This window comes from Rhamphochromis sp. 'chilingali' (genome assembly GCF_963969265.1).
Source record: "Rhamphochromis sp. 'chilingali' genome assembly, chromosome: 7".
In the NCBI taxonomy this organism is placed as follows: Eukaryota; Metazoa; Chordata; class Actinopteri; order Cichliformes; family Cichlidae; genus Rhamphochromis; species Rhamphochromis sp. 'chilingali'.
Genome location: NC_137934.1, coordinates 6,110,663 through 6,224,091, shown reverse-complemented (window position 1 = coordinate 6,224,091; position 113,429 = coordinate 6,110,663). Strand labels below are relative to the sequence as shown.

The 113,429-nt window shown below is 39.8% G+C and overlaps 3 protein-coding genes and 2 long non-coding RNA genes across 9 annotated transcripts; 3 read left to right on the top strand and 2 right to left on the bottom strand.

The window, feature by feature from the left end:
* The first annotated feature begins 1,506 nt into the window (after window positions 1–1,506).
* On the top strand, window positions 1,507–28,364 carry usp15 (ubiquitin specific peptidase 15). Of its 4 annotated transcripts, XM_080886108.1 has the most exons (22): window positions 1,507–1,619; window positions 2,328–2,455; window positions 2,739–2,869; window positions 4,934–5,060; window positions 5,991–6,136; window positions 7,876–7,937; window positions 13,495–13,584; window positions 17,729–17,876; window positions 18,023–18,196; window positions 19,822–19,980; window positions 20,118–20,342; window positions 20,454–20,537; window positions 21,391–21,485; window positions 21,693–21,881; window positions 21,999–22,117; window positions 22,239–22,520; window positions 22,693–22,763; window positions 24,023–24,138; window positions 24,225–24,374; window positions 25,196–25,299; window positions 25,880–25,968; window positions 27,690–28,364. In XM_080886108.1, the coding sequence occupies exons 1-22, from the start codon at window positions 1,531–1,533 to the stop codon at window positions 28,017–28,019; spliced, it is 3,108 nt and encodes a 1,035-aa protein (XP_080742234.1). In that variant the 5' UTR covers window positions 1,507–1,530; the 3' UTR covers window positions 28,020–28,364. The 4 variants fall into 4 exon arrangements, with proteins under 4 accessions (XP_080742234.1, XP_080742235.1, XP_080742237.1 ...); XM_080886109.1 differs by lacking the exon at window positions 13,495–13,584; XM_080886110.1 differs by lacking the exons at window positions 1,507–1,619; window positions 2,328–2,455; window positions 2,739–2,869 and adding an exon at window positions 2,949–3,696.
* Window positions 11,586–12,928, bottom strand: LOC308399113. The gene is made up of 3 exons (XR_013972074.1): window positions 12,699–12,928; window positions 11,917–12,005; window positions 11,586–11,717 (listed from the first exon to the last, which is right to left on the bottom strand). It is a non-coding gene; the product is annotated as an uncharacterized lncRNA (long non-coding RNA).
* Window positions 28,365–31,232: 2,868 nt separating the features above from the next.
* On the top strand, window positions 31,233–44,648 carry LOC308400186. Of its 2 annotated transcripts, XR_013972331.1 has the most exons (4): window positions 31,233–31,749; window positions 41,439–41,679; window positions 42,334–43,068; window positions 43,359–44,648. It is a non-coding gene; the product is annotated as an uncharacterized lncRNA (long non-coding RNA). The 2 variants fall into 2 exon arrangements; XR_013972332.1 differs by having other exon boundaries at window positions 42,334–44,648.
* LOC308400185 (protein phosphatase 1H-like) lies at window positions 35,334–68,032 on the bottom strand. The gene is made up of 10 exons (XM_080887712.1): window positions 67,375–68,032; window positions 59,002–59,191; window positions 56,599–56,964; window positions 51,802–51,914; window positions 51,610–51,694; window positions 49,594–49,712; window positions 45,653–45,716; window positions 43,380–43,487; window positions 39,624–39,775; window positions 35,334–39,378 (listed from the first exon to the last, which is right to left on the bottom strand). The coding sequence occupies exons 1-10, from the start codon at window positions 67,608–67,610 to the stop codon at window positions 39,231–39,233; spliced, it is 1,581 nt and encodes a 526-aa protein (XP_080743838.1). The 5' UTR covers window positions 67,611–68,032; the 3' UTR covers window positions 35,334–39,230.
* Window positions 68,033–75,854: 7,822 nt separating this feature from the next.
* On the top strand, window positions 75,855–88,024 carry il17rel (interleukin 17 receptor E-like). The gene is made up of 18 exons (XM_080886434.1): window positions 75,855–76,107; window positions 77,485–77,512; window positions 79,045–79,194; window positions 80,941–81,047; window positions 81,814–81,928; window positions 82,258–82,302; window positions 82,710–82,849; window positions 83,256–83,327; window positions 83,422–83,476; window positions 83,592–83,755; window positions 84,420–84,464; window positions 85,367–85,424; window positions 85,609–85,754; window positions 86,323–86,382; window positions 86,472–86,529; window positions 86,987–87,094; window positions 87,499–87,555; window positions 87,652–88,024. The coding sequence occupies exons 1-18, from the start codon at window positions 76,006–76,008 to the stop codon at window positions 87,771–87,773; spliced, it is 1,632 nt and encodes a 543-aa protein (XP_080742560.1). The 5' UTR covers window positions 75,855–76,005; the 3' UTR covers window positions 87,774–88,024.
* The last annotated feature ends 25,405 nt before the right edge of the window (window positions 88,025–113,429 follow it).

The following is a 113,429-nucleotide window of genomic DNA, read 5'->3' as shown; positions in this document are numbered from 1 at the left end:
AACTGGATTTAAAACAGGTTGGTGCTTGTAGGTGAACACTTGTGACAATTGCACTAAAGGAGAGCAAACTCCTACTTCAAAGCTCACTTAAATGCTTGCTTGGTTCATTTCTCTAAAACATGTTGTTCAAGTTGGAACCTGCAGCAAAACACCACTTTGTCAGGTTTGAACAACAGACTGTATGTAAACGTAGGATGTAGTTAAAGCTGAAAAAGTGAAGCCACTGTGAAAGTGCCTTACAGCTACACTGGTTTTCATAGCTAGCAAGAGGAAGCAATAGTCACTGCTGAATACAACACGTAGTTCATTTTGAAAATTACGCTATTTTCAATTATGCTGTATAATAAGTTTTCAGTGTCTGTTGTCTGGTTTAACAAAACTTGATGGTTATGAGTTGAGTAACACCAAAGGTACATTCCAATCCAAACACTTGTGTACAATCTTTATATTAGAAAATGAATAAATACAAATGAATACATTTGGCTGATACAAAGGGACATGTCACATGTGCATATTGGGTTTTGAGAGTCTTCAACTTTAACTTTTTACAAATCCACAAATGCATGCAGCTTTCAAGTGCTAGTGGAAAACTGGAGCATCTGGGCTTCCTGTGTCTTTTGAACATGCCCCTGCTGCTACAAATGTAATTTTAAAAAAGAAAAATCAGTCCATAACTATCAAAAGTCTCCAATTTTATGAAAATGGAGAACAAATCACGAACAAATCACATCAGGATTTTACTGATATGTTTTGGGTTTTTTCATATAGTCATGTTCTATAAAGTGATAAAGTATAACATCTGTGGACTTTGCAAGAGCTTAGCTTGTATAAAGTATTTTATTAAAGGTACCGGTTTAGTTTCAGTTACTTTCCAGAGTTGGATTACTGTTTACAGTTAGTTAAAAAAAAAAAAAAAAAAAAAAATATATATATATATATATATATATATATATATTTTTTTTTTTTCAGATTCAGATTTTTCTTTTGTCATTTGTCAGCTTTCCTAATGTACATTTGAAAGATATTCAACTACTTTCCAGCTTTGAAAACTCAAATCACTGAGCTTTCAGCATTCAGACCACATTTTCTTCAGGAACTTCATTCACTTGTTAATTGTTTTCCTTTTCCGGGTGTATGATATGTTATAGTGTGAGGTAACTGGCAGTTTATAAAACTCTGCTTTCACAGTACTTTTCCCAAAATTGCAATATTATAAATGGTTCAACTTTCAGATTCTTTATATTGGCCTCTTTGGTGATTTTCTCTTCTACAGTGTTCACGGAGGGTTAAAAAGTGTCACTTGTATTGTTTCCCCTCATCTTTATTTTTAAAGGCACAGTTTCTTTCTCAGCTGTAAGCCCGTGCATCCACAATGATGGAGCACTTTTGAAACATTTTCTAGAATAATTTTGCCACTGGGTGTCACGCTGCCACGGTGATGATTGGCTGCAGCAGCGGCGTCGCTCTCTACGTGCCTCTATGACGCGCCGCTTTTTTTCCCACCATGCACCGGGGAATGTCTAAGGAAAGATGGCGGAAGGAGGAGCGGCTGATCTGGATACCCAAAGAGGAGAGGTCGCGACACTGTTGAAAACACAACTAAGAAAGGGAGACACTTGGTAAGAATTGACTGTGATCTTTTCAAGGGCACTGCGTGGCTCTGGGCTGGGTCTGCTGAGCCTGTCAACCCCACGGAGGATGTGAAAGCAAAACGGCCGGGCCGTGTTGACAGTGAGCTCCGAGCTAGCTAACGGCTGCCTGTCAGCTTCATGTGTCAGCTTGGCAGGCTAGCGCTGGTTGAGCTCTCGCTAAGACTTAAAACAGTTAAACTAAACTTATATGCTGTATTTTGGTGTTTATATCCTTCACTTCCAAAAAACTGTGTCACATATTTTCTGTGGATGTGTAAGGAAGGCTACATGCCGTTTGAGTGATACAGATAGTTATCAGGCTATCAGCTAATTGGCTAGCTTGCCGATGATCCAAGCGGTTTGCCTGTCAGTGGGTTCATCCCCCGACTTCAGCAGGGCGGAGTCGAAAAAAAAAAAAAAACACCTGTCAAAATCACAGAGCCAGCTGGCTAGGCTTGTAGCAATCTGAACTCAACACGGCGGCTAAAAGCTACTGTTACAACTGTCAGTCTGTGTAATGTATGCCTCCCAAAACCAGATTTGTTTCGGGTACTCACCACAAGGTAGCCTCAAGGTAACCTGGTTTATAGCCCAATAGTTTAATGCACCCCACCCCACCATCCCTTTTATATAACTCTTGTCTTTCACATCTTGCTTTTAGTAGAGATGTTGTAATCTTGATTGCTTTCTCTGCAGGTACCTAGTGGACAGTCACTGGTTCAAACAGTGGAAGAAATATGTGGGATTTGACAGCTGGGACAAATACCAGATGGGAGACCAGAATGTCTACCCAGGACCGGTTGATAACTCTGGTCTTCTCAAAGGTAAGTCAAGTAATAGTCCATCTCTTTATATCTCTATTTTATCCCTTCTAAAAGTATATGATAAATGTATGGGAAAGCAGTTTTTGGTAGGTTAGCTTCGTGGGCAAGTGACATACACGCACACAAAAACATTGTCTACTAACCAGAGAGTAGCCTTTCTTTGGAGGGGGGTCATAGAAAACTCTCCAGCTCACCTTGTTCTTTGTGTGTTATCAATAGTGTAAGTGTTGACCCACAGAATGTGCTTGTTTAACTGCACGTGTATGACCCTCCCTCCCTCTAGATGGGGATGTGCTCGCCATCAAGGAACACCTCATTGATGAGCTTGACTACATTCTGGTCCCAACAGAAGGCTGGAATAAACTCGTCAGCTGGTATGGACTCACAGAGGGTCAGGAGCCAATCGCGCGCAAGGTAAGGGTTCAGTTATTAGCATAAGATTATGAATGGATTTTTTAACATTTGTTCTGCTGCCAGCTCAGATTGTTTTCTCATATACAGAATCAGAAGGCTTAATGTGCACAGTGACTTGTGTTGGGGTAAAAGGGAGAACATTGTGCTAATAAGGCTGTTTGGGGAAAATCAGACATGCAGCACTTTTGGAAAAGGAACTTTGAACTTGTGTCACTGTTGCTGAACAGTGAATAGTATATGACTATGATGACAGATATTTAACAAAAAGAACTGCAAAGAATAGTTAACCATTACATTCATTTTTGATGTAATTTGGTTGGTCAGGTAGATTTACACAGATTTACTCTGTGTACTCTACACAGAATCTCAGAAGTAATAGTGAAAGACTGGGTGTTTACTTATCACAAAGAAAAAAAAACAGTTGCCTTTCATTCATTTCTTTTATGAATGAAACGCAGTATGTGTGCTTATTTTTTCCATATTAGCATGAGAGTATGTAAGGTTTGCTGGAGTAAAAAAAATGAAGAATGCTTATATGTTTGTGATTACAGTTGAATACTTGTGTGTGATGGCACTTTTGCTATCAAAGCAACTCTTCAAATCTCGCTAGTCATGGCATCATGGCTGCTGGAAGCACTTCCTCTTCCCTCTCCATATCTATCAGTCTGTCTCTTGTCTCCTCCCCCCCCCCCCCCTACATTGACCCTCCTCTTTTGCCATGTATGTCATGTGGCGTATCGGGTAGCTGCAAGGTTTCTATTTTCAGGCAACGTTCTGGATGACTGAAAAGCTACATGGAGCGATCTGCGAGACACAACATGAAGGAGGTTTTCTTCTTCTTTTTACCCTGTTGTTTCTATATTGTCAACTTGAGGGTGGGGATTATGCTGGGGGGAACTGTAGGATTGTAGTCATTGGTGTGACACTGTGGCTCCTTCCGCTTTCCACTTGTGGTTTGATTGCCAACAATGGTGGAGAGCTCCTGCGTCCTTGTTTTCCAAGCGGAGGAATGCCAGCTGAGGTCACACTAAGAGAAGCAGCGCGTAAGCTTTTCAAAGGAGTGCGAGGAGAGGCAAACCAGTATAGGAGAAGCGGCGTGGGTGGCCTAAATGGTTTTGGCTCGGCTTTGATTTGAGAAAATGTGTCAGAGCTTGGTGGTGAGTTGGACGTTGACTGAGCTCACAGATGGGTTGTGCGCTGAGGTGTACTAGCCCACCGAGAGCCTTGAGTAGGGGAGGGTTGTGGTGCTGAGAGAGTCTAAGCTGTGTGTGAAGGACTTTTGCAGTTTAGTAGCGTGAGTGTCTGTGTGCTGGAGGGGCTCAGGGGTGAAATAAATAGGCTGGGACCCCTCAGCTGTTTCCACGAGGTGCTGCTAATTTAGGCACTTCACCCTGACTGTGAAGTATCAGGACTCCAGATGAGTAGAGACCAGCGCAGCAGAACTTAGTGTGCTTTGTTATCCATTTTGTTAAGCATTTTCTAGCACGTTAAACTTAGGAGTTTTCTTTCAGTCTTGCAGGAATTTGATAAACATGAGATAAGGGTTGCATCATGATTATTTTTGCCAGCTTGGTGTCACGGTTTCTTTTTGGGTGCCTAAACTTCTGTCAAAGGTAAGCTCAGCCATGATAACAATTGGACAAACATCATACAGTCAAAGGCTTCTGCTGGCATGACTGAGCCAAGCTTGCATCTATGTTGGAATCTTAAACATTTAGTTTTTCATGTTTTACTTCTGTCTGTTCAGCCTGACTTGTTACTGTTGTCTGTGGTGTAATGTAGTGCTACATTCCTGTTGGCTGATTAGTGGACGGTTAGATTGTGAGATTTTTACACAGTTAAATTTTATGTTCCGTTGTAAGTGCAAACGTTAGACTTCTCTAAGGCAATCATTTCTGAGTTATCTACACGGTTCTTTTACATTGATCTTTTTGTGTGGGACAGCCCAAAACCATACAGGGTTACTCATGAATTAGGCCCGTGTCCCTCATTCTTTGCGTAGTAATTTAACATTAGATAATCATGGTTTAAAGCAGTAAATTGATAATCATCCTCTTTTTGCAGGTGGTTGAACAGGGTATGTTTGTGAAGCACTGCAAGGTAGAAGTGTACCTGACCGAGCTGAAGCTCTGTGAAGACAGCAATATGGACAATGTGATCACCAAACGCTTCAGTAAAGCTGACACAATAGGTAGGCACTGCCTAAGCAGTAGTAAGCACTGGTTTCCGCAGAGTTCCAGAGTTCCTTGGATCTCAGTTCACATTTCACACTAATTATATATAAATACATTTACTGTTTGTGGTATTTGTGTTTAAATTAATTGTTTTTCCAACTATTGTTGCCACATGATGATTTATTTCCCCTTTTTGCTGCAGGGGAAACAAAGAAATCTTGTACATAAGACTAAGTGTTTTTTTGTTTTGTTGTTGTTTGTTTTTTGTAAGTATTATGCAGTTGTGACACAACAGATACACGCTAGTAAATGCCATATTGTTTGCCAGTGTATGGATACTAGCTATTGTATCCTTGCATTGAAACATGAAGTAAAAACTGTTGTTTTGTTTCTGTTGTTGTTTATAATTCAGCAGGCTGTGCCCCCCAGCCAGAGCTAAAGAAAATAAAATGGAAATGGAATAAATTTTGTGTTTTCAAAATTATTTACTCAAGCGTGATTGACATTTTTGTTTATCGAGTTAGATAACAGTAAAGTGCGAAGATTAGAAATACAGAATTGTGTTTATGTGCATGGTCACCCCACTAATTCTCATTCTGAGCCAGGAAAACATTCTTGGAAGCACAAATGATATACAACATAGATCTAAATATACCCTTGGGATTTCAGATATTAGAATCACCTCCTGCGTGCATTCAAACACATGAACTTAACACTCTGCTCATGTTGTTTTTGAATAACTGTGTCCAAGTAAATATTTACTTTATTCTATTGATGTAGATGATGGAGTTGTTGGTTTTTTTTTTTGTTTTTTTTTTGTATGGTTGTTTTATTTCACATTTTGTTTGTGCACATGAGTGTCATGCCTTTTTTTTTTTTTTTTTTTTTTTTTTTTTTTTTTTAAACAGCACAGTGTTAACTGCATCTTTTTGCTAATGTGTTTGTAGATATGATTGAGAAGGAAATGAGGAAGCTGTTCAGCATCCCTGATGAGAAGGAGACCAGGCTGTGGAACAGGTACATGAGCAACACCTTTGAGCCTCTCAACAAACCTGACAGCACCATCCAAGATGCCGGCCTCTACCAAGGACAGGTTTGAACTTTTCCACTCTTTTCTCAAATTCTCACTATGTGAGAAGAATTTGGATCTGGAGGGTTCCTTTTTTTCAAGAGAGGCAAGATATTTCAGAAAATTGTCAGATGTGTAAGAATATGGCTTGCTCTATAGACCGTCATTCCTGAGCTCAGGAAAAGATGTTTTAGTTCTAGTTTCCGTTGGATATGGTTTCCCTCGTATTGTTTGGCAGATACGAGTACTTTTTCAGGTCATATCAGAAAACTTGTCTTTTCTTGATCTACTTGGAATCTGCATCCAAGAGGTTATTTTTGTTGATCCATCCATTCTTTTTGTCTCTGCTCCTCCTATCTAAAATTAAAATAAACAGCTATTGCAGATAATGGAAAACCACAAGATTGTGTTGTTTAGCCTTTTTCTAGCTGTTGCAAGAAAAAGGCCTGTAAGTTAGAACACTTGAACTCCTGAAATTAAGATTCAACTTTAAAGACCTTATAGTAAAGCTAGTTTGAGGCCGGCTCATGAACTAGAATTTTCGCGCATAGAACCTGACATCAAACTGACTGCGGACTTTACATATTTATTAATTTAAACATGTGGCTGCAGTGACTCAGCAGGCATCACTGGGTTGTCCTACTTACCTGCTGCTGCTACAATCACGTTAACCCAGTAATGGTATTCAGTGTTTCCCACTGATAGGCAGGACTTGGAGAGGCTGGACAGGTAGAATAAGAGTATGCTTGGAGACTCAAGTATTTCACAGTTTTTATATAAGAGTGATGTTATCTGCAGTCATGTCACCGGTTATTTTGAAATTGTCCTGGATTGAATCTGGTAACAGCAGTCACTGTTCTGCTGTTTTTGAAAGCCTCTTTAATTAAAACCTGCACCAAGTGAAGAACTGCTTTATTTGTTGCTACAGTAAACTCATCAACGCTGCAGAACAAAACAAGGACCTCCGTTGACAACTTGGGTCATGACGCCAGAGTTGGAAGTCCGTCTGTGGGACAAACCTGGTGACATTTCTCTACATATTTAGAGGCACCTTGTCTACAATATCTTTTACTTTTTTCTAAAGTGTGGGTGTGCCTTCTTCTGCATAGTCATGACCTTACACACCAGTACTCCACCCTGCTGCCACAAATGGATTCTAAAGCTGTCACATATAAAATATAATAGCTACTTTCAGCCAATGCTTTGTCACAAGGATTCACCACAGGGGTAGCTCCACGTATTCCATTGGGGAGAATTTTATGGTAAATGGTAAATGGCCTGCATTTGTATAGCGCTTTTCTAGTCCCTAAGGACCCCAAAGCGCTTCACACTACATTCAGTCATATACACATTCGCACACTGGTGATGGCAGCTACATTGTAGCCACAGCTGCCCTGGGGCGCACTGACAGAGGCGAGGCTGCCGGACACTGGCGCCACCGGGCCCTCTGACCACCACCAGTAGGCAAACATGGGATATCTTGCCCAAGAATATTTGGCATGCAGCCAGGAGGCAGCCTGGGATCGAACCACTGACCTTCTGGTTAATGGCTGACCTGCTCTGCCACCTGAGCTACAGCCACTCCGAATGACGCTAAAGGGATTTGTGTGAGATCAAATCGGGGATCTTTGACTTGTTGGGAAGATAAATTCAGATAAAGCAAGCCAATAACACTTGGACACAGAGTAGAATTTCAAATGTCTGGTGTGTTTAAAGTAGTGGAAGCAGATGGATCCCTCTTTTCTTTCTGCCTTCTCCCGCAGGTTCTCGTAATAGAGCAGAAGAGCGAGGATGGCACATGGCCCCGAGGCTCCACGGCACCCAAGTGAGTGAATGACACACTGCCTGGCTTACATTTCTTTGGCTCTAATGAGTTGTACCACAGTAATGGAATCAGATTCCTACTTTGTACTCTAACAATACTGTCACTTTACTAAAAGCTACACGTAAGCAAAGTATTATTGAATGGCAGATAACTTGTATGTAGTCAGTTTGAAGAAAAACAGTAATGTGATGTGACACCACATCAGATTTCCTGCTGTGGGGATCTCTCCCATCGATCTTGCCATTATCTTCCTCTCTGGAAAACCTGCAGAATTAAAAGTGTATTGGTTTTAAAGTTTCCCTGCCACATCACTGCAGCGCTGCATCATCGTCAAAGATTTCCGCCCCTTGTGACTTTGCCTGAGTTTCCTTCTTTTTTTGCTCGACCTTTTGTTGCTGACATATAGGGATGGGTATCGTTTAGGTTTTATCCGATACCGGTGCCAAATCGGTACTTTTGAAACGGTGCCGGTGCTCAAACCGGTGCTTAAAGAATGGTGAACACAAAATTGGTCCGAAAACCTCTCATGTTCAGCTGGTTTTTGTAAAAAGATAACAATGTTAGCCTTTTCTGCAGCTATGGGGCATATATGATATCACTCTTGGCTGGAAGCAGTGCTTAAACAATGGAAAAACCACAAACTTTATCCAAAAACCTCTCATGTTTAGCCGTTTCCCTCTTTTTCTTTGGTCATTTTAGCCTTTTTGGCCAGGGTGAAGGGAGTATCTGCCATCAAACAAGAAGACAGCCGCATGTAGCTATGATGATGTTTGCTAGTTCACCTTACCTGCATTAATGTAATAACGTGGTTAGCCTACTCAACGTAAATTACACACGAACAACATTAAGCTACTCACGCAGAGAAGAACGGCTGCTGCTGCATCATCATCCTCATCATTTCTGCTACACTGGCAGGGCTAGGGGCCAGGACTCTCCTCTTCGTGTTTTGGGGATGTTGCTAACTCCGGGTCTGATAACAGGCACCACACCCGCAGTAGATGCGCTCGGTGTGAGGTCTCGCAGCAAGCTATCAAATACAGCGCATTTCTTGGCTTTAAAAAAAAAAAAAAATGCTATGAGTTGCCAGGTGTTTCATCGGATTCGAGGTGTTACCTCCTTTGACAGTATCACAGTATCAGCTTAAAGCACTTGTTGCTGCTGAGTTTGCATAATTTGCTGTGAAGTACAGCCAGACTTTTGACCGCTTCGCCTTGGGCATTTTTAATCTGTAGCTTATGGAATCAGAACGATGCCACCTTGAAACGAAACCGAAAAAAATATTGAAACTGAAAAAATATATTGTAACTGAAATAAATGTACTGAAAAATCTTGTATTGAAACCGAAAAAAAATTGATAGTGAAAAACAATTAATTGAAACTGTAATTTTTTTGTTTTCGCTTATAATTTTTTTTTTCGGTTTCAAACCATTTTTTTTCGGTTTCAAACCATTTTTTTTCGGTTTCAAACCATTTTTTTTCGGTTTCAATCTGTTGGCACTGTTTTGGCGTCCGGGGGCGCGGATTCCGGCCCGCATGTATTTGCTATATAGAGGTCACTAGTGCTGACCAAGCTGCCATCTTTCTCTCTTCCCGTCTTTCAATGGCTGCTTCAATTTCAGCTTGACCCTCCAAACCGCAAGTAAGTAATCATTTTTTGTCATCTTTCCTTGCTGTCCCATTGGACTGGACATTAGTTTAGTTTTTTTTTTAGCTACATCTGGTGTGGTAAAATGCTGGTATTAGCCTATTTGTCGTAGCAAGCTAGCCTGAAGCTAATATTTGCTAAATTTAGGGACACCCGTGTCTCTGTAGGAGTTGGAGGCCGGTGTTTTAGGAACAGCACAAGATCTCATCAACAGGCAGTGTTGGGCAGTAACGTAATACATGCACCGGAGTTACATTTACTCATATTTTGTATTTTAAATACGTATCTGTTACCGTTCAATAGGTGATATTGAGAATACAGTTAGTTTGTTGAAATAAGTGGATTACATGGCGGTATTTTCCTGTTTCATATGTTAGGCAATGGTCTCTCAATTTTTGGTAATTCCACGCCGGTGGAAACCCAAACAAAACGCGCAATAAGAGCCTCTAAAAATTATTATACAAAAATGATTTAATATGAAGGCAATAGCAGTGTTACAGGCATCGCCCTAAACAATGTAGCCTCATGGGCAGTGTAGTCTGTGCTGCAGGGAGAATGGACTGCCATACCCGTTATGTGTCTGTGAGCGAGGGAGGGAGAGAAAGGAAAAGTACGAGCTGCCACGGAGCAGAAACGGGAGCTGGAAGCATGTAAACATAATAACCACTGCAGCCAAAAAGAGTGCCTGACAAGCCCAGCTGTAAGTAAGCTATTAAGACTCGACTGTACACTGTGTTCGTGTTTTCCTCTGAAACAATAAGCTCCATTGGAGCAGCCTTTCAACGCCTCTCTCTGTCTCTCGCAAGCAGAGTTGACCCAGACAACAAAGTAAAGCTAGTTTTCAGCTACGAGGCCGACGTATTAGCCAGAGGTCCCTTTACTACAGTTCGGAGCCGCGGACCTGTTTTATATACGCGTGGGATAGTTTTCTATACGAGATCACAGCAAAAAGTGCAGCCTTACCTAATGTCCACCTACTGTTACTCATTTATATTATGATTTTAACATCTACTTGGTTATTGGTATGGCGAGTAGCCTTCAGTAATAGTAATAAATCACACAGCAATAGCACATCCATGTAGTTGTAAAGTATTCAGAATACATTACTTCTATAATCTTTGGTGGAATACATTTTAAAATTAACCTTCCCAACACTGTCAACAGGTTAGCACCTCATACCACAGTGCAGCAACGCAGTCTCATGAGTGCTGGGAAGGACAAGCCCAGAGCCCAAAACAGACAGTCCAGGAGATGACAAGGTTAGTAATTGTATGGTGAAAATTATACTTTGTTATTTTGATTGGCAAAAGAAAAGTAAATACAAAATCTGCTTCTCACATATAGGGCATTTCCAAGATTTTTTTTTTTTTCTTCAAAACTTCTTCAATTTCTTTCATTACAGCTGTCCTGTGCCAGATGTTCTGTTGACCCACAGTGAGAGGCATCATTTCATAAACACCAGGAAGACTGAAACTCATCGCCGGGATCAAGCAGGGCTCGTGATCTTCACCAGCAGCTCCCTCACAAGAAGGATGAACCCAGCATTTCATGAACACTGATGGAGACCTTTGCTTTGTGTAATGTTAGAAGTACTCAGATAATCCTCAGAGGAATATCTTTAAGTCCTGTAGAAAGTTAAATATATGTTGTGCTCTCTGGTTACTCTGGTATGAATGACTCTGAATTACTTTATGATAAATAACACACTATTGTCAAAAAACAGTGAAAGAATTCCAGATCACAAGTTTTTAGTTCAAATACAAGTAACAACCTTTGACTTTAATCAGGTTTTATTTAATTGTGTCAGAGAAAACATCATGTGCTCTTCATGTAGCTGAGTACATTCAGTGTTTAAAACAGAAGTTGTGCAGGTCTGAGATCAGCAGTTTTCTGAAACGCCAAACTGAGGTACTGTTAATGCTGATGTATAGTGACACAGTTACAGGGGTGATTAATCCTTTTGTCTTTAAATTTATCAATAAAACAGCTGCAGCTTTCACTGACAGCACATGTGGTACTTTAACCTTTGTACTGTTTTCTTCAGTTAATTTTGGAGTTACTACAAAGATTGAAGCTATAGGATGATCTGTCTGCTGTCACTGGGTGGTGCTGAGGTCTGAATCTGAGGACGGCTCCTGTAATCACAAACAGAACAGAATCATCACAAACTGAAATATAAAGTTTATCTCTCAAATCTGAAAGAGCTGATCCTTCTCTGTCCTCACACACTCGGAATCTGAAGTTGTTCAGTCCTACAGTTCTGCCAACAGCTGTTTATTTTTTAGTTGTTTTAAAGGCCTTATATACTAACACATTTTCTAATATCATGTTTACCTTTGAGTTGTTGATGCTTTATAAATGGACATCTGCAAAGATGAGATGATGGAGCAGGTTTCAGTCGAGGTTCAGTCTGCTGCTGCATCCTGGTCACAACATACAGAGGTGTTATCAGCTCAGTATTGAACAAGAAATATTAATGTTTCAAATTATTTGTCCTAAAGGACGCAAGCTGTACAGAGTATTGCACATGTGACTTTGTGAACATAATTCATTAAAAATAATTCGGACAGTTTTTTAACCTGAATATTTGTAACAAACTAAAAAAAAAAAGCTAAAAAAATAATCAGAGGAAAAATGTAACATTTTAACTTAAGCTGACAAGCGGAAGTAGTTGGTTTCAGTACATGAGTATCGGGCTTTGCTATTTAATCCGTAGCTATTGACTAATGAGGGGTTACTGAAGTGCCAGGTTTTTAAAATTGGCGTTAATGTCGTTCCACAAGTGGAAAGCGACAGAAAACATGCTGCTGTTTGCACATATTTAATAATCAGCTCTGCACAGGAGCAGAAGCAGAGTCCAGCCTGTTGCTCTTACAGTATAATACTCATAATAAAAGTACAGTAACCGTGGTTAGTCACCGAGCAGCCCGGTGCGTTTCTCTTGATTTCTTTAGTCAGGGTAAATTCATTCACCTGCACGGGTTAGCTAAACGAACTTTACAAAACAAGTTTCCCCAACAGCCGAGTGCTCATCTTAGCTAGCTAGTTCCTTAGCTGGCTAGGTAGCTAGCTAAGGACCTAAATTACGGATTAGCTTACAAACACATTTAACTTACCAAAAATAATGCTGTGGGGCCTCAGGTCCTCCTGTCCGGTAGTCCAATTTACTGAAGAACACCTCAGGCTGTCACTTTGAAATAGTCTGTAATGTAAACCTGAACCTCTCAGCATCTGCCATTTCCGAACAGACACGTGCGACTTTGTCCGTGACCGCAGCCGCGTCGTCAGTGTTTTCTCCAGTCATTGGTCAGCATTATAATATATGCAAATACATGCGGGTCGGAATCCCCGCCCCTCAGCGCGCCCCCGGACGCCAAACCAGTGCCAGCAGAGTGAAACTGAAATATGGATTGAAACTGAAAAAAAAAATTGTAAGCGAAAACAAAAAAATTGCAGTTTCAATTAATTGTTTTTCACTATCAATTTTTTTTTCGGTTTCAATACAAGATTTTTCAGTACATTTATTTCAGTTACAATATTTTTTTTCGGTTTCAATATTTTTTTCGGTTTCGTTTCACGTTGGCATCGTTCTGATTCCATAGTAGCTCTGCTCTAAAAGAACGTACATACCTGGACCCGCCTACTATCCTCGGAAACGTAAAATGATTGGCTAGAAGTGTATCACAGCTCAGGAAAAAAAAGCACCGAAATAAAGCACCGAAATGTGCGCTGCTTTTCGTTCTGGTTACTACCGTTTATGTCAGAACGGCACCGGACACCGGTACCCATCCCTACTGACATATCACTCCGTTTATTTTGTTTCATCGCTGTTTAATTTGATCGGCACTCAGCTTTCTGGAACAGCTCCTTATTTTCCACTCTAATTCATGATCTATTCTTTATCTTTTGAAGGTCATCTGGTGCTTCCAATCTCTCTGCTTTGCCAAAGATCTCGCCTTCATCTCTCACAAACAATCATAACAGCAGCTTCAACAGCAGGAAGTAAGGCATAGTTGTGGGTTGAATAGCAGAGGGGTGGGTTTGGATGGGAACAGCCAGAGATGGAGCCTGATGTGCAGCCTGGAGTTCAGGACAGAACTTCACGCTGAAGTCGCCAGAATGCTGGAAGGAATTGGCTTAAAAATTTGTTGCTTTTAACTTATGTAAACTTTTTCTTGACTCTTTTATCAGTTCTGTTTAGACTCATTCCATAATTCCATTACTGAAGCTGTTTGTAGCTTCTCACTATGAAATTCATCTAACTCTGTTTTGTACAGGTCTGTCTCTGGTTGTAATTTGGGTGTTCTAAATCTCCTGATGATGCATTTTCAGCTGTAAGAGCTGATAGAAAAGAGGGGGGAAGGGCGCTTGCGTTGGACTGATCTCTTAGAATTTCTTCAGTGACAGTAGACTCTCTTTCTATTAACAACAAAGCCTCTGGGTGCCTTACTCAGCTTCTGATTATATTACTCAAATTTGCAAATCTATTTTCCAATTGATGATGGCACTGGCTAGCTGTGGTTGCATGATTTGGGCTAATGTGGTGGTTATTTCATCTAGCAACATTCCACGAGGTTTTGCTTCTGTATGTTATTTGATTTAACACCAGACTACATCTAAATATGTCTTTCAGGAAAATTAAAAACTTAAACCTTGAACATTTGTTTAAATACAACACGACAGCATGCTGTCAGTCAGTTACTTTCAAGTTCATGTTCCTAGTAGATTAGCTGGTAATGTCAGATGATTTTTCTCCTGTTCCCACATAATGTACAAGACCATAAAGTTTCCAGTAGGAATAACTGACTCTAGGGTTCAGTGATTGATAAGATTTATAAATCTGTAATGCAGACTAGACTTCCTAATTTAAATGTCTTTCTAATACCTGCAGCCTCTTTGTGGCTGATAGTCCTGAGGGGAGTCTGCATGTGGCCTCTTATTAAAACTATGCCCATATCCACAAACTTCACAGAGACTTGGACAGAATCTTTGCATTTGTTTGCTAAAACTGACATGACTGCTCATTTCATCAGTCTTCATTTCCTGAAGCATAGACCGCAGTTGCCAAAAACTGTCTGACTCATCAGGCAATTGAATTTGGGTGGAATCTGCTTTTTCATAACTTTGGATCTTCCTTTCTGCATTTAGTTAAAAAAAAAAATCAAAATAAATAAATAACATAAGTCAGCTTGCAATGCCATTGTAGCTAACCTGGGAAATGGCGCCAGAAATACTACTATGTTAAGCTGATTATGCTACAGCTACAGGGTACTACTGCCTGGTGGCTGTAGAATAATTAGCACTCCACCCTCCACATGCCAGGAGCATTGTCTTGTCATACCCATTCAAGCCAACCTGTAACTGAATGATTAGCTGTGCTAATGTTAGCCAAACAGAGCAGTTTCTTACATTTAGACTAGCCTTGTACCCTAAATTTAAATTCCAGCATATACTGCCCTCTTAAGGCTTTTTTTTTTTTTTTTTTTGTGTAATGCTCTGCAATCTGTGACGGCAGTTTAACAGAAAGCAGTTTCTGTGCTTTTGACACAATGGAAAATTATAGTCTTGTTTTCTTTGTGTCCCAGTGTAAAATGCAACTTGGTTAACAAGTGAATGCATTACTCTCCAAAAAGAAATTCAGTTTATGCCCAGTCATGCAGCTCTACTGCTAGCCTACGTGTTGAGAATATTGAACTCTTGCCTAAATATATTGTTTGTTGTGTATTGTTTGACCCAGAGGCTCTCTCAGCCATGTCCAAAAGATACACATACACTCTGTGGGTGGAGCTTACTGCCTTTGCTGTCCAGTGGACACTGTTCACTGTTCCCTCCCTTCATGTAATGCGTGTGATTTACTGCATGCTGGAGTGTGTGTGTGTGTGTGTGTGTGTGTGTGTGTGTGTGTGTGCCTGCGCGTGGTAGATAATAGACATTGTGCATCACATTTCTCAGTACTGTTGAAATGCAGAAATGGTAGTCACAGGCTTGGCCACCTTAAAAATCAATATTGACAAAGAATGAAGGTGTTAAAATCAACTGAGCCTTTCTTTGAATTCGTAAAAGTATCACAATCATAAAATACTTTCTCAGACATTTTTTCAGCTCGCACGTCTGACTTGTACTTGAAGCATAGTTGCACATTTTTGCCACAGCCGATGCATCTTTTTCTGCACAGTCGATGGATTGTTGAATGCACAGAGTGGGTGACTTGGGGAAATTGGATCTTTACTCTCAGCAGCTCTCCTGTCCCTGATTCACTCTGGTAGCAGCGCTGTCATTTTTTTTCTCTCTGAATTATACATAGGGATTTTTTTTTTTTAAATTAATTTTTCCCCTTTCATATGAAGTGTTCCCATATTACATAACCCTTGTCTTTTTGATTCTGTGGTTTCGGCCTGGTCGGTTTAGCCTCAGCAAGTGATGCTCTGCAACTGCATTAAGTGTCACCGTCCTGCGAGGTAGCGTCCCCTGATTCTGGCAGCCAGTCTCTGCTCCTCTCACACACTCACTCTCTCCCTCTGTGTCTTTTGATCCCTTTACCTCTCCTTTCCTCCGAGCTCATTGCGATGCACATGTTCTGCAGTCTGAGTGACCTTCAGAATACGTTTCATCTGTTCCCACTTCTCACCTTCTCATCGCCTGCCTGTACACACATACTGCCCCTGATGATTAAAAAACCACTTCTTTCTCTGGGTTGGAGTTTATTTATTTAGCTCATCCCCTTTCAAACCTCTCATGGAGACAGCCATGACATATTAAAGAGGATGAAAGAAGGGTGTGTCAAAGTGTGATTTACTTAGTCCAGAGTGTCAGAGGTTGTGTTTTACCAGCAAAAGAAGGAAAAAAAGAGCAGGAATTTGTGCTAGTGTGCAGAGTAAAGTGAGAACAGTGATATATGCATGCTAGTGTGAGAAAATGGGATAAATTACGTGCTGGCATGATTGTGTTAATGTGTCTTTGTATGTATGTCTCGACTCCTCTCTGTAAATGTGAGTTGGTCCTGTGAATACTGCAGCCTCAGCTGGATGCAGTGGATCAGCTGCTTCCTCCATCCCCATCTCATTTCTCTTCTGTCATCCTCTCCCCCCTTGTACTGTCCGCCCCTCCCCCCCATTCTCTTTGCTTCTCCCGCCCTCCCTCTTTCTCTGTGCACCTCTACCTCCAGCAGCAGCAGTCTTGAGCATCCTTGCTGCTGCTGCTGCTGTTGCTGCTGCTATAAATATCTGCTGGTAGCCGTAGAGCAGCAGAGAGCAGCAGGCAGGCCAGAGGGAGGAGCAGAGGACAGGACGGCATAGGACGGGGGGGGAAACGAATTGAAGCAGAGAGGATAACGAGATGACAGGCGATTGAGCCCGAACAAGAAGACTGGGAGAAATGAGGAGAGGGGAGCTGACCAGTTAACTCTAAGACAGACCAGAATGTGTGCTTTCGTGTGCATTGAATTGTACAGTTTTAAAGGTTGGCCTGTGCTGGACTTGGAATCAGATTCAGGCCTAAACTTCACCTGGACTATTCAAACTGCTTCTGGAGCTGGATTGGCTTGAGCTGAGTTAAGACTAAGACTCAACAGTCAAAACTGGAGCCGGACCGTCCTTTCTGATCTCAGATACCCAAACTTTTCATACAAGGGACCCAAGAAAACCCCATCGAAGCTGCTGGCTGTCTAGTTTCGTGCGGACATGCAGGCCATCAAGGGCCGGGGTGGGGCTGAGATGTCATGCTCCTGTGTTGCTGGTGGTGCCTGAGGCCTGAGGCGGTGGAGCTGGATGGCAGGAGGGTGGACCACCGAGTGTTGAACTGCGAGGCAACTGCCTCCACCGCCATCGCAGCAGTTTCCCTTGACCAGTGGGAGCCAGAAACGGCCAACGCTGCTTTATCGAGCTCCCAGAGGTCTGCTGATTGCTGCAGCTGGGCAGGCCTATCTTAAGGCTCTTAATAATTGTCTAGGAAGCTGTAAAGAGAGGGGATGAAATAGTGAAGCTGTGTACCTTCTAGTCTTTGTAAAGTTTTGTTGTTTGTTAAAAACTTTAATTTGATTTAGTGTAGATGTTGTCTGTTAGTATTAGATTTCTCTGTTCATCAGTGTTCATGACTTTCCACAAACGACCCTGTTTAATCTCTCAATGTCTGTATGTTGATTGTACAGTGTGAAGAATTCGAGCTATAGTCTACCATCCTACCACCCTTACAGCAACAGTTATGACTACTCGGACCAGAGCAGGCAGAGCGAGCGCTCAGGCTTGTGTGGACTCTCAAACCTGGGCAACACCTGTTTCATGAACTCTGCTGTGCAGGTAATCTTTTCATGGAGCTCTTTAGAGTCTGGAACTATGCTAATTAGCGCGCCAATGTTTACTCAAAATTCTACAGAGAAAACTTCAAAAAATAAAAAATCCAGTTAATTTGAAAGATATTTTTCTCTCCTGTTTTTGCGTTTTAGTGTTTAAGCAATACCCCTCCGCTGACGGAGTACTTCCTCAAAGACAAGTACACAGATGAGCTGAATGAGGACAATCCACTGGGCATGAAGGGGGAGATTGCCAAAGCCTACGCGGAGCTTATTAAACAGCTGTGGTCAGGCAAATACAGCTACGTCACCCCGAGGCCTTTCAAGGTAATTCCTTGGAAAAAATATATTAAATGTGTGAAGGAACCTTCATCTTTGAATCTTCACATGTGTTAAAAAACTATTTTTGATCGATGTTGGACAGATGAAGGCTTGCATCAATCTGTAGGAGCTAATAATCTCATGATGGCACTCCCCAATGAAATGCATAAACAGACATGGACATTGCATGGCCGCCGGCCACATCCAGTCCATTGGTAGGCCCTGTGAGGTCGATGGGACATTAAAACATAGTTAAAAAATCATTTTTCTCTCTTTTAGCCACCAAATATTCCCCATAAGAGAATAGCTTATTTTGTGTTTGTTGTTGTTGTTTTTTTGTTTTTGTAGTTTGTGGGAAATGAAAATTTGTCACTTGCACTTTAATTTGAGTGTTTTATTAAGGTGAGTGTGTTTATCCTGAAATTTTGATGGTGCAAGTAAGCAAATGTGAATATTGATCAATGTCTATGAAAGATTTGAGTTTGCTAGCCTGGAAGCTGTCAACTAACAATTAAAAATATTGATCCAGAGTGAAGAATTTTAAACAACATTCATTTATTTACTGCAATTTGGATTGAGAAATACAAGAATTTGAGTAATGCAGAGTGGGAACAAACAATTGAGTTGATGTACCCTCTGAGAAAAAGAAGTATTTGAGAATGTGCCCCTTTCCAGGTGAATTGTGACAAGATGGATCAAAGACTTTGTAGGAAACCTTGAACTTCAGTTGAAATCACAGCAGACAATTTTGAGTTTTTCTCCTTGGCTCTGGATGAGAGCTGCAACACAAGCGAGTTATTATGTTTGTAAGTGAGATAACGAAAGACTTTGAGCTGGCAGCAGTGCACTCAGTGAAAGAGACAGACAGGGAGGGATTTGTTCACTGTCGAAATTTGACAAGGACAAATGTCAGATTTAAGTTAAAGTGATTGAAAGTGGTACTTCTGCATTGTGTTAAACACCAGGAGCTGTCGTGTAAGCCAGTGCTGAAAATGAACCATGTTGTTGTTAATTAAAATAGTTTTCTAGTATAAACAGTTTTAATAACTTCATCAGAGTCGCAGACTTTCTACAGATAAGGAGACATGCTCAAAGATGTAAGTTCTCTTTGAATTGAAGTTTATCGAAATTGAAATTTGACAAAGTTTAACATCCAGGTACAGCTCCTCAGTTAGTCACATTTAGACCTCATATACACTAACCCTGACTTTAATGCACTTGTTCAGGCCCAAAACAGACTAGATTTTTCTCACTCAGATGAAGTAATTAATCTACAAGCAAAATAGAAACAGCACTTTGTATGAAGTTAAAGGTATTTGAAATTGCTTCTGGGAATGTTGATTTAATAGTGATAAAATATTGGTGTTTTTAACTATGCCTTTTTCATATTTTTATTAGCTAATTGCAACAGCTAGTCTTAATCTTATTGCTGAGCGTATAAAGGTTAAAACCATTTCAGTTTAAGACCTATGGGCTACAGAATAGAGAACATGGACATCTTATATTATTTTGAAAGAAACCGGTTACTCAGTGTGATGTATTATGATGAGGCCGACTTGATTTTGCTCCTCTACCCATGTGTTTTTTCCAAAAAGTATGTTTGTTTTTTTCTCCCCTCCCCACTCATCCAGACACAGGTGGGCCGCTTTGCTCCCCAGTTCTCGGGCTACCAGCAGCAGGACTCTCATGAGCTTCTGGCTTTCCTTTTGGATGGCCTACATGAGGACTTGAACCGCATCAGAAAGAAGCCCTACATTCAGCTCAAGGATGCAAATGGTCGGCCTGATAAGGTGAGACCAGCGGCTCATGAATGGATTGATAAAAGTAAAAAAAGAAAAAAAGAAAAAAATGATTTATTTTATTTATTTAGTTACATTTTATTAAATTTTTGTGTATACCTGTTTTTTGTTTTTGTTTTTTATGCCAGGTTGTGGCAGAGGAGGCGTGGGAGAACCACATTAAGAGAAATGACTCCATTATTGTGGACATCTTCCACGGTCTTTTCAAGTCGACTCTGGTGTGTCCTGTGTGCTCGAAGGTCTCTGTGACCTTTGATCCTTTCTGCTACTTGACCCTGCCACTGCCCATGAAGAAGGAACGGACACTAGAAGTTTATTTAGTCAGACTGGACCCTCTGGCCAAACCCACACAGGTAACAAGCTGAGCACAGAGAGGAAAAAAAATGACTACTGTAAGCAGTATCATGCCATTTCATGTATGAACAGCAGGCAGTAATCATGTTTTTGTTTTTTTTCCCCCTCAGTACAAACTAACTGTGCCGAAAGTGGGCTACATTTCTGACCTGTGTACCTCCCTGTCCAACCTGTCAGGCGTGCCTGCTGAAAAGGTAGAATATTTAGCATCAGCCTGCGCAGGAATCCTGCCTCTGTTATCATGTTGTAATGCTGACATCTACTTTTTAATAGACGTTGTCCTCTGAGCTACAGAAGCTAGTGAGGGGAAATGTTGCATATTTTTCAGATAAAGGGAGAGGTGAGGAACAGGGACACAAAGGATAACTAGAGACCAAGGGAACTGGAATTCAATATGTATGAACCTGCTATTATGCTGTTACACTACATGTTGCACAGACAGAATAGCAAAGCTGCCACACTAATCAGTGTGGTCGTTTATTTTCTTGTAGGTCTGTTTTAGGTTATTCATTTTTTTCTCTACATGACTTCTCTCTGTGTGGTTCGTCAAGGTCACAAAGTGAGATAACACGCAAGGGAAATGAGTCAAAATGAGTCAAAAATCACATTGTATTTCCTCCATATAGGCTTAATTAAGCCTGGTCTTTCAGATCCGGGTTGCGTTTACAGCAGTGTATCCTACTGTCACTCAAAGCCTGCGCCATCCTGAAGTACTAGTAAAACAAACCCCAGAAACAGGTCTTTGGAAGTATCCCTAGTTCCTGCAGTGCAGATACAAAAGAAAGGTGCTTTTTTTTTTTTTTTTTTTTTGCAGAGGTTGAGAGGACTATGAAAGAATTTAAACTATGAAAAAGATCATTTCAAATACAGGCTGGTTAATTAAGTTCTAAAAAGTTTTTTCTCATGATTTGAAGTTATGTTGCCCGTCATCTTAAGCTCGTCTTACCAATCTACTAAATGGCTTTTTAAGATGTGTTGGCAGATTAATTTAATTGCTGGCCATAATTAGGATTCTCAGCACTGACTCTCCCGTCTCTTATCCTTCAGATGATTGTAACTGACATCTATAACCACCGTTTCCACCGGATCTTCGCCACCAATGAAAACCTCAGCAGCATTATGGAGAGAGATGATATTTATGTGTGAGTGTCAGATATGAGCAGCTGACAGACAACACGTCTGCAGATTATGTAGATATAACAAACTGCAGGCATGTGCCATTTTCAAAAACGTAGGTTTTTTGTTTTGTTTTTTTTACGCTAGGATGCTGAGTTTCACTTTTCATTGGTTTGTCGACATCTTGCTTAACCAGCGTGACTCTAAAGGATTCACCACATGTCTCTCTGCAGCTTTGAGGTGGCGGTGAACAGAGTGGAGGACACAGACCACGTAGTGATCCCAGTGCACTTGAGAGAAAAGTACAAGCAGTCAGGATATAACCACACGAGCACGCCGCTGTTTGGACAACCCTTCCTCATCGCTGTCCCCAGAACCCTCAGTGAAGACAAGCTCTACAACATGCTGCTCCAGCGCCTCTGGTAAGTCAGCAAAAATCGACAGGCTCTTTTTGCAGATAATCAACGCTGTGTCGTTTAGAAATAGAAAATAAAAACAAAAACTTGTGCTTGGAATAAAAAGTGGTTTTGTGTTTGCAGTCGGTTTGTGCGATCTTCTGTAGAGGAAGAAGAGGACGACTGTGAAGAGACACAGCCATCTAAACAACACACTGTTAATGGTAATGCCACTAATGGACTGTTGGAGGAGGGGTCACCGAGTAAGTGCACCAACACAGTTTTCTTGTAAAGTTCTGACCTTTTGAAATGCCTTTTTTTTTTTTTTTTAAAAAAGTGTGCTGCTTAGTGTTTGCTGTTAAAAGCTCTACTGCCGTCTTTCAGGTGAGATGGAGACCGATGAGCAGGACGACGAGTCCAGCCAGGATCAGGAGCTGCCCTCTGAAAACGACAACAGCCAGTCGGAGGACTCTGTCGGTGGGGACAATGAGCTTGAGAACGGTGTGGTCGGCCCACAGAATTCCACCAAAGGACAGCAGACGTCCGGACACAGCAGGAAGAGACTTTTTACATTCCAGTTCAATAACATGGGAAAAACTGACTTCTCACTCATCAAGGAGGACACCAGGCAGATCCGCTTTGACGAGGGACACCTCCGACTTAGTGGTAGGAAGCGGGTTTTACTGTTTTTGTTTTAGCATCATTGCAATGGCAAATAGAAAAGTTGTTTTTTTTTGGTTTTCCTCGATCATGTAATCACAGCATTAATCAATAATTGAAGTCATTTTAACTGCTGTAAATATTACAGCATATTTACGTTCTGCCCATCTTTTTACAGACCGCTCTTATCTCTCCTTGGACTGGGAACCAGAAATCAAGAAGAAGTATTTTGACGAGACTGTTGTTGAGGTAAAACTGATGTCGGGAGCTGCGACATTGTCTGTTTTCACCGTGTAACTGTTGTAGTGCAGCAAGACGCTGAGCAGTGTGGAACATAATCATGTTGTGATAACTGCACAGAGAAGAGCAGCAGGAAACCGAGGTGACTATTCCAAATGTCTTCTAATCAAGAGCCCACAGGTTTGAAACTCTAGATCTACTCACTAGATGATGCCGTGAATAAGTGCATCTAAGTGTTAAAGTAATCTGTAAATATTACCTCTTACTCCACGCATTTTAATCTGAGGGAAAGGAACTGAGTAGGGATGGCTACGATAACTTTGTATTAAACAGTGCCAGGGCTAAATTTATTTAACGGTAATTATGTAATGGTATGGACAAGCTCCAGCGCCATCATTTCTGCTCTTGCTACTGGAGAAATGGAAATGGTCTATTTTCTACTTGTTACTCCAAAATCAATCTGGAAAACCAGTGTTTTGGGGCTCACAGTGTAACTGGTGAACACCTGGTCCAAACCTTTCTCTCCTGTTCACTAGTTAATGTTTTTAAATGCAGATTTTATTTATTTTTTTTATTTGCTTTTCAGGTTGCATTTGGGTACATTCAAGCTCTGATTCTGCATTTACTTACTGTTTACCTACATCCAATCAAGCCCTCCTTATATGCTCCTGTCTAAAGAACTTGGACTACAAACTGAAACCAAACTGTTTTCACTGCCAGAAAGAGTCTTATTGTCTGTATGGAGTTAACCTATACTACTAGTAATGATAGTAGAAAGGACACTTCACCAGTCTGTGATGGCACTTTCATGTAAGGGTTCAAACATAACCAATGTGTCTTAACTTTGCACAGTTTGCACAGCTTTTGACAGCCTAGTCTACAGATTTACAAGTTGTTGTTTTTGTTGTTGTAATTGTGCTATGTAATTGTAATGTGTTTTAGGATTATGATGATTAGGATTATTAGATAATGGTGTGAAACAGTGTTTATAACAGTTTAATTTATATTACATGTACATTAATTCTTTTTGGTTTTTCTCTTAAAACCTATTATAATATTAATTAATATTATAGTTGAAGTACCTTAAGCAGTACTGTTGAGATTAACAGTTGAGGTCTTGACAACACTTATCTCTAACTGTACTTTTAAACGGCTTCTTTCAAAGTTAAATGTTCTCTTTTGCCACAGATTTTAATTCATGTCATTTCAGACAACTAATTCAGAACTGTTTTACTCTAACAACTATATGCTCGTGTCTCTGGGAGCAGGACTGTGACAAGCACGAGAGCATGGAGTACAAACCTCAAAAAAAGGCTTTCTTCAAGCTGAAGGACTGCATCGAACTGTTCACCACAAAGGAAAAACTGGGGGCAGAGGACCCTTGGTGAGAAGCAGTGAAAACAATTCAAAACACTAGTTGTTGACGTCTGGCTGGTTACAGCACCTAAAAGGTGATGTATCTTCTCACAGGTACTGTCCCAACTGTAAGCAGCACCAGCAGGCCACAAAGAAGCTGGACCTGTGGTCTCTGCCACCAGTGCTGGTGGTCCATCTTAAACGCTTCTCATACAGTCGCTACATGAGGGATAAACTGGACTCACTTGTTGACTTCCCGCTCAGGTAGACACACACACACACACACACACACACACACACACGCACACACATTCACAGGGCACTGCCTTTTTAGCAGTTTATCCAGTGTATGTCCTGCTCATTCTTTTCAAAATCTACAGTGTGTGTATGTGCACACTAACAATATACCCTTGATGAGTTAATGACAAGCTGCTTTGTTGTTGTGTGATAGATGATTGGGGTTGCTGCATAATTTTTTTTTTATGTACCGTAATGTTTTGTAGTCAACTCAAAGTTTTTTTTTTTCTGAGGGAGGAAAAAACCCAACAGCAAATGATTGTTTCCCAAAAAGGTAGGACAAACATGGCATGTGCTCAAGGACATCAGTGTTGACACAAGTTGTGTGTATTTCTGCTGTAAGGCAAACAGGTGAATTGTGAGTTTGTCTTTTGACGCTTCAGCTTTCAGTTATTAAAGCACATAATTTAAATGTTTAATTTGTTGTTTTTCTGAATAAATTTTGCTACACTTTGATTTGTGAGTATTATATTGTGATCGCTATAATACACAAGATGTGAAAATTGGTATCTGAAAATTTAAATAAGTCATATTTTATGAACTTTCCAAAAAACCCTTCAAATTATTTTCAATATTTTGTTTTTAGATGCTTTTTTTGCATATTTAAATCAGTCAGATTTTAATGTTGGTCTGAAACATGTCGGTGTGATAAATATGGGAAAAGGGTAAGAAGAAATGCAGGGTCTGATCCTGATTTACAACACTGTACATGCTACATGTTTCTACCTTCATCACAAACACACCACGCTGAACGTGTGCAATGACGGCTTTTTCGTGTTTGTTCCCAGAGATCTGGACATGTCTGAATTCCTGATCAACCCCAATGCCGGGCCCTGTCGCTACGACCTCATTGCTGTGTCCAACCACTATGGTGGGATGGGAGGGGGCCACTGTAAGACTCAAACTCATGCAATCATGTATCTTTTTTTTTTTTTTTTTTAAATTAGGATTTATAATGTTCCCGGATTTAATTTCAACCCCATGAAAGGTCACTGGTAGAAAGAAGAATGTTATTGTGGCCTCTGAGTAACCAGACAGTTTAAATCTGGCTTGTTGTGAATCTGTAAACTGTAGAATGTCTTTTATTAGTTAGTAATGCTGTTAGAAGTCACAAATTGCTTTATAACATAAGAGCCAAGCAGTGGGAGTATATAAAATGACACACAGAAAGGGAAACATGGTGAAACGGGGCTCTAACTAATGGAAATTTTCATGACTACAGGATTTCCAACAGAAAAATAAATGTAATCAGAGCGGTAACTTGTGTATCTGGGCTCTTTTTGTTAAAATCGATACGTCTCCCACACAGTTTTTGGCATTGCCACGTTTCTACTCTTCAAATCAAAGCTTCAATTTGGTGCATAAACTCTTACAAATTTCCTTTTGAATGACTAGATGATTAATCATTGAGTAATTTCTGCTCTAATTGCTGTGTTTTCCTGTCTTTTAATCTTGTGTTTGTTACTTTTCAGATACTGGTTATGCTAAAAACAAAGACGATGGAAAGTGGTACAACTTTGATGACAGCAGCGTGTCTCCTGCCAGCGAAGATCAAATAGTGGTGAGTGTCCTCATTTGTAAAAGCCACAGACAGCAGGTCCTACTGCATTTTTATTAAAGGCAGACTTGCTGGGCAAAAAAAATTAATTATGTCATCAGAGTAATGCACGTATGTGCACTGTAATGAGGATGAGTTATGTAGTTGCCACACAGCCTGAGTTCTCCAAGGCATCCAACTGTTCTGAGACCCCAAAAGGTTGATTCTGTTCATCTGGACGTAACATTTTCAGTGGTTTCTCCCACTGAAATGCTACGTCCAGATGAACAGAATCAACCTTTTGGGATTTACTTACCTGGATGATTGAGCATGCATCATGACAACTGTGCTGAGATTTCCCAAAAAGTAAGTGTGGGTGTGTGGTACAGAGAGCTCTCTGTTCTGTGGTGGGGAGGATGATTGAAGCCAGACAGGTAAACCCTCACGGAGATGTTTTCGTGCATAGAGAGCGTTTATAAAGGCTTTCACATCTTGGAGGCAAACTGAACTTCAGATGTTCTGGAAGAGATTTAGCGAGCCACCCCAGAGGAGACCAGCTCTTTCTGTAAACAATTTTTGAAAATGGGTAATGGCTTCATACATTTTAACAAAGTATATACGTTTCAGCAGAGGATTTCTTTACAGCAGGACTTCATTTTGCTTTTAAATTCATGTTTGATGGCCAACTGTTGGAGATGTTATGTTCCAGGAAATAACATCTCCAGTAGTGATGATGTTGCAAGCATGAATACTGTATGTATCCTAATCTGAGTTGATGGGATTTAAAGAGATGAGACATAATCTATACAAAAACCAAAGCTAACAGTGTATTAGTCTGTCAGCTTCTGCATCCCCAGCCGCTCATTAAAAACATCGAGAATGTACAGTTGTTCTAATTGTTGTTGTGTTTTGTTTTGTGTTTTTTAAAAGGACTGAATGTAATATTAGGGACTACTTTCAGTAACAGATTAATACCATGGGTTTATATGAAAGATTGCTGTTGTCTGCTGATTTGTGGACTACTGTTCTGCAGACACATTTGACCATGGTCAGTGGTGATTGTGTTAACTTATTAGCCAAGGCTGTTTGGCATGTTCATTTGACAAACTGCACGAGTGTTCACACAGCTACATGCGACAGCTACAGAATAAAATTACTTCTCAGGCATCTGCTAGTGCCGCTAAGTGCATGTGCATGCCACGTTGTTGGCCATATTATTAAATTAAAAATATTGAACATGTAAAACACGGCCACACTGATAAAGATGTGGCACAGCAGATGGTTACATGTATTCAAAGCACACACTTAATAATGGAAACTATATGAATTAGTACAACGTAAAATGGCGAATCCCGTTAAAGGAAAGAAATCCAGACCCTGTACAGCTGTGATGATGCAGAGACAAAAGCAGTTTTATACTAGTCTGTAAGGACTGTAACCTGCTGTTCAAGTGAGCCTCAAGTGGTCATTAAAGGGAACTGCATTTATCTGCACTAAGCATTATCTTCATTTTTTTAGACCTGGATGCTTCCATTGAAAAGAGATTTGGTGGTCTAGTGAATATTTATACAGCCCGCTTTTCCAGTTTATAAAAAATCTTTAGTGACTACATTTCTCATTGTTTCTCAAAGGAAAACAAAACGGAAAAGTTGGTAAAAGTCAGTTTTCTAAGGTGAGCCTGACTCCATCATGTCAGTGTAGCTGAGTGACGCTCTTTCCTGTTTTGTTTCCGTCTCTCTCTGTAGTCCAAAGCAGCCTATGTGCTGTTCTACCAGCGCCAGGACACAGTGAAAGGCACCGGCTACTTTGCTCTCGACCGAGAGGAGGAGGAAGAGGAGGAGGAAGATGAAGAAGAGGAAGGGGAGGATGAGGAGGGCGAGGAGAGGAGGGAGAGAAAAACCGCCTTGTCCGCTCAGGGAGGCTTGTCTGCTGCCGCTGCCGCCGCTGTTCAAAGCGACGACGAGGACCCTAATGAGAACCAGTGCAGGAAGAACGACGAAGAGCAGGAAGACGAGGAGGAAGAGGAGGCAGCGGAACAGCCGCCCAATCGAGACGTCGCCATGAAAACCAACTGAGGGAAACGAGGACATGAATATATATAGAGAGAATGGGATCTTTCCATCCAAAGCCATACGGACACACGGCGTGACAGCGGGCGCCACTGGTCCCACCCAGCGGCTCGGACTTAGCTGCTCGACAGGAAGAACCACTGCGGAGACATCAGCTGTTGGGTCAGGGGGCTACAGGGGTACGCAACTCTAAGAAATCAGGGCCCTCCTCTGTGGTTGGATCACTGTGTGTGTTTGTGTGTGTGTGCGTGTGTGGCCACGTTCGTTTGTTTAGAATTTGCTCACTTGCTCTCTGAGAAGAGTCACTAAACAGCCGGGATCTTTGTTTTTTTTTTTTTTTTTTTTTTTTTTACAGCTATGAATCTCAGTTTTATTATTTTTTTAAAGTACATATCTTTAAGAGGAATGCATTTTTGGCATATCATTTTAGCATCATCGTTTAGATTTTGTAAATATTTTAAACACTGAATTGTACCGAGTTTTCATGATGCGCTGAAACATTTTTGAACTTGCACAATCACCAACCATCCGCCCCGCTTTTCTTTCCTTTTTTTTTAAATTTTAAATGTATCGATGCCAGACATACTGCAACTTTGTGTCAGAGTTTTCTCACATACAGAGCTTAGGAAGCTGCCTTTAGAAAGCCAGTGCTGAGACGCCACTACACTAAGAAATAATGTTGAGAACTGACAGTCGTTGCTGTGTGGGTTTTTTTCTTTTTTTAAATAGCCATCCAGCCGAGCTAGCTCTGTCATGCTGCTGCGATCTTAGATTTTTACACATGATTAACATACTGGCATGAGCCTTGGAGAACTTAAGATCCTGCTTTTGCTCTGTCTATAGTCCTCTCTGTTTATAATTCTTCAGTAAAGCAGGACTGAGATATTGCGTGGCTAACTTTACAAAGAAAGCACACTGCATCTCTCCATATTTTAAATATTAGGAAATGCTCTTTTAGAAGTTTATATCCGGAAGTCAAACCTATATGTAGTGAAGTGGTGTTTAAGGAGTTAGCAGAGATTCTTTACTCCTCTTCACCCGCTCCTGAAGTTGTACTTCATTAGATGGTATTTAAAGCTTTATTGTGGCTACGTTCTTAAGATTTTAGGCACTTTGAGATTAGGGACATCGGTGATTTCATTGTCTCCTGTTTGAATCGCCTCGGCCTTAACTCTTAATCTCAGACCAGTCGCCTTTTCTTTGCACACGGCCGTCACACCATCTCTCGATATTATGCGAGCACTCGTCTATGAATGTCCATGTTACTTGCTTGATATCTCCCAGCCACGTCACACCAGTTTCTTTTAACCCACAAGAGGGCCAGAATGTATGCTGAATGAACCAGACCACATGTATGTGACTGATGCCTTTTAAGTCATCCTTTCTTTCTTTCACTTCTCCCCATGGCCCTTTCGAGTTTGAAAGGTGATGGAAATGGGTGTTCTTTGCATTTTATATTACCTGTATGAATTTCATGGGTATTAGCTGAATGCGTCCCTTTTTTGTGGTCCTGAGCTTTGAGGAGGAGAGAGGGAGACAAAACTTAAAAAAACAAAAACAAAAAAACATTTTGGGGTGAGTGTGCCTAAAAGGCCTTTCAGCTTCTCGGGATCATGATACAGTGAAAATATTTTGTGGCACATCGTTGGCAGGATATTCCTCCATCGACGTAACTCGCGGTAAAACTCTATTCTCCATGGTGGAGTGCGATGTTTTCTTTTCTACCTGCTCTTTCCATTGTAAACAGCATTAGCGGATCTGTTGTTGCCTCAGAATATTAGATGTGTAACATGCCTTTAAGAGCATCTCTGTGCTTCGACTTCAGGTGGCTTTACCGCCTCAGTGCTGCCTTGCTTTTTGGGCAACTCACCCCATCCTGAGTGAGATGTGATTGCTACTATAGGCTTATACAATACTGTACATAAGAGTTCACTCTGTGAGTGCACATTTGATAAAATTTATTTATTTATATGTAAGCATTTAATAATAAACAATATATTTAAAACCTTGGCAAGACGTGAAATGTCGGGGGTAACGTGGCTCGAGTCCACACATACACACTAGTTTGCAGAGTCTTGCCTGTGCTCTCGTCAGGGAGGGAATATTTTTTAAACAAAGGATGATTCTGTTTTGGGACTTTTTTTGTAAAGATAATCCAGACATCCTTGCATGATGATGTATGGGGTGAGGGTGGGGGTGGGGAGTTACCAGGTTTGGCTGCACTTGAGTTCACTTGGGTTTACATTTGAAATGTGCATGTGTATTTATACACAATCTTCAATAAAGTTGTGTAAAGCTTCCTGTGCTTCGGCCTGGTGGTTCACTTTCTTGACCAGCTTCCATAGCTGCCCCACATCTTTGACTGTATTATTTTATAAATAAGAACAATAATAAAATACAAATCTGTTTGTATCCTTTGCGTAACATAGTTGTCAAATTACCAGATACTTCAGATTCTGGACTGAAATGTATAAAATAACAGGTTTATTTATTCAATACTGTGATTGGTACACATTCTGTTTAGAATTTACATTTATATAGATATTTTACATAGAGATGTAAATGTGTATCACAAACACAATCCAACTCCTCTAAACACATCGCTTTTTCCTACTTTGGGTTTTCTAAATACATTTTGAAATTATAATTAATGCAATGCTGCTACGCTTTGGATAAAAAAAAATGGCATTTTAAAAATGTGCAGCATTGAAAGCTGCTCTGGTAGAATAAAAATATGAATCTGAATATTAGCACAACAGATCGCCTTTAACATCTATGGTCAGGAAAGCATGCTCGGCTCACATCCCAGCAGTAAGTGATCTCACTGGCGTTCCCTAAAGAAGGTGAACATCGCTATGAGCCATATAAAGGAAGGCTGTCATGCTTCCCTTTGTTTGATCCTTTGCTCTCCATCTCCTAGTATGATCTGTGAGCAGGAACACTGTGTTCTCCCCGGTTCCTCCGGGTTATCCGGCCGCTTACAGCCAAGGCGGTTCTACCGAGAAGAGGCTCGTCCTTCTGACCAATAGGAGAGAGGAGGAGGATCGGCTGTGAGCAAAGCGCCTCACTCCGTCAGAGAAAAGAGAAACCCAAAGAGAAACGTGCTTTGCTTGTTAAGGTTGGACGTTAGAACGCGCTGACATTAAAGGAGGCTATGAATGACAGGGATGGATAGTCTGAAATCTCTCTCACGAGCATAAAGTTTTCATTTTTCTGGCACTTCACATTTTTAATAGACGACGGCTACAGTCCGGCACATCTTTAAAAACGCCTTCGTCTGTGTTTTACCAGCTGGTGGCGCCCTCTGCCAGTGTGCCCTCTCCTGCTGGTGTTTGGTAAAGCAGTCAGAGGTGGACCTCTGCGTTTTCTCCAATCTCTGGTCGTGGCTACACCCGTCCTGACGTTCCCCGCGAATTTTATCCACGGCGCTCCGCCACATCCACTCATTTTATTTGATTTTTTTTAGTTGGGGGGAGGGGACGCGCACACTACCTGACGTGCTGTCGGAGGCAGAAAGGTTAGAGCAAAGCGGGTCTCCAGTTTGGATTCGTACGGCTTTCTGCCCTTTAAACCGCGCGGATGTGATGGCTGGACAACTTTGTGCTCACGGCGCGGAGACCGAAGCAGACAACAATAGGCTCTAATGCAGCCTGCTGCAATTCGGCTGCAAGATGAAGGTCCGCGTGAAGAGCCCGTGGATCGTTTGCGTTTTCTCAGATCCAACAAGTCCGGCAAGGTAAAAATTTAAACAGAATTACAGGAAGTGTTCTCACTTTTAGGTAATCTCTTTCTTTCAAATACCCCCCCCCCCCCCCCCCCCCAAAAAAAAAAAAAAATAAATAAATGTATTGCTCTCAGAGCTAAAAAAAAAAAAATATTTTCGGGGGTAAATGGTTAGTATCGTAGTTTGTGGTGATTTGTGCCTGAATATGTTTTTATATAGCGTGCAGTCACCCATATCGTTCTAATTAAAACAAGATTTAAAAGCAGAATTTCGTGTTTCTCTCTCTCTCTCCTTTTTTTTTTTTTTTTTTTTTTAAACATGAATGGCACCGTGCCACTCCACGCGCTTCGCCGCCCTTACCTGCCACATTTTCCCCTCTCTATTTGCTCTTTTTCTTACCACCGAGGTCAACCGAGGAGAGCGTGTGTGCAGGAGATATGGGAAATGTACGGGAGGTGTTTTTTTCCCCTCCTTTCCTACTATGGGTGGGGTTTTGTCTCGCTTTATTGCGGCCCCGTTTTAGGCGTGCGCCATTTTCCGTGCGCTTTTACGCACGGGGACACCAATAAAACTGATAGTCTGATTAAATCTGGAACCAAGAGATTTTCCACAGAAAAGCGCATCCCTGGTGCCAAGTTCTGGCTGAGGTAGTAGTTTGTGCTGTTGGTCGGGTTGTCATATTACCCCTTGCGGAGATGACTGCGCAATCTACTGCCTTGCCGGCGCTGGTGACTTGCAACGAGGGAGCCAACCGGATCGACATAAAAGCCTAAACCCCACTTTACATCGTTCAGAAAAAGAAGTGATGGAATAAAGAAAAAGAAAACGCATGCTTTCAAGAAAATTCAAATACTTGTGTGTGATATAAATGTTAACATTTCTTGAAATAAAGTATTTTTTCCAAAGCTTGCATCACGTGCATTTGTGTATATCTGATTCCAAATCTTGTTATAATTAATGTTCTGCTTAAACATTCTTATTTCTCACGGGGGTGGGGTGTTAAAGCAAAGATGGAATTAAAGATGCCAGTCCCATTAAGTGTCTTAGCAAGCATTTATGGTAACCTAGTGCTGTACCATATTATAAATTGTGTTATAGCTCCAATGCAAAGTAGATATAGGGCCAATTTTGCCGATACCAGTGCTGATACTCGTACTCCCTTAAGAGAACATATAACCCCAATTCTTCATCAGCTTCACTGGTTGCCCATAGAAGCTAGGATAAACTTTAAAATTTTAGTTCTCACATTTAAGTGCATCCATAACCTTGCCCCTCCTTATCTGTGCGATCTGCTTCATATTACCACTGCTTCCTGCTCTCTCAGATCTTCATCTGCCATTCATCTTGTTCTTTCTGCTCGTCTTGTCACTATGGGGAACAGAGTGTTCAGTCGCACTGCTCCTCTGCTCTGGAATTCACTTCCTCCAGTCATAAGAAATATAGATTCCCTTCCCTTATTTAAGTCACAGCTTAAAGCATACTTGTTTAAACTGGCTTGCTCGCTTTAATACAGATCTTACCTTTAAAAAAAAAAAATTGTTTATTTTTTGTATTTTATAATAATCTACTGTTTTATTTATATCTTTCTTCTCTTTGTAAGGTGACCTTGGGTTTTAAAAAGGCGCTCTCAAATAAAATGTATTTCTGCTCTTCATGTATTTTAAAACATTTTTTTTTTTGGGGGGGGGGGGCAGCTTCTGTTTAAATGTGCTGTAGGCGCTAAATAAAATGGATGTGACAGTCAACGCAAAGAATTTTCATAGTGTGCGTTTGAGGTATTTTCTTTTATTATTGCCAAAAAAGTAATTTAATGAATTGGGCTACATACTAAACTTAGAGGATAGAAAAATAGTATCAATCCAATCCACCGATACCAGTGTTGGTATCGATACTGTGGCTATTTGGATCAGTCCGCCCATGTCTACAATTAAGGAGCATTCACTAAAGCAGGACAACCTTCAAGTGCAGCTGTCATCAACACACATCATCGACATTTCCTATTGTGGCAAATCAGAATGTGTGCTGTGAAGAGCAGGCTGTCCTCAGTTCCATGGGAGGAATTATGCACAAGTTGGCAAAAAATAAGGGGAGTGAGTTTTAAACACATCTGACTGATGCATGCTTTGAAATTGGTGTAGTGCTTGAACTCAATGTTTGAACTGTGAAACAGTATTTAGGGAGCTGTGTGAAAATTATTTTTAGGGGCTAGCTGTTTGGAACCCCCTTTATTTGACCTTACCTGTTCATTCACTGTGTGAAATGGTTGAAACTATTGAAACCCAGTTTTTTGATTGGCTGCCCCTATAAACAGAAGGTTAAATAGCAGGTGGGTGGGGCTTATTGTGGATGTCTGCTTAAACTGACACAGAGGGATGGCCAACAAAGAAAAATGAAACCAAGTGTTAAGAGCACTCTGCCTGACAAGGATTCAGTTCAATTCAGTTTTAGTCACATAGCATCAAATCACAACAGCAGTCTCTTCAAGGTGCTCTATATTGTAAGGTAAAGACCCTAAAATAATACATAGAAAACCATCAATCAAACGATCCCTTAACAGCAAGCACTTGGTGACAGTGGAAAGGAACTCCCACTTGACAGGAAGAAACCTCTGGCAGCCGTCTGCATTCATCAGCTTGTGGTGTTGGGAGTGAGATAGGACAAAATACACACTGTGTACGAGAGCTAGAGATGAACAATTATCTGTACATAGGCCGAGTTCATTAAATAAATTGTTAGCCCTGTTTTATATGCACATCCATCCCTGTGACAGTACATGTATGAGAGAACTTTAAAAAGAATATATTTTCTTTAATTTTTTTTTAACGAATGAAAGGATTTTTATGTATTTTAAAGGGTCACCTAGTGACATGCATTGTAAATTAGTTTAGAATGAAGCTGATGTGTGCCATTTGTTTTCACTTTTTTCACTTAGGCAGTCATCAAACATTGCCAATGGTGACAGTATTAAATAAACCACTTACCAGTATATGAATAGTGAGGTCATTCATCCATTTTTTTCCACATTTCCTTTGTGGTCACACAGGAAATCAGTTTGTTCTAATGGCCTTTACCCATATTTACCTCATCAACATTATGAATTGTGTCTGAATGATTGTGCACAATCATTGCACTTACGGTTCGCTGTAAAAATAAATAAATAAAACAAATGTCTCATCTTGTTTAGCGTTTCCGGCAAAATGTTTGACATTCAGTGAGTAGTCTGTATTTCCTCTAATGAATCCCTCCGCTGTCTGCTCTCAGAGCCAAACTAGTCCTTTAGTGTCCAGTTGACCGTGTTTGTTAGTTTCTCCCACAAGCAGAACCAAGGGAATATAAACAGCAACAACACTGATTAGCTCCTCTGGACTCTCTTTTGTTTCTTGCTCGTTGAGATTAATTTGAACTGAGAGTGCAAAGGTTTGGAAAACTATCGATTCTGTTCACATGAATGTTGAGCACAGCTCCATTTGACTCCTTTTCTGTCTTCTTTTTTTAGTGAGACAAACAACAACTTTAAATTGATCTTCAACATTTATTGTCTCTTTTTTTATTTCTGGAAAAGAAACACTGCAGGTAAACATCACCCCCCCCCCCCAAAAGTCCAAATGTTGCACAAGGAAACATTAAAAATATTTCTTTTTGACCTCATAAGTTATTTTCACGTTATATAAAATGTGCAGTTCACATTCACAAACAGAGTTTGAGGGTAGCACAATGGTCACTTAAAACGGTTTCCCACTGGGCTTCAAAATTCCTCTTTGCTACAGAAAAAAGAAATCAGCTCTTTGCATCTTTCTAAAACCATTAGTAGTCTTAGGTAGAAAAAAACAACAGCAATGACAAGGTTCACAATACAGCAAATTCAGAAAGCAAGACCTACAGTTGACTGAAGGGACTAAGCTGATCAAAAGCTTCCTGTACACACCAATGCTCTCCCACATATTTACAAATGCAGTGGAACCAAGACCATCACAGAGCACTTCCTGTCTTTAGAAAACCACTCTCAACAGGTCGTTATCGACACATGACAATTGAACCTGAGTTGATGTGCAGTAGTTGGGTGGCACAATAGGATGAGAAAAATAAAATATATACTCATGTTTCCACATTCGTTTAAGAGAAAAAGGCTTAATGACAATAATAAAGAGCCTAAAGCACAGGTAGAAGGATGAACATTCAAAACACATATCGATGCATACGTCAGATGCTGAAGATCTGGTAGCATCAAAAACATTTACATGGAAAAGTATGAAGGGAAAATAACCACTTATTAGAAAAGTTTTTCATTAATTAACAAATGCTAAACACCTAACCGAAGGAAAATATTCCAATACATTATTTAACACTGGAATATTTCGTTAATGGAATATATAAGAGGGGAAAATGCACCATGCAAAGTTCAGGTAAACATCAATGACTGCTTCTTGGAGGAAAAGGTAGATTATTGTTGTCAGCTGCAAACACTGTGCAAGATAGCATGACAAATAGCATGTGTACATGTATGGTGACACAAAATAATTTTGAGTAATTTGCATGTATGTAGTCTTAGGAAGAATGAAGTGCGATGTTTCAATACTACACTCAGTTCCTACGAGTAAATCTAAACGATACAGCTAGGAGACTATTAGCTTAACTTAGCTTAGTGTAGCATAGAAACAGCTAGCCCAGAAATTGACGTGTAAAGACAGACCTCAACTTTTTAATATGCAAAAAAAGAACACAGCAAAATTGGAATTTTTATACTCTGACTTTTTTACAGATCAAAATAATAATATATAGTATCAGTAAAGATCAGCAGTATTTGATTTTCTAGTCTCAGTGCTAAATTAAGCTAGATAGCTGCTAGCTGTAGTTTCATATGCACCATACACACAGGAATAACCAATATTCTTCTCATCCAGCTCAATTATCTGACATCATTCAGGACATTACTTATTAACAATTGACTTCTTTATAGTTGTCACCCTCTTATTACATATTCCAACTTTGCAGTCAACTTTTAAATACACCGGTTTAATTCCAAAACCCCATACATCAACTATGGTGATGTTTAATTTTTCAAAACACATTTTTCTTCTAAAACATATTTGTTTGCTCGCCTCAACAGCTTGGAGTGAAACGTGTCAGTTTTTTCCACCACTTCCCCCCCCCCCTATCTGCAAGTCAAAATTTCATCAAAATTATTCTAAATTTCAAGTTATGTATCTCAAAATTTCAATTTTCTACATACAAATAAAAATTTGGAGATTAAAAAGTTTCTGAAGCACAAACTACTTCATATCTTCTGCAACTTCCTAAAACTAAAACTAAAAAATATGAAACAAATATGGAAAAAAGAGAAAATGATTTGGTTTCATGTATAGCCATTGGTATAGTTTCATCTTGTTCCCTTTCTTTGTGGCTGCTCTCATCCTTTGGGTCTTATGCCAAATGTCTGGAATAATATATAATCAATAATATATGCATGATCGTTGCACATTAACAAATAACATTATCACCAGTTCTCATTCAGTCTATATAAATTCAACAATAATTCAAACCATTGCACCATTGCTCATAATCCCAGGCCTACATTATGCTACTGCATGCACTGACACACAGTCCACTACATCCACTCACGGTAACACATTTTACCCAAACCCGTCCCCCTGAAGGCAACATCATCTGTATTCTGATGAAGCACCTAAAGCAAGAAACATGCAAAAACAAAACAATAAAACAAAAGCTTTCAGATTCAACCTTGATTGTACTTCATGATTTTTCTTTTTAAAACTACAGCTATGAATTATATCAATCCTCCCTGCTGCAGGGAATATTTGCTTCTTCATCGTACCATGGGTCTTCAGTGAGTTATATGGGTTGGCCTAAAGTGCAAATACACTGGTGTACAAGTCATTTAATCTCACGTTAAGACAGTTATTTATAACTTCAAGAGAATTGCCAAACCAAATCCCAAATTTAAAAATGTAAGGATTTTAAATTATATTAAAAAATATTTATTTTCCAAATCAGTAGATAGAAACCACTTATGACTTATGGCTTAGCCACGCTAGAGTAAAAATAGGACCGCAACCTCACTGCAACTAGGAGAGAAAAAAAAAAGATGGATAGTAGCCTGGTAAGAAGTTGCGGCAACCAATTGACCACTCAGAGGCAAGCACCATAGAGGTAAACCTGCTATGTTATTTTGCAGTTACATCGCTGTCCTGCAGCAACTGCACCGCTATTTATGGAGGTTTTCTGAATGTAAGTAATTCATGTAAATGTTGCATGTTGACAGCAACAAATTTGCAACAGGTTTTTATCAATGACTGCACACAAAATTCCCAACTTGCACCAATTCAATCTGATGGCAGACTGAACACTTCTTATTAGTGGTTCATCACTATCTTGATGATTCAAAGTCAATAAAACAGCTGATTGCTAGTGGTCACAGATGTTGTCCCCATCCTCAGAGCAACAATTTTAAAGGTAACAAGATCATTAACTTATTAAATAGGGTCACAATCAGTTTGGTTGTGCCACGGTCCCCACCCAAAATATTTCTTATCTTTCGTTAAGCTGAACTATGATTTTAGCTTCATATTTAATTGATAGAGAATAGCTAGAACAACAAAAGCCTAAATATCTAAGAATATAATTAAAATAAAAATAATTTAATAAAACGTTTAGTAGAACATGGCGACTTGTTACTGGATTAAATGACTTGTCACAGTGAACTTTTTTTTGCTGTGCAGATGTGTTTGTTTGTTCATAAACCACATCAGTCCTTCTGTCTCAACTTTCGATTGATAAAGGCTGAGATCCTTTAATGACTTTTTGGGAAATGAGGATAACCTCTTGTTCTGTGCCCATATCGACACTTCTTTAATTTCTTCGGCAAACTTGAAACAGTTCTTCAGCAAGTGAGTCCTTTAAAGCCACACTGTGGCAAAACAGAAAATGCAGCTGACATGTCAGCTTGGTCCATTTTCACAAGACAAAGGAGGTATTCTTTTTTTTTTTAAAAAATATATATAAACAAGTTAAATATACAATAGCCTACAAGAGAAGGAAGGATCAACTAAAGAAAGGGGAATAGTAGGAGGAGGAGCCCAGAATTGTTTAGCACAAGAGGAGGGAGGGAAAGAGCGAGAAAGCTCTTCTTCACTTCAGAAAAGCATTTGCTTATTTGAGTTTTGCCAGGCAAATTATTTCTTGACATTGTTTATTCATGACATGATTTAGTGACTTAAAATTATCTACGGTTTAAGCTTTCACGACTGTGGAGTCTTAATAAACTAACATGGCGATGCTGACTGTAGTTCCCCTGAGCTGATTAATCCTGAACTCCCGTAGAGAAATGAAGCACCAACAAATTAATGTGCCACCTTCTTCTAAGGAAGCAAATAAATAAGAAAACTAAAAGGGGGACTCTGAGTTCAGGACTAATCAATCCTGCTGAGTCTACAGGCCTTTCTCATCACTGAACCATAGCATCGGTGGAATGCTCCTCAGGGCTGGCGGTTGCCGTACATGAGAGGTATGATGAAGACTGAGATGTCGTCTCCGGAGCCCAGGCGCTCATTGGTGATCCTCCAGCCTCTGTCTCTCAGAACACCTCGTGCTCGCATCACCAAATCCTGTGCTGCCATTGTGTACCTGGCCAATAGAAGACACAGCAATGAAGCCCTTGCTTTAATATTGTGATACGCTGTAGCTCATTTAATTTAATGGCACTCTCTTGAAACAAACTCTATAGTCTAACAGCGCATGGTGCTGAAAAGAAGGATGTAATTCTGAATAAAATACACAACACAGAGGCACAATTTACAAAATTCCTATTTATTTATGTAGCAAAAACGAAATAACTAGACAAAGGAAATAAAACAAAGGAAAGTTCCAACCTGTGTAAGTCGTCAGGGTCGCAGTTAGCTAGAAAGGTGGTGACGGCTTCAGCCACCTCCTGGTTGGAAAGGACATCCCAGAGGCCATCAGTTCCCATCACAAGCACATCATCAGCTCCGTGTTCGTAATGCATCAGGTTATACACCTTCACCTGCATGATAAACAACAAAAGGGCCATCAGTTCAACTCAACTGATCCCTTTTATCGGTAGTAATATGGATGTTTTTTAAAGCTCATCATAGCAAAGAGAAAGCTCTACCGAGGGTATCAAATGACCTTTTTAATAGGTTTTACGCAATCATTCCATTCTTCTGCATTGCATAAAAAAGGGGGGTTGGTTCTAAGGGAAGTGCTCTAGATCTTTAACATTCATACATTTCAAATTCAGTGTTCCCCACGGCAACATTTCACTGTTACCGATTTTAGTTGTGGTGTTCCTCAAGGCTCGATCCTTGGTCCATTGTTAATTGCAGTTTGCGTTTTCTCACATGGACTGTTCTAACCTACATTTTCTTAAGTTATACTTTTCTTTTTAGTCCAGTGACCCCAAGACTGCTTTTATACTCTTAGTCCTAAAGCATGGAAGAAAAGCCTGATGTTGCCAGCTCAATAGTGGAGTTGGTTCATGACCAAATCCATTAAGTAATTGTAAGTGTTCTGATGCTTTTATAATAAATAAATGGATTTTAATACAATCCAAAATGACATTGTTTCTTTCATCCATTGTACATAAGGCCATACAGGAAATTATTTGCTCCCGCTTTGATGACTGTTAGCTACAGCTAGCTATACATACTGTACATATCACTCTGCTATGTCCAAAATCACATTGGCCAAGTATTATTTTTCACATTATTTTAAAACTCTGCTCATCAGTTAGCATTGAATAGCCCCGTACCATAAGACCCATGACCCCTTCATGTTACACCGGCGCTCTCTGAGATGCTTGAATGGTCGATATCCATAGCTGTCAGCTCGTAAGATCAAGTGACCAGACTTGCATCATCTGGCAACATCTTAGGTCTTTTATTGAGATTCTTTTAAAAATATTTAGCTGTGGTTTCTCATTGTTCTTTTTTTTTTTAAATAAAAAAAAAGTAGTTCTTTTGTTTGCATTTTTTATTTTTGTGAAGCAATTTGGGGCTTTGCTAATAGCAATTTATAGATGCCTTATTATACAGAAACTTATAGTACTCAGTACCCCCAACCACCACCCTGTTTGAATCGACTGCCTGGTCTGACTGCACACATCAACCTTTGTTGTTACTTTGCTCTTGTGTTCACTGCTGAAACACAGGATTGCTTCACCCTCCTGCCTTATTCACTACTCATTTCAAATTGACGTGAAAAACATAAAAAAGAATAGAGGAATAATCTGCACTGCTGGATCTCATCACTGTGGCTTTAAAGTGCAGAAAATATTCAACTATTTTCTAGAATCATTTATGTATTCATCAGCAGGAAAAAAAAAGCAGAAAAAACCCCCACGAAATGAGTCAGAGTAAACCATTAATTTCCATCTGCCCTGTAATTCAAAATAATACACTACACATCCATTAATAAAGAAGAGATTCTATTATCATCTTTTTGAAAATCTTGCTTGTAGTTTTTTCCCCTTTCCAGTTTTGCTAATTGGCTTTTACACATTTATGTAATTACAAAACAGTGAAACAAAACTGCAATTTTAATTAAGGCTGGTATACTATGACTACGACAGATGAAATGATGAAATCTTTTCTGTCCAACACTTTACACACAATGACGCCTGACGCTTCTACGACTTAATGAATGTAATGCCGTTTCTTGCTTTACAGAGAACATCTCGAGATACCCCTGAGAGGCTTTGTGGAGAGGTGAGAGAGTCGTGAGGGAGAGATCCAGACAGAGGCTCTGAGTGCTGAGAGGAGTTAAGACTTCCATGTGAACCTGGTATGAACCCCGGGAATTAATGAATTAAAGATCAAGCAGAGCGCTCGGGGAGGAAAAATGCAAAACTCTATAAGACAAACTGCATCAGGAGATGAAAGCGGTTTGAAACCAGCACCAGACAGACAGGTGAGCTCAAGTTCTCCAGCAGCAGAGGACTTTTTTTTTTTCCAGACAGAGAAGCAGAAAATTGCATCTCTAGTGACTGCAGTGCAGATATGACCGAGGCAGAAGTAGGTTAAGCCAACTGACTGACTTATTCCATCTGCACTAACTTATATTTCGTTTCATGACTGCTCCTGAGTTTTTCATGCACATACATGGAAAAACCAAAAGACAACTGTCTGACGTGGCATCTAAAATATTGTAAATAGCATTAAATGAAGGAGATGGGGTGCGATGTGCTTTGCAGAGACAGTAGTTGCTGCATGCAGGACCATTTGTTAGAGTATGCATAAAAGACTACCAGCTATCAAGTTCATATAGGCTGGCACTGATCAGCTGATTTGCCAGGACTGCAGGCAGAGTTTATATAATTACAGTGCAGGATGCAGATTATGCTTTTTATTCTTTCAGTATCCGCCTGGACAAAAGCCACATGCTATATGTCAGACTTGTTTGCAAGAAGCTGTAAAAAGCTAATTTACAAAGCTGACTTCATAAATCCTTATAGTCTTCATAAATCCAAGATGAAGATGAAAACATAAAAACCACTCAAAATGTTGTTGTTTTTTTATTTTACTCTGACATGGGCAATTCACACATTGCCATATGCTTTCACAGATTTTCTGCCAGCAGCTTCAATAGTTCAAGAAATTGAAATGATCGCAAGGAGGAGGAACCAGTGAAGAGAAACTGAAGATTAGTCATGTACAGAGGAACAACAGCAGTTTACATGAAATTACATACCATTACAGGGGTGGCTATAGGTGGAAATTTCTTTTTTACTTTTTTTAAATCATCAAGCGTGAAGTGTTCCTTTCATTGTTTATTTATTTTTATTGTTTTTTAGCTTGAAAATTGAACGTGAATTATTAAATATGTTTTCACTTTTTAAAAACTGCATTTCAAAAAATAAATACATAAATAAAGGAACACTTCACGCTTGATGAGCCAATCATAGCAGTTCCCTGCACTGTGCAGCGTGACTTTTACTGGATGTAATAAAACTATGTTAAAAAAAACCCCAGCTAAACAGCCGATAATAGGCCGTCTAAAAAGTCTCGGACAGCAGAAGGCGAAGAGCTGGCTCATCCTCTGATGTTTGGAAACTAAGAACAAATCACATGCTAAGAGCCTTGCAAAGTTGTGTCTACACCACAAATCAGCCGCCTGAAAACACACCGCAGACGGCAGTATAATTATTGCACTAAGTTCCAGAAAAACAACGCAATGGCTGCTAATCCAACGTCTGCTCAGATGTCCACGAAAGCGTTTCCACCCACCTCACAGAGACACACTGAAAGCCCCAAAGCAGTCAAATTCTGTTTGACCAAAGATAAGCATCCACCAAACACGGTGAGTAGCGAATGCTCAAGATAATAATTAACACACTGGTGAAAATACGTGTTATCCCCTTGAAGAATTTTTTTCCCCAAACTGGCAAAATGTAACTGTGTGCAAAGCGTTGCAGGGAAAAGAGAGCTGTCGAGCACTTCCTCACAGCTGCAATGATTGGAGGGAAAGGCTTTGTATTTTGCTTCTAAAAGATGAAACGCTTTATCTGTCTACAAAGATTAATTAAGAGGAATGTAGCAAAATATAAAGGTGAAAGCAACGCTCTGTTTTCATTTTGCGTTACGTCTTAGTGTGTCAGCAGGTCACTTTACCTCAGGGCAACAGGACAGGAACGGCTTGATGAAGATGTTGGAGTCATGAACTTTGAGGTCGTGGTCACCGAGTCCGCGGGTCACACCGATGGTGGCCAACACCCGCGCCTGGAAAACAAACTGGTTAGGGTTTTTAAAAAAATTTTTTTTAAAGCATTTAGCATCTCAGCCGGAGACAAAAGTTCTCTTTAGAAGAGGATCCGGCATAAAACTTCCACATCAATCATGTGGAGCTACCCGCCTCGGTGACCCGTTGTGGCGAGAGAGCAGCCGAAAGCATCTTCTCCCAGACACTGACATAAACATGGCTTCGCAACAAAGTTAATGCATAAGTTCAAGAAGTAAGATCTGTAATCACTCATCTGCCTGCTAGAATTTTTTTTTACATCACTTCCTCTTTCCCACGCTGTCAGAACTCAGTGCTGACATCATTACTCTCATCCAGCCATTTTTCAATCAGCCTTTAAATCTCAGTGCTCTTCTGTCATTCCACCTTTCAGACTCGCATTTGTGCAACCCGCCTCCTCCCCATCCATCTCTCCCCGGCATCTCTGAGCCATAACCCAAGTCTCCATCTTCACCAGCACCAGCATAAACACAATGGGGGGGTCCTGTCCTAATTCCTGTCATTGCTGGGTCTCCGTTCTGCTGCTGCTGGTTTATTCGGGTCTAATCGCCAAAACGCTTTTATTCAAATTCTGTATCTCAATAAATCATGTTCACCCCCAAAATGATGTCTCCTTACTGAACCGAGTGACAGGAATCACATAAACATATGCTAACACCATTTTGGGCGAGTGAATCTGGGAACATTCAATGACAGTCTGCGCTTTTATAATACATCATTTACATCCACATACATTTTTTTTATTATATATCAACATATTAACAGCTGATATTTCAGATGCAAAAAACAAATTCAACAAAGTTTTCAGGAATAAAAATTATGAAGCTGTATTGTTTGGTTGTGTAGTCTTTTTGTTGCTTTGTTTGCAGCATATTAAAGGGCAATGTGTATCTGAAGGAGGAAAGGGCTGGCCAATGAGACAGGAGGTACTTGCTTTGTACACAGCCAGACAAAAATCCATCTGTGCCCTTAAGAATTCATCCTGCTGCTGCCATCTATCATCAGTGCTGCGTATCAGCATCATCAATCATCAGTAATGACGAGCGAGTCGGTTTGAAATTTTCACCCTGCTGTTAACGTGCTTTTTGAGGGGCTGATGTAAGTGGGTGGCAGGCTGGTGATAGACGAGTGCGATAAAGCTGTCGTTTTTTTTGGATGAATGGGCAAACGTACTGAAAAAAAAAAAAAAAAAAGAAGCATCTGGGGCAGAATTTCTCTGTAAAACTACTGCTTTGCACGATGATGACATTATCAGGCAGCGGCACAACAAACAGCTTCAAAATGGATTTGTTAAATACACGCTGGCCAAACAGCGGAAGGATATTTACGGCAAAAGCAACAGTGTCAAAAGTGCACAGAGACTAAACTAGTCTTTCAGTTATCGCATTCTTGTGCAACTGCCTTCCTCTCTCTCATTCCTGTGACGACGCTTTGTTGTGACCGCTCTTTGAATTCAGCACCCATTCACTACTTCAGACGGACGACACTGTGTGTGTGTGTGTGTGTGTGTGTGTGTGTGTGTGTGTGTGTGTGTGTGTGTGTGTGTGTGTGTGTGTGTGTGTGTGTGGTCGTCAGAAGATGCTTTCCTTTCTGGAGCTTCGCGTTACATCTCTCTCTGCATCAAATGGAATTGATTGAAAATATGAAACAAACGGACGTGACTGAGAATTTAAAGGCATTTTTCCCCCTTTCTCCGCTGCAGTTTATTTGGTGGAGTATTTTCAGTCTCTCCTTCTCTCCTCTCCCCTGCTATCCCAGCGGGGATTAACTTCGCTTCTCAGAGAGACGACTGTCATCTCCCGAGTGGTGTGTGTCTGTCTGAATGTCTGTGTGTGTCTTAGATATAGGGTTGCCGCTGGAGTGAAATAGATGGACCGTCTCCCCCCTCTTCTAAGTGAGGGTGCGCACTGACACACGCGCATGCACTCACTTCAGAGAGTTCGCCCACTTTTTGGGAGGCTGGCAGGCTTGTAGAGTGTGTGTGTGTGTGTGTGTGTGTGTGTGTGTGTGTGTGAGACAGACTGACAATTTTGGAGCGAGTGATTTTTTCTCTGCACTTCTGAATTCTACAGTACAAACCACACAAGGGTTGGTGAAGACACACAAACTCAGTAAAACTTGCACTGACACACACACACACACTTACCTTTTTCCTTTCACCGTATATAAGAGGAAACTTGAGATCCTCATCCTCGATCGTCTTGTAAGCCCTGTGCATGAGAAAAGAAATGCAGATCAAGGCAATGAATTTTTCCCTTTTCCACCCCTTTTCTTTCATAGGCGCACTTTTTAAAGCGTGTATATGTTAATTATGTTTGACAGACACACATGAAAAGCATGTGTACTTTCAGAAAGGGAAAAAAAAGAGGGGCTCAGGGGTCTTATTTCTTCCCTATCTTAAATGCCATCTTGGTGTCTCGGTAGCTTATGGTGAATATTTTGCTCTACAGCAGATCCACAATAAACAGGTTCTACAACCTCTTCCCTAACATGCGGTACACTGAGTTACAGATTGACGCCAGGGACTGTAACGCAGATACTTCTACATCAAACAGTGGTCCAGTCAAACCTCATATAATCCAGGAAATATAAATCACACCACTTAGTGTGCAATAGTTTCAACAATTGCCCCTTAAGCCATTTATACGTCGATTCTATTCACGGTGAACACAATGGCAAAAAATGTCCCCCTAACATAAGCAGATTTATGTGTGATGGCTGGTCACCTCTAAATGGCAATTCGGAAGTTGATGTTTCAGATGTGCAAAAAAAGTTCACAGATAAATGTCATTTAAGACATTTGTTGCTTTGGTTTCAGCGCGTTTTGGGATTTTTATGGATGAAAGGTGTGATCAGTGAGTCTGGAGGAACTGCTTTGTACACAGCCAGACCAAAAAGAAAAAAACAACAGTCTGTACTTTGAACACTTCGTCCTGCTGCAGGTGTCATCCATCACCAGCAATGACGTGTATCAGCATCATCGATCATCCGTAATGACGAGTAAGTCAGTTTGAAATTTTCACACTGCTGTTAACGTGCTTTTAGAGGGCACTGTACATAAGTTGGGTGGACGGACAGAAACCCAAATGGAAATTGGAAGTCAATTTCTTCTACAGCAGTGACAGCTAACATTTTAGCCACACACCAATACTTCAGTTGTTGCCTCCGGGTGGCAGTTTAAGAGGTACGGCTATTTACTGTTCTACTTTTATAAAACCGAAGCACCTGATGGACAAAGATTTGAAAGAATCATCAATGCTACCTCTTACCTGATAAATGACTTTATCTATTCAACTCCCAACCTCTCAAATAACTAGTAGCCACAGATCAAGGTAACTTTAACTACACACAAACGATAATTTTGGAAACTCTATATTTTACTTTTGTCTCTAATCAAATGTTAATTTATGATTGTCCCATTTCTTACTGTAGTAATAACTTGTGTCTAAGGACGAACACACAGGTTAGCAACAAAGTGAATCACACACTTTTAGGTTTTTGATTTTGCTTGCATGTCAACGCCAGAGTGACTCTCTAGGGCGTAATAACAAGTGTTTTCTGAGCTGAATATTTTAGCAAGAAAGCTAGAGGGAGGGAATCTCAGGATCCGCAATGAAGCAACAAAAATAAGTTCAGAAGTGCATAAAGTGGGTGGGGGGAGAGATCTGAAAAACGAACTTAGAAATGGAGCTTTGATGTCAGATTCAAAGACTCCCTGGCTGACGCTGATGTACTTAAACTGGCTAGATTAGGTTTGGCGTCACCAGTCAGTGGAGAATATCAACAACTTCAAACAGCTTTATTATCTGAGTAAGGGTTTGCTCTGTCTGTCAGTCCATGTCTCTTTCTGCCCATCTGTCCGTCTGTCTCAAAAGTGAGTGATGTACTTTACCCGACCCACAGGCAAGGCTCTCTTTCTGTCATCTCTTCTGTCATCTCTACCTCTACATCGTCTTCATCCATCAGCGGCCCTCCTGCCCGTGCGTGTCAAACTTAACACGGACAGACAAATGCAAAATAAAGATTACTCTAATTTTTTTTCTCCCACCATTTTACGTTGAAAGTGAGGGAACTTCTGAATGACAATTCTCATTCTCAGTACTGAAAATTCACTGCTTGGAGTAAACAAGCCATAAGCTACTTCAGCTTTATTCTCCAGCTGACTCAATTTGCGACTATCAGCAAATTATGATGAAATGAACCTAATAGAAAGCTGAGATCTGCAGTCCTGTGAAAAACTACGTACACCCCATGATTTAATAACTTGTAGAGAAACTCTTACTAGCTATAACGCGGTTCACCTTTCGCGGCCTCGCTGTTTCGCGGATTTTTATTGTGCAATTTTCCATGTGTGTGTGTTGTTTTTTTTTTTTTTTAAAAGCGCATTGTGTTCTGCGTGCTGATTGGCTGTAGACCATTGTCAATCAATCTTGTGCCGTGTCTCCTGTACAGTACAGAATGCGTTCAGCTTGTCAAATTTACATAAATCTTGGATCGCTAGCAGTGTGACTCTGCTGTACTGTATGTTTGTACGTTTTCTCCCCAACAAACACAACAATGTCGACGAAATATTTTACCCGCAGGTGCCTTTGGTTTCATTCTATAATACTGGACTTATTTTTCTATAAGGGTTGAACTTTGAGAGTGTTTAAACAAGAGAGAAACGTGTGAACATGTTCATGCCTGTCTGAGAAAAGTGTATAAAGTGTGTAGTGAGGGGTTTTACAGCCTGACAACATCTATAATAACTATAAAAAGTTGGGTACTTCGCAGATTTCACCTATCGCTGGTTATTTTTGGAACATAATTGCCGCGATAAACGAGGGACCACTGTACCTGGATTTTCTTTTTTCCACTGCAGTGAGTTTCTCATTTTCAGTGGACAGATGAGCTGTTATTTTTGTCTACAGACCAGTTAATGTTTGAGAATTCTTACTTAAAGAAAGGTTACTCATACAAAACATGCCACGATTTTTTTATATTTCTAGATTAGATGAATAGCGTAATTTCAAAAGTGTCCACTAGTGGTGATGAATCCATACGGAAATATTGCTTCAGGCTGATCCCCTCTTTCCACCATCTTTCAGATCGTTGGGTTTTACCGCTTTTAACTACAATGGTCTGGTTGACCAAAAATACTTTAATCAATACCATTAAAAGCCACATTAAACAATCATCTTCAGCAAAAAGCATCTAATAAACCTAGCATACACCAGCTAGGTTAGTAGCAGCTGCTGAACATCAGGCAAACATGAGATGACTGGCAAAATGCCCCCAAAAAGCTTCAAGATGGCAGTCCAAAAAGCAATAAGCATCATCACTGTGACTAAGTCCATTTTTAATATACAGTCTATGCCCCAAACCGATACCAATCACACCATGATGCTTGTCCATTGTAGTTTGGAATCTGCAACAAAATGTTTCTATTAAATCTGCACCAGTTCCAGAAATGTTCAAATGTTTCCTCCTTCTACTGAAATATGGACAAATACAACAAATGACTCCAAACAGTTTCCTTTCTCCGATGTGAAGAGAAAGTCGGCGCTACATCCTGGCTGGCACATCTCTGCTTTCGAGGGGCAGTGTCACAGTGAAATATACATCACACAATAGGAACAGTACTGTATGTGCCTGTGTGTCGGGGAGAGGGAGCGATTGTGTCAGTAAAAGCACACCTCATTACTGGCTTCCACTGCAGCCACAGTCAAACAGCATGGTGCCTTGCTAACCCACATAACAACGCACATACAGGACCATCTCTGCTGTATCATTATATCGAATCAGGTTAGGCTTCTCCCTCATTAGCTCTCTGCTGGTCTCCTCAGCTCCCACCGGATGCCATATTATGAGCAAGAGTAAAAGAGGCAGGAGCAGAGACTTTTCCCCCCATCATAACTCCATCTATTAAGAATGCAGCGGGAGAGGGTTGAGGTCTGCCAGACCCCGAAAATTAGCAGTTTTCATTCCACGTTATAAATTGAATGGCATCGTACACGGTAACGCAGCCTGCTTTAGGGATGTGGGAGTCTGCCGTCGTTAAGTGCTTCACGACACCCGTGTGTGAAATGTTAAATGGGAAAAACGCACCATCCGTTCATGGTGAAGTCTCTGTAGAGCATCCTCTTGCCCACCTCCTTCCTCTGAACTCTCCGGGGGAACTCCAGGTGCGTGAACTCATTTCCTAACAGGTGAGGCTGCATGAAACCCTGGAGGACAGACAGTAATTTCGAGTCATTATGTGGCAGATGTGCGGAGCATCCTTACCCATCACTGTAGGTTTTTTTGCCCAATTTTAAGTGTTGAAACAAACACTATTTGAAATTTAATTATTAAAGAACTGCGAGAAGCTGAAAGAGAATCTTCTCAGTGTTCTGACGCACAAACTGTGTGATGACATCAGTGTCATTTACACTTAAATTTGCTCTAATATGCTCATTACCAGCTCCATATTTTTTTATTCAAGGACTCTACTAGACTAACTTTGAAAGACTCAAAAATCAAAATAATCCCAGTTCTAAGTCCCTCCCCTTTAAGCAAACTTTCTTCTCATTGGTTGCCCCTCATGAACAGAAGATTTAAACACACCTCAGATGGCCATGTTAATAATATCCACAGCCAACAGCTGAAAAAAACCTGCTTGAAACCAAACATTTAGAGCAGCTTGAAGCCTTGAAGCAACTCGAACTACTTACTTTTAACTTTAGATTTGTTATATATGAGTCTTTAACACTTTACTAGTATATTTATGAAAAAAATAAAAAAAGTATCTATAAAAAAAAAACACTTCCTTAGGATCTCAAGTTATTTGTACAGAGTTGAAGCAAACAGGCTTGAACATAGGATTCACATAACATATAAATTAATGTTAAGTTTATATCAGGTTAAGTTAGCTAAACAGGATTATTTAATTCCACAAAAATTGCCAAGTCAAATATTTGTATCTAATTTTTTTAGGTTCTCTTTACTTATTATGCTATGGGTCATATTTATTATAAAAATTGGATAAAAATGTATATTTGGTATACGTAGTACCACTGCATGTACAGTGGGGTCCATAATTTGTCAGAAAAAGACAAAGTTTTTTTTATTTGTTTTTTTTATGTGTTGCCTCTGTACACAAACACAGTGAATTTTAAATCATAGATCATTTTAAGTAATAAATTTTTTTTTTATTTATTCATAGCTGTTATTACTGCAATTTGAAATCTGAGCCCCAAATAGATGTCATAGATGCTGAAAGGCTGAAACATCAAAATAAATCTATCGGAGGGACCGCCAGAACTTTAGGGGACAAATCAACAATCTGGTTCATTCTTATAAAGAAGGAAAACACTGGCCAGCTCAGCAACACCACAGAAGTCAACTAAAATGAATTATTTACATGGTTAAGAAGAACAATGTCACAATATTTAACAAAGTCATGAGGGAGGCGTAACTTCGTTGAGGTCTACAATCAACAGACGCCTTCATGAATGCAAATACAGAGGCTTTACAACATGGTGCAAACTACTGGTTACTCTCAACAGGTACACTGTTAGACTTGGCAGAGAACATCAAAGAGAACAATTATGAAAAAGAATCTTTGGATAAATGAAACCAAGATGAACCTGTAGGAGAAGTAAAGGAAGCGCTGACGATCTGAAGTGTATGACAGAAGCAGCAGGATGAATTCTGAAGTGTACAGGGCCTCACTCTCTGCTCGTTCAACCCAATAAAGCAAGCTTTTAAGTTATTAACACAAAAGTGAAGACAGAAAGAGCCACAAACAAGGAGCAGCTGAAGGCCTAGCGGAGCATCTCAGGGGAGGAAACAACATGTGGTGACGTGAAGTTGTTGAGTTGAGGCAGTCGTTGAATTGTTGAATTAGAGCTGGAAATCTGCACTTGACTCACATCTTGATTGATTTAAAATCCTGTGCTAGTGTACAGAGGCAGAATTACAATTATCTCGGTCTAACAAATTATAGATCCAACTGTGCGTTCATCAATATTCAGATTTCATTATAGAAATATGAGTGAATGTTAAGCACCACTGCACTTCCAAAGAAATTATAAACACTTGTTGTGTTTCTTAGGAAAAGTGAAAGGCGGAGAGTTTCCTTACCAGGAACTGGAGTCGCTGTCGTTCTGACTCTGGTGTGAACTCTGTCGACATGGGAATGATCTCATTGTTTCTAATAATGATAGCCCTGCGCACACAAAGACATATAAAGTGTTGGAAAACATTACCGATCATTCAAATGACGTGTTTTGTTTTTTTTTTCAAACTTCAAGGGCAAAACATAAGCACAGGTACCTGCTGTCACCTGCGTTCCCAACAAATAGCTTTCCTAGGAGGTAAACCACAGTGAGAGCCGTGCATCCTCCTGTGATGTTAAAAACTTGCTTCTCCCTCTCGATCTGGGCGTCCTAGCAGAGGTAAGGACAAGAGACGGAGACTTTAAAGGAGCATCGTGCGAGAAGACAATCGGTAAGACCTTCGAAAACACTCCCACGACCGCCCACATGACAAAGATTTAGGAAACGCCAAACAAGTTAAGCTTTTGCATGGCTTGGTCCTCATGTGGGCAGAAGGAGAGTTTACATACACTACACAGAGTAAGACTTTATTCACAAACACAAGAACCACGAGAGGGAGAAATACACAAGCAAACAGCGAGCAAGAGGAAACCTCGTCAACTTCTCAGAAAGGCGAACAAAGTGTGGGCATCGAATGAGACTATCGATTGGTTTAACCTGCACCTCAAGTCGATGTTGTGTCAGTAAACAAGTGCATGTTGTGAGCGAATCACGAAGATACCGATACATGAGATGGCTTGCAAGTGGACTTATAATTATCAGGTCAGAGCAGCAATGGATGTTTAATGTACACTCCTTTGTACGCTATGTACGCTCCTTTTTGAGTCCTTTACTGTTTTAAAAGAGATTCAGTTTGCTAGTTTATTTCAATGCACAATCATAAAACGTTGCTAGAAATGCACTACACAGACTGTAGAGTATTTTTAAGGGATTCACATAATGAATAAGCAGGCAGAACAATAATAAAAAAAGATGGATGGGTGAAATTTGCACAAAACTAAAAGGTGCAGAAAAAAAATGCTGGCTTGTTTTATACCAACTGAAGGCTAGATAAAATACACTAACAATGGAACACAATAAAACACAAATAGAGCATCATCAGGAGACATCTCACACCATTCTTCTTTGGCAAATCTCTCAAGCTCCTCCAGATTTGATGGCTTGAAACTTGGTCTTCAGTTCAACCCACAGATTTTTTATTTGTTTTTTAAAAAAAGATGGGAATCAAGTCAGGGCTTTTCAGCAGGTCAGTCGGTAACGTCCACTTTTGTCTTGTAGAGGTAGTTCTTCGCCAGGAGTGATGTATGTTTTGAGTTGTCGTGTTTTGAGGACAAAGTGCTGACCCAGGCTCAGTTTTCCTGCTAATTGCTTTCAGAATCTTCACGTCCTTACTTCATGATTCCTCCCACCTTGATTAGATTCCCAACTAAAGACACGCTGACAAGACGTCTCTTGATAGACTTGTAGTATACCGAATCATTCTCGAGGTTGTCCTTAAGATACTTCAGTCTGGTTTGAAGGCGTCTCTTCTGCAAAAGTGGACTTTTTCTTGGTCTATACTCACAGTCCATTCCATGTGCGAGGTTCCAGTGAATGTCTTCTTCGGCATCACAATTCCTGACTTGGTTAAGTCATTCTCTTGTGTCTCTAGTGTCTTGGCAGTTGTTCTGGAATCTTTAGACACATTTCTCACTAGTTTTCTAGAAATCTTTCACTGCCTATCTCTACCAGCCTTGTTCTGTGTGGCTCTGTTCGAATTTCTTGATGATACTTCTCACTCCAGATCCCAACACCTGGACACGTTGGGATAACTTTTTTTATCCTTTTTTTTTTTTTGTGAAGATCAACAATTCTTTTTCACAAACTGATTTCTGGTTGTTTTTCGGCATAAATTGGAAGACAACCCTCATTTGGAAGTTGATTTTATGAAGCTCTGAGCATCACAGAAGCACATCATTGCACAGCGCTGGTTTGTGATATGACTCAATAAAAAGCTCCGTTTTTCAGGGGGATAATAATATTGATGATAATTTAATGCACGTCCCCACTTGCACCTTTTGTGAACCAGTGCTCTCATGCTGACTGATGCTGACCGGGTTATGAGACGTACAAGGTGTAATTATGTGCCTTAAACAAACGTGCACATATTTATCTGAATATTTGCTCACGTTTCTCCCAGCCCAGAAACTCTCACATCAGATCAGCAACTGAGCAATAATGAAAATATAGTGAGTTAAACCCAGCATGGTCTAAAACATGGATGAATGCTCCCGGACTTACAGTTGTGTAGAGAAAAGCTACAGAAAGAGCTTCATGAGGAGCAGCAGCCCCCTTGTGGGCTTCAGATGGAATTTTTGATTTTTTATTTTTTTTTAAACTCAGTAGAGATCACGGCTTTAACCGATGAAGTGATAATCCTCTACAAAAGATGTCAAATCAGGTGCAAAAGTGCTTCTTTTCAAAAGAGGAAGGGTAGCGTCTAAGCTTAGTCCAGCCTGAGCTGTTTGGGTTGCTTTCCATTGCCATCTAGTGGCAACACTGCATAATCCTTGCCTCATAAAAGATCTTACAAACCAATTTAAAAGAAACCTACAATTAAAAGAAAAAAAAAAACTGAAGGAAACACACGACTGAAAGGGAATAAAAGTATCTGTTCTCTTTTAGATAACATCTATATAAGAAATAAGTTTGATGTTGCCACAGGCTCTTTCATAAATTTAGCTGCGTGCCTTTAATTAAAGTGCTAAATATTTACAGAATTTTTATGCAATGCTGCTGTTTGATCAAGATATTAATATGATTAATGTGTGTGTATATATGTGTCGTTTTGCTAAAACGACATCACTTCCCAGTTTGCTTAAATAAGGAATAAACAGAGATGCTAAAGGTTATGGTCAAAGAAAATATTTGTGAGAATCTTTTCAAAGTGTGTATGTTGGCGAGTTTGCGTGCCGTATGTAAAGCTTTTATTTTGTTTAGCTTGCGCTGACGCCTTCATCAACTACATGTGCACATCTGCTTGGCATCCCTGTAAGTGTTTACTTTGTGCACACATAAAAGCACACATGTGGATAATGTAAATATGTTATGCTTTTTCCTAAAAAGCATGCTTAAAAAAATCCGTCTGTGATCATTTCGTGGCCTTTAAAGTAAATTTACGAACCACAGTCAACTGAAATCAACCACGTTGTGTGCAGGCCGTCTTGCAACGGCACAGACATTCGAAATCGTACAGTCTGTTCAGAGCAATAACTGTGGCTTGCAATTATAGAGTAACCTTCATTATTTGTAATTATTTTTTTCCAACTATGGAAAAATTGTTTGGCCCGTAAACATCTGCTGCTTTCAAGAGCGTTAAATGACACTTTAACTGCCGCACCTGCATGATGTGCATATAATTACTCTTACAGTGCATTTGCTCTCATTTCTTTACATTTTGCTAGTAAAGTGGAGAATAGGTGCAGAGGTTTATCAAACCATTAAACACTATATATATGAAAATACAGTATATAACGCAAAAAAGAGAATTTGTACAACTTGAAAGTCAACATTTGGAATGACCACCTTTATTCTTTAACTCACCCTGAGTTCTCTCAGGCAGTTTTCTTGCTATTTTTTAAAGTAGTCTTTAGGGATATTTCTCCAGGCTTCTTGAAGATGATCCCATACTGCTTCAATAATGCTGAGGTCCTGGCTCTGGGGAGGCCAGTCCATGCACTGGCAGTCTGTTTTGTTCTCATAAACAATTAGGCCACTGCCAGTCAAATGCTTTCTAGATGGTATTGATAGCCTGATGACACTTTTCTATCTTTTTTTTTTTTTTAAATTTTGGGCCTGCCATTGCACTGCATGCTGAGATATGCCAAGTTTATAATAAGCTATTCAGCTAATAGCTCTTTGGGAATCACCTTGCTTATGTAAAAATATTATTTTATGTCTTTTAAACACTCTTTACTTTTCTTATAGATTCAATAATGAAAAGTCAACAAATTAAGTGTTTTTGGACAGGCTGCCTTGAGTCAGTAACCCTTTTATATTTTAATGATTAACAGGTTAGTATTAAGTGGCTTAACAAACAAACAAAAAGAAACTTTAGGAAAATGGTCAGGTAGATTGACTGGACTTAAAATGAGTGAAAAGGCAGCCAATGTCTGGATAATTAGAAGAAAAATATGAAGAAACGAGGGGTGGCTCAAGACTTTTGCACAATATTATAAAAGTACCACAACTAGCGGGACAAAGATTTGCTTTTCTGCACATCCAGTTAATAACACTAATATAGGTTGGACCATTTAAGCTGCTTTAACCTGACCAGAGTTGCAAGCCACTTTACAACCCACCTCCAACTTAATTCATGTGTCAATGCCATTTCTGTTGTGAATGCCAGCGCTGTTCTCACGTATTCACGTGTCCAAGAACAAAGTCATTAAGCCAGATATTTATTGGAAATAAAGTTCATTGTTAAATACTTGAATCTGTTGCCTTTTCACCATATTCTTTGTGTCTTACAATCACAGTGTGAACGCAAACTTAAAAATGTTTCCAGATGTGAGTCAAAATACAAGCGACCCGGTCAAAAGTCATGTTTGTGCCTGCTAAACACCCTTATTTATCACTTTCAGGAACACGGGTCATCTCAGTCTCCCGGAACAACCAAGCAAAACAATGGCTAAGTGGGAGGATTTATAACAAACAATGTCTCACTCAAATTGATTACTTGTCACCACAGGAAAACACATTGGAAATGTTACTAATAACCACTACCAACAGCTTGCTTCCTTCCAGTAAGCCATTTAAGTGAAGCAGCACACACAAAACCAGATCTATAATTACTAGTTATTAGTTTTAATAATTGCCTTTGAAGCTGATTCAAACAGTTAATAAAAGCATAAATAGCTTTGGATGGATTAGAGGAAGGAAGCTGGTGAAAATGCTGATATTGGAGTCATGACTGTCAAATGAGTGTCAAATTCCTGAAATGTTAAGTAACAAAAGCATGTCACCCATCTCTCACCATCTCTTTGAAGGCGTTCTCTATGGCTCCAATCACCAGGCTCTCGTGCTGGATCTTCTTCTCAGTAAAAAAGCGTGGTGGAGGCGGGGTGCTGCAAGGGGAGCCTGGTGCACCTGTGGCCCCGCGCAGGGAAGCAGCCCGGGTCAGGGCACGGTGAGGAGTGTTTCCCTGGAGGTAGGGATTACAGTCTGGCTCCTCGCCCAGCACGGTGGGGGGTGGAGATGCCAAGTTGCGCAAAATCTCTATGACGGCCTGAAGCTGGCAGGCGATGTGGTGTTGTAGCAAGCGGGAGGCGACAACTGCCGCACCTGAACCTGCGTGACCGTCGAACAAAGCCCAGTAGTGAAACACGAGTCCTTCGCTTTCCTGCAGGCGAATGGTGAGAACGCACAGAACAAAGGGCAGTTAACGGCTGAATCAAACATAATCCCATTAAAATACAGACTCATAAAGGAATTATACTGTTGCTGCATTTTAATCAGGATTAATTGATAGCTTCCCTTGTTCGACAACACATCAACACATCATGCTTTACATCTGCAGGAAAATCCCAGAGAGATCTCAAACATAGACAATAAAAAAGGGTTTTTTCAATTTTTCCAAAATTCCCCCTGGTCTTGTCATTTAATCCATAAATACCGTAGATACTTTTTAAAAACAATCTGACATTTGAGGAGAGGACCAAAAAAACAAAGCAAAAACATGTTGCTGAATGACTAATGCTGATAGGAGATCATGTAGTATGACTCATCAGTGAAAGACCAAGAACATCATGACTCATTGTGTCCAGTAACACAAGTGTTCCAGAGGTCAAACTTCCCTATCAGCTATCTGTGGGAACAACCTTATCACATCTGCATCAGAGCAAAGTCACCTTGGCATTACACATTATTCAGAATGCCTTGCAGAAATCTTGAGTTTGGAAGTAAAGCTGTGTGTTTGACAGTTTAGCCATTCGTAACACAACAGCAAAACACGTAACACAAAATCCCTCTTGGGATATTTTTTCGCAATTTAGGCGAATGGGTAAACTGGGGTCAGATGTAGTCACACCCTGAGTTCTGAAGAAATTTTAACTTCTTGACGCTATGTCCTTGGACTGAACAGAGAACAAAAAGTATTGGGAGATAAACCTCTAACGATGTCTTGTCATTTATATCCGTTTTCAGAGAAATCTTTTTCTGGAAATGTTATTTTACAAAGAAATGACTCAATATGAAGCTTTGGGGAGTTAATGATAAAGTTACCATGTGTTTCAGCTATTTACTCAGAGAGCCTCTCACAGTTTTGTGGAGGTGGCACTGACTGAACAATTTAATGAAACACAAACAACTGCCTTTTATAGTTTGATATTTTCTAAAACATCATCACATATGCTGGAATTTACTGTCTGCGAATACCAACAACCCAATTTCATCTTCTCTTAGTGAATATGATTAAGACAGTCCAAAACTCTGGACACATTTCTGTGTGGAAAACTGGTTTTGCAATGGATAAAACAGGCTTGTAACATCTTCTGGAATGGATTTCCCAAAGCCCAACCCTCAGCCCTCCTGAAAATGCTCAAAGCTGGGTCTGTGGCAGGAAACCAATCATTATGAACCCTACCAAGGAGGGTGGTCAAATATTCAGCCTTATCCAGATGGGTGGCTGTTTGACCATCCTTCTTGGGTGGTCAAATGTTTATGCCAAACAGTTGTTGATGGCTACGAAAAGCATCTGGTCTAGGTACAGCTCGCTTAGGGCCGTTTAACAAAATATTACTGGGGGTGTACGTGTAATTTTAACCCATGTGGGGATACAAATCAAATTCAAACTTGTCCACCCAATTCTTGTTCTTTTAAGTCATTAAAGATATATGCCATACAATCATTTCCATGCCCATGATGAGTGCATGTGACCTTTTGACCACAACTATCTCTAAACAGGAACTCCCCCTAAGACATATTGCAGTCCTGTAAAAATTGCTGTGTTGTAACCAAACATTTCTGTTTGGAAACTGGCAAAGAGGAGAAGAGGTGAATCATCTGGCTTCCAAATGAGCCAAATCAGTGTCAAACAATATATGAAGTTTTTCCATTTAATTTCATCAGAACAGATTTACTGCACATGTTGCATCCAACACACCAAATAATCCATTAAACAGCTCTAAGGACCATAAATATGGGGACAACAAACCCTCGCCTGTAAACAGTTTAATCCCAACTAGAAGCTGCACAGAAATCCTCTTGCTGTGCATTTAGTACAAAAAAAAAAAAAGAAACATTTTTTAAGACCAACTTTATTCTGCACAGTTGTTTACAAGTAGCTTCACTTGAGGTCACTGCAACCTATGTATGCATGTTAGCAAAATCTGTCAACATTTACAGTACAGGCTGTATTTGTGTGTTTGCATGCCGTTACCTCTCCTAGTCTGCTGTGCTCCATATGGAGCCCTAGGCCCTCTCCGTTGGGCAAGGAGTTGCGTCTCTTGGCGGTGGGGGTCTTGCTGGGTGTGGAGGGAGGGCAGTAGCTCATTGGCCTCCTTCTTGCTACTACCACCTCACAGCAGGCCTGGTCCTCATTCAGCGCACTCTTACCAGCATTAATAACCCTGAAAGATGGGGCACAATGTACAGGTTTAGTCATATTATAGGCAGTCACCCATTTTCTTGTCAATAGCCTTTACCAAAGAATGATTAAAAATCAAATTTGTCAACATTCAGCCAATATCATTTTTTTTTTCAGTTAAAGTCTTTGTTTCAAACATCAGATGCAACGCTTGCTGTGATTTCCCAGCTGTTTTCTGGAACGAGCAGTTGAACAAAAGCTGAAATCAGAAGCTTTTTTTGTGGGATGAAACAGCGCCGGGGTCTTTCATAGTTATTAAGGCTCACTGCAGGATTGCAACAATTAGTCAGACCCACTGCCTGCGGTTTCTATCTGCAGACCCAATGAAACAGCATGCGTTGTACGTTTCATGTCCCTGATGAAGATCAAACAGGAGCGCTTATTTGTGGTACTGCTCTGCTGGGAGTGTCCTGATGCATTGAGACAATCGCCTCTGGGTGAATATGAAGACTATTTGTGCTTAGTTGTACAAAGGGTACATGGCCAGCGCTTTGTGCATGTACGCAGTCCTGCTGAGCTTCATTTGTGCTTGTGTGCTTTAAAAAAAAAAAAAAAAAAAAAACCCCAAAACAGGCAGACCACAGAGAGAGTTTGCAGAAAAATGTAGCCCACTAACAATTTAAAAACAGCATTGTTTTAAAGGCAAACCACACTCTTAATCTAACAGTTTTTAAAAGTTGAAAAGAAAAACTTTTGTCTTCAGTCTGCACGATAACCACATTGTTATCTGCTTATCTGCAGCCCATACTGGAGAATAACAATTTTTCTACATATCTTGGGAAATTTTGATCAAACATCACTGTGCTCATATGTAGTTTTGGTTAGTTTGTTTTTCCCCAGCTGCGGTTTAGTGGTGCAGCACTTAGCATTGTCACCTCACTGCAAGAAGGTTCCTAGTCTGAATGTCTTTTCTGGCTGGGAGCTTTCTGTGTGGATTTTGCATGTTCTACCATGTTCTAACAGGTGACACTAAACTGGAATGTAGCTAAACGGTATAAAGTATAACACAGTGTTACAATTTATTTTATGTGTCAATATTGTATCGATACAGGGACACTAAATATCGAGATTTTGTTTAATAAATGTAAAAACTCTGGGCATACTATGAAGAAGAGATCTCATCTCAGGCACCACCATCCTGAGATGATGCTAGCCAAACAAACTTGCATTAAATCCATACACTTAGCCTGACTAAGCTAGCTCCTAAATCAGTGCAAGCTAATGGTTTAGTGACACGTGTAAAAATAGGACAGCAACCTCCTTTGCAAATAATTGCTGCCTGATTTAAAAATGCAGACAGAGTCAACAATTTCATGTCTTTCATTTAATAGCTTATGGTACTGTCTAGAGACAAATGAGATAATTCAGGGTACGTTTTAGCTTGTGCCTTCGCTGCCACTAATAAGCCACTATTTTATGGTCATGCAGGGCAATTAGGGTTGCAAGTTAGGTCTACACTTAAACAGTTTCATTAAACCCTTAGTTTCACAAAACCAAGTTGTCGATGGCCAGAATACCAAACTAATGACTTGACAACAATAGTCCACAAAGTAAAGTTTGTTTCATGTTGGCTATATGAGTTTTTAAAATATATAATCTATATTTTTATTCACTAAAATACATTCACAGAGTGTTTTGTCCATAAGAGTCTTCAAAAGGTAGCTAAAGCAACGTTTGTGAACACTTTTACACATTTGAACCTGTGACAATGGATTCTTTCAGTCTGCTGGAACAATACAGAGTAGTATTATGTTTTGAGTTGACATAATGAATTTGTTTAAACAGTCTCCTATTAATGCCCAACATTCAGGCGACAGGCGACTCTTCTCCACACGCTACACGCCATAACTAAGCAGTAAAATCACCAACATTGTAAGAGTGAACCTTTTCTGCTTAAACTAAATGCTTCTTAATTTGAAGCACTCGTTCTCACTTGCTGTCTCAAAGGTCACTACACCAGCTGCATAACTGCTAACTCTAGATAATGTAATTGGGTCACAAATAAATGGTGAAAAAAAGTTAGACTGGCAAGTCTGGCCAAAATCCCTGGAGGCTGTTGTTGTTGTGTGTTTCTGTGTGTCTGAGTAGAGAAATTGGCATGTCTATTTATAGACATTATTGTCAGTTGCTTTCTGTGAGGCAGCAGCCTTGTCTGGTCCCCGGTCTCAAATGCTCATTAGCTTTAGTTAAAAGAGCCACGATGTGAGCATATACACATGTGTATGTCTGTGTATGCATAGTGCAATATAACTGATACTTTAAATTGTTAAAATACATAATGCAACAATAGCAAAAGTCTGTATAGTGTAAGAATATACATACACAGTATATGAACATTCTGAGGTTGAATAAAAAAATTCTTTTTGCCAATTTCTTAATAATATTTAGTTATGTGCCATTAGCGTTTGAGCTGTGCAGACCCCAGTGGTCAAAATCAAAGGCGTTTTTTTTTTTTTCTTTAATTGCTTATCAATCAATTTGGTCCTAATGATCTCACATCATTGTCCTATGACCCCAGTCAAAGGCATCCAATTTCATCTCTACAGTTTTAATAGAAGGAATGATGAATACAGTTACTGCAGGGGTGGGCAACTCCAGGCCACGAGGGCCGGTGCACTGCAGGTTTTAGATATCACCCTGGGTCAACACACCTGAATCACATGATTTATTCGTTACCAGGCTTCTGGAGAACTTCAGGACATGTTGAGGAGGTCATTTAACCATTTGAATCAGCTGTGTTGGATCAAGGAAACATCTAAAACCTGCAGGACACCGGCCCTCGAGGCCTGGAGTTGCCCACCCCTGATGTAGTCCATCTATGTTAAATCTGTTGATGGGATGAGGGTTAAACAATATATGGTGCAGATTAATGAAAGAATTATTAACCACAACACAAAATTATTTGGCTAACATTTCTGTAGGTGTCTAAAATGATCAATGGATTACCAGTAGGTTGTGGACTGTTGATTTGCTGGTGCCTGTTATATTTATTCCATCATTCCCCTTCCTGCCACAAAGTATTCTTGTGGTACTGAGAGAACTCCCGACTAAGGATGACAGTGCATAGGCTATAATGTGTCACTCACCGCGAAAGCTATCATGACCACTGGGTGGTCGTCAATGGCGATTAAACTTCTCTGCATTCCAACTTTAGCACCGCACCCACAGCAATAAGTACCCTCTGAGTTACTGTGGTCATAAAACACTCTGAGGCATCGTCCACATTTGAGTTTGTCAACAGAAGAATTCCAGGAAGCGTTTCTCTGCTTCATCCAATCTGCCTGCAGAAAACATGGTAATCGTCCACATTAACGATGCATTTAATTTAATGATCCCACTGTGTTACACGAAACACACAGCCCCCATTCCTCCCATTAGGAACAAAACCTAATTTTCCCCTCCATTGTCAGACATCCAATGCGCTTTTTGTTTCTCCATCATCAGCAACAGATTTTAGATTTTACACACAGTAGATGAACTTTATCTGAAAATCATCTCTCAGAGACCTACTGTTCACTGAAGCCTCAACAGAAATGGAAGGATGCAAATCAACAACAAAGGGTCTGATGGATTGGTAAATCCAATTTCTGATTGGCTCATTGGCAACAGCTTCATTTTCCAACGTGACAATGATCCCAAACACACTACTAATGTAGTAAAAGCATACCTGGATAGAAAAATACACAATGGAACACTATCCGTCATGAATTGGCCTCCTCAGAGCCAGGACCTCAACATTTTTGAAGAAGTTTGGAATCATCTTGACAGAGAACAGAAAAAAAAAAAAAGTCAGCCAACACCAAAAGAAGAGCTCTGAATGTCCTTCAAGAAGTCTGCAAAAATATCCCTGAAGACTAATTAAAGAAATTACAAGAGAGCTTGTCCATGAGAGTTCAAGCTGTGTTGAAGAATAAAGGTGGTCATAACAAATATTGGCTTTCAAGATCACAAGAATAATACAAATGGTTTTTAACCATCTATACTTATATATTTCAATATATGTTTGTATTTCAATCAATCATTGCACCTATTTTCCATTTTTTATAAAGAAATTAAGGGTGGCTTAAGACTTTTGCACAGTGCTAAAAGGCATCAAGAAGTCAGTTAATTCAGTTTCTTTGGCAGGTACATTTAGTTTGGTTGTCAAAGGAGCTTGCAAAGAAAAGCGTCTGGACTTCTTTAAGTTGCTTGAAGACGTTTCACCTCTCATCCGAGAAGCTTCTTCAGTTCTAAGGTCAAATGGTGGAGAGTCCCAGATATAAACCTAGTGGGAGTAACCCCCCACAGAGGGACAAAAGGACCCCCTGATGATCCTCTAATCGCCTGAGCCAAGGTGTGAAACTGGGTGTGGGTCCCAATCAGCCAGAGTTTCGGGTGTGTTCATTGTGAAACCTGGCCCCACCTTATCATGCGAATTCCTGAGGTCAGATGGCCCAGGATGTGAGTGGGCGTTAAGGCGTCTGGGAAGGGATCTCAAAACTGGATTATAGATGGCAGAGAGTTGGTGTCGTAAACCCCCGCCTCTGTTCAAAGATGGTCGCTTTACGACCTTCACAGACATTTAGTTTGGTTCCAACAGCTAAAATTTACATCCCAGTTAAAAATTGGTGAATTGCGGATAGACCTTAGTAACCTAGCTAGCAAAACAGCAATGGAATTAGCTGATAACTGACCAGCTCTACCCTGTCTACAGCTGCCTTTGGCAATTCTCCCATTTTAGTGGGCCTTTTTAACACTAATTAGCATGTATCTGTTTCCATGTGCATTACAGACTCTGTGGTTGCAGCTGCTAACAAAGCCTGCCAGCATTAGCGTCAGCACATCTATATATGGTCACTAAATATGGTCACTCCAGGCTCCAAACGACAGCCACAGCCAAAGTGCCTAAACTTGATGCTTCAAAATGTAATTCCACAAACGCAACAAAATGGGTGATGTGACTGTGTGTTATATATAAAGTTTGGGAATGGCAATTAAACCTGCACCAATTCCTACATATGTTCTCTTGCGTATTAGCTAAAACTCAGCCCTTGAAGCTGTTTATAGACCAGCTTGGTGATTTGTCTTTTTGTAGGCTTCATGTGCACTGCTTCAACACGCATACATTTAAAGCCTGGTTAAAAGAACTCCTAAGCTGGGTGTGGAAAATCATTAATCATGGGACGGATAGAGCAAATGGTAAAATTAACAAGAGAAATTCGGTTATATGTCTACGTTTGCCTTGGAAATTTCTTAATCAAAAAAAAGGGAATGTAATATTTAGCTTATTAATTCCCAATGTAAAAAAGAGGCTAGAGCCCAAACGGCTGCTGTAATGAGAACACTGGAGGCTTTAATTACAGATAAATGCAGAGAGGAACTGAACTCATTAACCACACCGATCCATTCAGAGCCATCCATTCACACAGATCTGAGTGTAGCTTTGTGTGATGTGTTAAAAACAGGAAAAGAAAGTGAGGTGTGATCATACGTCAAAACTCAAACTTCATGTAAACAGAAAAATAATGTGCTGCTGGCCAACACAGGAATTTGTATAGCATATAATCATTATTTATCTCCAGCTTTCTCAGTATTATAACCCTATGGGGCAGAAAAGAAGAAAGGGCTAGATATTTCTAATTATCAGTGAGGCCACAAATTTTCCCCTCAGAACTGCCTTAATTCTTTGTGGCGCAGATTAAACAAGGTCCTGGAAATGTTCCTCAGAGACTTTGGTTCATATTGACCAGATAGCACAGCTAGCACACAGTTGTTGCAGATTTGTCAGCTGTACATCCATGATGCTGAATTTGTTGTTTCACCAGTCCATCTATTTTAAGAGTATATTCTTCTGCATACCTTGGTTGTAACAAGTTGCTATTTGAGTTACTGTCGCCTTTCAATTTCACCCAGAGGGGTGCTGCTTACTGGATATTTTCTATACTTTAAATGAGCAGTTTTTGAAATAATCAGGCCAGCCTGTCTGACACCAACAAGCATGCCATGGTCCAAGTCACTTGAGGCACCTTTCTTCTCCATTTTAATGCTCAGTTTGAACTTCAGCAGGCCGTATTGCCCATGTCTACATACCTAAATGCGCTGCGTTTCTCCCATGTGATTCGCTGATTGGATAGTTATGTTACTGAGCAGTTTCAGAAGTACCTACTGAAGTGGCCAGTGAGTGTAGTGTAACTACTTACAAATCCAAACCCCATTTAATGTTGCAAAGACTAACTGAGAAAAGGCAACATCGCTTAGAGCTGAGAACTTCTATGTTGAAAGACTGTAGCCAGCCTAGGGTTATCAAGTATACACTTACTACAGACATACTAGATCAGCGGTCCCCAACCCCCGGGCCTCGGACCGGTACCGGTCCGTGAGTCGTTTGGTACCGGGCCGCGAGAGTTGAGGCTCAGGTGTGAAATGTATGGTTTTCAGGGTTTTTATTGGTTTAAAGCATTATTTTGTCATCGTTTTTACCGTTAACTCTGTTTTCCCGTCTTTTCACGTGTGTTATGAATAAATCTTCTTTTTTTCGGTACCGGTACTAGTTTTATTTTGTTGTATTTATCTGCGACACCTTAAAGGCCGGTCCGTGAAAATATTGTTGTGCATAAACCGGTCCGTGGCGCAAAAAAGGTTGGGGACCGCTGTACTAGATAACCTCAGTGTCAAAGGTAGTGATTAATTAGGAGGGAATTCCTAGTTTGTTCTGAGGGTAATCGCACATGTATTTGTGTACCTTATCATTAAATGTTAACCAAACACTGCTCATAGCAGGTTGGAAGGGAGAGATTGCCAACTAGAACTCAACAAAGGGGAGGAAATGGATACAGCAGGGTGCGGCTGACATGGCAGTACCACAACAAAAGACAAGTGCTCCTGCAAAATCTAATCATATCTAACCACAATGGAAAGTATAATGCACCACAATGGTGAACACGCTCACTCAAAAACTGACCAATCTAGTTGTATGATCGTATGCATTCCCTTGTCTCAGCATCATGATACAGCATAAACTGCAGATTTGAGCTTCCATTAATTTTAGCAGGGTGTTCCAAGGGAGAGATTGATTCCCCCCCCCTTGTAAAAGCCACTCAAAAAGTTCAAAAGTTCTTAAATTTTCTGTAAATTGTGCTTACCATTCTCATATTCTGCACTCTAATCAGGGATTTTTTAAGCAATAGTTTCTAGTAAATCCTGATATGAAAAAAAGTATTGAAAAACAAATGTGTAAGCGCGCTTACAGTGTTAGCAGGGCCCTACGATTATTTGTGGAACCAGCACATGAGTCTTAAATTCACTGTAAGCTTTTATATAACATTTGTTGAGCGGCGTGTTTGCAAAGCTCCAGTGTAAAATGTGACATGACAGCAAGAGGACAGATGCTTCACGTGCCATCTTTGAAGGCGGCAGAAACGGCAAGCAGAAAAAACACAAACAAGAGTGTGCTCTGAAGGCTAGTCAGCTACTTCTAAAGCCAGAATATGAGTTTGCACTGAGCCACAGTGCATCTAGACCAGAGATGTCCAACTTATTTTACATTGTGGGCCACATACAGCCAATTTTGACCTTAAGTGGGCCAGACCAGTGACGTGGGAAAAGACCCATGGAAACAGGAAGGAAGGAAGGAAAAGTTATAAACCTCATGAAAATGCAGTTAAAAGCCACAAATCGATGCCCTTTGTTACTGATTGGAATCTGATTCTGTCCCTGAGGCCATATGTTTGACACCCCTGATCCTAGACTTTACTGACACACTGTAGCTTTGAGTGGAGCACTGCTGTAGATTAAATCCCAGATACTGCTGTTGGAAGGCGTTATCCTCTTGCACGTGAAAACCAGCTTGGGCTGTGATCCCTTGGATGCATGCTGTCCTCTACTTCTCAAGGCCACACTTAAGAAGCTGCACACAAAAAGGTTGTTGTGTGATCCCTAAATGAACCATAACATATTGGAGATGGATACAGGTCACAGGTCACAGTGCAGGTTCAAGTCCGTGCTCCTTGATTTGTGTGTCTAACAGGAGGAGCAGAAGGAGTAAATTGGAGGGATAAAGAGCTGAGTGAGCAGCTGCACGCTCTTAGGCCTCAGCTAAACCACATCATTTGGTTTATGTTAAATGCATCTGACACAGGAAAGTCAACAAGAATTGATTTTGAGGCCGACTGCATTTGTTTTACTTACTCAGCGTATCCGGTGGCCCACGGTAATCTCCTGGTTTCCTTGAGGATGAGGATGGGCCGAGCTATGTGATCAGCAGAGCACTCGATCTCATCCGGGGACAGTCCAAGGAAATCAGGTCTCATATATGGGAATTTCAGCGGCAGCTCGGATCCGGTATTGCCGCCTGACCCGGAGCTACCCCCGGCCATGATTCCCCCCATGAAACCGGCCACGGCGGACTTTACACGGGTGAGCATGTTAGTGGCGCGTCGCGGCGGGGTGTCCGTCGGCCGGTGCGGGGCGCCGCGGCTGCCTTTCCCCGGATTCCCCCCCAGCTCGGCCGCGCTTGATCGACGAAGGGCTGGACGAAGAAGACGACGAGGAGGAGGAGGATGAGGCAATCCTAGGATGATTATGCTTTCATTGATTCAGTGCGGAAACAAGAGACACAGAGGACAGGATGGTGGAAACTGCAGAGATGCTTCAACTAAAATCCTGCACGCATCCACGGAAAGCAATTGATAACAGCTCGGCTGCCGTGAAAGCGGAAATGCACTGAAGATTAATGGTCATGTGACGCATCCATGGATGCACACTGGAAATAAAAAAACAAAAAAACCACAGTACGGACAGGAACCATGGCTACCTATACGCCCACCATACATATATATGTATATATATATATATATATATATATATATATACACACACACACATATATAGGGGAGACCGGGGATAGTTGTAACATTTTTGACATTTCTGTCTGTAAATTGGAGCTCGTTTAAGGTAGTGGATTCAAAATGTAATGCAAAGTATTTACATGTCTCGGCTATTAAATAGTGCAGCTATTTTCTCTGCAGCACAATTACCCATTGCATGGTATGGCCTCAAACACAAAGAGTGAAATGTTACAATTAACCACATAGTCTGGGTTAGTTGTAACATATCCTGGGGTGAAATGTAACACAATGAAATAAGGGTACTAACAAAACATTAACATGTAATCTTTGTTTATTCAACACATGAATGCACTTATGTAGCTCTCTGTGTGTGTGACAGAATGCAGAAATCTAGCTTTTGAGCATATTCCAATCCCCCCAAAAAGACAAGTTATGGAATTTTCTGCAACTGAATATTTCATTAATTTTGGTTGGTCTTCCTTGAGTTTGGCCTCATTGGATCAGTGGGCATTATAACCTACAACTCTTGCACCAATTTTGAACATAACAATGAAGCTGAAAAAATGTAGTTGTTCACCAGCATCGCAATTCCATTACTTTTTATGAAACATCATGTTGGCAACAGGAGCTGACTGTTTGAAAGATGAGGAAATCTGTTTCTTGCACCCATCCTGATTTATTTCCACTACCAGTACTTCCTACTGGTCCATCTCTGACACAGAGGTCTGCATAATGTATGTGTGGGAACACAAACAGTGGAGGAATTGTGTTGCCAATGGCATTAACCGCATATACAAAAGCGACCAGTGAACTTCTCTCTGCTGATGTTGTTGCCCCAACTTGTTTAATATAAGTTAAAGTAATAGTGTGGTAAGTTGTAACATACATTATTGTTACAACTGACCCAGACTCCTATAGCCATGAACTAGCTAACATTACAGCCAACGGCTAAAACATTAGCACTAAAGACCTACACAGAATATATCCCCATAGACATACAAATAACATAATTTAAGTTTGATGAGTTTAACTGCAAAGCAGATAATGCTATTAGAAATTGAAATAAAGTAGAAAAACTTTTTTTCATGTTAAATTGTCTGTGTTTGACAAAATGTGCTGATTTTTCACATGTGATAGCAGAACTGAGTTGGGCATGCACAGGATGAGTCACATCATTTGAAACTTAGCCCTGATTGGAGAAATTGGAAGTGTTACAACGGACCCACGTTACAACTATCCCCGGTCTCCCCTATATATATATTTATTAAAATTGACATTTTTTAAAAGTTTTTTTTTTCTTTTTAAAGTTGAAATTCTGTGAATAAACTTCAGAAACTTTTGTGAAATGAAGAACTTATTTCTGCTTTAGCAAATAGACACAGTGTGCTGATAAATATAAAGATGTTGAAAAAATGGTGCAATGAGCTGCATCTAGTTAAGGCGAAATCGCACAAACTCGGCTGGTAAGAAATATATACAACAATACTCATGGTGACACCCTCATGCAGTAAGGATGATGTATGTTGTATCACAAGACACAACAAGGTAGCTGTATTACTGTTTTTAAAAATTCCCCTCTTGCCCCTGTGGGCTGTCTTTATCCTTCAAGCTCAGGTCCTGAACCAGAGGTCTGGAAGCTTGAGGGCCTTGGGCAGTATCTTTGCTGTTCCTAGGACTGCACTCTCCTGACCGGTGTCTAAAGCTGGACCCCAGCTTTGGGGTCACTGCACCGAGCACTCTGATTATCACTCGGACCACTGTTACCTTCACCCTCCACAATTTCTTGAGCTCCTCTCTCAGCCCTTGGTACTACTCCGGCTTCTTGTGTTCCTTCATCCTGATGTTGCTGTTTTACCTTTCTGTGACTGAATAATCACGAAACATGATAAATAACACCAGTATTGTCAAGACCATAGTGTTGTCAAATTTATGCAAAGAAAATACTTTAATATCAATTATTTTATCTTATTCCAGTAAAAAGCATTTGGTGTTCTGTAAAAACACAAGAAAAAACTGCCCTTTGCCAGAGATCATACAGACAAAGAATAATATTCTCTAGAATTTTTTGGGGCACAGAACAAAACATTAATAAATTCCCTGGAAAGTACCGTAGACCAGCTGTCAAGTACAGTGGAAATTTGATTGGCTGTGGGATGTGCTGCTGCCTGAAGGGCAATTTGAGTAAACCACGAATGAACCATCGTGTCACCGCACGCTTGAGTTCATGGTGTTCAAAAGTTAAAGCTGAACCAGAAGTGAGGATTTGGTACATGAAAGAAAAGTTTATTTGAACACAAGCATGTACGTCTACACACATCTACATATGTTAAATGGATATGTGACTGAAATAAACCACTAAACAATCAAGGTATGGACATTGAGACTGTGGACAGCAGTGTTGGTCAAGTTACTTGAAAAAAATGATTAGTAACTAATTACTTCCCCCCAAAAGTAATCCCATTACTTTACTGATTACTTATTTTCAAAAGTAATTAATTACTTAGTTACTTTTTAAAAACACGATTTACAACCTGAAGAGGTGACAAAGCGATAGATCTTTCAGCCCAATTCTACTTTTTCTGCATAATTCATCATATAAAATGTAATCAAATGGAAAAGTCCCTTTTTAAAACTTGTTTTATTCGTTTTAATCTTTTAACTTTATGCATCAAGCAAAAATTAAATTATATGCAACATTCTCTGACTGGAAGAAATTTGTTTAATATTTAAACCTATTTTCTGCACATTCCAGCACATAAAATATATATATATATATTTGTGTTTACACTCACTCTTTCAAATAAGTAAAACACAGCAGAAAATAAATAAAGTCAAAGACTCAGCGGTCCTGTTGCTCTATTTTCACCTGTAAAGCAGGACTAGGGTAGGCGGAGGTTTACCCTGGTGCAGGTGTGCCGCGGTCAGTTGAAGAATCCGCGAGTTTCTCTGTGTTTCCCATTAAGAGTAACGTAAGGTCAGTACTTCCACGCTTTAAACGCTGCACGCTCATACTCTCTCCCGCACACTCGATATATTATCCATCGCTTACGTCACTGTCATGAGACATTCTCGCAAAAAAATCCCGGTTTTAGTAACGCAGTAACGCAGCGTTCCTACGGGAAAGTAACGGTAATCTAATTACCTTTTTTGCAATAGTAATCCCTTACTTTACTCGTTACTTGAAAAAAGTAATCGGATTACAGTAACGCATTACTGCCCATCTCTGGTGGACAGCTACAGGTACCTTGGTGTTCATCTGAACAATAAACAGGACTGGACTCATAATTCAGACGCCCTCTACAGAAAAGGGCAGAGCAGGCTGTACCTGCTGCAGAGACTCGGGTCTTTTGGAGTGAACGGCCCACTCCTAAAGACCTTCTATGACTCTGTGGTGGCCTCAGCCATTTTTTTACAGTGCGGTCTGCTGGGGGGGGCAGCATCTCTGCTGAGGACAGGAATAGAGTGAAAAGGCTGATCCGGAGGGCCAGCTCTGTTCTCGGATGCCCTCTGGACCCAGTGGAGGTATTGAGTGACAGGAGAATGGTGGCTAAGCTGTCATCCCTGTTGGACAACATGTCCAACCCCATGCAGGAGACTCTGACAGCACTGAGCAGCTCCTTCAGTGGCAGGCTGCGGCACTTACGATGTGGGATGGAGAGATTTCACAGGTCTTTCCTCCCCACTGCTGTCAGACTCCACAACAAAGACTGCAACTGACCAAACACACACATCCACACATGCGTAATAGCAATAATGCTAAGTGCAATACTCTTTTCTGGCATCGTTGTATTATACTCAATTGTATATAGTATTTGTATTCTATTTTAATCTATTGTATATAGTATTTTATTTTATTCTATTGTATTGTGTACAGTATCTTATTCTTATTCTTTATCTTATTCCAGTGTTTTTCTAATTTTTCTATGTAACTTTGCACTATCCACTTTCTGCTGTAACAAAACAAATTTCCCACGTGTGGGACTAATAATGGTTATCGTATCTTATCTTATCTTACCTTAAATAGTTATGTTCAAGCCTACTACTTTTATCTTTTGGCACTTCTTCAAATAGGTCCATAGCCTCAGGTCTGCTGCACAGATGTTAGTTACTAAACCAAAATGGTCAATAAACTTGATGTGTTTAAATATTTCACGACATTTTCTTTTTTTCTTCTTTTTTAAGTGATACAGCTGATGTTAGTCTGATGGACTGGTTTGGAGTACCCTGCTGCTTTCCCTGGGACATTCCTGTGTTCTCATTGCCTATATTTTAGAGTTTTAGACTACTGAGACTATTATGTAGTTGACTTTTACTGGTTATTTACTTACAGTCTCTGTCATATTCTCTTGGGTATTGTGCAAAAGTCTCAAGCCCCTCATTTTTTATATTTTGCTTTCAAGGAAGAAAAATAATTTTGAGTAACAGCTCTCCAGGCTGTCAAAGGTTTTTCTTTCGATATTTGCCACTTTTTTATCCCACACAAAAAGAAATTGTAATATAAAAGTATTGTACTGTGTATTTTACAGTTTTGTACTGTTTTTCTAGAATGTCATTGAATTTGCATAAATAGACTGTGATTTCACATTTCAAATGTAAAATAACATAAAATCACTGTAAATGTAATAAAACATAATTTTCTTGTTTTTTAAATATATTTTTTTGTACATATGCATATTTAGATTTTTAAAATACATTCACAAATGTATCATAATTTCATAAATATTTGTCCGTTATTTGAAAGATTGAACTGTTAAATTCAAATGTAATACTATAGAAAGATATATAAAATGATTCTTATAAGCGTTGTTTTTTGTTGTTGTTTTTTTTACGCCAAATATTTAGGGCGATCGTGGCTCAAGACTTGGCAGTTCTTCTTGTAACCAGAAGGTTGCTGGTTCGATCCCCGGCTCGGACAGTCTCGGTCATTGATGGCCAGAGGGGCTGATGGCAAGATATCAGTCTGCCCCAGTGCAGCTGTGGCTACAACTGTAGCTACAACTGTAGCTTGCCTCCACCAGTGTGTGAATATGAGAGTGAATAAATAGTGGAATTGTAAAGCGCTTTGAGGGTCTCGAAAAGCGCTATATAAATGCAATCCATTATTATTATTTAAACCAACTGTTAACTGTATATTTCTGTACATTTATGTATTATTATTCATATTGCAGCATTCATTGACCTTGTTTATAGGTAATTTCATTGTTTAATCACATTAAAATGTTCCTAATTTAATGTTTAAAAGCACTTGAAAAAGGCAAAATCCCATGTAAAATTAGGGCAACAAACTGTATTGTCATTACTGAAAATAACCGTATTTTTGTGAGAAAGTTATTTTCAGTTATTTTCTAGTATTATTTTGGCGCCCCAGCTGCTGGAATATTACTGTTTTTTTTAGGATTTTATTTTTTTAACAGTGCACTTATTCCCAGTTCAGTCTTTGTACTTGACCCTTTCTTTTCTTTTTTTTGTAAAACCACTCAAAAAGGCCTGTAACTCAAGGGATGAACCACTATAATGAGACAATTAATAAATTAAAACAACAACAACAACAAATCTTTATGCAAACATTGCAAGCATCAAAGTGGAGGACAAAAGAAGAAATGGAAGGGCTGGAAAAAGTATGTAATGAGTCATATCACAAATTAAGCACCTCCTATGACCAGTTTTAATTCACTTTTCATATAAATAAATACAAACATGTATATAAATATGTAACTGTAAGTAATGGCTCACCTGCAGTACCTCCGTGGCCCAGCAGGAGGTACTGCAGGTGTAATACACACCAAACCCCAGCAGATAGAGCTGTTACTCAAAAGTAGATGGGCCAGTTTATGGATAGCCATGGAAGTCCGAATGGCTTTTTCGCAGTGTCAGGAAACACTTCAGTCTTTTATGGCTCTCCTGTCAAACAATGACGAGAGTTGTAAAGACATATTTCCCAATAAATGGATCTTAAACGCAACTCTGTCATTCTTCTTTCATCAGATTTGCATTACGGTACCAACACTTTCATCGAGGAAGCTCAAACGATGTATGCAAACTAACTTTTTGTCTTTTGTTTTGTCCCTCATTTAAAGCCGCTTTACACCATTTGCAAGCAAATCTTGTTTGTATCTTCATTTGACTTCATTCAGTTTGGTGTGTTGGATGGTGATCGCCTACGCATCTCAGGCCAGTTTAACGCAATACTTGATAATCTATTATTAGAGTCACGTGTGACTGGACTCATTGTTTTTATCCCCAAGGGGAAAGCGTGTTGTCTTGCCTTCGTGCCATAAAAGTGCTTGTTTTTAAGCCCACTGAGTCATGAGTCAGAGAAGTTAAAACTGAAAAAAGTCAGGTATAGTCAGCTTTAATTGTCTCACCATGTCAACATTTTGATGACCTTAATCTTTGAAGTTATTTTATAACACAGCACTTAAAAGAAAGACAACACCTTACAATAAAAATACAAAGAAAGGATCTGCTGTTCTCCCAGACATTAGGTATAACTCTTGTCTTGACCCATATTTAGCTGGACTATGATTCACTGCACTTAGAGCTATCAGATAACAAGGAATTAACGTGCATATGCTGGAAAAGCTGTAATTTCTTCTCCTTCCCAGTATTAACATTAGCAGGAAGTTTGCCTCAACAAGTCTCTTTCTTTATTCTCTAGCTCTGACTCCTCTGTGAAACATGCATGTTCTGATCTAACTGAGTTGTTATGAAACTCTGTAAGAACTAGAAGGTGAGTACATCCTCAGGGGAAAAAGCTATCATGTCACTTTTGATTCACTGCACCGAGTTAGAGCATTATAGGAGTTTTGAGGCCTGAAAAGTGTGTAGGCGTAATAGATTCTATGCAAAAACATGTGTAATTCATACTTTGAAACTTAAAATAAATAAATAAAATTTAACAGATGATCAAAATTAAAATGTAAAGACAGTGATTGCGGTAAGGCGTGTAGTGACAACATCATAGTAGTTGCCCTCAGCAATACAGAAATTCAGCTAATTTGAGGACTCAATAGCAGATAAGCAGACATCCATTTGTCACAGGACTAGAATAATGTGCAATGTGTAAATGATTTAATATGCCAGCACATCCTTTCAGACAACTGGAAGATAAATAAATGACTAAGATAAAAATGGCAGTGTACGTGAGTGGAGCTTCCAAGTTCATTTTTATTCTGAGAACTGTGCCCAAATAAGGGAAAGCAATGCTGACCCAAGAGGAAGCCTATTTCACGCACTCAGGAGTGAAATATGAGGAGTTATTATTACAAAGCATAAATATAGTGAAAGTATTTAAGAGGTCAGTCAGATGTTAAGAACAAGCTCTTCCCATAGTCCTCAAACTGCTTTACCTTTTCTAATATTAATACCCAGTCAGTAAAAGGGGACTGCTGCAACCACAGTAAAGGGGTTTCCTCTAGAAACTTCTTTTTTCAGAAATAGACAATAGGAATTGAAGAAATTATGCAAAAAAAAAAAAAAAAGGGATGTGAAATTTTGCACCTTTCCAGTAAATCCTGTCACAGCATGTGGACTTTGGCGTGTGGGTGAGAGGATTGGTGACTGGGTTTCAGTACCATTTCCACATAATTCCAGCTCACTATAGTGTGACAGGTAAGTAGAAAGGTCCCAAAGAAGTTTTGTACAGTGAGGACATGGACTGTTTCAAAAAAAAATCACATCTTGGAAAGTGCTGCTGAAGAGGAAAACCACTACTGACTCTCATTCAGAGAGCCCCGCCTCCCACACAAAACAGCTGGAGCCCTTTAGTTCGCGCTACATGTTGGATATCATCACTTCCAGGACACATCAAACCAGAGAACCTCAACATTCAGCTACATCAAGCCCACATCTGAGTTTATCACTTAGCCCCACCTGGAAAAGAAAAAAAAAGGGAAAAGATTAGAGAGTACAAGAAGAGGCACAGATTACAGGGACAGCAGAAAGAAGAAAGTGTCCACACCTGGCCAGTAAAATGATCCTGTGGGTTGGCTTGCTCCTGGTCCACTGCTGCTTGTGTCTGACTGGAGCTGGAGGAGAAAGCCCAGGACTGGAGACATGTATGAGGTGCTCTCAGGTAAAAGAATCAACAAGGATAAAATCACATTATCAGCTTATATTATTGTGTTCTATATTAACTTCTGATATTAGTCACTGCTGCTGATGAAAGTGTGTAATAATACTTCTTAATATGCCAATTTGGCTGTTTTTAGTGAGTGAAAATAACAGAAATATACAGATGTTTATAATGAGTCCTGTACTCTTACAGCTGTGGTCATTACTGGGGCTGTGATCAAACTTAAATCTGATTTGTGATGATCCAATTCTAATCTCAAAGGCTCTTCAGTTCACATAGAATGAAAACACACGACAGCCAGTTAATGACACTCTGATTCACCTACTGGGAGACAGTTTTACAAAGCTACATCCTGCAAAGCCTCTTCTGCTGAGCTTTTGTTAAAGGAGGTAGTGATACATGCTTTGGTAAATATATCTAATCATTTACTGGAGCCCAAGGAGGAAACAACTGCAAATGTATCTGGGTGGAGGGTGAATAGTCAACACAACATGTTTACTCTTTTTCAGCGACCTGAACTTTACAAGCTTCATTTTCCTTCTTTCTCCTCCCTTGTCTTGCATGCGTACAGTTAAGATAAAGCTCTTTATCATTTGCAGGTTTCTACATGTGTAAGCGCTTAATAGTGTAACTCAGCACCTCGCTGTAGCAAGAAAACAATCGGTGACAGTCGGTTAAAATTCTGAAAGATGAATTCGAGATGTGTTTACAGTCAAAACATCATCAGGTTCTGTGAGGTATCTCACGGGTGGTAGATCAATGGAATTAAAAGATTTCATTTCTTAAAAAAACAATCCAACAAAAAATTCTTGGAACTATTGATGGTTACAAATCACATTCCCCACAACATAAAAATGAAGGCACTGTTTATTCTGGCACAAGGATTTATGAAATATGTTTCATATACTTGACTGGTGAACGAGGATGCATTCCTTCAAGACCACAGTGAATCACATTCCTTCATTATTATTATTATTATTATTATTATTATTATTATTATTATTATTATTATTATTATTATTATTATTATTATTATTATTATTTATATTAACCAAAGACAACTGTGTTACAGTGCTCCAGCTGTGGGGTTAAACACACACACGCACGCACGCACGCACGCACGCACGCACGCACGCACGCACGCACGCACACACACACACACACACACACACACACACACACACACAGGCAGAGTCTTACCTGAAAGGAGCAATGAGGATGTAAAAACTCATTGTTGTCTGGGAATCCCCTGTCCTGCAGAGCTGCTACCTTTGTTCTGTTAAGAGTAACTTTATTGATGAAACTCCTACACAGAATTCACAGAAAAGAGCCTGCCATGAATCACTCTGTGTTTTCTCCTTTTCTTTCTTTTTGCAGGGACTTCACTGCAAGACCAAAGGAGGCTGTGAGTATAGACTTGTTGCCACTTTACACCAGCAGTCATGCATCCCCATTGGGTGTTTACTTGCACAATAACTCAGCTAATATTAGCCGACGAACAGGAAAAACTGATAATGCCTGCATTTGTTGCCTTTATATTTTACTGCAATGTTGCCAAAGCAACTGCATTCAGCATTTAACATAGAATTCAAGGCTGGGTTCAAAAGGTCTGTAAAACAACACAAAGACCATGCCTCTGAACTAAAGTGAGAAACAGTAACCACATTCAAAGATCTTTAAATGAACCCCACCCATAGCATTAAAACGATTTTTTCCTCCCTCACATGCTAAATAAGACCTGATAAAATCCCGATAAGCTTGAGAAGCAGTGCACTGCTGCTATCTGTAATCTCTGCACAAAATACTGAGTGTAAGTGTAAAAAGTTTGTTCTCTACAGTGTTGGGAAGGTTACGTTTAAATGTATTCCACTACAGATTACAGAATACATGCCCCAAAATGTATTTTGTAATGTATTCCGTTACAATACTCAATGACAGTAACGTATTCTGAATACTCTGGATTACTTAATATATTAACAAGCTTTTTACAACTACATGAATGTGATTTATTACTATTACTGAAGGTTACTCGCCATACCAATACCGACCAGATTTTTAAATCTTAATATAAAATGAGTAACAGTAGGGTGGACATTAGGTCAGGCTGCAGTTTTTGCAGCGATCTCGTATAGTAAACTATTCCGCGCGTATATAAAACAGGTCCGCGGCTCTGAACCGTAGTAAAGGGACCTCTGGCAAATACATCAGGTTCATGTCGGGCTCGTAGCCGAAAACTATCTTTACTTTGTTGCCTGGGTCAACTTTGCGAGAGACAGAGAGAGGCGTTGAAAGGCTGCTTCAGGCTGCTTCAGGCTGTGTTCGTGTTTTCCTGAAACACGAACACAGTGTTCAGTCGAGTCTTAATTATTTACTTACAACTGGACTACCCTGCCCATGAGCCTACATTCTTTAGGGTTATGTCTGTAACACTCTGCCTATTGCTTTCATATTACATAATTTTTTGAATAACATTTAAAAAAAAAAGTTCTTCACGTCATTATGCGGGCCGCAAGTAGGGGTGTCACGGGCCGCGAGATTGAGACACAGGCAGTAGAGCGTCTTAATGCGTCTCTTGTTTGGGTTTCCGCCTGCGTGGAATTACCAAAAATAGAGAGGGGACAGTCTAACATATGAAATAGGAAAAGAACGCCATGTAATCCATTTATTTCAAAAAGTAACTGTACTGAATACCACCTTTTAAACGGTAACTGTAACGGAATACAGTTACTCATATTTTGTATCTTAAATACGTAACGCCAGTACATGTATTCCGTTACTCCCCAACACTGGCTCTCTATAAGTAAGTAACAGCATACTTCAAAGATCCTTTTACCCACATTTGGTACACAAAATCCACGCCTTCATTTTCCTCACAAATCCCACAGTGTAACTTTTTCGTTTTTTTAAAAATATTTCTCTGTCCCCGTTGCTGTGCAGATTCATTTCCACGTCCATGCGAGAACCCCGCCGAGAGTCTCAACACCTCCACCGTGTTCCACAACGTCAGCCTTTCCACGGTCATGAAGTGTGAGAGGATGCAGAAGTGCTCGCTGTGGCTCGGAATCAAAGCAGTGGTGCAAATCGCTGGTGCGTAAGTGTGATGGCTTAAAATAGATGGTCCCATATCTGTTTGTATAAAATGCATGTGCTCAAAAATGGCAACAGTTTTTACAGTTCAAGCAATGAATGAAAATCTGTTTGGGTGAACAGAGGTTTGCTTTGGCACAGGGTCTAGTCTTTGACTTCTCTCAGTCTTATAGCAATGCGAAATTACTGAACCACTGACTCAGTGTGTCACCCTATTAGATTATTTAGTTTGGCCGCTTATTAAAAGCAGCTATTATAGTATTAAAATCCACTTACACTTGAGCTCCATGTTGCAGTGTTCAGTTTGGCACCAAATCATTTTCCATGCACAGTTTACCATCCAGGTTGCTTTTCCCACTTTTTCTTCCTTTATGTCCCACCTCCCAAAGCCCCTGTTATCCACTTATGCTATTGTACTATTTTTAGACAGTTTTCTGGATTTCTTACTTTCAAAAGATAATCTCACTTTCAATCAAAGTGACTAATGCTGGCATTTCAACTATAACATTTCATTGTCTCAGTGTATCACCCTGTGTGTGCACACTGTGTGTGGTCTTTTTCTGCGCTGGAGCACGATGCTTTGGCGCCAGAGGCAGTCAGCTTAAGTGGGTTTCCAAAGTGATTTATCTAAGTTCACATGTAAACATGCCCAGAAATCACATTACTCTAATCCCAGTACCGCTTTGATGCTTTTAGCGTACCTGCTTGTTTGATGTCTTGCGAGGAGTCAGTGGACGGCCGATGTCACACTAATCTCTACATGTTCAGTGTGGTGTCTTTGTCTTCTTCACTTAAAGCAGCCTACTTCCTGGTATGGGCTGTACATTTCAGATGTGACTGCTGTTAAAACACTACACCGGAATTTCTTTTGATACTTGGAAGTAATTGGGAGGATTCGGCATTGTTAATTAATTGCTTTCAGAATAAAGCCAAACTGTTTGTTAAACCACAAAATCTTCTTTCTGTTTTCACAGAAGACATAGGTGTGGTGAATCAGTATATCTTAAGGGAAACTTTGACAAAGAGGTGCTGAGTGACTGAAGTTATCGCATGTAATTAATCAAGTTATACATAGAAGGACTTTTTAGTTTTGGAGGACAATCATTAACTAAACAGAGCCCATGCCTCTGTCCTAACACACTCATGCCAACAGATACATGGCACGTGATATTGTTTAATTTCCTCCATCTGACCAAGGTCATTATTCAGTTGTTTTCTTTTCTCCTTATTCAAAACGTCCTTAACAAGGAAGCGCCAAATGGAACTCTTAGGGTGTAGTCAACTCAACCTGAAAACTAATGATGTTAGAGATGATAATCACAGATGACACACCTTAAAGGCATTTGCTGAAGGAAGTCACATTTTATAAAATGCTACGAGCTTCCATGAAAAAACTTCTGCTTTTGCATGGTAAACATGCCAATTGACACTTCATGTTCCTGATAATGCTGACAACCCATACAGGCTGATAAGGTTTACACAGGAAGACACATTGTCAGACACATCCATCCGTGTGCACAGCGTAATACAGTAAACCTGGTAGATTTCCAGACTATCCGTCTTGGAATTGAGGAAACCCTTTGCTCAGAAAAAAAAGTGCCTAAATAACTTCTTCCTGTATGGCACCTAAAACAGTGCCAACCTGCACCAAAATCAACCATTTAAAAACCGTTTGAATGGCTAACTGGCTGGTGCTGGTTACTGCTACAGCAACTTCAAAACATATTCTGGTTTATGTTTCCACAGACTCCATCCACGGCGTGTCCTTTTGTATCACAACCGCAGGGAGGATGACGGGGTGCAGAACCTTTAGCTTCACAAGGGCATCAAGAGAAAGGATGTCTGGACTGCAGGTAAAATCCCTAGCACAACTGGCATCGCTGGGTGTTTGTGGGACATTAATTAATCCAGAGTGTTATGCTAGAGTAGCTTTTCTGTTAAATGTGCTGTGTGTAGCACTCAAATGTTGCCAACCCAGTAGTGCCTTCCTGCCCTCTTTTGTCTTTCCCTTCCCGCAAATCGGGGAGTTTGCTGATGAGGCAACTCTCGATGTCCTTCCGGTTCCTCTCGTCTTGTGGTCAGGAAAAATACATGACCTTTTTCCACACATCTGGGAGATCCCATTTGCTCTTAAAGGTCACTGGAAAACTGACTCATATGCCATCGTAACCTTCACAAAGGTTACGGAGCTCAAAAGCCTTCCCCAGCTGATGCCCACGATGGTGGAATCGGTGTGTCACATAAACTGTAAACAGAAAGATCATCAAGCATGATAATGTTTTGCGACATACCAAAATTTTGATTGCTGCCGGGTTTGTGGCGTGTCCTCTTTTCGCGTTTAGAGCCACACCCCACTTTGTAGATGATTTTGTAAAATGAAAACAGTGACAGAGGAAATAAACAGTTCAATGTGGTTAGCATCACCGTGCCTATGAATATTTCCATAGTCTAGCTGGCGTCTTCAGGTCTCTCAGGAAGACACAACAGTGGTCCGGCCAGGCTAACTGGCTTTCCAACTACTTCTGAAATGGATGTGGTCATTTCAGCATATTTCTATACGGCGCAGCGTTTAACAGACATGTGACAGCTTGTGTGCTTTTACCTGCCTCTTTCCTGCAGGTTGAAATTGAGAACAACTGCACTGAAGTTTCTCCAAACCAACAAGTGCAAGTAAAAGTGTCAACAGTCCCAAGTTACTGTGGAATGACCTGGACCAGCACCTATCATACTCCAGGTAGGATTACATGCACTTTGTCCATGTGTTTGCATAATTATGCAAACACAGACTGAAGGGCATATGACTGTAACCATGGGTAACTAATAAACAGTGTTACACAACCAGCCCTGCCAAGTATTTCCTTGTAACTGGTAGAAAAAAAAACAGGAAACCTCATAGTGTGTTCCACTGCTCTGCAATGATGAATGTCAGTGATTCAAAGAGTGTAAACATCTTAAGTGAGTACTGTGTAAAAACTACTCCCACATGCGTGATGACACGTGAATGACAGGAATTTATTTACGCATGAGTTGTTTCTTTTTTAAGTGCTTCACTTTTCTCAACAGGATGCAGTCATGAAGATTTTAGAAGACATGTTCCGGAGTGCATCAGTAAGTGTAAATATGCTCGGGATCTGCTTTCTCCTTACATGTTTTAGTTAATGCAGTGGAGTGAAATAAAATATCAAATATGCAGTATATATGCATTTTTAGGGCTTGTCCTCTTCTCCTCACCCCAAACCGGTTGCCCTTCTCTGAGCCTAGTTCTTCTGGAGATTTCTTCCTGTTAAAAGGGAGATTTTCCTTCCTGCTGTTGCCTCATAGAGAGTTGTTTGATTGTTGGGGTTTTCTCTGTGTTATTGTAGAGTCTTTACCTTACATTACAAAGCATCTTGAGGTGAATGCTGTTGTGATATGTATATAAATATATATGTAATATCTATATAAATAAAATGTAACTGAATTATTCAACTGGACCTTTTTGTTTTAATTGTCGGACTGTTTCACGTCTCTTTCAGCTGGCAGACTGTCGTACAAAGTAAACCCAGACAAGAAGGAGCTGAGCGTAAATGTTTCAGACATGCTCAACGATCACAACTATCACCTCCGACTCTGCCGAAAGGATTTCATCTGCTCTGGCACAGGGGCTTATATGCTGGTGAGACTCTTATTGGAATAAATATGAATGGAATCAGTGCAATTATTTGTGTTCTTCAATAATATGAATATATATAAAGTGAGATCTGTGAGAGATGGGGTAATGTTCCATTATGTGACAGTTCAAGAAAAGCGTAACAGGTCTAAGCCACACTTGTGGACTTTCCTCCTCAAGTGAGTCATTGGGTTATTCCCTGTGTGATTCTAAATTTAAATGTACTCACTCAATAAACTGCTTAACGATCATATAACTGACAATCAGGACAGCGCAGTATTCCCTGAACAAAGGGGCAACTGAAACAGTAAGGATCAAAAGTCAAAATGTGCACAGTGAACACAAGAACCATCATTAACTGCCACCCAGACAGTCATTCCACAAATAATCAAAGGCTGTTCTCATTTTCTAGATAAAGAAGGAGCAACCCATAAAGAGTGCCACCTTCCCATACTCTCGACCTTTGCCTTGCCTCTGCATTGAGGTAATGCTATGACTCCCGGTCTTTAATCACGGTTTGAGTTTCTGCCATAAATTCCACAAAAGACCTTCAATAATCACTGATAAATTCATCACAGGGCTGGTCAGCGGTGATGGACGCCCCAAGAGTCCAGGTCTGCCCGTTCAAAGACCGTGAGTCCCATTGTTCATTCAAACAGATGACAAAATTGCCAGCGTGTGCTGTAGCATTTGAAAGCTGACAATGTATCATAACCATCCAAAATCCTATGACTTCATTCGCCTGCAGGTGTTGAGGAACTGTGGTTTGGAATCACCTTTGATCCACTGGAGGAGACTCTGTTATGGGAGCCTGCTTGCCCAATTACAGCTACGGCTGCATTGTGTCAGATGAGAGATGATGGCATCTGTGTGGATTTGCCACATTCCTCCCAGAATGTTACCAGAGAAAAGGTACACACCTTTTGGATATTTATAAAGGGAGCTTTCTTAAGCTTGGTTATCCTTACAAATCGCTTAAGTGTAATTAAGCCGATGCCCTTGTTAGGCAACATTGCACATGAGCACACACATACAAGCCAGAACTCTCACTCAGTTTACGAAGAGGCTTGACAGAGGTTTGAACAACCTGAAAGTCATGTGCCTGGTTGTATCTGAGAGATGAGTCACAGAAAATGCAGAAAAAATGCGGACACGTCAGCTTGAAGTGGAAAATCATGACTGATCTGATTTCAGATGTAGCTTGTAGTTGCAGTTGTAACCTCTTTAAAAGGTGGAAGCCTCAAACGATCACATAAAAGTACATAAAAGTACAACATAAATGTTGAGCTGTGTTTCTTGTTTATATAAGTCAAGCCAGACCTACATATAAAGTATATCGGGAGAATGAAGGGAAACCCTAAAGGAGTCCTTATTTTGACACAAGACATTTAGGCTGAAGGGATACTTGGGAAGACTTAGGCAGATGCTTCACTTGAAAGACAAATATAGCTCTTTGAATCTAAACACAATATGAGTCACCCAGGCTAATGATTTAGGTCATCACTTGTGTAACTGCAATTCTTTATTTATAAGAACTTGTGATTCATTCACAAATACTTCTTTAATGCTTTTTCAGATAGCATTCTCTAAGGTGGATCCCCATGATCGACTGTGCGTCAAGGTAACAATCTTTCTTTCGCTCTTTTCATTCCACAAATTTCACTAGGGCATGTCAACTTGATACGCTAGCAACAGTGAAACAAACAAAACCGTTTTTTTTTGCTTTCTGTATTTGATTACAAAATGACCTTTGCACAACATTAGCATAATGCAACGCAAATATCAGAACTGACCTGACAGTTCAGATGACTGAGATCATCTTGGTATAGTGTGACATCTTTAAAAATGCTAAGATTGAGAAGATATATTTAATTTCTTGGTCAGTGTGTGACATTACTGCTGTAAGTTGGCTTATTAAGCTAGCTGACTCATTATGGAAAAACTCTATGGTATAGAACTAACAACCAAATAGGCTTAAAAAGCCATGATACTATGATATCATCGTTTACTCTTCTGATGCCATGAGTTTGTCATTTTTGCTATCATTTTTAAAAAACAAAACCAATATGCCCACTGACATTCTCCGGCTCAGAAAGCTAGCGACAATCCAGGTCACAAACACTCAGACAAGGAGGCTCTAATTATCCATACCCTTCATTACAAAAGCAGGAAACTGCCTACAAGAAGCAATGCTGCTGGGTTGCAATTCTTACACATGCAAGTTTTTGCATTTGCACTAACTCAGTAATAAACAACATGTATTTATTTAATACTAGAGTTCTTGTTATTATTATATCAGCTTCCTGTTATTGAGCCAATAACAGGAAGTTGTGATCAAATCTGCATTTCAGAAGTGAGAGTTGAGTCCTAAACGCAAAGCAGAAGTATCATTATTAGACTGTTGAACTATTTTCTATGGGTGTGCAACAATGATTTTAGTAAGCTCTCTTAAAACTAAGAGTAATGTGTTTGATACAACAGCTCGATGAAGAATGCTCAAAAATGTTATTCTGTCTTCATCAGTTTACTGCAGGCTCTCAGTCCTGGACCAGGTGCCCCTTTGCTGATGGGAGACTCCAAGGTGTGACTTATTATTTTCTTCAAATTTTTGCTAATTACATCATGAGTATTTTTTGCGATGCTCTGATGGTCTATGGCAATGTATTGACCCTACTGTGTTCACATGTTCTATAATGGATGTCTGTAATGATGATAATAATCTTTATGCATGGTGGTGCTGTATGATGATATCTTTAAAAATTCAGCATGGGAGTTGGTTACAACAAGAACAGAGGGGCGTGAAGAAGTGAAGATGCTGTCACAGATCTCTGCAAACTTTTCTGTGGAGTTGTGCGTGAAGTCCGAGGGATCCCCTGAGTGTCAGACCATTGAAACACACAACGTGCAGGTGGTAGGTGCAACACATTCCCAGCGCAGACGGCACTTTTTAGAAAAATAGAAAAATATATTGTTGCAGATTTCTTCGACAGAGTTCTAGCTCATCATTAGATCTGATGAGTCTAAGTAAGAGTGGCAGAACAAATGTCTGTTCGCTCCCTGCATACAATAAACTTTTGCCCTAAAACATCCTATGTGTGCAGTTTTTTTTTGAAGCAGCCTGCCACAGCACGCTTACACAGATTGTGTTCCAACTTTTTGTCGTACATGATCCCTGTTTATTGCATGTTGCCTTTTTCGTTGCTAGGAAACTTCACATTTTCTTGAAGGTGTCGTGACTTTTAAAAGTTATTTGCTATCAACAGAACAAAAAAGGTAGTAATTACATCTTTTACAATACGCTTTCCAGCAATCAAAAGGGATCTGTCAACAGATTAGCAAGACCTAGTGTGCAACAAGATATCTTTCTCCTGAACGCATCATGGTTATTATCACATCAAAGAAACAGGAAAAAACAGAAACCATGACAACTTCCATATCGCCTGCAGGAAAAATTTCATATCTTTTGTCTTTTTTCTCAGGAGAAACAAAAAGCTGTTGATTTAAATCTGAAAGGGGCGTCCTGCAACTCATGTCTTCAGGTATGTTTGTGTAGTAGATCCTTTGACTTCTTTGCACTTCCTATTTAAAAAAAGACTGTTGCTTTAATATATCCTTTTTATTTGCACAGGTAAAAAGGCTTGATGTGGAGTATGCTGCCACAGCCATCCACTGTCTGAAGCTGTGCAGTAAGTATGATTTCTGCTAGAGCTGCTTCCCATTAAAATACGTTCTGCTCTTCATTTCTGCTTCAGTCCTGTGTAGTCTAACCAAACTTTTCCTTTACTATTTTTCTCATAAAATTTTGTAAACCTTAGGCGATGCACCAGTTTTGAAATGTAAATAGTTTCCAGTACAGTAACACAGCTTGCGTTTATTGCCATGGGAATTCTGAGGTGGTATAATTGCAAATGCATGTGCATCTGAAGTTTGGTGTCTTGGCATCATTTTGAAAAATAAAAGGATGCTTTGTTGTGCGTGCAATGCTTAATGATACTATTATGTTCAAGATGAAAGGTTCTGTGGAAAATAAGAAGTACCAGTTTTTCCTTTACATATAATTGGGGATTCAGTCATTTGAGAAAGTGCAGAGAGCAAGATGCAAACCAAATGGATCATCTAACAAACTGTAAATTTTCTTTGCAGGTGACTCATCACCTCTTTGTTCAGACTTGACCTGGGTATTTGTGCTGACTGGTGTTTGCCTCTTTGGAGTAATATGTGTCACTCTGGTGCTTCATGTCCTATTAACAGGTAGGTTGAAAAGTTATTTGGCTAGGTGTCAGGCTACCATTTTATTTTATTTGGGGACATACTGTGATGTAGGCCCTTTTCCAGTCCCTGCCCATCAAACTCAAAGATTTTGCAGCGTGCTCTGGTATATGCAGGCTTCGTGTTTGACTCTTTGCAAGGGAGTAAATGCTGAGTTTGCCTCAGTAAACTAGGCTGGTTAATAATGTCCTAATGTTAACACTCATTTCTAGCTTTTCCTTTCCATCTTAGATGTTTGATTATTCAAATTTGCCTTCCTCTCTTTATGGATGGATAGACAGTAGCACCCAATTGCAATCGGCCGACATTTGAATGAAAAGCAGCCACGGAGTTTGTCATTTTATTGATTTGCTTCCTCATCACATTTCCCCCGTCTTCTATTTTAGTGCATCGGAGAAGGAAGCAGAAAATAACCGGAGTCCGTAACGGTGAAAAGCAAATAGGTACGATTAAGACTTCATTTGCTTAACCCATACGATACAGATTTTCTTTTCTTTTACCCGTGCGCATATCTTAGCATATTTCCTGTTTTGTTGCAGATCCCCCTCCCACCTGTCTGGTGTCTGTGTTACAAACTCAGCCGGTTGTCCACGGTGGGGTCTTCATACCTGATTCACCGCAGTGCGGAAACAACGAGAAGGCCAACTTACTCTCTGAATGACCAAAGTGTGAGGCATAAAGATGTTACAAAAGCAACTAAGTTCTCTGTTGAATTCAGTATATATTGTAGGCACTGACATTTCAAACGGTATGTAGCTTTCTGCAGAGGTGCTGGTTTGTATGCTTGTTCTAGTTACTGGCTAATGTATTTTGTGTGGTTGTGTTTGTTTGGGAGAAAGTTGTTTTAAAGGTAAAATTTCATTTAATCTTGCAGCTACAAAGGTTTTTGTTTCAAAATGTTTATTTTCAATAAAAAAGGCAAAATACAAAATGCTGTTTTAATTATTGTTTAAATGCACCATTATTATATCATTTAACCCTATTTTTTCACAACATTGTTTTCGTCAAATCTAATATAATCGCAATACATTTGCATTAAAACACTTGCAGTCATTAACACCGACTTCACCTCAACACCAAAAGCTTACAAGCCTTATACTTTATTTTGCTGCTCCATATCTATTTATGTCCTTACAGTTTTATAAACACTTTGCTCTTTATGTTCAGCAGCTGTTTCCCAGTTTTCAGTGAAAGTTTCCATGTCACTGCTTGTGCACCTGCTCACATGAGCCAGAGCTGCTGATAGCTGTGTTTCCTTTTAACTTTAATCCAACTTCCTTCAGCGAGGAAAATTTCCATTCACCTAGAAAATATATTTTGATTCACTTGGAGTAAAAACACAAATCATCAACACATTACCTGATGATGAGCATGTCAATTACTTTCTTATTAGATGTACTATAATTGCCATGTATATAAAAACCATAGATAAAACACCAATGCAACTTTTGAAATGCATCACTTTTTATGGCAGCCCACATTTTGTTGCTCTACAGCCAAAAACTGGTTCATCAATTAAATTTTTAGCTCCAGGTACTTTTTCAGTCTGTCAAAACATGCAGGCTGTTGCACCATGTCATCTTGAATTGTAAGTAAGGTAATTAATATTTCCACATCAACGAATCTTGGCTGTGGTTAAAAACACAAATAAACAAAAAGGCCGAGTGATGTTTCTACATGGTAATGGAAAAGCACTGTTTCTGACATTTTAACGACATGCGCTCATTATTTTTCATATCTAGATAGCATGTTGCAGAAAGGCAAGTATAGACATCCTCTCACTCCCAACCAAATAGATTAAAAAATACCACTGTGACTCTGCACTTTTATTCTTTTACATGCTATGGCAGCCTGAACATAAAGTATCAAAGGTAACAGAACTTATTCTATAGATAAATGTTCCTCATCAGTGTATATGGGTCAATGTTACTGTTACCGTTGTTTATTTAATCTCCGGTAATCGATCACATTATATAAAGTCATATGTTTGTATTGTGGTTGTCTGGTGAGTGCCGCAACTTTTTCACCTATTCAACCTGCCTGTTTTGCTAAACTGGACATTATAGGAGCTAATGCTTCCTCTCTAGGGCTTTATTTGATAATGTGCTAAAGAAGAGGAAATGTTTTCACACTGCGCCCTAACTCTTCCACATTATATATATTGGCTAAGATAAGCAAAAGGAAACATATCTGTTATATAATAATCAGTTCAATTCAATTTTATTTATGACACTAAATTGCAACAAAATTGGCTAGTAAATACCCTAAAATAATGCCAAGGCTTTTTTACCGGCTAATGCTAACTTTGTTTCCATACGCTTTCACTCTCAGCGCAGAAATCAGAGCCAGTGTCAGCTTGTCTGGCATGTTCGTCTCCCATCAGATTCCTGTTGAAGAACAGCCAGAAAATGCTAATGGCCTCTCATACACCCAAAACACTGGCTTTGTATATATTTAAGTGAAACTGGAGTCATTAGGAGTTAAGCATGAGCTTAATGATACTATTATGTTCTTAAGGACATTACTTTCTTCTGTCCATTTTCCTCAGCATTTTTAAGGACAAATAATGCTGAGATATGCCAAGTTTTCAACTAATAGGAAAATCGCTGTTTGGAAAATTTTTATTTTAACCTGTCAAACCTGTTATGGTTGGCTTTTTTCCATTGAAGATTCAACTAAGTGAATGGAAACAGGTGATATGGTTTTGTAACAGGATGCTAGTAACAAAATACTCAAAGGATCCAATTTAAAATTAGTCCTTTGTTGTTGTTCATGCGTAGGCGCAACATTGATCGAGTTAGATGCTGTTTTTTTCCTCCAGTCATTCATAGGTCAAAGTTAAGTGGCTTAAAAAAAACAAAAAACACATTCCATTGAAAAGGAAGATACAAGGAAGTGACAAGCAGCCAATGTAACAAGAAAAAAAAGTTGCAAGACCTTCAGAAAACCATTGCTCAATATCATTTTTCAAGTTTCTTTCTGTTGGGTCTGTCTGGCACAGACCCACCGCTGGAACGAGACAATTCTACTACAACGGCACAAAGCATTGGACACCAAGCAGAGCTCTTTGTTTGATCTCGTGCACGAGGGAGAGAACTGTGACCTGCTGGTACGAGGAGTCCGGTCCACCTAAACAAAGGGCTCTTATACTTACACAGATACAGAGTAGGTGTCCTCTCATCGTATAAATCAGTAAGAGAAGGTACGACCTCTCTCATGAGCTTAAGATGTGTGTGTATCCCAGAGTGCTCTGGGAGGCACACAGTCTTTGCAGACTGCTAAGGATCAGACCTCTATCATTATGCAATGGATTATAAAACTCTAAGAATATATGAGTATATATTTCTAAGTATAAATGACAATTCACAATTTAAACCTAACACTTTCTTGGCTTATGGTTGGAAACAAAATACAAAGAAAAGATTGGTGGGTCACGAATTTTGTACAGTACTATAGTAGATTTAACAGACCTATCAAACACCCCCTTCCCAAAATCTCTACCTAAATGAACATAAAAACATAATGGAAAGGATTTCCTTTTGATTAAATTCCTTTATTTTAGCATTATGCAATCCTGTTATTCCAACTTAGTTAATCTACATATTTACTGCAGTTGAGTCCAACTTAATTTAATTGAGTTGATCCAACATATCCAAATTACATTAGTCCTGCAAAAATACTTAATGCTAACAGAAAGTAATTTATCAAGGTGGAAATCCTGTCCATGATTATTTTAAGTTCAATAGAGTTATTCTCTATAGTGTTCAACATAGTCTAGAGCAGGGGTGCCCAATCCCGGTCCTCGAGAGCTACCGTCCTGCAGCTTTTAGATGCATCCTTGTTCCCACACACCCGAATCAAATGAATGGCTTGTTATCAGGCCTTTGCCAAACATGATGGCATGCTGAAGAGGTAATCAAACCATTTGATTCAGCTGTGTTGGAGTAGGGATGCATCTAAAAGCTGCAGGATAGTAGCTCTCGAAGACTGGGATTGGGCAGTTCAAATCAAATCAAATCAAATCAAATCACTTTTATTGTCACATCACATGTGCAGGCACACTGGCACAGCACATGCGAGTGAAATTCTTGTGTGCGAGCCCCACAAGCAACAGAGATGTGCAAACACAACAACACAAACGAGCAAAATACAAGAATGGCCAACCTGAAACTAATAAATATATGTACAATATATAATAGTGTATGCATTTCTGGATGTGTATACTAAATATTTTCCTACGTGTGTGTGTGGTGTGTGTGTGTATGCACATTTTTACAAATTAAATAGTTAAAAAAAATTAAAAAATTAAAAAAATAAATAATAATAATAATAATAATAATAATAATAATAATAAAATATATAAAATATACAGAGTTGAATATGTGCAAAACAAGTGGCATTTATATACAGTGTGGAGTGCATAATGTTAAAGTTCCAGTAGTGAAGCTGAGGTGTCTATGACGTGTTCAGCAGTCTGATGGCCTGGTGGAAAAAGCTGTCTCTCAGTCTGCTGGTACGGGACCGGATGCTGCAGAACCTCCTTCCTGATGGAAGTAGTCTGAACAGTTTATGGCTGGGGTGACTGGAGTCCTTGATGATCCTCCCCGCTTTCCTCAGGCACCGCTTCCTGTAGATGTCTTGGAGGGAGGGAAGCTCACCTCCAATTATCCGTTCAGAGCACCGCACTACTCGCTGGAGAGCTTTGCGGTTGTAGGCGGTGCTGTTGCCATACCAGGTGGTGATGCATCCAGTGAGGATGCTCTCAATGGCACAGTGATAGAAGGTCCTGAGGATGCGGGGGCTCATGCCGAATCTTTTCAGTCTCCTGAGTTCTGGTCTAGAGTCTGGTTAACATAAAACTTGTCTCCTTATCAGGGTCATGGGGGCAGGGGAGGCTGGAGCCTATCCCAGCTGTCAAAGGGTGAAAGGCAGGATACACCCTGGACAGACAACCATTCACGCTCACGGGCAATTTAGAACCATTCATTAACCTAACTCCGTTAACTGCATTGGCCAGTGCTAACCACTATGTAGCTCTTTCTCTCAGATATGCCTGGATTTCCTAGCAATGTTATTGTCATACTACACTTTTAATTTATACTGGAATCAGTATAAACGATATGATAGTCCTTTTAGCCACAGCCTCGCATTCTTGTGTCACAAGGACCAGAATGTGCTTCTGTTAACATGTGAGCCTTGGTAAAAGTTAGCCAACTGAATGTTTTGTTTACTTAACAAGTCTGAGGCCGTGGCTTGTTTTTGTCAGAAAACACCCAAACTTGACTGCTATAGTTGTTCATAGTACAGGCTTCTATAGTATTAATGGTGTGTATATACGAATGGCAACAAGCATTAATAAAGCATTAATAAAGAACATTAACATTAGCTCTCATTCAGCCTGTATAAGGCTTCTTAGATTTTAAGTAGAAGACGTAGGTCAGCATTACCTGTTTGTCTAAATCTTGGAAATTTCCTGTCTCCCTGCTAATGTCTGAGAAAAAGTGAACAAATTCGTCTTGTGTGATTACTGAAGTGAAACCTGGGGGAGGTGCCGTAGTGTGGGTAAACTTCACTGCTGATTTATTTCACATGCGAAGCAACCACAAGTTTAGGTGGTGACACATCATCCGTTCAGATTTGTGTTAGTGGGATCTTCCTTAGTTTTTCAGCTGGACAGTAACCCAGAACACATCTGTAATGTTATCTGACAGTGACGTAAACTCACACGGCGATTCATCAGCACTCCTGATCTCTCCCAGTGCTGCGAGCTACGCATATCTGACTCAAATAGTGTGGTAAGAGTTAGAAGGCAGACGGAAGAAAAAGTATAAGGAATGTGCTCATTCAGCTAGTTAAGACTTTCCCAGCTGCCTCAGCCTGGCTCTGTTGCAGCCTTATTCCTGTCAAAAGGGAGTTTTTCCTTCCCACTATTGCCTAGTGCTTGCTCATAGGGGATGATCCGATAGTTGGGATTTTCCATCTAATACTGCAGGGTCTTCACCTTGCAGTATAAAGCGCCTAAAGGCAACTGTTGCGGTTGTGATTTGGGGGTATCAAAATAAAATTGAAATGAAGGTAACATGAAATGAATTAGGATGGTATTCACTTGTAGGATGACACAGACACATTGCTCATGTCAGCAATTGTGATAAATATTATTGAATCTGTTAACTAGGGACATTCTTCAAAAAAAATTTTTGTATGTACCAGAAACCATTTAAAGAAAAGCTGTGGTTCCATCCCATATTTATAAAGCCATGGCAAAACTCTTCTAGGAGCACTTTGGCTTTTGTTTGAACAGGCTTGACTTCTGATTCTTAAAGATTGTCTGGAAAGCAGCCAAACATCCTGGACAGCTATGATAATAAAAAAGTTTCTGTTGTAGTGACACTTGTCTGTACTACCCAAATGTTTCTCGAACTTCCTTGTGATTTACATACGCAAATGACATTGCTCAAAACAGTACCAGTAACAGAACAGAGCCCTCTCTGTGCAATACTTACACCGAAAGTCATATACGATAGTCATATATCCATCCTGTGGAAATGATTAGACACACAAGGAACTTGGTTACATTAAAAGGCTACATGCACTAGTGTTTTCATTCAGATATACTGGGGCACATTTTCCTGTTAGATTAATATCAGGCAGTATGTAAGCATGCAAAATATTCGGCTGGTCGTACAACACGAAAATTGTTTGGAAATTACTTAGCAGGGGGAAATTGAAAAGATATTTTTATCCTTTTTTGCGTGATGGCTGGAAAACTAAAAATATATTTTAAAAAATAAATAGCAAAGCCATGTTTGTCTCCACACCCTGCATATACAAGGAACGCTTCCTTTTTTGGTGTAAACGTGCTACATTGTGATGTGCGTGACCTTTATCTAGTGCAATTTCTGTTTATCATCAGCAGCTACAATGAGGAAACATAACACTGAGTGAATGCATGTTGAATCATTACTTTCCATAATGACAAAACAAATTGTCATCAGTGTTTTTGATGGAGTTAGTGCGTGCTCTTCCTTAAAGGCTGAGGTTCTTCCTGACGTGGATGTAATTTTTATTTAATTTTGAGAAAACTGACAATGAGACTTTTGCAAATTAGTTAATCAACAGAAAAGGAAGCTCCCCAAAGCTGAAACAATCCACAAACCTTACTATGACATGTGCCAGTTTTTTTTCTGAGTTTTTTAAAAAAGTTTTTAGCATCATGATCCTGTGTGGATTACCATGCGACAGTCCCGAGTAGCTTTGTATGTGCATTCTGTCCATTTCAAAACAATCCTTATGTGTGTCTTACCCCTCAGTTCACCCTCCCTTTAGGCCAACCTTTCTCTGTCTGGTTCCTTATTAATAAATAGTTTAAAAGAAGATGTAGGTACTCAATACCACAGCTATGTGCCCAAGGTGGTCATTTTAAAGATACACTATATTGCCTTCACACACATATGAACTTGAGTGATATTTTGTTCTTAATCCATAGGGTTCAATATAATGTCGGTCCACACTTTGCAGCTTTCACAGTTTCAACTCTTCTGGGAAGGTTATCTTTAACGTTCAGGAATGTTTCTGGAAAGTTTTGAACATTGTTCCAGAAGCACGAGGTCAGACGGCTGCTGGGCTGTCCTGGCTCGCTGCAAGTCATCACAGATGTGAGGTGAGTCAATTTCCTCAACACCAAAACATGCTCATCCATGTCTTTATGGACCTTGCTTCGTGCACTGGTGAGCAGTCATGATGGAAAAGGATGGATGAAAAAGTTGGGAGCATGAAGATATCCAAATTGTCTTGAAATGCTAAAGCATTAATAGTTCCTCCTACTGGAACTAAGGGGCCAAACCCAATGACCTCACACCATAATCACTCCTACACCAAACTTTACACTTGTCACAATGCAGTCAGATAAATGTCCTGGAAACCACCAAACCCAGACTTATCCATCACATCCATCACATTTCTTTTTACCAGAAAAAGAAATGTGATTCATGGTCTAGAGTCCAGTGTAGACGTGCTTAACACCACCGCATCCAACACTTTGCATTGTACTTGGTGATGTAATGCTCGGATGCAGCTGCTTTGCCATGGACACCCATTCATTGAGGTTCTCTGCACACTGTTCTTGAGTTAATCTAAAGTCGAATTTTGTACATCTGTAGCGATTGTCTGTGAAGTAAGTTAATGACCTCTGCGCACTATGCACATCAGCATCCACTGAACCCGCCCTGGTACTTTATACGGCCTACCGCTTTGTGGCTAAGTTGCTGTCGTTCATATTTGCTTCCACTTTGTTATGATACCACTAACAGTTGGCTGTGGAATATTTAGCAGGGAGGAAATTTCATGACTCGACTTGTTGCACAGGTGTGGGTGGGATCCTATCACGGTACCATGCTGGAATCCAGTGAGCTCCTGGAAGCAAGCCATTATTTCAGAAATATTTTTATAAGCAGTTTGCATGCCTGCTTGATTTGAATATAGTATATCTCAGCTCATTTCCATTATGCAGACCCCAGATTTGGGAAGAAGGGACATATTACTAGAGATTAATTATACATATGTGACTTTAGTGATATTTTATATGAGCATCCACCACTGAATCATCGTTGTGATGGAAAATGAGGAAAACTGAAGTCTCAACAAGTCAAGTTGTAGTTACATTAAATGGTCCACTCAAATTCTTCCTAAACAAACAACATCATTATTTATGTCCACAGTAACCTTAATTTGAATGCAAATTTCTTATTCTACCACTTGCCTATAACCCATTTAAGATTAGGGATATGGTTGGGGTTCTAGTGTACACTGTAAAAAAAAACTAATATAAAAGTATCTTACTGTATATTTTACAGTTTTGTACAGTTTTTCTAGAATATCATTAAATTTACATAAATAGACTGTGATTTTACATGTCAAATGTAAAATAACATAACATCACTGTAAATGTAATAAAACGCAATTTTCTTGTTCTTTAAATATATTTTTTGTACATATGAATATTTAGATTGTAAAAATACATTCAGAAATGTATCATAATTTCACAAATATTTGTCTGTTATTTGAGAGATTGATCTGTTAAATTCAAATGTAATAAATTTTTTTTATGTCATCTAGGTCTGTTTCAATAATTAGTAACAAGTGAAAATATAATTAATAGGAATAAAAACAAAAAACCCCCATATAAAACATTGCACGGCCACGCTGTGCTAATTATATATTTAAAAAAATAAATGTAGAGGTAGGAATTGCAATTAATATAAATCTCAAAGTATTCACAACATTCCTGAACAGAAATAGGCCTCTGCACCTGGGGTGGCCATGAAAACAATGTGACATGCCATTGGATGTTGGGACACATGACTCTAAGCATCGACCAATGAATGTGAACTAACAACCACAAGGTATGGCTGTGGAAAGTAGTGATGGTAAATTTGATTCTTTTTACTGAATCGAGTTTGAATGAGTCACTCACCAAAGTGAATCGGGGTTTTTGAGTCATTTGAGTCACTGAGTCAGTTGACCAGAGTGCAAAAAATGTACATTTTCACTCAAACTTAATTTGTTTCTCTTGTCATGTATATCCTACTGCTAAGATGAGTGATTGAAAAAGAAAAACAACTAATTTTATGGAGCAGAAAAGAGCAAAAAAAAGAGCAAAAATACATTTAGTTTATTTATTTTTATTTTATTTTATTAGTATTTCCCTCAAATGTGTCAAATATATATTTTCTCATCTAAATGTCCACTGAGCTGTGAGCCAGGGGGAGGTAATGCGCCTTAACATTGGTTGCCAACCAAGAAGAAGAAGAAGCTGTGAGCCAGGAGGGAGGGGGTGAGTGAGTCCTGAGTGATTCGTTTACGCTATCAGGCGCATCACTAGTTTCTACACCGCTAATACCTGTTAGGGGGCCCGCGACGACAGCTGCCACTGATGCATTTGTCTTAATGTGAAATTAAGTATGCAACTTAAGAGCCAATAGGCGACCTGTTCCATTCTAGCAACACACCTGCACTCTTGTAGAGAGCTAGTGCCTGCCAAGATGTGCTGCGTGATGAAGTGAGAGAAATAGGAAATAGAAGTAGCCCACTGTGCTAGCTTTGTCCTGTAAAATGTAATGGACATGTAAGCCAAGTATTTCCTTCTATTTTGTGGAAAGGAAGTAGGGCTAAAGCAGGTGAGGCGAATTATTTGACTACATTTAAACGTACATTCCATACATGTATTTGGATTTTGGCAGGTTTCATGATTCATAAGGTTTTTTTTTTCTTCCCCTGCAAATTAGTAGCGTGAGTTCTCAAATTTATTTAGTAAGCTGTAAAGGTGAGTTTTGTGCTGCATTTAAGAATGTCAAAAGATTACACCTGTCACAGTTGTAGTGCTTTTTGAATAAAGCACCAAATCCACACTTTTAAGCTTAAATTTCAAAACTTACATTTAACTACTGATTTTATCTATTGTTCTGATTTTATCTGTTTTGATTTTATATACTGTTTTGTTTGTTTGTTAATTAGTTTGTTTGTTTGCTTGTTTTAATCAATTTTAAATCATGCTTTTTATTTGTTTTTGTTTCTAATGTCTCTGTAAAGCACTTTGAATCACCTTGTTGTTGAATTGTGCTATACAAATAAACTTGCCTTGCCTTGCCTTTAATGTAAATGTTTGGGCACCCATGGTCCAAATTTCAGTTCATGTGAACAGTTAAGCAAGTAGAAGATGAAATAATCTCCAAATAGCTTAGTTATAGATGACATTTAATTTTAAATAAAATAATTTTCATATTTTTTTAAACAGAAAAGAAAAAGGCCCACAGCAAAAGTATGGACTGTGTGCTTCCTGAAGTCCACAATAATCTCCACTATCTTCTGGGCATTCAGCACCAGGTTGTTGTGGCTGCACCAGGACACCAGACGTTCAACCTCCCTCCTGTAGGCAGACTCATCCCCGTCCGAGATGAGTCCAATAACGGTGGTGTCATCTAGAAACTTGATTAGCTTGACAGACTGGTGGGTGGAGGTGCAGCAGCTGGTGTACAGGGAGAAGAGCAGAGGAGAAAGAACACAGCCCTGAGGGGAGCCGGTGCTGATGGTCCGGGAGTCCGAGACATTCTTTCCCAGCCTCACATGCTGCTTCCTGTCCGTCAGGAAGTCAGTGATCCACCAGCAGATGGGATCAGGCACATTCATCTGGGAAAGCTTGTCTCGGAGATGGTCTGGAAGGATGGTGTTGAAGGCAGAGCTGAAGTCCACAAACAGGATCCTGGCGTAGGTTCCTGGGGAGTCCAGATGCTGCAGGATGAAGTGTAGAGCCATGTTGATGGCGTCATCTACAGACCTGTTGGCTCTGTATGCAAACTGCAGGGGGTCCAGGAGGGGGGCCGTGAGGGTCTTGAGGTAGGAGAGAACCAGGCGCTCAAATGACTTCATGACCATAGATGTCAGAGCCACAGGTCTGTAGTCATTTAGTCCAGTGATCCTAGGTTTCTTGGGGACAGGGATTATGGTAGAGGACTTGAAGCAGGCAGGCGCATGACATGCCTGCAGTGAGAAGTTGAAAATGCCAGAAAACACTGGGGCCAGTGTCTGAGGGTGGCAGGAGACACACCATCTGGGCCAGGAGCTTTTCGAGCATTCAGACTCTTAAAACCCCTGGAGGGTCTTAGGTCGATTTGTGGCTTTTTTCAAATTTTGATTGCATGCCATTTGCACAGTGTTGAATGGACTATAGCCAAATTCTCCAAAAAAAAGTTTGATATGATTTTATTTCAAAATTCAAGTCTGACTTCCTTCAATTAGCTTCAGTGGCTAAGCTACAAATAAACTTACACTATTGGGCTTAGTGGTCGATTTGTGCCCCATTGAAACCCATTATAAACGCTATTTTTCACTGCAAATTAATTACGGTCAAAGGGATCGTCGATGTTTAATTTTCATTTTGCAGTACGGGCCTTAGAGTTGTAATTTTTTTATTTTTCCACCGGGTGGCGCCCTTGCTCCACATTTGACCCCGGGCTGGAAAACAGCGGGCTGCTTAGACAGACCTGTGGGAAATGAAGCCTCATTTCCGGCGTGCAGCAGCGGCTTCGCCCGCTGATCGGGCGGGACCATTTTCGGTCCCTAGGGCCGTGAGAGGGTGCATTTTTTTTTTTTTAGTCAACAGGAAATTACGTATTTGTTGTCACGTGGTATCGGACATGTGTGCTGGAAAAAGGAGTCCCCGGTGATCGTGCCCCGGTAATCGTCGCGACTTACCCCGGGAAGATGCACTTATTTCGGCCTAGAGGAGGAGCATTTGCCGCCTGGAGACCATTTTCTGGTCCTGAAAAAAAAAAAAGGCGATCGAAATGAATGTTGGTGCCAATCTTTAGTCCATCTAAAGGCCTAATTATAATAACAATTGAATATTACCTCAAATGTTTTTTTTGGAAAATATTCAAGTTTTATGTTTTTTGGGGCAAAAAAAGCAGTGCGCTCATGTGACGAAACCGGGATATAAAGGGTTAAAATCCGCGAAATGTAATTAAAACTTGATATGAATATTTCAAGGAGAAGTAGGTCTAAAAGATTGACTAATTTAAAGTGGAATAAAATATTAATATATAAATTTTTTATAGCACTTTTTTGGGCGTGGTCGATTTGTGGCTCTGAGCCCAATAGTGTATGCAGAGTAGTGGTGGGAGGAGGTGGTGTGAAATCCTCCTTTGTGTGGGGTGAGGAGGGGGGTGTTGTAGGTGAAGTGATTGAAGGTGGTGATGGCTCTATGGAGGGGGGAGAGGTGGGGGAATGAGTGTCCAAAGTGTCTCTTTTGTTGGGGCCATTGGAGGTGTGAAGGCTGCCTGATGGCTCGTCAAAACTGCAGTAAAAGTCTTTAAGGGTGTTGGCTAGAGCAAGTCATCAGTGGAGTGGGGGGTTTTAGGCTTGTAGTTGGTGATATTCCTAAAACCTTTCCACACAGAGGCCGAGTCATTCTCTGAGATCTGCTGCTGCTGCATCTTCTCAGAGTGCTGATGTTTAGCAATGTCCACTTCTTTAGTGAACCTGTACTTGGCCTCTCTGTAGCAGTCCCTGTCTCTGCTTCTGAACATCATATACATCAGTTGTGACATTGCAGTAAGTTGTTTGAGTCATGTGTGGACTGTTTTTTGTCCCCTTGTCTCTTGTTCATGTACACAACAGGAAACTCTACTTTGGCAGGCGAGCACTTCATGTTATCTGTGGACCACGCAATTGTGAATGGCTATATCACTTTATCCTGATGTTTGGCTCTTACTACTGCACGAACATTTCTTATCCAGTAGCCCAGGCAGCAACCTTGGAAATCTTGCAATGGTAAGGCGGCACCAGTCAATTTTATGCATTGAGACATAAGAATGATGAGACAGTGAAATCTAAAGTTATGCAATCCAAATAATCAGATCTCCTTTCATTTGCAGCTAAAACACATAGGAATGAGCAATGCTTGAGTGTTGAGATGATTTGTAGATTGACAAATCACCAAATAACTAATATTTGCGTTTCAGATGGCTGTCTCTGAAATATCCTTGATTCATGCTCATGTCAAGTTATAGAAAGAGACCTTTGAGTAGTAGATGTTCATAGATGTTTCACTACCCTGAAACAGCATTTGCAATAGACAGGTTAACCAAACATCTTTGCAAATTTCTCCAAGGGAACCCAAATGGCCAGCAGCAGCCCTAAATGTGAGAATTTCAGAAAGCTAGAGCTACTTCTAAACCTGCAGGTTATGTGCCTCGAATGTACCCCTTTTCGTTGCTCCAGATGTGGGGATGCAGATGAACGTTTGAGGCGGCATCGTCCCCGTCTTTTGTGCTAAAATGTGCGTTTGCATTAGATTCTTTTTTCTACGGGCCTTTGTTTATGCATAATTGTTAGTTGTTCTTGGATTGTTCCAGGAAGGGTTTTCTTTTTGTCAGTAAAATCCATGTTAATGATTGAAACAATGTCGTATAAGTAAAATAAACATGTACAAACTGCTCATACACAACATATGATCAAGAATTAACATAATCTTCATGTAATTATAATCAGGGGTTTTGTTTAATAAGGGTTCTTTGGGTGTTTTGTGACAGATAAAACCCACAATCTTACAGGGAGCACACTTAATTCAAACTGAAAGTCCAGTAAATATTCAGGAAATTTATGTTAAATTACACTTAAAATCTAAATTTACATGTGATATTATGTAAAATTAAGTGAATTGTAATTTTAAAGCCAATATCTAGTTTTTTGACATGTGTTGAAAGATAAATCAAATTATTTTGTGCTGTATAATGTTGTATTACATCAAATATAATTGAATATACAACTTTTTTACATCAAATAATGCTATTTAACCCAACTGTTAACTGTATATTTCTGTAAATTTAAGCATTATTCATATTGCCACATTCATTGACCTTGTTTATAGGTAATATCATTGTTTAATCACATTAAAATGTTCCTAATTTAATGTTTAAAAGCACTTGGAAAATGTAAAACCCCATGTAAAATTAGAGCAACAAACTCTATTTTCATTACTGAAAATAACTGTATTTTTATGAGAAAGTTATTTTCTGTTATTTTACGGTAGTATTTTGGCGCCCCAGCTGCCGGAATATTACTGTTTTTTAGGATTTGTTTTTCCCCCCTATTTATAGATAATTTCATTGTTTAATCACATTAAAATGTTCCTAATTTAATGTTTAAAAGCACTTGAAAAAGGCAAAATCACATGTAAAATTAGGGCAACAAACTCTATTTTCATTACTGAAAATAACCATATTTTTATGAGAAAGTTATTTTCTGTTATTTTACGGTATTATTTTGGCGTCCCAGCTGCCAGAATAATACTGTTTTTTTTAGGATTTTTTTTTAACAGTATAGTGCATTAGGAGCACTAGGAGTTTGAAGACTGGATAAATGGCAGGATATGTGAAGACCATCTAGCTTAAAATCAAATCAAACATGTGGACCCATCTGCCGTGGTGACCCCTTGGGAAGTGAAGGAGCAGCTGAAACGCTATGCGATTGACATGGCAATCAGATGAACTGCAACTGTCAGCTGCAGTTTATCTGTCTTGACAGATCCTGTTTAGTTGTCTTCCTTCCCTGTTTTTAAGACAGCTTAAAAACAGGATGTTTATAGAACAGCCTAATAATTGTACTATCAGGCATTCGAAAAAGTCCCTGAAAAGCCCTCAGGTGATCCAAAATGCTGAAGCGAGAGTAAAGACAGGGACTAGAAAGAGAGAGCATAGTTCTCCAACACTGGTTTCTCTTCACTTGGGTCAACTCCAGAACCAAATTTAAAATCCTTCTCGTCACATATAAGGTCTTGAATAATCAGGCCCCATCTTATTTTAAAAATCACATGGTACTGTTTCACCCGATCATATTTCTTTATAAGTAGAAGGAGCGGCAGAGCCTTAAGCGTTCAGGCCCCTCTTACATGCAGTGCACTCTTAAAAACATGGTGAACACTGCCACCTTCAGATGGTTTTCTTTCTCATGAACTGTCTAAAATTAGATTAGATTAGATTAGATAGAACTTTATTAATCCCTCGGGTGGGTTCCTCTGGGAAATTCGATTTCCAAAAAAGCACAGCACCGACAGAAGTTACAAAAAATGTTCAAATAAAATGTTCAAATAAAATGTTCAAATAAATAATGTTTAAACAATTGCATGAATATGTTTTGTTTGCAGTGATGTCAGAGATCAGGGTCATTATCAGCTCTACGTGATACAATATTATTTTATACCGACACTCAAGTATGATTCTCGGTTCAACCCTTTAAGGCTAATATCATACCCTACACTATGCATCATAATATCATGCATAGAGTGCCCTGCAATTGATATTTATGGAATATGCTCTTTGCAAATGTAGTCAAATATTTTCACATTTGCAAATCTGCATACACATTTTTACTGCATACACATTAAAATCTTTCTTTTGAAATTAGATGCTGCAGTATTATTTTCTGATGACCTATTTCAGAATGAATAATCACAGATTTCATCATAATACAAGAGTTTTAGGAGCTTCCCTTTAGTTGTCAAGCTTGAGGAAAAGGTTCAACGAAATTTTCCAAAGAAAGTTAAAGAACAGTTTGTAGTGAAACAAGTAAAAGGAAAAACATGCAGAGCATTGTTTCAGTCTCTAAACCACATTAGAGGCAGTCCACCAACTAATCAAGCAGTTAAAGTAGCATTATTCAATACAGACGTTAAAGAAATTACCCTGCAAATCCACACACCTGGACAAGATGCAAGCTGCAAAACCTCTCTTTATTGTACATAATGAATATCTGTGCATCATGTACCCCCTAAGACTGGAAAACAGATTTGTAGTCTCACACCAATGTCGTGGCAGCTGTCCTGTTCAAACCACGTTGGGAGTGAATCATGTAAAATGCTACTCTTAATATTAATATTCTTTGTTCAAGTGTGCTACTGGAGATCACACAAAGCTTTGTTCTAGTAGTCACACACAAACATTATACATTCAACTAGAAAATAACATAAAATAATAACATAACATAAAAACACAGTCTTATAGTGATTATTATGAGAGCAGATTGTTGATCTGCATTTGATATCAGTAAAACAGAGTTCTTTTGGTCTTTCTCTTTCCCTCTGTCAGTCTTTGTGCTCTCACTCAATAGTTTAATGTACCAGTGAAATGAAATTTACCACCTAGAAAAAGGCATAAAATGTGCATGGTTGAATATAGGCTGCTGTTGGACTTTGGCAGGTAACATCCTTTTGACTTGTGAGTATCTGGAAATGTACTGTAAACAAGCACTGAAACCCAATTCAACCACAATAAAAACAAGTTTTTTGGCTGGGAACTAGCAATATACCAGTAGTCTAATGATTAAAAGCTCAAGATAGCTAATAATCTGTAGTGATTTAGTCTACATTTGTTAAATCACTAAAGAATTAGCATTAGCTTTTTGATGCTATTTAGAGAATAGATAAAAGTAACCACACACTTTTTAAGTCACAATCATTTCCCCTGAATTATCAGAACAATGTGCATTTTTGCTGTATTTCAGGTAGAGTGTGTGTTGAATCGCTCTCTACAGTGGTCCCTCGTTATAATTCAATTCAATTTTATTTATATAGCGCCAAATCACAACAGCAGTCGCCTCAAGGCGCTTTATATTGCACAGTAGATCGTACAATAATAGATACAGAGAAAAACCCAACAATCATATGACCCCCTATGAGCAAGCACTTTGGCGACAGTGGGAAGGAAAAACTCCCTTTTAACAGGAAGAAACCTTCGGCAGCACCAGGCTCAGGGAGGGGCGGGGCCATCTGCTGCAACCGGTTGGGGTGAGAGAAGGAAGACAGGATAAAGACATGCTGTGGAAGAGAGACAGAGATTAATAACAGGTATGATTCAATGCAGAGAGGTCTATTAACACATAGTGAGTGAGAAAGGTGACTGGAAAGGAAAAACCCAATGCAATGCATCATGGGAATTCCCCCGGCAGCCTATGTCTATTGCAGCACAACTAAGGGAGGATTCTGGGTCACCTGGTCCATACCTAACTTTATGCTTTAGCAAAAAAGGAAAGTTTTAAGCCTAATCTTAAAAGTAGAGATAGTGTCTGTCTCCCGAATCCAAACTGGAAGTTGGTTCCACAGAAGAGGGGCCTGAAAACTGAAGGCTCTGCCTCCCATTCTACTTTTAAATACTCTAGGAACAACAAGTAGGCCTGCTGAGCGAGAGCGAAGTGCTCTAATAGGGTGATATGGTACTACAAGGTCATTAAGATAAGATGGGGCCTGATTATTTAAGACCTTGTATGTGAGGAGCAGGATTTTGAATTCAATTATGGATTTAACAGGAAGCCAATGAAGGGAAGCCAATACTGGAGAAATCTGCTCTCTCTTTCTAGTCCCTGTCAGTACTCTTACTGCAGCATTTTGGATCAACTGAAGGCTTTTCAGGGAGGTTTTAGGACTTCCTGATAATAATGAATTACATTAGTCCAGCCTGGAAGTAATAAATGCATGAACTAGTTTTTCAGCATCAGTCTGAGACAGGATTAGGGATGGGTACCGGTATCCGGTGCCATGATGGCACCGGTTCTGACATAAACGGTAGTAACCAGACCGAAAAGCAGCGCACATTTCGGTGCTTCATTTCGGTGCTTCATTTCGGTGCTTTTTTTTCCCTGAGAGGTGATACACTTTAGATTCTAGCCAATCATTTTACATTTCTGAGGACAGTAGGCGGGCCCAGGTACGTACGTTCTTTTAGAGCAGACCTTCAGATTAAAAATGCCCAAGGCGAAGCGGTCAAAGTCTGGCTGTACTTCACAGCAAAAAATGCAAACTCAGCAGCCTGCAACAAGTGTTTTAAGGTGATACTGTGCAAAGGAGGTAACACCTCAAATCTGATGAAACACCTGGCAACGCATAGCGTTTTTTTAAAAGCCGAGAAATGGACCGTATTTGATAGCTTGCTGCGAGACCTCAGACCGAGCACATCTACTGCGAGTGTGGTGCCTGTTATCGACCCGGAGTTAGCAACATCCCCCCAAAACCCGAAGAGGAGAGTCCTGGCCCCTAGCCCTGCCAGTGTAGCAGAAATGATGACGGATGATGATGGCAGCAGCAGCCGTTCTTCTCTGCGTGAGTAGCTTAATGTTGTTCGTGTGTAATTTACGTTGAGAAGGCTAACCACGTTATTAAATTAATGCATGTAAGGTGAACTAGCAAACACCGTAATAGTTACATGAGGCTGTCTTGTTTGATGGCAGATACTCCCTTCACCCTGGCCAAAAAGGCTAAAATGACCTGAAAAGTGAGAAACAGCTAAACATGAGAGGTTTTTGGACAAAGTTTTTTTTTTTCCCATTGTTTAAGCACTGCTTCCAGCCAAGAGTGATACCATATATGCCCTATAGCTGCAGAAAAGGCTAACATTGTTATCTTTTTACAAAAAAACAGCTGAACATGAGAGGTTTTTGGACAAATTTTGTGTTCTCTATTCTTTAAGCACTGGTTTGAGCACCATTTAAGCACCGGCACTGTTTCAAAAGTACCGGTTTGGTACTGGTATCGGATAAAACCTAAACGATACCCATCCTTAGACAGGATATTTCTAATTTTAGAGATGTTGCACAAATGGAAGAAAGCAGTCTTACATATTTGTTTAATATGTGCATTGAAGGACATGTCTTGGTCAAAAATGACTCCAAAGTGTTACTGGAGGCCAAGGTAATGCCATCCAGAGTAAGAATCTGGTTAGATACCATATTTCTAGGCTTTTCAGGGCCGAGTACAATAACCTCAGTTTGATCTGAATTAAGAAGCAGAAAGTTAGCGGCCATCCAGGTCTTTATGTCTTTAAGACATTCCTGCAGTTTAACTAATTGGTGTGTGTTATCTGGCTTCATGGACAGATAGAGTTGGGTGTCATCAGCGTAGCACTGAAAATGTATACTATGTCTTCTAATGATACTGCCTAAGGGAAGCATGTATAATGTAAACAGAATTGGTCCTAGCACTGAACCCTGTGGAACACGATAATTGACCTTAGTGTGTGAAGAGGACTCTCCATTTACATGCACAAATTGGAGTCTATTAGATAGATATGATACAAACCACTGCAGCGCAGTACTGTAATACCTACAGCATGCTCTAATCGCACTAAAAAATGGTTCACCTTTCACGGTCTCGCTGTTTCGCGGATTTTTTTGGGTGCAATTTTGCATGTTTTGTTTTTTTCTTTGATACTGCACATTGTGTTCTGCATCCTGATTGGCTGTAGACCATTGTCAATCAATCTTGTGCCATGTCTCCTGTACAGTACAGAATGCGTTCAGCTTGTCAAATTTACACAAATCTTCGATTGCTAGCAGTGTGACTCTGAAGTGCTGTACTGTATGTGTCACGGGCCGCGGGGCAGACACAGAAGGAGAACACAGTTGGGAGTAATTGACAAGATGAGACAAGGGAAGCAAAACTCAATATATTGATATAGGACACAGACTTTCAAATTAAACAGGAAACATAACAGATGCAGAATTGACTAGGGGGGGACAGCAACCATGGAACACATAAACAGAAACCAAAAGACTAGAAAAGATAAACAATGACAAAATCAAAGTTCAATAATGATACAAAAACTCAAAACAAGATGTCAATGAAATATTTGCACCATCAAAGGCACCAGCGGGTAGCTTTGGTTTCATTCTATAATACTGGACTTATTTTTCTACGAAGGTTTGAACTTTGAGAGTGTTTAAACAAGAGAGAAAAGCTTGAAAATGTTAATTTCTGTCTGAGAAAAGTGTATAAAGCGTGTAGTGACGGGTTTTACAGCCTTAAAACATCTATAATAATTGCAAAAAATAAAGTTGGCTACTTCGCGGATTTCACCTATCGCGGGTTATTTTTAGAACGTAACTCCCGCGATAAACGAGGGACCACTGTACATAAAATGACCTCTTCATCAGGGGAGCTACAGATGGGACTGATAGGACTTGACCTAAAGGCTACTCAGGTGTGCTTATCTTATCAGTGTTAGCAGGGAAGGATTTCGAGATGGTATCGGGCAAGTCCCCTCAATCACATTGGCTCCATCTGAATTCTGCATTACCAGTTGGATAAGACTCAGGATAAGAGATTAGGACTTTATATCAAAGAGCTTTTAAACATCTATGTTTCATTCTGTATATTCAAGTTTCATTCTGTATATTCAAGTTTCATTCTATATATTCAAGTTTCATTCTGTATATACTAGTTTCATTTTATATATTCAAGTTTCATTCTGTATATTCATGTTTCATTCTGTATATTCAAGTTTCATTTCACCAAAAAAAAAAAAAAAAAAACTGTAGTAAGGTTTTGTGTGTTTTACCCCTTCTCGTGTTTTTTGTGGGCTGATCAGCCACTATTTAAGTTTCCCCTTTGTCTCGTTAAGTTAGGTCAGTTTGTTTGAGTTATCAGTAGTGTTGTCAACTTTGAGTAGAGTTCTGTTATTTTGTCCTCTTTTATGTTTGGACTTTACAGTTTTTCTCAGTCGCTTTGGTGCGTTTCTCAGAACACCATTAACATTTGCACAGCAGTTAGTGCATTTCCCAAAACAATTAGTGCAAACTGCAAAACCTAGTGGATAGCCTGCAAAAGCACGTCACATGCACAGAATTGATTATCCATACCTCAAAAGCAAGTATCCATGTCAATGAAACTGTCAGTGCCATCAAAATGAAAAGTCTTGACACCATCTTTATGAACAAGATAGTCAAATGGCATTGTCATGTTTCCACTATGACAGTTTATAATTTCAGTGTTTCCCATTGCAAAAACAATTGGTGACACCTGAAAATGCTGACGACAGCACTATGGCCTACCTGTACAGCCATCTGAAATGTGCAGTAAAGTCACTGTAGATGTTATGGGAGTCTTGGGAGTAACTGAGACACTGAATACGTACGTTTCACATTTCCATTGTGTAGAAGTGTTTGTAATCCTACAGAATTGTGCAAAAGAAAAATATGCTACAGTCACTTGTGCACTGTAGAATACATGTAAACATAAAATCACCCATTTGGTAGAGCTGTGCACTAATGTGAACAATAAACAGCACATGTAACAGTACAGTAAATCATTCTGGCACATCCAGACGTTCCTGTCTGTCTGGCCACATATTTTCATCTACATCACAACAGATGTTATCCCTCGCAATGCAGCGAGGAAAGTATCTCCTGGAGTGGCGAATCCATCCTCTGCAGGACCCTGCTGTGATGTCGTCACATGCTGCATCCATGGCTGCTAGCAGGGCCATTTGCTCATGTGGATTTCATTTTTCTTGAGTACTCTGTCAATTGTTGAAATTGAAACAGATTCAATATTGCCAAATACCGTGTAATTCTCTATGACAGCGCTTTGTATTTCTCTCAGCTTTATTGCATTGTTTGCAATGACCATTGCACAAATGGCTTCTTCTTGCTGTGGGGTAAAAAGGGGCCCTCTTCCGCCTCCGCGAGGTTGTCTTACAATCCTATGTGGTGCAGAGTAAACTTTTTGTGAAATTGCAAATACAGTACAGTAACATGTGATGTGTCTGAGATGGCACAGTACAGTACAGTGTATTACTGTTTGCATACCTGTTTTCCCTACGGAATGTTTGAATGATTGAACTGACAGTAGTTCTTCCAATATTGGGTTGCACCCTTCGACCAGCCTCCTCCATGGTGAGGCCGTGATTGACAACATGGTCCACAATTGTAGCCCTTATTTCATTAGGAATCCGCCTATATCTGCCTCTTCTCCCTCTTCCCCTTCCCCTTCCTCCCCGCATCCTCACCCCTCTTCCACGGTGCTGACCTTCCATTTTGTGTCACAGAAGTGTAGAAATGGTACACACTAGCTCCTGCGCAGTTTATATATGCTTGCCAATTGGGGATTCACAGGATTCATCCATAATTGACAGTGAACAAGTTGTTTGTCATTGGTTACAACTAAACTTTCACACGCCTCCTCATGAGTGACAGCTGTAATTCACCCGAGATCAATTGTTCAATTTCGGAGACATTTCCAGGAACAATGATACAGAAAGGTATAGGATTTGCTTGACAGATGGCCAATATTTGGCATGTGATAACTAGTTCAACAATTTTGTGTGTGATGACTCAAGCAATGGATGTATGACTATTAGTTTTATTGGGAACGACTATTCAGCATCCATAGGTATGATTACTTTTGACTGACATGACATAAGCAAATGGAAATGTCAGAAAGCAGCAGGGAAATGTATGGAAGCAACTGATTCATGTCCAAAATCATTTGCAGTTTGTTCAGAGAGAGGAGAAATTGCTACTATGATGTGCACAAATGACTGAGTGTTGTGGAGGTTGAACTAATAGTTATGAGAATTTCAATTCTGATCTGAGAAACGCACCAAAGCGACTGAGAAAAACTGTAACCTGTGCCTAAGTTTCCTTCCATCACAAATATACAAAATGAATTTTGAATATACACAATGAAACTTGAATATATAAAATGAAATTTGAATATATAGAATGAAACTCGACTATACAGAATGAAATTTGAATACATAGAATGAGACTTGAATATATAGAGAGAAACTTACAGTCACGTCAGAAGTCACTATTTGCATGAAGTTTCACAAAAAACACCCACAAGATGGCGCTGTTCACCAATGCTTGACTTCAAGACACCTCAGTTGGATGGGTTTCCATCTGCAGTGTGAGACACTGGAAAATATTGCCGCCACTCTGACTGAAATTACAATAAAAAAATAAAAATTCTTCCCCTCCCCCAAATAGAGTAAGAGAACAGCTGATTTAGAGAAAACAGTTTTAAAAAGTGTAACTGAGGGACTTCAAGCATCAGGTGAAGTGGCGCTGCTACTAAAGGGGCAAATTAAAGGAATGAAGCCTCTACAGAATCAAAATGTTTATCATTGCGGTAGAGTCACTAATGTGCAAGATTTTGTCACAAATCAATGGATGAGGTACAAGAAGTCACTGGCTATGCAGCTACTGTTGGTGACCCCATTGCAGGCGAGCAATAGTTGTTAGCCAATTAAAAGAAAGCATCTAATAAACAGATAAGAAAAAAAATGAGTTAACATGTTCACTTGAATGTAAACAAACAAACAAACGATTCTGTTCACTCCACACTCCACTCCGTTGCTTTTCACATTTTCCTGTTCATATTTATGTTGCATGAAAGAAATGGCAAGGGGCATAAGTCATGCTTTAAGAGACACAAAACATAAGATGAAAGAATTGAAATATTTAGCACCGTAGAAGCTTTTGTATTCATTTTGTATGTATGCATGATGTCATTGAGGCCTTTTAAATGTGGTTCTGGGAACTTTGGTAGAGGTCCATATCTCTGTTTGCAGATAGTTACTGTAGCATCTCATTCAACTTTCAACTCAACTGGGCATGATCCAAGATTTCAGTGGTTTTACCACTGGAATAATTCCATGACAAGATGGCTTGTAGTTGCTTTGGCTTTTATATCGAGCTGAATCAGAAAAACTCTGAGTGGGTAAGTGGTAAAAGTGGTAAAAAGTGGTAAAATTATGTTAATTAAATAAAGTTTTACAATTCCAAATAAGTTGGGATAAGGTGTATGCAAGTGGTTTGCAAAAATAGTGTTCACAACAGAACAAACACAATTTAAATATAATGACAGCAACACGTCTTCAAGAAAGTTGGTACAAGGCCATGTTTACCACACTTGCTGAACTGAGGAGACCATATGACTTTTGGGAGAAGAATGTTTTCCTATTGTTGTCTAATAACATTCTAGCTTCTTAACAGTCTTCTTTGTCGTATTTTCTGTTTCATTAATGTGCCAAATGTTTTCAGTTGATGAAAGGTCTGGACTGCAAGAAGACCACTTCAGCACCTTCTCTGTTTTACCAAGTCATGCTGTTGCAGTATTCAGTATAATATTGTTTTACTGAAATATGAGAGGCCTTCCCTATAAAAAGATGTCACCTGGATGGGAGCGTATATTGCTTTAAAACCTGTATATACCTTTTAGGTTTGATGGAACTTTACCAAATGTGCAAGAAGCCAAATCCCAAGGCGTACCCCCATACCATCAGAGATGCAGCCCACGCAGTGATTTCCATGACAGAATCATGCCTCTTTTTCCTGCAGTGCTATCTGAAGGCCAGAAGATCACAGGCATCTAATACCGATTTTTGGCTTTTTCTCTTGCCCACAGAGATTTCTCCAAATAGAATCGTTTTAATGGCATTATGTGCTGTAGATGATGAAGTTTCACACTGAGGAACAATATTCTGAAACTCTTCCATAATGCTGCATCAGATTGGCGACCTGTCCAGGGTGTACTCCGCCTCTTGCCCTATGGTTGCTGGGATAGGCTCCAGCCCCCCCGCAACTCTGACAAGTATAAGCAGAAGAGAATGGATAGATGCTCCACAATGTGTAGGTGTAGTTTGTGATCCCACATTTGAACTTTTTTGAGATGTGTCGCTGCCATTAAGTTTTTAAAATAAGCCAAAGTTCTTCTTAAAATGATACATTTCCCCATTTTAAACATTTGATATTTTTTCTATGTTCTATTGATGGTTAATGAGATTTGCAAATCCTTGTATCCTGTTTTTATTTTCATTGTACACACTGTCCCACTTCATGCTAATCTGGGGTTGTACAAAGAAGGTCATATCTGTTTTTTTTCTTGAGTTTCTTGCTTTGATGTTTTAGTTGAAACATTTCCTAAAATCACAGCATGTTGTAGCAATGCTGAAATGATCCAAAAATGATGTCATGCTGTCTGGGCTTGGCAAGATATATACCCAGATAGAGGGGGGAAAAAAGAAAGAAAAAGGCCAGGTCTGGTGCCAGCAGCTGTTTTTAGTGAACTGTTCCTTTGTAATGATTAAAAAAGCCATCGAGGGAGAAAAAGAGTCCTGAAAATATACACAGCTTGTGTTGGCATTCAAGATAAAAAGGAGGGCCTTCAGATGAAACGTTACCTCTGTCACACCCCTTGATTCTTCTATCACTGTCTGTCCATCTCGGCCTCTAAGCCAATGCAGGGGAAGAATGACAAACACGGAGACCATAGACAACAGACAGGGATGAGCTAATCCTTGTTGTGTAGAATTCCAGACATTCCGATGGGGTGTTGTTCCCGAGAGGGCCGACTGGTGAGCGCTGACATAGCGCTCGCACCAGGGCTTTGCACAACACAAACAAATATGAGCCTTTTAGAGCCACACTGAGTGGAAATTTCATGTCAAGCAGGCAGGAGGGGGTTAAAGCTGTCAGGTAGGTATGGAAAGACACACATCCGGAAAACACATAACGCACACATAGAGCAGGAGGAGAGCTGGGTAAGTGGGACAAAGGTGAAAGGTTCAAGGGTGATAAAATAAGGAGAACGCCTAAAGGGGGATGGGACGACGAGAGTTGAATCATTGTCCTTGCAGAGCCAGACCTGCAAGTTTGTTGCTGTTGTGTGTTTGCAGGCCGGTTTACGGGAAATGTATGTGATTTGGTTACCAGATAAGCAGACGAAACAAAAGAGGGTGTGATAAAGGTGAGTCAAAGTAGGGGACATCTGACAACAAGCTCCTGCAGATGAAATGATGAAAGAGGAGGTTTTTGGGTCTGAGGGAGAATGAGCCCAGAGAGAAGACAACAAGCTTATCAAAGGGAGGAGAGAGGTGGGAGAGTGTTCGAAGAAAAGTGCAGCTCGCGTCGGTAGGTCCTGTTGATGAGAAAAGGAAAATCTCTCCCGAAACACAGAGGCCTCTTTGTTCCTTTGTGAGTCATTCTAGAAAGG

Excerpts from the sequence above, each read along its gene's own strand:
- il17rel (XM_080886434.1), top strand. The coding sequence starts at position 76,006 with ATGATCCTGTGGGTTGGCTTGCTCCTGGTCCACTGCTGCTTGTGTCTG. Across the intron at positions 82,303-82,709 it reads ACATGTTCCGGAGTGCATCA|CTGGCAGACTGTCGTACAAA; the intron begins GTAAGTGTAAAT and ends CGTCTCTTTCAG. Across the intron at positions 87,095-87,498 it reads GCTTCATGTCCTATTAACAG|TGCATCGGAGAAGGAAGCAG; the intron begins GTAGGTTGAAAA and ends CTTCTATTTTAG.
- usp15 (XM_080886108.1), top strand. The coding sequence starts at position 1,531 with ATGGCGGAAGGAGGAGCGGCTGATCTGGATACCCAAAGAGGAGAGGTC. Across the intron at positions 18,197-19,821 it reads TCACCCCGAGGCCTTTCAAG|ACACAGGTGGGCCGCTTTGC; the intron begins GTAATTCCTTGG and ends CCACTCATCCAG. Across the intron at positions 22,118-22,238 it reads GTTGGAGGAGGGGTCACCGA|GTGAGATGGAGACCGATGAG; the intron begins GTAAGTGCACCA and ends GCCGTCTTTCAG.
- LOC308400185 (XM_080887712.1), bottom strand. The coding sequence starts at position 67,610 with ATGCTCACCCGTGTAAAGTCCGCCGTGGCCGGTTTCATGGGGGGAATC. Across the intron at positions 59,192-67,374 it reads TGGGCCACCGGATACGCTGA|GGTTATTAATGCTGGTAAGA; the intron begins GTAAGTAAAACA and ends CCCATCTTTCAG. Across the intron at positions 49,713-51,609 it reads GACAGCGACTCCAGTTCCTG|GGTTTCATGCAGCCTCACCT; the intron begins GTAAGGAAACTC and ends TCTGTCCTCCAG.